The sequence below is a fragment of the Amborella trichopoda genome, chromosome 3 (genome assembly GCF_054954075.1).
Source record: "Amborella trichopoda isolate Santa Cruz 75 chromosome 3, AtrichopodaSantaCruz75HAP2 v2.0, whole genome shotgun sequence".
Classification (NCBI taxonomy): domain Eukaryota; kingdom Viridiplantae; phylum Streptophyta; class Magnoliopsida; order Amborellales; family Amborellaceae; genus Amborella; species Amborella trichopoda.
This window is the reverse complement of record NC_142338.1, coordinates 56,361,441-56,505,225: the sequence shown is the minus strand read 5'-3', so window position 1 is coordinate 56,505,225 and position 143,785 is coordinate 56,361,441. Positions and strand designations below refer to the sequence as shown.

General features: G+C 35.5%; 9 protein-coding genes, 1 long non-coding RNA gene and 1 pseudogene across 37 annotated transcripts; 7 read left to right on the top strand and 4 right to left on the bottom strand.

Annotated features, from left to right (window-relative positions):
* The first annotated feature begins 3,881 nt into the window (after window positions 1-3,881).
* On the top strand, window positions 3,882-7,856 carry IAA16 (indoleacetic acid-induced protein 16). Of its 2 annotated transcripts, none has more exons than XR_016051861.1 (5): window positions 3,882-4,230; window positions 5,404-5,636; window positions 6,096-6,255; window positions 6,992-7,053; window positions 7,507-7,856. XR_016051861.1 is itself a non-coding variant. In XM_006838804.4 (5 exons), exons 1-5 carry the CDS (start codon window positions 3,980-3,982, stop codon window positions 7,542-7,544), a joined length of 717 nt encoding a protein of 238 aa, XP_006838867.1. In that variant the 5' UTR covers window positions 3,882-3,979; the 3' UTR covers window positions 7,545-7,856. The 2 variants fall into 2 exon arrangements, 1 of the variants encoding a protein (XP_006838867.1); XM_006838804.4 differs by having other exon boundaries at window positions 6,096-6,228.
* Window positions 7,857-20,401: 12,545 nt separating this feature from the next.
* Window positions 20,402-24,201, top strand: PR4 (pathogenesis-related 4). The gene is made up of 2 exons (XM_006838803.4): window positions 20,402-20,834; window positions 23,857-24,201. The coding sequence occupies exons 1-2, from the start codon at window positions 20,574-20,576 to the stop codon at window positions 24,025-24,027; spliced, it is 432 nt and encodes a 143-aa protein (XP_006838866.1). The 5' UTR covers window positions 20,402-20,573; the 3' UTR covers window positions 24,028-24,201.
* Window positions 24,202-33,753: 9,552 nt separating this feature from the next.
* LOC18429516 (P-loop containing nucleoside triphosphate hydrolases superfamily protein) lies at window positions 33,754-41,204 on the bottom strand. Of its 6 annotated transcripts, none has more exons than XM_011623302.3 (13): window positions 41,145-41,204; window positions 40,918-40,979; window positions 39,639-39,775; window positions 39,515-39,558; window positions 38,841-38,918; window positions 37,810-38,002; window positions 37,567-37,597; window positions 37,424-37,482; window positions 37,194-37,267; window positions 35,124-35,210; window positions 34,339-34,400; window positions 34,193-34,224; window positions 33,754-34,102 (listed from the first exon to the last, which is right to left on the bottom strand). In XM_011623302.3, exons 1-13 carry the CDS (start codon window positions 41,177-41,179, stop codon window positions 34,010-34,012), a joined length of 987 nt encoding a protein of 328 aa, XP_011621604.1. In that variant the 5' UTR covers window positions 41,180-41,204; the 3' UTR covers window positions 33,754-34,009. The 6 variants fall into 6 exon arrangements, with proteins under 6 accessions (XP_011621604.1, XP_006838865.2, XP_088717708.1 ...); XM_006838802.4 differs by having other exon boundaries at window positions 34,193-34,221; XM_088861582.1 differs by lacking the exon at window positions 34,193-34,224.
* Window positions 41,205-72,219: 31,015 nt separating this feature from the next.
* FBL17 (RNI-like superfamily protein) lies at window positions 72,220-82,783 on the top strand. Of its 10 annotated transcripts, none has more exons than XM_006838801.3 (11): window positions 72,220-73,271; window positions 75,361-75,462; window positions 77,674-77,818; window positions 77,927-78,111; window positions 78,761-78,865; window positions 79,063-79,160; window positions 79,661-79,881; window positions 80,834-80,900; window positions 81,616-81,701; window positions 82,107-82,205; window positions 82,317-82,783. In XM_006838801.3, exons 1-11 carry the CDS (start codon window positions 72,694-72,696, stop codon window positions 82,377-82,379), a joined length of 1,749 nt encoding a protein of 582 aa, XP_006838864.1. In that variant the 5' UTR covers window positions 72,220-72,693; the 3' UTR covers window positions 82,380-82,783. The 10 variants fall into 10 exon arrangements, 8 of the variants coding, with proteins under 8 accessions (XP_006838864.1, XP_020520213.1, XP_088717696.1 ...); XM_020664554.2 differs by having other exon boundaries at window positions 72,222-73,271; window positions 82,314-82,783; XM_088861570.1 differs by lacking the exon at window positions 72,220-73,271 and adding an exon at window positions 73,944-74,259.
* A 1,778-nt stretch (window positions 82,784-84,561) lies between these two features.
* LOC18429514 (RNA polymerase Rpb7 N-terminal domain-containing protein) lies at window positions 84,562-90,240 on the top strand. Of its 9 annotated transcripts, none has more exons than XM_011623301.3 (8): window positions 84,562-84,684; window positions 84,784-84,879; window positions 87,179-87,266; window positions 88,870-88,933; window positions 89,070-89,136; window positions 89,288-89,377; window positions 89,485-89,562; window positions 89,934-90,240. In XM_011623301.3, the coding sequence occupies exons 1-7, from the start codon at window positions 84,574-84,576 to the stop codon at window positions 89,533-89,535; spliced, it is 567 nt and encodes a 188-aa protein (XP_011621603.1). In that variant the 5' UTR covers window positions 84,562-84,573; the 3' UTR covers window positions 89,536-89,562; window positions 89,934-90,240. The 9 variants fall into 9 exon arrangements, with proteins under 9 accessions (XP_011621603.1, XP_020519957.1, XP_088717700.1 ...); XM_020664298.2 differs by having other exon boundaries at window positions 89,474-89,562; XM_088861574.1 differs by having other exon boundaries at window positions 89,061-89,136.
* A 2,401-nt stretch (window positions 90,241-92,641) lies between these two features.
* On the top strand, window positions 92,642-95,669 carry LOC148782988 (uncharacterized). The gene is made up of 3 exons (XR_016051860.1): window positions 92,642-92,878; window positions 95,103-95,505; window positions 95,592-95,669. It is a non-coding gene; the product is annotated as an uncharacterized LOC148782988 (long non-coding RNA).
* LOC148782989 (U6 spliceosomal RNA) lies at window positions 94,606-94,724 on the top strand (annotated as a pseudogene).
* A 1,053-nt stretch (window positions 95,670-96,722) lies between the features above and the next one.
* GR (glutathione reductase) lies at window positions 96,723-111,747 on the top strand. 4 transcript variants are annotated; one of them, XR_016051857.1, is made up of 11 exons: window positions 96,723-97,228; window positions 102,716-102,941; window positions 103,221-103,499; window positions 103,578-103,765; window positions 103,870-103,923; window positions 104,028-104,176; window positions 104,839-104,902; window positions 105,047-105,217; window positions 105,559-105,699; window positions 111,001-111,064; window positions 111,408-111,747. XR_016051857.1 is itself a non-coding variant. In XM_011623300.3 (11 exons), the coding sequence occupies exons 2-10, from the start codon at window positions 102,846-102,848 to the stop codon at window positions 111,040-111,042; spliced, it is 1,173 nt and encodes a 390-aa protein (XP_011621602.2). In that variant the 5' UTR covers window positions 97,061-97,228; window positions 102,716-102,845; the 3' UTR covers window positions 111,043-111,064; window positions 111,408-111,747. The 4 variants fall into 4 exon arrangements, 1 of the variants encoding a protein (XP_011621602.2); XR_016051858.1 differs by having other exon boundaries at window positions 102,716-102,970; window positions 103,589-103,765; XR_016051859.1 differs by having other exon boundaries at window positions 102,716-102,970.
* Window positions 111,748-111,957: 210 nt separating this feature from the next.
* On the bottom strand, window positions 111,958-121,350 carry LOC18429512 (Sec23/Sec24 protein transport family protein). The gene is made up of 2 exons (XM_006838798.4): window positions 120,346-121,350; window positions 111,958-113,925 (listed from the first exon to the last, which is right to left on the bottom strand). Exons 1-2 carry the CDS (start codon window positions 121,006-121,008, stop codon window positions 112,270-112,272), a joined length of 2,319 nt encoding a protein of 772 aa, XP_006838861.2. The 5' UTR covers window positions 121,009-121,350; the 3' UTR covers window positions 111,958-112,269.
* A 6,235-nt stretch (window positions 121,351-127,585) lies between these two features.
* On the bottom strand, window positions 127,586-128,931 carry PSBW (photosystem II reaction center W). Its single transcript, XM_006838797.4, has 2 exons — window positions 128,765-128,931; window positions 127,586-128,006 (listed from the first exon to the last, which is right to left on the bottom strand). Exons 1-2 carry the CDS (start codon window positions 128,859-128,861, stop codon window positions 127,717-127,719), a joined length of 387 nt encoding a protein of 128 aa, XP_006838860.2. The 5' UTR covers window positions 128,862-128,931; the 3' UTR covers window positions 127,586-127,716.
* A 1,532-nt stretch (window positions 128,932-130,463) lies between these two features.
* Window positions 130,464-142,072, bottom strand: GAUT6 (galacturonosyltransferase 6). Of its 2 annotated transcripts, none has more exons than XR_016051853.1 (9): window positions 141,529-142,063; window positions 141,240-141,295; window positions 141,007-141,048; window positions 140,776-140,863; window positions 140,477-140,553; window positions 135,030-135,256; window positions 132,489-134,238; window positions 131,627-132,163; window positions 130,464-130,902 (listed from the first exon to the last, which is right to left on the bottom strand). XR_016051853.1 is itself a non-coding variant. In XM_011623429.3 (9 exons), the coding sequence occupies exons 1-9, from the start codon at window positions 141,683-141,685 to the stop codon at window positions 130,627-130,629; spliced, it is 1,818 nt and encodes a 605-aa protein (XP_011621731.3). In that variant the 5' UTR covers window positions 141,686-142,072; the 3' UTR covers window positions 130,464-130,626. The 2 variants fall into 2 exon arrangements, 1 of the variants encoding a protein (XP_011621731.3); XM_011623429.3 differs by having other exon boundaries at window positions 133,881-134,238; window positions 141,529-142,072.
* Window positions 142,073-143,785: the final 1,713 nt, after the last annotated feature.

The following is a 143,785-nucleotide window of genomic DNA, read 5'->3' as shown; positions in this document are numbered from 1 at the left end:
ATTAACTATTTATAGGATTAAAAATCTTTTTTTTAAAATGTTCATGCATCTCGAGATCAAGATGATCGATTTGAAGGTTTTCGATTACTAATTGCTTGTTTAAGTGTACTTTATCCGTACGGTATAAGGTTGAAACCTTATATGAATTTTTTTTTTCTTTTAAAAAGGGAGATGGTTGCCATTTTAGAGAGTGAAAAAAACTAGAGAGATGAATGGCAGTTTGTTGAGAGAGAGAAAGGTCGCTTTCTTACGCAAGAGCAGGAGGGACATTGGAGGGGAGTGGGAGTTTGAAGGGATGAGTAGTGCTTTGATTTTTACTCCCTTTGGGTAAGATTTGCATGATAATGTCGATGTCCATATCTACATGGATGACGTTTTTTGATGTGAGATGTGCAGCTTTCAGAGACACACGTGTGCTGCCTCTATTCCTAAGGATGGGTAGGCCTCTCACGCCCACACGAATGAGTTTTGTAGAGAGAGAAAGAGAGACCCCACCCCCTTTGTTTGGAGTAGAAGGGGTGTACTGTACTTCTTTTGTTTTCTCTCACATCCTTTACGGAATTATAATACCACTCGTGCTCCTTGTCTCCCATCCCATGCCTCATGTTTACACATTATGTGTGCTCATGCATTATGAATGGCATGGATGAGGCATCACCCATCATTCATGCAGGGGAAACATGGAGAAAGGACGCAGGAAGATAGTTACGTATCTTCTTGTAACGAGTGGTTTATATTTTGCACCTAGAGAGAATTTTTGTTATATATATATATATGGGTTTTTTTTTTTCAAAGTAAATTCCCAAGTAAACACTAGTTGAGGATGAAAATATGAGAAAAGTTAAAGGAAAATATTTATATGAGGTTACAACTTTACATTGTTGAGATAAAGAGCCCCTTAAAAATCCTTAGATTAAAGAAAAAGAAAATAACACTGTAAAGATTGAAAATTGTTATAACATTTCGTTTTGAAAATTTTTTACTTATATGTGGAATTGTTGTCGGAAAATTAGTGGGTGAAATAGGTGCAGAAGATGGAAAATTAGTGGGTGAAATAGGGGCAGAAAATTAGAAGCTCAAACTCATAGTGTTTTCGGGCATGTAGGAGAGCTATTTTAAGAAAATATTTATCCACCCGAGCTTGAAACTCACACACTAGACATCAGAGTCTTGATAGTTTAGAGAGAGAAAGAAATAACATTGAATAGAAAGAAATATGTTATCCCACAAGTTTTGCTCTCTGAAATTACAAAGAAAGAGAGAAAGAGACAAAATCAAGTAGAAAGTGAGAGGTTATCCCACTGGTTTTGCTCTTTAGGATTATAGATAATGGTGTTTTGAAAGAGATGCAAAATGGCTGGAAAACTCTATCTCGTCTGGGAAAAAATAACCCAGCTTATAGAGATCACATGCATTTATTGTAGTAGTAGTTACATGTATATCAACAGCTATAAGTTACATGTAGTCCATTAACTTACTTGATGGTTGATGTTACAGTCTCATTTTGCCTCTATTTCATCAAGTGCAAAGTACGCGTGTGTCGAGCACATGAACTCTCTCACCTTTGTACCAAGAATATAATATATTGAAATACGTGCTCTTAATAACAACTAAATAAACTATCTATTCTTCAATGTGAGACTCAAACTCACGGCTTTCTCTCTGTCAAAAACAATTTAAAAAAGAACCACAAAACCATATTGTTGTTTTGAAATATGCACAAATATTTTTCAAACAAAAAATACTAACAACTGAAAGTTTGATCTTCTTGTTTTGAGAAAGAAATGCATTTAGGAAAGGGGCTGGGTTACGGTGGTAGCACCCCCAATACCTAGCTACCACGATGTGGTTTGAATTTTGTTGACATCACTTACTAACACCTTCAAAAAAGCTCTAATTTATATGAAAAAAAGGATAGCAGCCTGCCTTCCCAAAAAAAAAAACAAAAAACAAACTGAACGAATCAAATGAAATCAACTTTAGTGCATACAAATCCCCTTCCAAGGCATGTTGTACTTTTGTTAACAAACTACCTAACTATGTGATTGAGTTTTGAGGGTGTTGTGGGTAAAGTAAACAATGAAATTGGACTTCGATTGCTTAGGATCCTTTCTGGTCTTTGGTCCACTGCTGGAACAGAATGAGTGAGGTCAAGGCTTCAATTTCCAAGTTGCTGCTTCACAGAACCTTCTTAGAGAGAAAAAGTGAGATGATTAGCAATGCTTGGTTTATAATATGGACCTTTTAAAACAATTCCTCGATATATTATTCTCCAGATACAGAGAAGTTTGCAGTTATGCACATTCAATAGAATAGTTGTTTAGAGAGAGGAGAGAGAGATTTTGAGATGATTAGGTTTGATACAATTATAAAATGGGCCCAGCAACCAATTCCTAATTTTCTAGAGAGAGAGAGAATGATTATTGTTAGCCTTTTGGGTAGGTGTTTTGCCAGTTTTTTAAAGTACACCGCACAATAAACCTTCTAACCCAAATGTTAAACTCGAGCTTAACCTTGAGGATGAATCGGGCCATTTCGGACCTATCCGTACGAAAATTCCCTTATTTTTTTAACCCACTGTTTTTCTCTCTCTCTCTCTCTACAGAGAGAAACCAATCTCTCTTTCTCTCTCTTATTGTGAGAAATTGAATTGAACATTCTCGCCACCAGTTGCAAATCAACTGTCTAGCGTTCAGCCAACATTAAGAATATGTGGAGACCAAAACCCTAAAATTCTAATTGGACGTGTCACCGGGGGTTAACCTATTTAACCCGGGTTAGTGGGGGTGTTAGTTAGTTAGGGTTTAGAGACAGGTGTCGCTTTTGTAGGATACAAAAAAAAAGCGGGGTTTTGACGGGTTTGGGGTGTCAATAATTTGACGGGTAAGGAAGGAGCGGCGCACATGGGGTAGAGAGAGAATGGTGGAGTTTTTAGAGAGAGAGAGAAAGGGCGAGGGACATGGGAGAGACAGGGGCACATGGGAGCGGACCCGCCGCTAATGAATCTTGGCACATGGACTTCCCCCGGGTTGACTTAACCCGCGTAGGGATCCACTCTCTCTCTCTCTCTAAACCTAAAATACATGCACAATCCTCCCTTTCTCTCTCTTCAACACGCGATTACTTGTTAACAGAGCCCCTTTTTCTCTGTATCATACAATGCACACTGCTCATAAAGTAACTCCTCAACATGCCTCTTTCTCTCTCTACAATCGCTTTTAAATAACTTCACTCCCCATAAAATTTTACCTAAACAAGTACGATTGAGTTTTCTCTCTCTAAAAATAGATGAAAAAACCACTCTCTTGCTCCGACTGAGTTTTCTCTCTCTAAAAATAGATGAAAAAACTACTCCCTTGCTCCGACACAAGCTACATTATCATTTCTCTCTCTCTCTCTACCTCGCCATGAACCTCATTACATAAACAGCCACACAAACACCATATATTTAAGTGACCAAAATTTTAGATATCGAATCTTAGAGAGAGAGAGAGAGAAAGAGAGTTCATTGTACACAGACAGATGATAAAAATCTGGAGCAAATAAAGAGAGATCTCAAAAATCAATGCTAGCTAGCTACAGTTCATTGTACACGGCCATCAGAAATCTCTGATCGCTAATGCCCCTTTTGGTTGTGCGTGAAAATATACTTCAAATCACACTCTCTCTCTCTAGCTAAAAACCACATTCTCTCTCTCTCTCTCTCTACATAATCATTCGCTCCCTTACATCCACCTCCATTCGCCACGTGTCCCCTCCTGGTGACCCCCCTGAACTATACAAATACTCCCCCTCTAAACTCCCCCACAATTCCTTCTCTTCACCACCTTTCCCAACTCTAAATAATCACCACCCGAAACCAAAACCCATTAAACTAATCCCAAATCATAGAAGAAATACAACGAAGAAGAAGAAAGAAGCAGAAGAAGAGGAAGAAAAAAGGAGAAGAAGCTCTCTTTGTTTGTTTTGCAGAGATTTAATGGCGACTGATCTGAGTCTTAACTTTGAGGCGACGGAACTCCGTTTGGGGCCGCCGGGAAATGGAGATTCCGCCGGTAAGGGTATCGGGAAGCGGGGGTTTTCAGAGACGGTGGATTTGAAGCTCAACTTGATGGAGCCGGCACCGCTGGATGTCCCCGCCAGTACCGTCAAGGATACGGGCGTGGATCTGACGGAGAAGCTACGTGGTAGTAACGCCGTTGCGGATCCGGCCAAGCCTCCGGCGCATAAGTAAGTGAATTGACCAACCTGCTCCTTCGTATCTTTGAAATGATGAAAATGCAACTTTGTTTTATGAGGAATAATTACAGTTTTGCAACTATTTGTTCTGATGACTTTAATTTTCTTTCTAGTCATAACATTTTTCCATAATATGATAAGTTTAATTTCCTTTCTAGTTATAACATTTTTCCATCATATTGATGAGTTTGATTTTCCTTCTCGTGATAACATTTTCCCATCATGCTAGAGCCTTTTTTTTCAAACTATAAAATTGTTCATTATGCTGGTGCATAATTTTCTTTTAATTAGGACTTTTTATTATTCTTATTTAGTTTTGTTTGAATTTTTAAGCATGGTTTTCTTTAGAGAAAAAAATTTCTCCATCACCTATCATTGGTGTAATTTTTGGTTGCATGATGTCCATTTTTAATTCTAAATGATCAAGACGGAATTTTATGTTTTAAGGCTTAATTAGTTTATTGGCAGGGTAGTTATATTTCATAATTTCTACATACCCATAAAAGAAAGATAATTTCTCTCCCCTTGTTAGTTTTTTAAATTAAAATTAAGGTGCAGCATAAACATGGTTCGAGTTATAAGGGATTGGGAGCATTAGCGCATGTCATTTGCGTCGTGGGTTTAGTAGACATACAATTATTACTTAACCAAGGGCATAGCGTTTTTTATTGTTGAAAACTAAGGACTAATTATTGAGTCCTATAAATTTTCAAAAGATCGGAAGTTTCATGCCATTTACACATAGATAAAGGTATTTAAAGCATTAATTTTGTTAATCGAATTTCTGGATATTAGAGGGTTCTAGGCTCAATTTAAAAGGACTCGGGTGTGACTCTCTAAGGTCCCCAAGCCCGATTCAGGCAACTCAGCCAAGTCAGTTAGAGTCATGGCTGCGTCCTAAAAACAATAAGATCCTGGGAGGGCAAGACCCGGCCGATTCCCATGATTTTGCGTACAAACTCAGCGGTATGCTGCATCAAAGTTGAACTTGTCAAGTTTTCAGACACCGAATAAACCACTATGATACCTTTGACAATAATGATATCTAAAATTCTCATGAAATAAATCATCATCATCATCAAAACTTTTTTTCAACTAATTGGGGTCTCGCCTGTTTGGTAGAACAAATGACTAATGTTATTTTTCCTTTGGTGCTCAATGTAGGGCACAAGTTGTAGGGTGGCCACCAGTTAGGTCATTTAGGAGAAACATGTTGGCTACTCAATCCTCAAAAGGAAACAACCGAAGTGAAGAGGGGGAGAAGAATGCAGGGGCCACATATGTGAAGGTTAGCATGGATGGTGCCCCTTATCTGAGGAAGGTGGACCTAAACATGTACAAGAGTTACCAAGACCTCTCAAACTCTCTAGAGAAAATGTTCAGCTGCTTCACCATGGGTAAACTAAGCAAGATGCATTTTCTTTTGTCTTATTAATTTTCAGTTTTATTTTAAAAAATAAATAAAGGCAAATGATTGAAAATGAGTTTATAAATAAAAGACTAATATCTCCACATGGGGCTTAGCCTCTAGGCTTGATGTGTGTGTGAGAGAGATATGAAACCTCCATGAATCTTCCCTCACCCCATTTAATATTTTTATAATCAGCAAAAAGTTAATCTCCCTCATCATGCCCATATTATTAATAGAAGAAAATGGGCCCCTTTTTTATCATTTTCAAAACAATCCATTTATTTTTCATTTCTTGAAAACCTTGGGGGTTGGTGGCTTATTGATTTTATTTTAACTGTATAAATAAAAGAAGATGGTTTCCTAGTTCTTATTTAATGTTTGCTAGCTTTTTATTTTCCTTTAAGAAAAAGCTTTTTTATCAATTTTCCTCACTTTTTCTTTTCAGGTCAATGTGGGTCTCAAGGAATTAACTTCTTGAATGAGAGCAAGCTCATGGACCTCCTCAATGGCTCAGAGTACGTGCCCACATATGAAGATAGGGATGGGGACTGGATGCTCGTTGGAGACGTCCCATGGGAGTAAGCCCTAATACCCTTTTACTAAGGGTAAAATAGTAATTTTTCCCATGTCAATTTTTCAATTTAAATTAGTTTGGGATATGGGAAATCTCTCTCCAGGGATGATTTGCATTGAATAAGCTGCTTTCACATGTTTGTTTCATGCGAAAATGGTGCGATAGAGCAGAAATTTTCATCTATGATCTCTTGGGGAAAAAAAAGAAAGTATTATATTTTGCAAGGTTTTAAGGCAATTTCTCGAAAATCTCTCTTTTAGAGTGATATTTCAAACAAACAAAATAATCTGTTGTGGAAAGTGTCTAACAATGGGAAATATGAAACAAAAAAGCTTCAAAATAGTGGTGGAGCTAGATGCTCTAACAATTATCACGATAATGGAAGGGATCAATAACATAAGAAATCCTAAATGCTCTAACAATTGTCACGATGGTGGCAGAAATATTACAGCTTGCTACTATAATTATCGACAGATTCCTATCATAGAACTACCCAAACTCTCCTCTAAAACTTTTTCTTCTTTCCAAAATGCCATAAAGGGACAATTTAGATATTCAGTCAACCAGGTTGGGGCGTTATAGTCATCTGCATGTGAGAGATAAGCATGGCCTCACCGTTTGTTTAACTCTATCTAATGGGTCTGATGGTGCCACGTGTCATGTAGGAAGATGAAAATAGTCGAGAGATTTATACTCTTTTAACATATTTTATTCTTGTTTTAGAAATTTGATTACACGTTATTAAATTTACTTATTTTTGCATGCAGGATGTTCGTTGATTCATGCAGGCGTTTACGTATAATGAAAGGGTCCGAGGCCATTGGACTTGGTTGGTTTCTCCGTCCATTTATTTCTTTTTTATATTATTTTAATATATTCCATTATTTATTTTGGGGGATAGTTAAAGCCCAAAGGTTTCGGTTTAAGCGGCAGGATTTCTGATGAAGGCACGAAATTTCGGCTTTTTATTGCTTTAAGGAAAAGTGAATGCATATTATTCGCCATGAAAAATGCCGAAATTTTGCAACCCGCTCCAAATTTTCAGCCAAAATAATGGATTGTGTCGGCCTTTATCAGACACATTTTATCCTTCAAATTTATGGGGTAGCCAAATTTTGGCTAATATTGATGCATCTTCCAGAATTTCCTGAACAAATTATCTTTTATCTCTTCTTAATTAATTTCTACACATTCATTTTAATATTATAATTCATGTACATAACTTTTTAATATTAAAATATGTTTTAAATAAGTATTTGATTTGATTTTTTTAATTTTTCAGCTCCAAGGGCGGTGGAGAAATGCAAGAACAGAAGCTAAAGTAAGGGAGAGGGCAAGGCAACCAGCTCTATCTATAAAAGAAGAGAGAGAAAGAAGAAATCAATGGTGGAGATGTGTGTGTATCATGGTGTGTTTGTTGTTATGTTAAATTAAAGATGTTGGGTTATTTGTTATGGACACTAAACAATAACATTTGGGATATTAAGACTCCTTACAGTTGTTTCTTAAGAGTAGTAGTTCTGTCTCTCTTCATCCACTTCCATGTAAGGAAAATGAAAAACTTATGTGGTTCTGTATTGTTCTATGTTATGTGTTGATTGGGTTAATAAATCGTCGATGCGGTGTGTTTTCTCTTCGGTTTTTCCTCTTTCATTATCTAGAGTGTCTATTTTTAGGATTTTAATATGTTTACAGATCTACTTGATTTGAACCGTATTTAGTGTTTAAAATTACTGAATTAGATATGATAATTATCAGGCCATCTCAAGAATTTTTAAACCAAAATTATGCCTTATGAAAACATTTGGAGGTGTACCTTATTTTCATTATTTAAAGTTTATACAAATCACACCCTTTTTAGAAATGATCCAAAAAAGAAAAAAAAATGTAAAAATAAGTATTCATGGCCAAAACACTTTTTCGTCTTTACCAAAATGATGGAAAACATAAAAAAAACATATTACAAATAATTTTTTCTGAATTTTTTTAAAGATTTTTTTTAAGATCCTGAACTTGACCACCAAAATCGGGCTTAATGGGACTTGCCCAGGCCGATATGCCTGTTTTTCCAAACATTGCGTGGCACCATTTAGAGGGAATTTCTTTGTCCCATTCTTGACATATTTTGGTTTCTTCAACATAAATATAGCAAGAATACAACATAAAAAAACAATAATTCAATAATAAAAGGACTAAAATACCACACAAGATTCAGGGGTATATTTTATTTTTTTAGACCCATGTGATTATGAGAAGTATGTATGTTCCAAATTTGAACTTAATCCAATACAATATAAAAATATGAACATGAAATACCTATATATCCTAAAATAATGGGACCTAAGCGTAAAATATGAAATATCTCTAAAAATAAAATGACATTTTTTGGATCTTTTCTAGTATTTTTCTTGTTTTATGATTGGATAAGTTGGCTCGGTTTTAGGCCAACCATGTTCTTTTCACATAGTTGATAATTGCCTTTTCACATGTTCTTTTCACATGTTCTTTTCACATAGTTGATAATTCTAGGAATGCTACATCAAAGGCCCGATTCCTACCGAGGGTGGGGGCCCTCTCCGCACTATTCACCCAAAAAAAAAAAAAAGATAATAAGCTCCAAATTCATCAAAATAATTGGTTAGAAACTTTCAAAGGTAGATTAGTGTCACACTGTCACTACATGACTCGTTGGATTTGCTTGACTTGTTTGACTACTTTAAGACCTCTCAATATGAAAACAATTTTTTTGTCACAACTATTTCACTATTTCCCTTTACTTAAAATGAAGGAATCCTCCATATCTTTGACCTCTGATTAAAGGCCTTTGGTCTACATAGCTAAGGCCAAATTTCCTTTAATATTCAATCAAAAGATAGACAACAAAGCATACTTTACTTTAAATAGGCAAACCATATGATATGATCTTCCACCGACCATTAAAGAGAGAGAGAGAGCTAAAAATATCAGAAAGCCAGCTTTCCACTATGCTCCATGAGATATGATGATCCTTTACAATCTCACATTGATTTCCATGGTTGTGATCCAATGAAGGTGTGAAGAAAAATAAAGCTGAATTTGCTTTAAACAGGCAGCCAAGCCATGAGATAGTGAGCAAAGCCAAACTTTCTTTATAGGAGCAGCCATGAGAGATGGGTTTCCATGTCACCAATACGATAGAGTAATAAAGCCAAATTTGCATTCAACGGACAGCCATATAGTAATTGATTTTCCACGATCTTCCATGGATTTCCCTTCCTAATGCATGAAAGTCATAGAATCTTAGTGTAGGCCCAAATTTGTCATAAAAATGGTCAAAAATTTCCACCTATGCAGGCTTTGCCAATTAGTGACAAATAGAACTGCTTCAAACCAATCTAAATATAGAGATAAATTTATGGAATAATGAATCTAAAAACCAAGGAAAGCCAATAAAGTAAAAAGAAAGATAAGAATTTAATATTAGGAAGCATAGAACGTTGTTCGCTGATCATTAAATTGATGTCACATCGAAATTCTCTCGAATGCATTCATTTTAAATTCTATCCGTTCCAGTCTTACCACTCATCCATCTCAACTACACTCATTCTATAGATATGTTGGTTCTTGACCGTCCAACGTTCCACTCTAGAAAGCAAAGCTTGTCTCACAGTTATCGTATAAAACTTCCCCTCCCGCTTCATTGCTATATGTCGATTACATAAAACTCCATTTTCGCTATTATATATCAACCCAAAATAAGGTTGAATACTATGAGTTGGTTAATATTTTGTATCATTTTACTAGGGTCTTGAAATTTTAAGTTTTTATCTTTTTTTCATCTTGCCATAATTCAAAAGTTAAACTTTCAAATAATCTAAAACAAAAAACCCTAAGCGTTAAGACAGAAAGTCCAACTTTCTAACTACCTAAAACACACAAAAGATTGCTTATAGATGGTCTAGATATCCAACTCTTAAAACTATCCAAACGCATTAGGCCTTTGGGCGGTCCAAAAATCGAAATTTGAAAAGCGGGTCAAATGGAATATAAAACTTAAAAATGAGAACCTTAGAACCACCTAAAATATGGACAATACCGAATCTCATTTTGTGTCCATAAATTTGCCTGTCTCTTTTTAATTTATTTGAGGACAGGCTCTGTGAGGGGCTTTATTGCATTTTGCGAAAAGATTTCTTATTTTTGCGGGAGTATACCATCTGTGATACCTCGAACCGGACAACCAACCTGAAAGAAAAAGAAAATTTAACTCTTCCTTTTTATTTGCCTAAAAAAATACCCAAAATTGAACCATCCAAACCAACCTGAAAGAAAAAGAAAATTTAACTCTTCCTTTTTATTTGCCTAAAAAAATACCCAAAATTGAACCATCCAATTTTTGGAGGGAATGATTTAAATGTTCAAAAACTCAAAATCCTTTTTTTTTTTTTTTTCCGAAAATAATCATATAATTATACTCGCTCTTGTAATGTAGGCATTGCATACGGAACTCAATTGTTTTCGTATATTCCATGCAACTAGAAAATCCACTAAGTTGTGAATAAGCATGTAAATGATTTTGTGTGGGCAATAGAGAAATTTCTTGAAGAATTTGGGAAGCCGTCCTATGTTTATGTGTCAGCTGAAGCCCCTGTTCACATGTGACCTCCATCAAAAATTCACTTTTTAAGTATGGGATTTGGATCCGAAGGTTAACAATTCAATAATCTCGGCAACCACGATCATGACTATGAAAAAAAGAAATTAAAATTTGCGCTATAAAAATAGTTTAATTAGAAATTTATTTTCACCCCATTCATTTTAATTCTGTGCAGATCATCCAAACTGTACTTTCTTGAAGCTATTAATGCATAAAACAGGAGTGCGTTTTTAAGATGTGTTTCATATCCTAAATTCATAAAAAATCAGGGTGGACGCGAGCACTCACAATCAAATTAATTTCCGATGTTTTAACTTTGGGATATCACAATGCAATCGTTTTCTCTCCCCAAATATCGTTGCTCTAGAAGGCCTAGGTTGTGAATATGCGTAGGATCGAATTTAATTTGTGTAAGCAATGGAGAAGATTTTTGAGACAGTCTTATCCTGGTAAAATTGGGAACTAACTAATGTGTTATTTTGAATTTTAGATTGTAGCAATTTTTTCCTTTTTGGCCAAAATAGCCTTCCAGGTGGCAATGGACCTGGACCGGACCTAGGATCTAACAAGTAAACCAGGCCTGGACGACCCAGATCCAGAAACTGGACTGGTGCGTCAACTCCAAGTCCAAATCTTGGACCCAAACACTATCGGGTCCAAATCCTGGTTCAGGCCCCACATTATACTTTCAGGTCCTAATTTATGAAATATATTTAAAGATATAGATATTTTGATTTTTGAGTGGGTATGGGTTTGGTCCCACATTATATTTTTAGGTCCGGGTCTGGGTCCAGTGACTTTGGGTTTAGTCCTGTCCAAGTCCCATAATATTTTTTTGGATTTAATCTGACGACCCCTAAATAGCTTCTCTCTAGAAGGTTTCCAAGATTTATCTTTTCTCTTTTTACGCTTTCACGTTTGAGAGATTTTCACGACTTTGAAAGGTCGCGCACACTTATCTTAGCAGACATGTTGAAACGAACATAACCGGCCCACTTACTACCCTAAAACTATGGACTAAATAATAGGACTTAGGTGGCGTTATACAGCCTTTGAAACTCAAGATACGCATGGCATAAAAGGAAAGGAAAGGAAAAAGTTGAAGAATTGAAGACTTCACACAAGAAAAAAAGAGCTGGGTGTTAGAAAATTAATTTAAAAGGAAAAGATGAGTTTTTAGGGAGAAAAAGGAAGGAGATAAACTAAAAGCATGACTCTTGTGAAGGATTGTGTGTAGCCGCCTGTTGTCTATAAAGTTCAAGCTTTAATTTGGTTGGTTGGCTTTGCAAGATAAAGTTCTAACAGTTGAGAACCACATTAAGAGAGGTAAGTTTTTTCTTCTAATATTTGTTTCATGTGTAAGAGAGATGAAGAATACATGTCTCGCTTACTTTTGCATTACCCCTTTGTTACTGAAATTTGGAATTGGATTTTGAAACTGTTAGGCATTTTGGTGATGTCACCAAATAATGTTATGGACAATTTAACTCGGAAAATTCTCGGAAGGCTGGTTTCATGGGAGATTTGGAAAGAGCAAAATAGGACTTTTGAGGGAAAATCTTTGCCTTTGGAGAGGGTCTTGAGTATTATTCAAAGCACTGTTTGGTGCCGGTTGTCATTACTTGAGGAACCTTGGGGTCTTTCGGCGATCAATATGTTATTGAATTTATCAAACCTATTGAATTTGGGGATTGTTAGATGCTGATGGAAAGGTAGGTAGGTACCTCCCATTGTAGGTTGTTACAAACTTAATTTTGATGGGAGTTCCTTTGTAACCCAAGCATAACTAGAATTTGGAGTAGTGAGAGATTGGAATACCAATGTCCTTTTATATTATGTTGGACCGTGTAGAAATACTACAGCCAATCGTGCAGAATTAGTCTATCTTTTATAGGGTTTGAAATTTTTTAAAGAAAAATTGGTCGAGCATTTAATTATGGTCGAAGGAGGCTGTTTGAATGTTATCAGATAGTGTAATAAGGAGCAAAGAGTACCTTGGCACTTGAGGTCTTTTTTGTTGCAGATTCTAAATATTGCAAATTCTCTGAGGATTTCTTTTCGTCATATTTACAGATCCAATGAGCTTGTGACAAATTGGCTAACATGGGTGCTTATTTATTTGTGATGGCTATTTTTGAGGATATAAACTCTTTGTTATAATATTCTTTTAGTTTTAATTAAAGTTTGAATATTGTCAAAAAAAAAAACAATTGTATGTGTTGTGGTGAGGAGTGGTGAGTGAGCAAATTTAAAATTTTCAATGGTATACTATATGTAGCACACAAACATTACGCTCCATGCAGTCTCAACCATCCATTGTCAATGAAGATGGTAAAGATGGAACCTCCCCCACTTAAGTAAATCCCAAAAGATATTCTACTTCTTTAGGAATGTTCACTTACTCCCTAGGGTAAAACTCCACTTAGAAATAATTTTAGGACTCAAAATTTTGGGGATGTAACTTCTTCAACCTATATAATTAATCTCAAAAAAAAGAGAGTTATTGATGGTGTCTTTATCCACTTGAAAAAATGATATATCTGGATTGAATAGTGATCATCTAATTTTTAGATGATGATATCTAAGCGTTAGAAAACTCAAATTTCAAATCCTCTTTTTGAAAATAATCATCTAGTAATTTTTAAATGATTCTCAAAATTTCAGATTGAAAAAAACCTCCCAAGTAGGTCTTTGAACCAAGGGAGTAGAAGTAAATTATGCTTCGGAAGAAGCATAGCATATGCGCTCTAAGTAATAAGAATGGACGAACAATTTATCATCTCGTTCTTCTGTCATTAAAGATTTGACAAAGTGGCCGATTAAGGATCCACTTTTTAAAATTTCGTTAAATGATTTTTATCAAATTACAATTGACCAAATTGCAATTTGGTGAATTAGTATTTGATGTCTTTGTATTTGATTATACTTTTCAAGTTCAATTTCTATTGCTGAATTACCTAAAAAAAAAAAAAAAAAGCAATTTCCTATTGTGCAGTACGATGATAGTGGTGGTGGCAGTCGCAATAGGCATTGCTGATGAGGGAATGTGGAGAAAGAGAGAGTAGCATCAATGAAAAAACCACTGAAAATGAAACTTAATTGCCATTTCAAAATCAAACAGGCCCATATGGTCATCAGCCAAATCACAAATGTAGTTTGGTCCTAATTATAAGTTAACCTAAATTTGGTAGGAGTTTCACTGGGCCTTAAATCCTTTGTATTTATGTGGAATTTCACTATTATTATATTTTGCTAAAAAATTATATTCTTGCGGGTGAAAAAACAACATCAAATTAACTTTAGGACCCCAAATTTTGGGAATGTAGCCACCTCAATCTAGCAAGCAACCTTAAAGAAATAAAAAAAAAAAGAAACATTGTGTATTAAACATGTGTCTGAAAAAAAATCTTAAATGTGAGTAGAGACTATTTTTTCAAAAACATGCATCTGGTAATTCTAAAGTGAATTCCAATTTTTTGGTCTTATAACTGAAGGGAAGTGTACAAAGTGCTCAAGCAGAAAATGGGGATTTTCGCTCTATTACTTTTTCGTAAGTTCATAGGAATTTGGTATTTAGACTTATATATGAATACATTTTATATGGATTGATTGTACGCATAATAGTCCTAGCAATGGGTCAGGTCTACAAAACTGGGGCTTGGGCCACGAGATGTGGACCGAGGATTATGCCGGGCCGGGCTTCGGCCAAAGGCCACTACAGGGGTCCCGGCCCAGACTGGCCCTTTCTCATTTCTTTGTTCTTTTTTATTGGATTGTATTAATCTGAGAAGGGCTTCTTGAGCCTGGTCCAGGTCAGTTAGAGCTTGTAGAGTCAAAGCTGGCCTGGCCCATTGCCAGGCCTAATTTATATATCCATAAAGACAAGAGCGTGCTCTCAGCTGCTAACACTTGCAATTGGAGCCTCTTGTACTGTCAAACCCCATATGCTCTTTCTCTAGCTGGTTATGTGTACATGCATTTATGTTAGGTTGTGGTTTGTTTAATGTTGCGACTTTAAACCATTAAGTTAAAGTGCACCTTCAAAATTTATTATTAGATATAATTTTGATCTCGAAATTTTTTAGGATTGTGCGAGAATCTATTTTTATCTCTAACTATAAAATTTTAAAACTCAATAATGGTTCAATCAAGTAGATCTATAAATAGATGAAAATCTTGAAAATAGACGGTCCAAATAATGTGTTGCAAGATATACTATTTTTGTGACTTGAAATCTCTTCTTTTTTTTTTTTTATATCTATATATCTCCACATCAAGACATTCAATTAGATGTTTTTCTAACATCAAAACAAGCTTTTTAGACGGATTTTAGAGGTATATTAACCTTATATAATGTTTTTCCTTTATGTTATTAACCTTTGTTCTAAACTTTCTTTTTTTTTTTTTTGAATAATTCAACAGTAGGTCGCACTTAGGAAGTACAAAAATAGAAGTTCTTTGACCTAGCCCGGAACCCATAAATTTCAGTAAAAATATAGAAACTATCTCCCATCTAAAAGCATTATGAGTTCTCTGAGCTTAGTCCCACACGGCCAAACACATGTATAAGACTCGCCAATAAAAATAAAAAAGGAAAAAGTAAACAATAAAAGAATAAGAGTCAGGCTCAACTGAACATTTGAAAAAGGGTGCGGTTCTTATAAGGCTGAGGCCCTAAACAATCAAAGCAAGGCGTATCTTCAAATAGTATCCATGATATTATTTCATTGGTGAAAATATTTTTGACAGCATGAAACTTTATTTCATCTTTAATCATAAAATTTAAAGTTTCAAAAATAGTGTAGATCGAACAAATCTATGAACACTTGAAAATCTTGAAATTGACGGTCCAAATAATGCATCATAAGATGCGCAATTTTCAATACTTAAAATCTATTTTTCCTCATGCCCATCCATCTTGAGAGGTCAAGATGACTGATTTTTAGATTTTTAGGCATCAAAACGACCTCTTCCGGTGATGTTTTGAGGTGCGCCTTGATTTGATTGTTTAGGGCCTCACCCGTTCTTTTAACAAAGCATTGAGCTTGATTAGTTCGATGTTGAAAATGCAACATTACGTTCCCAAATTCGATTTCTACCACTGAAAAATCAAAATACAATAAACAAAACATGTGCCATATTATTGCGTCCACATAATGTTGTGCGTGGTTCAAAATTTTTATGCTCTAAGGGATAAGGAAGCAATGGTCAATACTTATCCACCTGGTCTTCCAAGTCCACATAAATGGTACCACAAATCCCCCTTTTCATCACCAAATCATCCAAAGGTGCCCCTATACAATGTACATTTATTAGCTTTGGAGAGAGTATTATTTGGGAGAATTGTTTTGATCCAAGGTTTTGGATCCAGCCGATAACCACTATATAATTATTTTCAAAAAAAATTATTTTTGACTTCTTAAAACATAAACTTGAGCATTTTTATTTTCCAAAAAAAAAAAAGATTTTGAGTTCTTATGCACTTATATCTAAACCGCTCAGAACTAGATAGTCCCTATTCAATCTTAAGACATTATTTTGTGTTTGTACATACAAATTGTAATGTTACCTTTTTGTTTCTTTTCTTCTTCGTTTTTTTTTTTTGAAGGTTAATCACTAGCTTAATGAAATTTTAATAATACATGCCAAAATTTGGGTTCAAACATTGCTCCTAGACTTGGTTTTACCCTAGGGAGCATAACGATCAAATGAAAACAATGCACACAAAAGGAAGTATTCATTTCATGATTACTTTCATGAGTGCAAAAGAGATAAAATAAAAAGTTTTTAATTTAAAGAGTTTTTTTTTATACTATACTTGAATCTAATTGAGGATATTACCGTTAATAGAGGTGATTCTAGAACAAGATTCATATAGCCGGCCATAATCAATTGAGATAAAATTTGGACGATGACGATCTAGATTTGAGTTAGGCTACCCAAAAGCCTCTCTCTAAAGTCTCCCAAATAGGTACCTACCAAAACTTCTCCCTCTCAACGAGGTCCCATTGTAGTTGAATCCTTGTGTCAATCCTTCGTTAGCTTTGGCTGCTTGATGTTGCCATAATAGACATAAGATAATCCTTCATTAACTCGAGTGGGTAAATTAATGAAAAAATAGGCAGATTCAGCTACTCACTTTCTAAATAATCCACCAATTTTGTGTGGTCTTTTTTCCTCAGGAAATAAATGGATAAGACTGTGGACTATCCGACCAAACACATTGTTGGGTGGGTGGACAATTGAAAATTTGGTGGGTGCGGTTTGTATAGAGCCGAGGCTCTAAACAATCAAAATAAAGCTCTCCTTCAAATAGTGTCAATAGATATGATTTCTTTTTATGAGCTTTAAAATATATTTTCATCTTTAATTATAAAATTTGAGTAGATCTATGAAAATCTTGAAAATTGACTGTCCAAAAATACATTACAAGATGCAATACTTGAAATCTATTTTTTTCTCATGTCTATGCATCTTGATGTCGAGATAGTCAATTTAAAGATATTGGAGCATCAAAACAACTTCTTCTAGTGAAATTTTTTAAATGCGCTCTGATTTGAATGTTTAGAGCATCGACTCTATATAAACTCTTTTCCAAATTCAATAGGCCATGTCTACAAAACTGAGCACAAACCAAGAGGCCAAGCCCATTTTGTGTTGGGTAAAGCACGAGAAGCATTCTAGTATTTCAAGAGTTGCGATGCCCTTTATCTAACTACGAGACCTGGAATTGTTGTTTTGGTGTGGGGAAAGTATCGAATTGATTATTTGGGATTTAGAAAAAATAAAATAGTGTATGTATTATTGGGTATTTATAGATTTGCTCGGTATATACTAGTTTTTAAGCTTACAATTTTATAATCTAATTTTTCAAGCATTTGTAGGCGTTTTCAACATTGGAATTAAGTTTTTAAACTTATCACAGTTTCAACAATGAAATTGCATCGTGCAGTGGGGTTTTCAGCTGCCGCTTCACCTTTTATCAGGCCTAACGCCATCTGTGCCCTTTTAATAGATGGATCCGGTTTCTATGCAGCCAAGCCCGCATACATAGAAATTCGGGTCTATTAATAAATCTATTTTTGATATGGATTTTTTTATTTAATTTGTAAAGATACGTAGTCTTTAATATGGATATCATGAATATGAAAAATAAATCAATTTTAAAAACTAAAAATAATAATTTTAGTAAAAAAACATTTGCACCCGTTAGTTTCCATTGTTTTTAGATGGAACACCTACTTGCATCCATATTTAAGACGGATGCTTTACATTTTCTGGACCGCATATGTAGAAACGTGGTCCAACCCACATAAAACAATTTTCTGCAGTAGGTTCCAACCAAACAATTTAGGGCTGGAAATGGGCCGCGTGACTTGGCTTTATAAAAATAGGGCTTATGCCACAAACTGTGATCCAAAGGCTAGATAGGGCTAGTGCCCACCCAAGACGGCCCAGTCGAGTTTTTTTTTATTTTTTATTTATTATTATTTTTTATTTGTTTATATTATTTTTGCCTTATTTATTTTTGGCCTTGACAGCCCTAACAGGGCGAGGGACCCGTTGGCATGACGTTACTGAAAATGACGTTATCGTAAAACAGAAATTCAACCATGAGGATGGAAAATTTGCAAATTCCATCTAATTATTGACGCACCATTGCTACCATAACTTTTGCAATACGGAAAGTTTTGCAATAGACTCATCAGGATCGTCACCCAATAACCATTGCTACCATAACTTTTGCAATAGACTCATCAGGATCGTAGTACAATTGGATAGGTAGGGGTCGCAGTGGCTCAGACCCGACGTGGAGGGTACGACAGATCTGGGCCCAAGTGTGGTTTCTAAAAGTGGACTCCGCGGGTTGGGTTTGGGTCCAAATCTTGGATCCAAATACTATTCGGATCCGGATTCAATTACGTCCGAATCCTGTAATATTTTTTGGGTCTCAATATATTAAATATATTTAAATATAGTTAAATACATAGATATTTTAATTTTAGTTATGGTTTGTCTAAGTCCGAGGCTCTAAGCAATCAAAGTAAAGCGTACTTTTAAATAGTATCAAACAATGGGGTTTCAATACTAGAAATCTTTGTGATAGTCTTAAAAAATATTTTCATCTCTACTTATAAATTTTAAAGCTTCAAAAATAATGTAGATCGAGCAGATCTATAAAAACTGAGAAATCTTGAAAATTGACGGTCCAAAAATACATTACAAGATGCACTATTTCTAAAACTTGAAATCCATTTTTTTCTCATGTTCGTGCATCTTGAGGTCATGATGATCAGAGAATATTTGGGCATCAAAACAACCTCTCCTAGCGAAATTTTTGAGGTGTACTCCCTAATTTGATCGTTTAGAGCCTCGCAATTGTATAAATTTTTTCCTTTAATTTTTAGGCGGTGCGACCCTATGGATATGAAAACCATTGCGACCGTAATTTATGATGGGAAAGGTTTCTATATTTTCCCTACAGTATGGAAGATCTATGCTTCTCCTACCATCTAGTCATCTAATTTTGATCAAGAGAGTCACTCACCGTTTGATCTTAGATCCAACGTCTCAAAGTATTTTAGTTTTAGTTTTTTTATACAGATTGTATGAATATGAAATTTGGTACGTGTCATCTTCTCATTTCGGCGCGCCTATAAAAAATATTAAAAATATATTTTTGATAAAATATAATTATCAAAATACCCTTTGAAACTTTTAGAGGTATTTTGGTAATTTTATTTTATTAGAAATATCTTTTTTGTATTTTTCTCTGTTGCGAGTTTAATAGAGGATTGGAGTTGTCAAAATAGTTTATAGAAAAAAAATAAAAATTAAAATAGTATAGAGACGTGACATTATGATTGGGACAATCTTAGCCCTCCATTTGATAAGAGCAAACATATAAGTTTTATGATGCAGTGGAAGCCTATAAAGCTTGCCCATTTATGATAAGGAAAAAGTTTATATAAGGTTGCAGCTTTAAAATGTATGAATTACAGATGCACTTCAAAAATCTATCGAAAAAAATTGTTTTAATGTTGAAAAACCTTGTAATCGATCATCTCGACAATAAGATGTATGAATATGAAAAAAGAAAACAATTTTGAGTCAGAGAAATAGTTCATTTTGCAGTACATTATCTAGACCGTCCATTTTCAAGATTTTCATATGTTTATAGATCTACTTGATTTTGATTATTTTTGAAGTTTAAAATTTTTTAGTTACATATAAAAATAGATTTTAGGATAATTCTAGGAATGTTTTACCCCAAAATTACACGTTACGATAAAATTTGAAAGTGCGCCTTAATTGAATCGTTTAAGGTTGCAACCTTATAGAAACTACACCCTTATGATAAACACCGCAAGTCACGCGACATCGAGATGAAAGCATGGAACCAGGTACAAGATGGGGGGCATTTTAGGAATTCAAGAGAGATATTTTCACGATATTTCAAAGTCAAGCTTGACTTGGACTTTTACAGTTAGCCGCCTCTGCATCTCTTCTATAAATACCTCACCACAATATCCATTTTCCGACCAAGCCATCTGTTTTCTGGCCATCCTATAACCCATTTTCCGGCATTTCACAATTTCCCGGCCACCATCGACCACTTCGAGGCCTCGCCTCCCTACATACATTTTCTTATCACCAAACAAAGGATTATTTACCTGAGAATCAATAGTTTTCCGGCGAATTGGCGCCTGAAGATGAAGCGTTTCTTAGCGTGCATTGGGCTGGTTATTCTATGTGTGGCAATAAGTGGGAGTGCCCAAAGTGCTACTAATGTACGCGCAACTTATCACGTGTATAATCCTGAACAGAATGGATGGGATTTGACACGTGTGAGTGCTTACTGCGCCACTTGGGATGCCGGGAAATCTCTGGCATGGCGGAGTAAGTACAGGTGGACTGCATTTTGCGGCCCTGTCGGACCACGCGGCCAGGCATCTTGTGGGAGGTGCTTGACGGTAAGTTTGATCTTCATGCCCACTTTTTATTTACAATTTCCACTTTTCTGACCCCTTCTCAATCTCTATAATTTAACGAGTTAAGTTGGGGTGGTACCACCCCAATGTCAATCCTATTGGCATCACTTCTTTTTTTTTTTTCATTTTTTTTTTTTTTTTTTTTTTTTTTTTTAAAAAAAAAGCTAACTCCCCTGATCTATGCGAACCTCGTTACAGGTGGATCCAATCCAGTTATTGAAATACCGCATGTTATATATATATATATATATATATATATATATATATATATATATATATATATATATATATATATATATATATATATATATATATATATATATTTATATTTGGATCTAAGTGGGCCCATATCCGGATCTCATTTTGGATCTGAGCGGGTCCAGATCCAGATCTCATGTATACTTGCCCAAGCCCTGTGATTAAATGTAGAAAATTACATAATAAAATTATTTATTTATGGTGCAAGGAGATCTCAATTTTTTTTACCCTAAAATGTGATGAGTAATTTGTTCTACAAGAGAAGTAATATATCGGGACCTGAAAAATATTCCCAAACCCAGATCTGACCCGATCCAAATAGTATTTAGGTCCAAGACATGGATTCAAATCCGGACCCGACCCACCAAGTTCAACTTTTAAACCCATACTTCGACCCGGATCGGGTCTACCCCTCTGGTCCGGGTCTCCACCTCAGGTCCAGGTTCATTGCCGGACTTGAGAGTTGGCATCACAACTAACCCTTACTTAAGGAGTCTCTAAACTATAAATTTTACCTAACTAAAAATTCGCCCTAAACTTTCAAAACAACCAAATTGCCCCTTAAAAGGTCTTTGATCCACATAAGCAACAATGACTTGTTAAATCCAAATTACCTTAAGGGCCCGTTTGGAATTAAATCCAAATTACCTTAAGGGCATGTTTGGATACAAGAAAATTATGAATCTTAGATATTTGAAAGAATTTTCAATATCAAAGATTTTTGTCATAGATTTATCAAATCTCTTGTTTGGATAAACTATACAAAATTCATGGATTCCTTGCAATCACTTCCATGTCCATTGTTTTGTAACAAAACTTGATATAATTTCTCTTTCTAAAATTTTTATATACTCTCTCTCATACTCAAAATTTGGGATAGTGTATCTATAAAAAATTTGAGATAGTTTGTCTCTCTAAAATTTTGAAATAGTTTCTCTTTTTAAAATTTGATATAGTGTCTCTCTAAAATTTGATATACTTTCTCTCTCTAAAGTTTAAAATTTTAGATATTTTCTCTCTCTAAAACTTAAATTTTGAGATAGTTTCTCTTTAAAAAATTTGAAATAATTTCTCTCTCTAAAAATTTCATGTACTTTCTCTATCTAAAATTTGATATAGTTTATCTCTCTAAAATTTTAAAAATACTTTCTCTCTCTAAAACATAAATTTTGTGATAGTTTCTCTCCAAAAATTTTAAAAATAAAAACCAAAATTTTTGAGATAGTTTTATCTCTAAAAAATTGTAAGTAGTTTCTCTCTCTAAAAATTGATATAATTTTTATTTTAAAATTTTTAATATATTTTATATTTTCTCTCTCTAAAATTCCAAATTCGATATTGTTTCTCTCTAAAACTCAAAATTTGAAATAGTTTCCCTCTCTAAAAAAATGAAATATTTCTCTCGCTAATTTTTTTTTGGCAGTTTCTCTTTCTAAAATTTATAATAATTTCTCTCTAAAAATTTAAGAATACTTTCTCGCTCTACAATTTTAATAATACTTTCTCCCTCTAAAACTTAAGATTTGATATACTTTCTCTTTTTAAAAATTAAAATATGAGATTGTTTCTCTCTCTAAAAGTTTTGAAATAGTTTCTCTCTTTAAAAATTTACATGTATTTTCTCTCTCTAAAATGTGATAGTTTATATCTAAAACTTAAATTTTGAGATAGTTTCTCTCTCTAAAAATATGATAGTTTATATCTAAAACCTAAAATTTGAGATAGTTTCTCTCTTTAAAATTTTGAAATAGTTTATCTCTCTAAAAAAAATTAGTACTTTTGCTCTCTAAAATTTTATCATACTTTCTCTCTCTAAAAGTTAAATTTTGAGATAGTTAATCTCTCTAAAAAAATTGGTATTTTTTCTCTCTAAAATTTTAACATACTTTCTCTCTCTAAAATTTTAACATACTTTCTCTATTTAAAAGTTAAAATTTGAGATAGTTTCTCTATCTAAAATTTTGAGATAGTTCATCTTGTTAAAAAAATTTGGTACTATCTCTCTCTAAAATTTTGACCTACTTTCTCTCTAAAAAATTTTAACATACTTTCTCTTTCTAAAATTTAAAAAACTTTCTCTCTCTAAAATTTTAACATACTTTCTCTCTCTAAAAGTCAAAATTTGAAATAATATCTCTTTCTAAAAATTTTGAGATAGTTTCTCTCTATAAAAAATTTAAGTACTTTCTTTCTCTAAAATTTTCATACCTACCAAATGCTTCCTATGTTTCGGGTTGAAGGAGCCAATGAGTGAAATCTATGGGCCTTGGAAATGCAAAAAACAGGTTTTGGTGTGGAAATGAAATCATGGGAAAATAGGCCTTATTTCCATGATTTTGATTTTCTTGATTTTAAGTATCCTAGTCATTAAGCAATCGAAACAGTAGATTTTGACAAAATCAAAGATATAAAGACTAAGTGCATATTTTGGCAGACCACTAAATGCGTTTAATTCTGATTTTTTAATACATTAGATCAGGAATAGTTCCACTAAATGTTTGTCTTTTTCCATTTTTGAACCCCACTTGTTTGAAAATTACTGCTAAATCTCTTTAAACCTCGGATACGCAAATGCTTGTTTTACTATTTATCATGTTTAATGCTAGGCAACAGTACACCTACTTGATCTTTATAGCAATACAAAAAAATGTACAAAGCCATAATAGCCTGAAAGGTCTAATATTGATTGCTAAGAGACTAACTTCTTTTTTCTTTTCTTTTTTTTCTGTTTTTTTTTTTGGTTCAGGTGACAAACCGAGGAACGGGTACTCAAAGAACAGTGAGGATCGTGGATCAATGCAGCAACGGTGGACTCGATTTGGAAGAAGGCGTCTTTAGGCAGCTCGACACCAATGGGAGGGGCATTGCCCAAGGCCATCTCATGGTCGACTACCAGTTTGTCAACTGTGGCGACTAAGAATTCACTACTTATAATAAAAATAAATAAATAAATAAATAAATCATGTAATTGTATCCCTTATGTTTGCTGTTTTTCTTTATGAAAAAGGAGCTAGCTAGTTATAAGAAAGAGAGGACTCTCTCTATGACCACTTCTCATTATAAACAAAGATGGACGCGGCTTCCACTAAAACACTTCTCTTGGTTATTTTGTTGCCGGTCTAGCTTATGGGCCAAAAATTATTTGGTGGAGCAAATAAAGAAAGCTCCTATGGGTCTGTTTGGATGAAACATTTAATCTTCAGTAAGATTATCTTATCCATTTCCATTAGTGAAGTGGTCTGGAAAATACTGCAAACACTCCCAAGTCCATTCAAAAGAAAGGAGAGAAAAACATTTTTTTTTCCAATTTAACCTACTCTAACCTACCCACAAATTAAACCTACTCAAACCTACCCAAGAAAAAAGCGTAGGAAAAATCAAGCGGCATAAATCCTGACCTACCAGTTAGTTAGATCAGAACAGGCCATTGGGTGGTTCCGATGACCCGGTATTTTAAAAAAAATCAAAAAAAATTTATAAAAGTTCAATAATAAAGGAGTTTATTTTTTTTATGTATTTTTAAATGTTTTTCATCATTGGCAAAGATTGGGATTTTTTTTTGTCATTAATAATTATTTTTATATTTTCGCATCTTTTTGAAAAAAATTTAAAAAAATTAAACAAAAAAACCTGGGTGCAAATAGATTCTTTAAAATCTATTTTTTTTTATTAATTTTCAACGTTTTTTTGATGTGCTTTAATTAATCATAATTTAAATATATTTTTCATATTTTATTAGATTTGTTTTGTATTTTTTTTTTTTTTAAAAACATTTTTTTGACCTCACGAGACTTGCCCAATTTAGACTAATTGAATAGGCTGGTTTACCGATTAGGCCGGTTGAACCGCTTCTGAGCCCATGTCCAGTTAATCGTTCCAATTCAATTTTTCCAACGGTTAAAACCAGCGTTTTAAAAAACGTCGAGTCAAACCGGACTCGCCCGGTTCGACTCGGAAATAGTGAAAAAGGAACCGGATCGCCCCGAAAATCGGAAATCGTCCGGTTCTAGAGAGAACCGGACGATTCTGTACAGTGAATCGCCGATTCACTGTACGGAATCGGCGAGTCCGAACAGTGAATCGGCGATTCCGTACGGAATTTTTTTTTTTTTTTTTTTTTTTTTTTTTTTTTTTGGTAATCCATGATAGATTTTTTTTGTAATCCATGATCGAATTTTTTGGTTTTTTGTAACCCATAATAGAATTTTTTGTAATCCATGATCGAAATGTTTGTTTTCTTTTCTTGTAATCCATGATCGATTTTTTTGTTTTTTTTTTTTTTTTTTGTAACCCATGATAGAATTTTTTGTAATCCATGATCGAATGTTTTGTAATATATGATCGAAATGTTTGTTTTTTTTTTGTAATCCATGATTGAAATGTTTGTTTGTTTTTTTTTAATCCATGATTGAATTTTTTGTTTTTTGCTTTTTTTGTAACCCATGATAGAGTTTTTTGTAATCCATGATTGAATTTTTTGTAATCCATGATCGAACTATTTTTTTCTTTTTTTGTAATCCACGATTGAATTTTTTGTTTTTTTTGTTTGTTTTTTTTTGTAATCCATGATCGAATTTTATGTAATCCATGATCGAATTTTATGTAATCCATGATTGAATTTTTTGAAAATTTGTGATTTTTTTTGTTTAATCCATGATCGAATTTTTTTTTGTAATCCATGATAGAATTTTTTGAAAATTTGTGATTTTTTTTTTAATCCATGATAGATTTTTTTGAAAATTTGTTTTTTTTTTTTTTTAATCCATATTATTCAAAGAGAAAACGAGAGAGATGATGATTCTGAGGCCACCCTATCCCAACCATATTATTCACATATCGAGTCCCAACAGCAACAGTGTAGGGATGAGCACGAAATACTGTAAATTAAATGCTGAATGGCGGTTCATGCAGGGAAAGAACATATCAATATTTGCATATACATTCAAAAACATGAAAATTCTTAATGGAGTACCCTCATTTTTTATTGAATTCCTAAAAACCAATATTTATAATGAATTTTAATAATTTTTTCGGATTTTTTTGAAGCTTTATTCTGACCGATTCACCCGATTCCGATCCGGATCGCCGATTCGCCGATCCGGATCGCCGATTCGCCGATCCGGATCGGTTTTTGAAAAGCCCGATCCGGGTCACCGATCCGGTTTTTAAACCATTGGTTAAAACCATTATAAATATGAATAATGTGAAAGGATTCAAGTATCCCCAATTAGATGCCCCTAAAAATAAAAACAAAAACAAATGAATATCAAAATACGACTAGGAAGTAGGAACGTACACTTAACTGGCTAGAAATGAAGTAAGTCATGAAAATAAAGCACTAAAGTTTTACAAACTACTTAGGAAACACCCAATAGGATATACGACGATCCTAGATGATTCTTATTGAGAATTTTATTGTGACAATAACATAAATTCCTTACATTAAAGTTTCTACTCATTGGATCCCTCACCTATTGGCATGAAAACTAAAGTTGGCTTATCCAAAACAGGACTCTATGTAGAGTATACAATAGAATACAACTCATGATAATGCTATTTTCACACATTGGAGCTGTACATTTATTAAATATAATTAATTTCATCATAACATCTCCACAAATTAGAGAGATAAACTACTTCAAGTTTTAAGTTTTAGAGAAAGAAAATATCTTAAACTTTTAGAGAGATAAACTACTAAATTTTTTAAAGAGAAACTTTTTTAAAAAATTTAGAGAGAAAAATTATATCATATTTTAAGTTTAAGTTAGAAAAAGTATCTTAAAAATTTATAGAGGAAAACTATATTAAATTTTAAAGAGAGAAACTATTTTAAAACTTTTAGACAAAAAAACTATCTCAAATTTGAAGTTTTAGATAGAAAAAACATCTTAAAATCTTAGAGAGAAAAACTATATCAAATTTTAAAATAGAAAAACTATCTCAAATTTCAAGTTTTACAGAGAAAAAATACCTTAAAATTTTTAAAGAAATAAACTACCTAAAAATTCTTAGAGAGAGACTATCTCAAATTCAAATTTTAGAGGGAAAAAGTATCTTAAAATTCTAGAGAGTAAAACTATATCAAATTTCAAGTTTTAGAGGGAGAAAGTATCTTAAAATTCTAAAGAGTAAAACTATATCAAAGTTCAGAGATAGAAACAACCGGAAAACTTTTTAGAGAGAAACTTGTGGAAGGATAGTATATATTGTACACCTAGTTAATATGAAAAGTATATATTATAATATGTATATTTAAGAAGGGTAGATATAATATTTTGTATTTATGGTAAGTCTAAGTATAGTATAGGAAATTGTGATTTATTATTAAATTTCTTCATCTGTATATTCATATAATTAATAGACACTGAGTCTATTCAAAAAATTTGAGACTCTTCATATGGTATCAGAGCCAAATCCATATTAGGTGTGACTATTTTTTTGTCCCTTAAACATTTTCGCTAATTTTCAAGCCGAGTTTGTTGAGCAAAAACGAACGGATCACTGTATAATGTTTGGTGTCTTGTACCCATGCACAATGGATAGCTGCTCCTCTTATTGTTACACCAAATTTGAGAGCCAAGGGATAGTTCCAAAGTGCGTTGATTCTCTACTCTGCGAATGCAATGTTCTTTGACTTTCTCTCTCATTTTTAGTGTTTTTATCTCTCTTAGTTCTATCTATTTGAAGGTTCTCTCTCTCCGGATTATGAGAGAAGCCCTCTATGTACGGCGCTCGAAATTAATGGTTTGGTGCCATTCCATTATTTCGTTCTTCCCAACGCCTCTCTTTTCTTTTATTAACTTTTCTTTGAAAAGTCTTCTTTTTATCTCTCTGTTCCATTTTGAACAGTCTGATCTTCGCCTTTGACAAACCACCTCCCAAAATTGCTTCCAAAAAAAATAAAAATATGAAGAAACCCAGATTTGAAGTCAAATAGATCATCTGAAAATCCTGATATGCAACCAACTCTCGGTCGCAAATAAAATAAATTTTAAAATTTATTGTATGATCGAGTTTGTTTGTTCTGTTTCTCAATCGTGTCTATTTCGATCTACAGAGCTATTGAATCTGTTGGCTCTTCCAAGTGCCATTCTATTTTTCTCGGTTTTTCTAAATTGTTTTTGTCTTAAGTGAAGATATGAAATTTATCTGTTCTTGAGGCTTGTTGATCCCTGCCTCTACTTTCTGTGCCTGTTGATCAAGCAACCTGAGCATGATAACCATTACTTTTATTGGTCACACAACCACTGTTTTTACTGGTCTAGCTATGTATAAGAAGATCCTTTTACTGGTCATGCTATACACCTAAAGATCCAACAACTCGTTTCCGCAATTAGTATTCAAACTCCAGTTGCTCTCTTTCATAGCATCTTGAGTTTGATGGGCAATGTGAAACGAATGTAACTGGGTAATTTGGTGTATATTTAGAAATGGTAGATACAATATCTTGTATTTATGGTAAGTCTGGGTATAGTATAGGAAACTATGATTTATTTTTATATTTTTTCATCTATAATCTGTCTATGAAAAATAAATATGTATATCCATATAATTAATGGACACCGAGTCTCTTCAGAGGAATGAGACCGTTCACAAAACTATATCAAAATTTCAAGTTTTAGAGAGTGAAAGTATCTCAAAATTTTAGACACATAAAATATATCAAATTTTAGCAAGAGAAAGTACCTAAAAATTTTTTAGAGAGATAAAGTATATCAATTTTCAAGTTTTAGATAAAGAATGAATTTTAAAATTTTAGATAGAGAAACAACCTGAAACTTTTTAGAAAAATTATTTCAAAATTTCAAGTTTTAGATAGTGAAAATATCTCAAAATTTAGAAACATAAGTATATCAAATTTTAGAAAGAGAAACTAACTAAAAAAAATTTAGAAAGTAGAAATATATCGATTTTCAAGCTTTAGATTGAGAAAGAATCTTAAAATTTTAGAGAAAGAAACTACCTAAACAAAATAGAAAGATAAACTATCTCAAAATTTAAGTTTTGAAGAGAGAGTATCTTAAATAAAAAACTTGAAGATTACCCAAATTACCCTTCTTTGTGATTAGAACTGATAACAAGCAAGGGCATTTCACTAGAGAGAAACCATCTCAAAAATTTTGAGAGACAAACTATATCAAAATTTAGAGTGAGAAACAACTTGAAATTTTTTAGACAGATAAAGTATCTCAAAAATTTTAGTATATCAAATTTCAAGTTTAAGAGAGAGAAAGTATATTAAAATTTTAAAGAGAAACTATATCAAAATTTAGAAAGAGAAAGAAATTTGGGATTGTTTACAAAGAGACCATTTATTTTTTTTACAAGGAGCTCACAACTATTCTTACTCATTAGATGTCAAATTTGATGGTTTTGGGAGAGTCACAATGTTTGAGAATTTTGTTTTGGAATTTTTCTTCTATTCAATGGCACTCTTACAACCGCCCATTTTGAAATTTAAGGAACAAAAGCGGCTACGACTTCTTTGTACAAATGATAAATGATCTTTTTGTAGACAAACTTTTAAAATTTTAGAGAGTAAAACTATATCAAATTTTAAAGAGATAAATTACCTAAAAAAATTAGAGAGAAAAACTATCTCAAGATTAAGGTTTAGAGATGGAAAGTATCTTAAAATTTTATTGAGAAAAATTGTAGAGAGAGAAACCACTTGAAAAAATTTTAGATACAAAAACTATAAAAACAAAAATTTGAGAGAGAAGTTGTCAACTATTTTAAATTTTAAATTTTAAATTTTAAAACATAAATTATCTCACAAAATTTAGACAGAGAAACTATATCAAATTTTAATTTTTCGATAGAAAAACTATCTCAAAATTTCAAATTTGATGTGTTTTCTCTCAGTGTGCATATTACCCATTGTGTTTGCCAAACATGAGAAAAAGTATGCTTAAGTAATATTTTCCTATAAATTCTCCGCATATGCAAATACTTTTCGTGTACATATTTTCCTGATAAACAGTCACGCATACTAAATGACCCCTAATAGCAAACCGGGTAATACAAAAAGATGATCCAAATATGAGATTTCCATAACCTTTGTACTATTCAAAGCCATCCAAATAAACCACGTTTGAGTAACCAAGTTTTAACATAGCCACACAATAAGGTTTTGATTCAAAACCTGGGATTGGCAACACAAGGAGCCAAATGTGCCCTAAAAGTTTATATTCTCACGGGTGAAAAATAATCTTAAATTACTTTTAGGACCCAAAATTTCGGGGATGTAGGGACCTTAATCAAGCAATCAACCTTAGAAAAACCAAAAAGAAAAAGAAGAAGAAAACATTATGTGTATTAAACATGTGCTTGGAAAAAAAATTCTAAAATTTAGTAGAGGCTATTTTTTCAAAAGAAAAGTATACAATAAGGTCATTTATCTTTTGTACAAGGCGATCACAATTAATCTTGACAATTAAATGTGAAATTAGGTATATGCATTTATTTCATTGACCAAGTTTAAACTTCAAAAGATATTTTTTAAAACTTTGTGATACATCCAAACTATCAGATTTCACATTGGATGGTTTTAAGTAATTGTAACCTCCTTATATGCAACCCCTTTTTCAAAAGATCATAAATTGAATTCCAAAATGTAGGGTCAAGAAAATACTCCTCAATAGGTCCTGTACCCGAAGGGGAGTAAAGTATAAGAGTGCTCAAGCAGAAACACACAATTTTCATTCTATTACCTTTTCATAAATTCATAGGAATTCGGAACTGAGTTTTATTATAATTGTATTTTATATGGATTATACGTATATTAGTCCTAACAATGGGCCTGGCCCAATTGTCCCAACAGTAAAAAAAACTATGGCCAGACCGGGCCATGGCCACAACAGGGTCGGCTCCGTTCAGCCCAGCCCAACCTAGCCCTTTCTCATATCTGCATTTTTTTTTTATTGGATTGTATTTAGCCTAGGCCAGGGCCTCTTCGGACTGATCCAAGTCAGCTAAAGCTTAGGCGGGCCCTATAGGGACTAGGGCTGAGCTAGGGTCAATCCCTAGCTTTTCTCAATATCTATATATTTGAGATGATTAATTAGATGTTTTTCCAACATCAAAACAATCTTCTTTGAAGGATTTTAAAAGTGCACCTTAATCCTACATTCTAAGATGTCAACCTTATGTAAACTTTTTTTTTTTTTTTTTATTTGTCTTTGTTTTAGATTTTTAGATTTTTTTTTTTTTTTGAGTAATTCAACAGTAGGAATCGCACTTAGGAAATAGAAAAATATAAGTTCTTTAATCTAGCCCTGAAACCATAAATTTCAATAAAAATCTAAAAGCTATCTCCCATCTTAAACCATTATGAGTTCTCTGAGCTTAGTCCCACACTGCCAAACACATGCCTATGACTCACCAAAAGACAAAAAAGAGACCAAAAAAATAGATTTCAAGCCACCCTTTATTTTTATTAACGAAAAAATAAAAGAACAAGTATTGGGCTCAACTGAACAATTAAAAAAAAAAAAGTTCATATAAGTGTGAGGCTCTAAACAATCAAATTAGGGCGCACCTCAAAAATCTCACTAGAAGAGGTTGTTTTGATGCTCAAATATCCTCAAATTGATCATCTTGACCTCATGATGCATGGACATGAGAAAAAAATGGATTTCAAGTTTTCGAAATAGCGTATCTTATAATGCATTTTAGGACAGTTAATTTCAATATTTTTAAGATTTTCATATATTTGCTCAATCTACACTGTTTTTGAAGCTTTAAATTTTATAATTAATAATGAAAACATATTTTAAGACTATCACAAAGATTTTTAATATTGAAACATATTTCTCGACATGCGCTTTACTCAGCTCTACACAAACAAACTGCACCTTTTAAAAAACTATGAAGTTTTTATAAAGCCTAGGCTTTATGTCCGGAAAGCACTTCAACCAGAGAGTTCTAATATTTATTGCTGAGAGACTTACTTCTTTCTTCTGTTTTTTTTGTTTAGGTGACAAATCGAGCAACGGGTGCTGAAAGAACAGTGAGGATCGTGGATCAATGCAGCAACGGTGGACTCGATTTGGAAGAAGGCGTCTTTAGGCAGCTCGACACCAATGGGAGGGACATTGCCCAAGGCAAGGACATCTCAAGGTCAACTACCAGTTCGTCAACTGTGGCGACTAAGAATATGACTACTTACAACAAAAAAAAAAAAAAAAATCATGTAATTGTGTTCCTTATGCTTCCTTTTTCTTTCTGATAAAGGAGCTGAGGAAACATGAAAGGGGGTCACTCTCTATGGACACCTTACATTATAAACAGAGATGGAGTTGGTCTTTTTAGTTTATGGGCGAAAATTTATGTGTTGTCGCAAACAAAGAAAGCTCGTATGGGTCTGTTTGGATGAAACAATATATGACTTAGGAGACAGCTAAATCCTAGACAAACTTATCTATGACCCTTTAGGGAGCTTTACATAGAGAGAGCAATTAAGGGTTTTCTGGTGCTTTAAATTCCTGTATAAGCCTTGATTTTAGGTTTCAGTTTCTCTCTCTCTCTACTTGCTTCCAAGGGCTAATATCTCTTTGCTAGCCAAGATCTTTGCCATGTGTTCAGCAATACATTCAGGTGTACAGTATGACCTTTGATCAGTGCATGTTTTCACCACTGTTTTAAAGCTTTTGGCTTCAGTTTCTCTCCCAACCTGACACTCTAAATAACATCTATGAATGCATGACTGTCATGTATCCATTGTTCATTAGCCAATATATTTTCACTCTGGTCATCCAATGCTTCTATACGGTTTTTCAAAATCATGATTCTCAATCCGAATCACCGATTTGAATAGTAATTACTCGCAGTTAAACTGCTATTCGGGATAGCATGGTTCCTGGCTTGATACCTTTTTAAAACTTTTTCTTTATCTTTTTCTTTCTTTTAGAGTTTACAAGGCATAAAAAAAAAAATTAATTTTTATTTTATTTTATCTATTTTTAACGTTTTTCTAGATCATTCTTACGGACCTATCCATACCAATCCCAATTGCTAATCCAACGATCTGACACGGATCTGTAGGGTAAACGACCCACCCTACCCATCTAGATTTTAAAACACTGCTATTATATGTATCCCATTTGAAGCCAAGTTGTTGTTCTTGCACGTATTTTCTTTTGGGCCGTGATTAATTAAGACCGGTGACTTTTCACCACTGTTAACCAAGTAATTCTTGTACATTGGAACTTCTTAAACCAAATTTCTTCAAATTCGTTCCCACTCGAAACTTAATCCAAGCTCAATCTTTTCAAGGGCAAATCAGCATGGTTCCAATGGTTTCCAAAAACTTTTCTCAAGCAACTCGGAGAAGTCTACCCAGTGATTCCTTGAGTTTTATTACATCTTAGGGTGAATTTCATTACAACCCAATGGTATCTTCGATTCTCCAAGAGCGGCCATCAGAAAGAACAACATCATCTCACATCTCAAGATCCAATCTTTGATGTGAAGGAGAAAGTTCAATATTTGGTGAAAATCAAATTTTCCTTCTTTGAAACTGTATTATACTTTAAACATTGGTTATACATTTTAACCTCATTGCATTTTAAACCCGATTATGCAATTTTGACTTTAGCAGAAGACATATATCTTCACCCAATTTTGACCTCAACGTAAGAGCTTAAGCATAAAAGAGAAATTCATTAAAACATTCTAGGATCCAATGCCAATAAATTCCAGAGTCAATCATGCATGAACATATATACATAATGCCAAAAAAATTGAAAAAAAAAAAAAAAAAACACTTATTTCTAGCAGTGACTGATTTATTAATTTGTCACTGCTTTTGAATGTTTACAATGTAACAATCGTAAACTTATGAATCAACGACAAAAATAGCTAATTTTCACTTGCATCTTTTTTCAAGCAAATATAAATTAGTTATCTAACTCCACAGAGCGAATTATAATGTCTGCATATGTTTTTGTCTTTGCGATAAGCTCCGCATTCGGCCTGTCATTGTACTCAACCTGGTTTTGTCACAAAAAGAGAGAAATTAAAAATAATATTTAGAGAAATATTACGAAAGGAATCCTAAATTGCAGATAAATGAAGCATACCCGCCATTTAGCAACATCTGGTGCTTTTCCTGCTAGAATGGTACCAGGCAAGTGTTAAAAAGTGCATCAAAAAAGATAATGAAAGTAACTATGGAAACAAGAGTTCATGCCTTATATTAGCATAAAATTCTTGTAGAAATACACACCCTTTAATATATGTCTTTTCAGAACTCGCCGCATAGCAACATCGATATCCACATCAACAAACCTTCAACAATAGTAACTATATATCAATGAAAATGACCCAATACGATATCATGATGATGATGATGATGATGATGATGATGAGAGCTTTTCAAGAGAAAAACGATGATTGTTTTCAAAATTCAAACATTTGGAAACCGATGTCACCATACCCGACATGATTGCAAGAAAGAATGTCAAACGGACAACTAATGATATTTCCAGAGGGCATTAGAGAGCCAATGCTGTTGATATTGCCACTCTGCAAGAACCACGATTTAAAAAGGAAAAAATAAAGTGTATTTTGCAATATGAGCATTTGAAACACCTGTTTCATCAAATCCATTTAGGAAGTTCTCAAATAAGGGTATTTTAAATGGGTCCAATTTAAGCATAGCCACAGCAACATCGAATCACTGTGGTGCAGCCCATCATCTCACCGAATCACAAAAAGAATATGGGATGTAAAATACCAGTATTTCTGAATCACAAAAAGAATTTAGGATTTAAAATACCAGTATTTCACTGCTTGTTGAAAGGTACCCGTGAAATAGGAGTATTTCATATACCCGGTATAAAAGATGCTTTTTCTTACAAAAACAAATGATTGTGAAATAGGGACAATAAGACATTGCTCCTCTGCCACCCTCTGCCCCAGCCATATGACATGATATAGATGGGTTCAAAATGTCAGAAAAATATATCTAAGAGAAAATGTAAAACAGAGTTCAGGGGACTGAAATATTACCATTTTTCATCAAATAAAGAAGAGATCTCTTTCCATACCCCATCTTGTAAGAACAAGTAATTTCCTTCCACTATTACTATTTTGTGCCTGCCACAATCGAGAAAGACAGAGTATGTGTAAACTTGAGTATTTTTACACTCTTGAATGGATCCTCAATTCATCTTAAACTAAACAATATTCACCAAAGCATGCTGCTTGGAGTTATCCTTTAATAAGATCACTCAAATGGAAAACACTGTCAGGTAGTTTGTGGACATTTAAGTATGCAGCTTAAATGCAATGTCAGGTATCCAAGACACATATCAGCCTTTTTTGGGTCTAAAATCACGAAGCTACTGCAGATTGAATATGCTTCAACAAAGGGATTATTCATGTATACAGTTATAATAATCTCCTTTAACATAATTGAAACACTTAAAACATTTACCCACACAGTTACTACTTCCATAACTAGCAGGCAAAAATGGCACATTGTTCTGAAGAAAAGAAGACGAGGAGAAGATCCAGGTTATCTGACAAATACATTGTAGGGAATTTTTTAGAGCTTTATGCATTAATCTCCTGCTGAATATGATTTATAAACCCTTGTAGGGATATTAGAACACTCAGGAACACACCACACATGGTATTCTGGTTTGCAAAAGGACTAGTTTGTCCCCATCCTTCAACTAAACTCCCATCTATATTAGGTTAAAAATACTTGGGCCTTCCTGAGCTCAAGTGCAGGTTCAGCTATTTTTATGGTGCCGTACCAGCACATTTTTTTTTTTTTGGGGGAAGTCCATTGATAGGATCTTAATTTGGAATGTAATGCTGCAACAGTCATCACTTTAACCAAGACGGACCCAAGCCTGAATCCTACATGATTCCAAACATCAAAGACATGAAAATCATAAAGGCTTGTGGGGGCTCAAGGGCCCAGAGCTGGGTCCCACATGCTAAGAGATCTGGACTGATTTCTTCGGTCCGAGCCCTAGCAGACTAATATAGAGGACTGAGCCCCATCCTAATCAGCCTGGGTCCAGGCTGCTCAACCGATCCACCCTTATATGTTGACCATGGGTTTTAACATATTTTGATACTTCTCACTCAAGATCATACATGCGGTCATAACAGCAAAGTGAATAACCCACACTATAATTTTCATATGAAGCTGTATCCCTGAAAATTATGCTTTCCTCGAAGGCAGTAGCACATTCAAAGGCTAGTTGCATTGGCACATAAATATTTTATGACATAAATATGGTTTATTCAATTTCATAATCCAGCATAATTCCCATGAAAACAAAAGTAGGGGTCGTGCAGCTTCATTCCTCACAATCCCAGTATCAATATTACCAAGAAAATCACATCACTTGACCACATAGTCATTGAAGAAGCAAAGCTCACCCTAGGAAAAAGGATTCCCTAATCATGTACCGCCATGCCCTTCCGCAACATAAAAAGGATCCAAATAAATCCAGCACTTACTAAAGTTGACTCTTATTCATAAAATGATGACTTAAACCCCTGGTGTATGGTGTGGAGTACATGATGGTTAGTATTCCCATCGAGGAGAAAGTACAAGCAACGACCTAAACAATTATATAGATATCCTTGATACATATGTATACAAGAAATCCGCTTGAAGCTGAACCACCAACTGATATGAAAAAATGCGTAACAATTCGCTCTCATATTATAATGCATATCGATTATGATAAGATGATTGTGGCAGATACCAATTTGCCTGTCAATTACCTGACCAAACAACTACAATTCCCTTTTTTGGAGATCACCATATTGTACAAAACATGCTTTCCTTACGTTGGATGAAGACTACATGAGATTCTAAATATATAATACCAGGAGCTTGTTCTGCCCCAGTCACATAACTATCCTAGTTTTCAGGAACAGACATCCAAGTTAGCAGGAAAAATAAAAATCTATAAATGCATTTATTTTTTGGATGAGTAGGCCATAAATGCATTACACCAAGCAAAAATAAGAATGGTCTAAATCAGAAAATAAAAGAAGAAACTATACTGTTCGTATGCATAGAGCAAGCCCATGAAGATACTAGTAACTTACATAGGAGACACAAAAACAGCATCTTCTATAGGATCTCCAACGCCATGTTCAAATGAAGGCACATAAACTGATCCCTGCACGAATTAAGTACCTCTAAGAAAACAGTACAGAAAAAGAGCAGAACTTCCTACTAAGCTACTTTGGAAAAGATATAAACCAAAACTTGTGACAATGTTAATTATCAGATTTTTTATTCAAAAGATAGTAAAGAAAACCACAGCAAAACGCACCTCTCTTCTTAAAGTATTCAGGCATTTTAGAAGTCGAGATGGATTAAATGTCCATGGAGCTGAGGGGAAACAAGGGCAAGATCAATATTGTTCTGCCAATTCGAGAATCATGAGAAAATATGACCTAGTATAAAACCACTAACCTCCTCTTCTTGCATGTGCTTCCATTGGATCCTGGGGTCATAGGAAAGCAATGATCATTCCGATTATAAGACAGCAATGAAGCAATGATAATTAGAAGTATCTCAATGAAAAACTATGATCCTATTTAAAATCTTCAGAAGCATTCAAATGCATGAAGTCTAAAAAGTATGACTTGAATTCTTAGGCACACCATGGATGAACAACAAAAGTTCAGAATACTCAAAAAGGAACAAAAGGCCAACCTCCATTGCATCAAGCTGGGAACGATAAAGGTGAAACCCATCCATGGGAACAACTATGGCCACATCAGTAGGTTCAACCAGTAAATCCATCCTAGGCGCTTTTTGGAGCCAAAGCTTATTTAGACGGTCAACAACTTCGGATGCTATTGTGGACTTCCCTGAACCAGGAGAACCAGCTACACCTACAATGTACCTGTCAAATATGTGGTTTTCAATCTTTAGATATGGGAAATGAGAAGAGCTCTTAAATATGTGGTAAAAGAGGAAGAAAGTACCACACTAATGATTTGGTTGGGGAGGAAAAAGGAATGAGAACAAGCATGTACTAAAATTTCACAAAATGAACAAAATATGATGGTCTTAAAATGCAGAGATATTTATTCCTGCATGGATTTTCCCTTCCCCTTTCCCCTTTCCCCTTTCCCCTTCTCCCTCTCTACCTTCCCATTGTTATTCTCTACCCTCCTGCTTCCTTTTCTCCTAATATAATTAATACGTGTCCTACATTGTTTCTCTCATCTAATTGTCATTCTTGTTTTCCCTTTCCTTTTCCAAACCAACAGATGGTAATAGATGACATCCATGACATAGATATTATTTCAAAGAGTGTTAGCTCAATTCATAAACTAGCATGGAAATCACTGCTATACTCATTTATCGAGTACTCATGAAATAGTGCAATCTTAGTTATTGCAATATAGTAGGCAGAAAACCATAGTGATGAAGTCAACTCCATCCCTCTGAATCTGTAACTTATTTGTCAGATATTGGTGAACATACACCTCTAGGGAGGCCCCCCCGTATATGCAGAACAGAAACACAGTTTTTTGTTCGTAATGTCTTACAGTGTGAAAAAATAAATCACTCTTGGGATTAGGGAATGGGCTTGATTGGTTACAATGCCGACGATTGCAACACTACATCCCATGTTCGAATCCAACTGCTGATTCCCCCAAAAATAATAATAACAACAATAGTAATATAATAAATAAATAACTTATTATAAATCATTGAATAGATTGGAAACTTACTTTGAACAAGGATTACTTAAGGTTGCTGCAGAAGGAAGCAGTCGCTCAGCCAGTGCAGCATAAATTTCATCCATTGACCTTCAAAGGATACAGAAGCAATAAGGTATTAGTGCACAACCAAGAGCAAAATGGATGAGGAGCACTCTATGTTGTAAAAGAATTTTCAATGCAAGTTTCAATAGTAAAGAACACCACGCAAATGTAAGTACTTTTCTCATCATAAAGGAGGATGAATCCCTTAAGAGCAACAAACCTTGAGAACCCAAACCATGAGAATAAATTTTTGAGAAGGGGCACCATGAAGACAGTAATATGCAATCTACTAGCCAAAACTTTCATCGCTTATAAAATAAAGTCAACAAAACCAAATCAATCCCATCAAGGTTGGGAACTTCCTTAACATAAGAAAAATAACAAAAATAGAAAAAAGGTACAATTGCCCAACAGCTGCCAAAGAGTGACTTTAGCACACAATATAACTCTAGAAACAGAACCATGTTTTCTTAGCCTGTTTTCCAATTATTCATGTCTGCTCCTGCATATTAAATAAGAACACCGCAACGCAACAACCTTATATGACCCAATTCCAGAGTCAAGCGAAGCAAGATTCCCATTAAAGCGCAATTCTGCTTAAAAGCAAACATTCCTTGAAAATATTAAAACATGTTGCATACCTTGCCTCGAGCAGAGTCATTTCCTGAGTACGACTTGAGAAAACCTATGGCAAAAATTGAGTTATCAATTCAGAGTTACTGCAAAAATAACCCCTGACAACAGTGTAGAGAAAGGGACAATCACCTTGAATGGATCCCTCTTGCGATCTAAATAACCATTTTGGCCCCTCATTAGCGGAGTTTCTTTGACATGTAGAGAAAAAGGAGGTGAAGCTCTCGGCCATTGGGCACGAGTGCTCTTCACGTACGACAAGTTTCCCGCTGAAAGAGAACAATCAGATACAAACTAAGCATTAGAAAATTTGTGTATCCAATAAAAAGAAGATACGTATAAAGTAAGAAACAACAAATACAAACCCTTATAAACCAGAGTATATGTATTAACCAATTTGGGCTTATACATTAGTAAATAAAGTAAAAATAAGATCAATTGAAATGTAACCAAGTTAAAATTAACAACTATCAAGAATAAAAAACTTTCTCACAGCCTTCTAAATCAATTATTGAGTGAAAGCACGAAGTCCCACTCCAATCTAATAGTGAAGTGTCTTTCAAACAAAACATAGCCTACTGCTTCAAGATCAATCTCTTTTTATTTTATTTTTTTTGATCTCTTTTTATTTACTATAATAAACATCAAATAGATACAAGTTAACCCAACTCAACCCCTCGTTAAGTTGGGCCTAGTGAGATACTTGGTTTTGGGAGAGCATGCTGCGCACATCCCCTGTATGGTGCACAATACACATCCACGGCATCCATTCTCAAGAGTGATGAATAAAATGAACCACAGTTCCAAGAACGGGCATTCAACTCCGAAACCATGGTCCATTTCCACAGTCCGTCTTGAAAACAAAGGGTGGGTGTCCCACTGGTGTGTTGTACACCATACACAGCATATATGTTATACTCCCTCTTTGTTATTGAATTGAGATCCATGTCCATGGAGGACTCAATTCAAGTCCAAGACCACAAATCCCAACTTCATATGGAGTCAGATCACTCCGATTGCCTTTTTGCCTGCTTAATTCGAATCCCTTTTTATCTTCTTATTTTTTATGTATTTTTTTCTCATTTTTTTCCTTCCTTTCTTTCTGTGAAAATTTACATCTCCTGTTTTTTTTCCTGGTTTCCAAATGACTAATTCTTGTCTTTCCATTTCTATAAGATGACCCATCTTCTGAGTAAATAATCAAATTTATAATAATTCGCTTTTAGATACATATAATTGCTACTTGAAATTACAAAATAACCTAAGCCAAAAACAAAAAATATAAACAAGAAATCGGAAAGTCTGAGTTGTCCAAAAACATTAATAAAACGAATAAGCTCAATGATCGACCCCTGATAAATAATTCATAAATTAAATTACATGAAAAAGAATATGGAAAAATTTTACATACTTGATGAAGATAAATCGAAGCAGGGAGACTCCTCTTGGAATCGATTGCATGCAATAGGCCATCTGAGAAGAAAGAAATCAAGCTTTAAATCACTCGTAAAAATAACCCATGTATGAAAAAATGGAATTAATTGGACAAATATTACAAATACATAACATAAACACAGATAAACAAAAAATAAATAAATAAATAAATAAATAAATAAGAAAAATGGTGATTGATATTACCTTGTTGCAGAGCGAGAGACAAGTGCAACTTCCATTTTCGAATTACTCGAGGCGTAACGCTTGGAGCACTCAGCAGCACGGCTATATAATAGGGCAATGAGTACTAATTTGCCCATGAGTATTGATTCAATGCCGTTTCTACCCTTATAGTTTTGAAGTAGATAAGGTCAAACAAATCTCCATTAAAGTAGGTATGAATATGACAGTTTGGTTACTTTATTTGAATATTAGAAAACTGAAACTGATATGGTAAACTTTTATATTTCCTTTTACTTACCCTTTTTGTGCGTCCAGCGTGCTCCCGTATGAGCATATGTACAACAACTCCCTTCCGCAAAAGAGTAAAATTGAAGCACTTCTTCTTTTTTTTATCTTGAATTTTGGGATCCATTTAAATATCACCATTTTTAATAAAAAAAATTGGATTTTAAGTTGTTGAACTTTTAGATCTTCCCCACTTCAAATTGGATTGTTCTTGTTCAATCTTGAGATGTTAATTTTCTTGATGCACATAAATAATTAGGCTTGTTTTTTTTTTTTTGAAAAATTTATCAAAATGCATATAAAATATGAATTATTTAATGTTATACCCATTTGCAACTATTCCAAGTCAAGATCATGTGTTTTTTATAGTTGATTTGAAACTAAACAAAATCCATGGATAAGTCTAAAATAGTTCATCTTTCATGAGTAATTTGATCAATTCCTTGTTTTTTTAAGTTAGGTTATTGGGTTCTAAATATTATATCCCCGCAATTTGAAGTCCAAAAAAACCTATGAGGAAGAGTTTAACTCAAGGGAGCAAATGAACAGTCTGCTCCCGCAAGAGCAGAAAATCCTTTCATTACTCTATTTTTGGGGCCGAATACTTATATCCCTTTATTATTTGTGTAATAAGTTATAATAAGGGCTAAATATTGCCAGCCCTAAAATCTAAACTCAGACAATTAGGATGCGGTCATAAATTTGCAAGAAGATTTTTCATACTCATCAACAAGATGCATTACCATCCAATTTCACATCCAATGAACTCTTAACTGATTGTAAGTTTCTCTTACCATATAGTTCTCTTGTGCACTTATCATTTTTTATGTTATTTACCTGGATTATTCAAGAGTCAACTTTGACCTCATTTTTTACTTACCTCATTTTTTACTTACCTCATTTTTTACTTACCTCATTTTTTGGATATTCATTGCATAAATAAAAGTGAAAGTAGAGACTAGGTTTATAACAACATAAAAAAAAACTCTTAAAAGTTCAAAAAAAAAAAAAAAACCACACTTAAAAACTGTATTAAAAGAAAATTGGAGCTCGTACACAAGGCACCTTTTTGAAACTTTTTAATAAAATAATATTATTTGCGCGCACGAGTTGCCCACCATGGGTTGGTGACCCCCAACGAAAGAGTCAAAGCTTAGGTAAGGCTGAGTTGTCGATGATAAGTACAAAAGGCTGAGTTGTCTATGATAAGTACAAAATAAATAGGGACAAAATTTATACGAGGTTGCACCTTTAAAATACAAGATTAAAGAAGCACCCCAAAAATTCATCATAAAAAAGTTGATTAGGTATTGGAAGACCTTCTAATTAACCATCTCGGAATTGAGATGTATGAATATGAAAAAAAAAAGAAAAAAAAAATTAAACCCGTAAAATAGTGTATTTTATAATATATTATATAGACCATCTATTTTCAAGATTTTTATTTATTTATAGATCTACTTGATTTGAATTATTTTTAAAGTTTAAAATTTTATAATTAAAGATAAAAATAAATTCTCAAAACATTTTAATAAATTTTTATATCAAAATTATATTTATGATAAAATTTAGAGATAGCGCCTTAATTGGATTGTTTAAAATTGCAAGCTTATGCAAACCACACCCAATAAATATATTTAATCAAAACGGATGTGATACTGCTTGCACGCAACATGTCGGCAAATTGAATGCAAATTGCAAAACTAAGTGTCTTCAAATCAATTTTTTTAAAAAAAAATGGAGTGGTCGGTTGAACCGTTGAGGTCTCTTTCGGAAAAGAACACCTTACTTTCGGTGAAATTGATGTTATAATAAAAAAAATTGGGTAGTTTAGGTTGGATTGACTGGTAGATAAAAAAAATAAATTGGGAAGTCTACTTGGAGCTGTACTCCCACAGGTGGACTGTGTACACATCTTCCCTCGGGGAAAAACCATATACCATATGCTTATGAGTATTTTCTATGAGTGCCCGGGCTGAGTCCATCGGAGTCTAGGACCATAGAGGCCTGATACTCTTGGGCTCGGCGCCCTGGCCTAGTGTTAAATCCAGTAGGTCGGGCCTTATAGGAATTAAATTGTTTTTTAATGAAAACTAAAAAATTAAAACAAAACAAGCTTGGTTGGGCCGGACCGGGACACTGGACTAGGCAACTAGACCTAGCCCACGTCAGTGGCCTAGGCTCAAGCTATTTAGGGCCACAATGATTGAATCGGCCAGTTTTCCCTGCCCGCTGTTGCCCTTAATTGTCTCAGTCATCCACCTTATTATAAGTAATTTCAAGAAGAAAAAATTTTGAGTTTCTAAGTACTTATATACGACAGCCAAGGCCATCTACATTCAACCTCGATACATTTTTTTTTTATTGGATAAATATAAACCTAGATCGGTCGGGTGACCCATTCACCCCATAAATCCACATCTCAGGCTCGAACGGATCAAATTGGTGATCCATAAAATATTAAAAATAAATAAATTAAATTAAAATATGCATTTATATAGTAGGAATACAGTGGATTTGAGAAAACAATCGATAAGCTAAAAGAAAAAATAATAAATATATATAGGATATAGGATGCAATTTCTACAAGTCCTGATCATTATGAAAACAAAGTAAAGCCTCGTCTCAAACCTTCATCCATAAAGCATTTCAAGCGTATGAAACATTCATGATGGCTCTAATCAATTTCTAACACCGAATATGAGAGTTGAAGCTAAAACAAAGGGTATAGATCTTACAAATCTTCGAATACTTATTTTTAGAGTGAAATTGATGGTCTAGATCATATGTTATATAACAAATACTATTTTTAGGACATGAAATCCTAAGTTATTTTTCACAACCATAATGGTCAAGGCCAAGATGATGGATTAAAAAATGCCACAATTACAATATTCGGTTATTTTTGAGGTGCAGCTTTATTTATTTTGATAGGGTTGCACCCCTATCAAATCATTTTCTATCCTGGAACCACGAATCTTGATCAGGAATCACCGGGCTTAAACCATTGATATATAGTTTGTTTTGAATAGAATTAGTTTTGTCACCAAGTTGATGAGGTTACAAATCCCAAAATTTGATGTCGTAAAGATTGGGTATTACGCAAGGCACTAAATGCACAATATGCTACCATGGGTGCATAAAATCTTTTGGCATATTTTACCATCTAAGGCTATCTTGCTTGTTGGTAAATCAAACAAAGCTACTCACCACCTTACAAGTCTACATCCCCAAAAGAAATGTACATGTTTTCAAAAACGACACACTGCTTGTCACTGGAGCTCTGAATATCATGTACAAGCACCAAAATTCAAACAACAATAATAATAATAATAGCTCTGAAAATCATGTACATGCCTTAGTTATAAAAAATTGTAATTTAAACATTGAAAAACCTGACATTGATCATCTCGGATTGAACATTATGGTTGTAAAAAAAAAAAAAGGTTTCAAACTCTAAAAATATTGTATATTATAGCAAATTATCTAGACCGTCTAATTAGAGCCATCAATAAGTGTTCATAAACTTTGCAAGATCAATATAGTTATTTAGTTTTAAATTTTATTCAATGTTGGAAATTGATTTTAGAACCATCATGAAGATTTATGTTGTCAATAATGCTTTCTAGACGAGGATTTGAGGTGAGGTTTTATTCTATTTTTATTACGCCTAAGCCTTATAGAATCTTCATCCATAATAATAATAGTAAAATATTAATAAATAGTGGTAGTAGTAATAATAATAAAGAAAAGAGAAATGATCATATAAGACTCTCCTCCATTTATGTGTGTAATACATCAAATGATCATCATTAAATTTGACACGGATATATTAAAAAAATCAAGTCCTACACCTATATAATAAGTTTTATAGAGATATGTGCCAACTTTAATGGTGATCCTTTGAGGCATTACACATTTGAATTGAAAAGAGTCTTATAGTATTATTACTCTAAAGAAAATTGAATATGATTTGATTCGCCTGCTTTGAAATGAAAGGAAGATTCCTTCTCGAACAAATCCGAAATAAAAAAATCAATGAGAGGATGTAATGTCTACGTGGATTTGAAAAATCATGCATAACACGTGGGATTCATCGACCCCCATTTGTGGCCGCATTTTAATTGTTTGAGAAATTTAAAAGCGAAACCTTGTGCTCGAAACTGGTCCAAGGACTATGAACACTATTCCGGTATTTTAAGCAAGCTTTTTCAACCAGAATATTTCAATGATCGATTTTTTCATTAAATGGTATCCTGGATATGCAAAGCCCGGTTTTGCATGTAACATGATCCAAACTGCCTATAAACATATCCGAATTCTAGTTCTGCCACTTGAAACGACCCAAATTATAAAAAGTAAAACGGTTTATCCAGCGGGAGCATGTTGTTTATTTAATCCCTCGGGCAAAAGAGTTACTTCGGAGGATTTTTCTAATTTGAAATTTTAGGATCTACTTAAGAATCATCGAAATGAATTTTGAGTTTTTCGACACTTAGATCACGCCTTACAGAGATTGGACTCGCCCAATTAAATTTTGGATGATACTTTTTCAAGTGCATAGAGTGTGAAATTGGACATTTTTATTTTTTTTGAGGTCGGTCCCAAAGTGGGGGATTTAGGTTTGAAGAAGATTGGTATCAAATCCACCCAGTTCTTATTTCTAAATCATTGATTGCAACCAGTCTTTCAAATAGGAATCTATCATTCGGTATTGCTCTTGAGGTTAGACATCAAAGTGATACCAAATGATTTCCACGGCAACCTCTAAATCCATCAAAATTCAAATACATCAACCAAAATATATGAGCATCTTGTCCATTTGCTCCCTCGAGTGAATCTCAAGCTAGGGATATTTTTAGGACGCCAATTTAGGGGATGTAATCTCTTAGCGTGGAGATCATCATCGAAAAAGAATTTTTTTTCCAAATAGCATGCTCTATATGCTAGAAAAAAACAACACCCCCATATTGAACAAACAATAACACTAAAAAGCATCTCATGTCTCAAAAGAAAAAAAAAAAAAAACACTCTAAAAAGCATCTTATCGCATAATTTCCTCACTGCTCCGTTAACACGTTGTCATTGCTTCTTCTTTTTTTTTTGTTGATATATTAACGGTGGGAATAGATCTTTTTTTTTTTTTTTTAATTGGTTGATATATTAATGGTGGGAATAGAGCATGGGACCTTATGTTGAGGCATCAATCCTCTCCTGACTAACGTATAGTCATATCGACATTGAACGTATAGTCATATCGACATTGACATGCAGTCGTATTGACATTAACATGGCATTTGACTCCAAATTACTTGCAATACACATCTCTCCCATCCCCATCTTCATCTTCATCCTCATCTTCTATGCCAGGTCCTACAACAAATTCTCTATATTGGGTCATAAATTTTTTATTTTTTAAAAAAATTGTTAACAAGGGGCATAAATTTTCTTTGACAGACCAATAAAAATCTTAAAAACTAATCAATATTGGTACTTTTTTTTTTTTCAAGCGCCTACATAGTGCAATTGAAAAAAGCTGGCTTTTAGTTTAGTGGCTAGGCTGAAGAGATTATACCCCGAAAATTTAAGGTCTTCGAAAGAGTCTCACTATAATGAGTAAATTGACAATATGATCCCATGTCCCCTGTATTTCTTACAAAAACATTTAAAGCAAGGATTTGGTTCAACCATAAAATAATTATGATATAACCTTTTAAAATCAAACATTTTGCTCGAGAATCTAGTCCAAGCACAATGAACCCTATTCACTTGTTTTAAGCAATGCTTTTTTAACCAGGATACTTCAATGATTTGAGTTTTTCACTGACTGGTATCCTGGATATGCAAAGCTTGGTTTTGCATTTACCATGATCCAAACGGCCCATAAACATATCCGACTTCTAGCTCTGCCACTAAAACAGGTTCAGACTTTAAAAGAACCAGTTTATTTTTTGAGTGGGTATGGCATGCTCCTGCGGGAGCATATTCTATATCAACTCCCTCAGGCTGAAGAGCTACTTGAGAAGATTTTTCTAATTTGAGAACTTGGGATCCGCCTAATAATCACTAAATGATTATTTCAACAAAAAATAACTTTTGGTTCTTCAACACTTAGAACATGCCCTCCAAAGTTTGGACGGCCCCTGTTCAACTTGGGGTTGATATTTTCTTCTAGCACATAGTGTGATATATGAATTTTCCTTTTTTTGGAGGTTAATACCTAGGTCTAAAAAGTTACATCCCTAAATTGTGGGGGTCTAAAGAATACTCCTAGCTTAGGCTTTGCCCAAGGGAGCAAATGGACAATATGATCATGTAGTAGCAGCATATGTTTTAGCTTATATAGAGATACATACGGGTTCCAACCCCTATTTTATTGGAAAAGTATGGCATAAGGGATTCACAAACACTCTTGTTGGTTAATTTTGAAATCAGATGGTTGTAAGTGTGTTATTGATTAAACTCGAAGTTCAAAAAAAACTTTTCAAACTTTATGACATACCTCAAGCTATCCAATTTGACCTTTAATGATTAGGAGTAATAATGACCTCTTTGTAATAAAGATAAATAATTTCATAGTATGCAATATTTATCTTACTACAAGAATTAGTGTAGTCGGAACAATTTTGAAAGCCGTGGCTGGAGTCTAAACATCACTATAATTCATGCTCCAACCATTATTTAGAAAGGGAAAATAATCATGAGGATCGCCTTAAAGTCCAACTCCACAACGTGGTCATTTGAGGGCATGTTCCTCCAATAATCCAATTTGAATTTGAACAATCACTAATTGGAATTAGAATAGCCCAAGTCGGTTCAAGATTAGGAGGCAGGGGATTTTGATTTTAGGAATGTTGGTATACCTCCAATTTTCTTGTTATGCGTATGCCGCAAAGCCGGCAAACGCGGATTGGAATCGGTGATCTAACACCGATTTGGATCCTAATTCTTATTTCTAGATAATTGGTTTCTTATTTCTAAATCATTGATTGCAAGTTCAATTACACGAGCCAAATGATATGCTGCTCCTGGTGGAGCATAATGTCCATTTGCTCCATCGAGTAGATCTTAAGCTATTGTTTTTGGGTAAGTCGGTGGGGGAGAAGGCCCCCTACCCATTTTTCATTAACAAGTAAGAAATATAAAATTTACAGCGCATTACCATGAAACCCTAGAACAAGGCACCTGTGCTAAATCATGAAAGCAATGCAAATAAAATCAGGCGGATGAGAGCACCAATCACTAGCTCCTTGATAAGATGTAACCCTCTTTGCAAGAATATTAGCCACCATATTGAACTATAAATGCTTTTAGGACCCCTATGGACAACCTTATATTCTTCATAACTTATTGCTTTGTATTTAAAAAATAGAGTTTCACTTAGCTATTGCATTAGCTGAACAAGCAAATTCGAAGGGGATCCAGATACAAATTGTGGGATGTTTGAATGGAAATAAATTGCCCATTTAGAATGGATCAGAGAGGGTAGGTTTTCCCTGCATTGCATTCGAGCTAAAATTGATTATTGTTAGATCAGAGAGGGTAAGGGGTGTCCCTGCATTGCATTCGAGCTAAAATTGATTATTGTTTCTATACGGGTCAAACCCTCTATGGGGTTTTAGGGATATTTGTAATTGAATAATAAAAAGTCCTTTCTATTTTCGTGGATTGTTTCACTTTTTTGCCTTCATGTAGTTTTTTTTGCGATTTGAAAATAATAATCAAATTGTACTTAGTTGGATTCGAGAAACTCAGAAAAATTTCCTCCAAAATATCAATTTTACAATGTGTCCATGATACATAGGTTTCAGGGGGTAAATTTACGTAGTCTAGGTCTAAGGCAGAGACATGGTACAGGCGATCTTGACAAGCAATAACACTAAAAGGCATCTTATCACATAATTTCCTTACGGCACATTAAAAGGTTTTTTTTTTTTTGACAAATTGACGTTGGGAATGGAGAGTGGGACCTTATATTGAGTGATCATCCCCCTCCCCTCAATCCCATTCCCTCAATGCTAAGTCATATCGACATTGACACGGCATTCGATTCCAAATTACCTGCAAATCTCATCTTCAAAGAGATCACGTAAGTAGGACCTATCAAGATCATAATCTTCCATGCCTGGTATTTGCTATCAATATTATAAAAATGAGTCACTTGTGATGGGGGATTAGACATAAGATTAAAGGGTGCGGTTTGTATAGAGCCGAGGCTCTACACACCCAAAGTAAAGCCCACCTTTAAATAGCGTCGAGAAATGTGGTTTTAATATTGGGAATCTTTGTGATAGCCTTAAAATATACTTTCATCTTTAATTATAAATTTTAAAACTTAAAAAATAGTGTAGATTGAGCATATTTATGAAAACTTGAAAAATCTTTAAAATTGACGGTCAAAACATGCTTTACAAAATGCACTATTTTCAAAACTTGAAATCCATTTTTTCTCATGTCTATACATCTTGGGGTCGAGATGATCAATTTGAAGATATTTAGGCATCAAAACAACCTCTTCTAGTGAAATTTTTTAAGTATGCTCTACTCTATATAAATTTTTTCCAAGATTAAATAAAAAAAAAAAATTATATAAGGTTAACACCTTAAAGTATAGAATTAAGGTTAACACCTTAAAAGTTTAGAATTAAGGTGCACCTTTAAAATCTTTTGAAAAGGTGATGTTGGAAAAATATAAAATTGATTATCTCGACATCAAAATGTATAGATGTGAGGAAAAAAAGTACAACCTGCAACACATTATCTAAAACATTCATTTTCAAGATTTTCATATATTTCTAGATCTCCTTGATTTGAACCATTTTAAAATTTTAAATTTTATAATTATAGGTAAAAATAGATTATCACACTATACCAAGAATTTTCGATATCAAAATTGCATCTCATAACAAAGCTTGCAAGTGCACCTTAATTTAATTGTTAAAGTTACCACCACATGCAAACCACTCCCTTCAATAAATCTTTTCATGAGTACTATTACAATGTGTAAAATGTGGAAAGTGTTATAATATCTCCCTACCCAATTGTTTGACTAACTGTTGGGTTGCTAATGTAAAGGAATGCGGTCATTATGGCAATATGATGCACATTGGATGAGAGAGAGAGAGAGCCATGGCAATGCACTTAAGTTTATTTTTCTTAAAAAAATAAAGTAAATGGAATTTAAGTTTAATTTTATTAAAAAAATAAAGTAAATGGAATTTAAATGATGCTTGAAGGGTGCACAAGTAGCCTTCTAATGTCTGGGATTTAATCCAAGGTTCAAGAGGTACAAGTTGATTTTGGTTTATTTATTATTATTACTACTACTGCTATAAATACTAATTCTCTTTGTCTAGGCATAAATTTTCTTTGACATGGCATACCCAATAAAAATATCAAAAAAGCTAATTAAAATTTGATCAACGTGCCGGCGACTGTTACAAAGGTATTCTCACCAATATTTAGAGAATATATAATTTTTAACATGGAGATCATGAATATGAAAAAAAAAAAAAACATTTGAATTGTTAGTTACACTTGTTTTTAGATGGACCACCTATTTGCGTCCATCTTTAAGATGAATGCTTTATCCCTTGCATATTGTGGAAATGCGGCCCAGCCCGCATGAAACAATTTTCTTTTTACAAAAAAGAGAAACAAACAACCAGAATAAATAATGATCTTTTGTTTTGTGGCACCTTTCATTGTACAACAAGATCTTTGGGCAAATTTGTCGTTAGGATACAATGAAACATGAAGTCATGAACTTTTACATGTCCTGTATACAAGAAGAGTGGAAAACTAGGAAGCACCCTTAACCCCCCCTAGAAAGAAAACCAGGAAACACAACATAAATATATAGAAATTTAGATCGTGGAAAATGAAAAATCGAGAGAGCGAGATGAAATGTCCATATGAGGATTTTAGATCATCAATTATTACAGTAGTGGTTTGTTGTTCTGATATGGAATGTGACTTGTATAAATATGTGTTCTTTGTGACTTGTAGAATAAACATCTAGGACACGGTCCGGATCCACCCAGATTCAGATTTAAATCCAAAAAGCATACATTAGATCTAAATTTGGATATGATTGGATCTAGAATATTCGGATATGGATCTAGATACAAAATTATATATAGGATTAGAATCCTGATTAGTTCCAATTTTGTACATTATAAAGTTAAAATATTATTATAACATATATATATATATATATATATATATATATATATATATATAAGATTAGCCCACTAGCTCATGTGAACATATGAGCCCAACGGCCCTTAAAATTTATTTTTGTCAATTTATTTTTTACAATTTATTTTTTTATATTTTTATTAGATTCTCATATTTTTGAATAATATATGCCTAAAATTTCAAATTATTTGAATTCATAAAAAATTAAAATTAAAATACGAAATAAGGTCGTGACCTTCAGATCACCCCAGATTCAATCTGAGCCGTTGGGCTCATATGAACACATATGTTCATATGAGTTAGTGGACTAATCTTGGAATTTTCCCATATATATATATATATATATATATATATATATATATATATATATATATATATATATATATATATATTATAAGTAAAAGTTACTCTGAAAATTGAGAACATACGTTTATGGGGTTGAGAATTTGCTCGGTCCGGATCCTATCTGGATCTGGGTATGGATATGAAATTCATAGCTCTGGTTCTAGTTGGATCCGATCTGGATCTGACCTGATTTTTTAAATAATATATTATCATAGAAAAAAGTTTATATAAGGTCGCAACCTTAAAATGTAGAATTACATATGCACCTCAAAAATCCATTAGAAAGGTTGTTTAAACATTGAGAAACCCTCTAATTAATCATCTCGAAATCGAGATGTACGAATATGAAAAATAAATAAAAATTAAGTATTAGAAATAGTGCATCTTGCAACACATTATCTAGACCGTCCATTTTTAAGATTTTCATAGGTCTGTAGATCTACTTGATTTTAACCAATTTCAGTGTTAAAAGTTTTATAATTAGATATGAAAATAGATTTTCAAATAATTATAATAATTTTTAACCGCAAAATTATATGTTATGATAAAATTTGGAGGTGTGCCTTAATTGGATTGTTTAAGGTTGCAACCTTATGGAAACCACACCCTATTATTATATATATTCATATATGTTATAGTTTATGTTAGATGATTTGGATCCGTAGAAAATAAAATAAAATTCACGTACTATCAGACATTCATGATCATCAGATCGGTCCATATTCAATCTTATATTCCTATGAGCTAGTGGGCTAATCCCATCTTTTTCATATATATATATATATATATATATATATATATATATATATAAGAGATAAATTCTCTAGCATATTACCAATGGATCGGTTTAATCTCAAAATATCCATCAAAAGTGAAGTGATCGTGATTTGGAATAGTTGGATTTGTGTAAAACGTTAAGTAGTGCATCTCTTATTAGTATTTTAATAAATTTCCTCAAAAAAAAATTGAGTTACCAAAAGGTCACTAAGAATTAAAAAACTCAAAGACACTGCTCAAGACAAAAGACACTTCACGACTTTTGTTTCGGCAAAAATCACCACAAGATCTGAAACGCACGAAAACAATTTCGATCCCTTTCTTCGGAATTAAAAAAAAAAAAAAACTATTCGGTCTAATTTTTTTTTGTAGTCCAAGGCAAGTTTTATATGCTTCCCCTACGGCATAAAACTTATATACTTCCCTTTATCCAACCCTCAATTCTGAATGGAGAGCTAAGATTGCGCCAATCACAATGTCACTTCTCTACATTATTTTATTTTTATTTTTATTTTATAAACTATTTTTGACACTAAATTTTGTACGTCCAATCCTCTACTAAACTCGCACTAGCGAAAAATATAAAAACAATATTTTCAATAAAAAAAAATGACCAAAATACCCCTAAAAAATTAATGGGGTATTTTGGTCATCATATTTTTTCGAAAAATAATTTTTAATAATTTTTATAAGTGTTTGTAAAAAAAAAAAACTAAAAATAAAATACTTTAAGATGTTAGATCTAAGATCAAACGGTGAGCGGCTCTCTTGATCAAAATTGGACGGGTGGATGAGAAGCATAGATCTTCTATGGTATGGGGGAAGTATAGAAAACTTTCCCTATGGTCTAAGCCTTGCTATCCATCAACTTGAGTACGGCCGATGACACTTTAGTTTTCTTGCCCTTTCCTGGGTAGAAACAAGGCATTGTTGTAACTTTAATCTTGGTTTTTAGACTCTATGTTTTCATTCTTTCTGCTAATTGTACAATTGTTTTGCTCAAGCTACAACAGTAGTTTGGTACGCTTCCGCGGATGAGATGTTTTCAGTGAAATTGGTATTTGATTTTTTGTTTTGAGATATGTATAGAGAACGCATCCACATGAATGTGAGGATGTAGGAACTAATAACAGTTGACATTTGCATGGCTGCATCTCAAGTTCAATTCCTTCTGATGAACTGTTCTGCAGAAAAAGGAAAAAATGTTGAGGTGTGGAACCCTCCTACTCATAAATTTTATTGGTTTACTTGGTTTTTTGGCCTTGAAAAGGGAAATGGAGAAAGAGCTAGTACCAGGGGTAAAATTATATGGAGTACTAGCCCTTTCTCGGGTCCTAGTCGTTTTTGCTCAAGTAAGGAAACTGAAGCAACGGTGTGTGTTTCTGCGAGGGGTTAGACTACCTTAAAACCACACAAGAATCATGGTGGATAGGGGTGGTAATGGATGGGGTGGTCCACCAGGCCTGGGAAGGGTCGGGCCATGACATGTTTGGCCTTGCCCTTATTTCTTTATCTCTTTTTTTCTGGTTTTTTTTTAATTTTACCTGGTCCGGTCCATTTCCCGGCCTTTGGTGGAAGGGAAGTCGCTAAATACTATTTTGGGTAGGGAGATTTGTGGAGTGGATCGGCAATTGTAGTAAGTTTTTCTGATGAAATCAATGATCGATTGAGCGTGAAGGATGTTTTATTTCAACACATGCTCGTAGAAGAGGCAAATGCATTGGCCAAAGGAGTAGCCAGCCCACTTGCAGTGTTCTGCAAAAAATAAATGATCAAATAGCATAAAGCAAAATTATAATTAGTGTTTAGAAAATCGGCCCTGTGGGTTACCGACGATGAGTTTGGTCCTCTAGCATGCGCTTCTTTTTTTATAAGCAAAAAATTAGATGTTGATGGAAAATCAAATTATTTTTCCAATGCATAGATAAGTGAGCAAAATAAATAAAAATAAACACACATATTGATTAAAAAGATGAATTACTATTCTAGATTGAACACAGCATCTTCCATACAGAAATCTCTAAATAAAATGTGGCTGAAAACATTGAAATTTAGTAGAACTGAGCTTGTATGACAAAAAAACAAAAATTAGGACATATATCTTCAGAGTTTTAGTTTGATATAAAAAAGTATTGTGTAGGTCTATTAGAGGGCTTTAAAGAAATATCTAAATAAAATGTGGCTGAAAACTTTGAAATTGAGTAGATCTGAGCTTGGATGACCAAAAAATATACATATTTGAGGCTAAATCTCTTCAGAGTTTTAGTTTGATATAAAAATGTATTATGTAGGTCTATCAGAGGGCTTTAAAGCAAACAAGTTGAAATAAATTTCAAATAATTACTCTGAGAATCGAGAGAAAATTAGGCTTAAAAAAAGGTGAGATTTTAATAAAATATCTTGTCCAATGCAAGTCCAATAAAATATTTTTGCCCCCAAAGAGGACTAAAAGATGTCGACTTGCGTTACAAGTGATTCGAAGAGGTGGTGGTGGATGAGAACTTACTCAATCCTAGTATTTTTTGCTATGAAAAATACTAAGCGTTGTCTCAAAACAATATAACTTTAGAAATATAATATTTTTGGAAAATGTGTTGTCCTATTCGTAAATATTGAAGTTGTATAGTTATTATCCAACGGAATAATAAAGAAATAAAACTCATGATTAAATATAGGAACAGATGTGAGCCCCAGGTGAATTGCTTACAATTAAAGTTTAAGTCCTTCATCCAACAAGTACATGAACAGTGGTGGGGCTTCCTGTTCTTCTGCATTTCATGTGATTTAAGAACTACGGATCTACAAGTCCTTTTTTCTACCCAGTAAAAGAGCAGATTCCTTGAGGGTGAACAATAACTTTTTATCCTTATTATATTTTATAATGCATGAGAATAACAAATTAAAAGTAGGATGAAGTTTTTATTAGGCCTAGGTTTCATGAAAACAAAATAAAGTCTAGCCTTAAATCCTCGTCTCCAAAGCACTTTCGGAAATATAAATCTCTCAGAGGTTCTAATTCAATTTCCAATACCGATAACAAAATTTGAAACTCAAAAAATCGTACAGATCTAGAGGATCTATGAACACTTATTTTTAGGGAAAAATGGATGATCTAAATACTTTATTACAATATATACTCTATTTAAAGCTTTGAAATCCTAATTTTCTCACAACCACAATGTTCAAACCAAGATGATCGATGTAAGGTTTTCCAATACTTGTGTGAGAACATATATGTACCCCTACCATTTTTTTCAACTCGGTCTGTGTATAAATTGCCATCAAATGGTTCCTATTTGAAAATTGAAAACTTCACATCAAGTGCTAACTTTATACTATAGAAGTAAGGCACTACTTAAAATTTCACTTAGAGAGAGTGTTTCAATGTTGAGAAACTCTCCAAGGATCCAACCTAATTTCAAGATGTATACATATGAAAAAAATAAATCAATAAAGACTTCAAGTTCCAAAATGGTATATGTTGTAATTTTATATGGATCATCCATTTTCAAGATTTTCAAATATTTGTAGATTTTTGGAACCTGCACCACTTTTAGAGCTTTAAATCCCATTATTACATATAAAAATAGATTTTCATACCATTATAGAGATTTTTGGTATATGAGTTCAATCTTTCAAAGAGCGTTAGATATGCATTTTAGTTGATTGATACTATAAAACCATTTACCTTGTATACAAGAATGTTGCAATCATTAGTCGAATTATGCAAGAAATTAGGTGAAGGCATACTAAAAATTTATTGTTTTTAGTAGAATCTGTGTGATTTCAAATCTAATGCCTTAAAGTGATTGTGATCTTTTCCTGCCAAATGTAAATATATTATTATATATATTTCTCACAACTTTTTTTAAACCCTCTTTGCATATTAAGAAGAATAATGGTGGAACAGCTAAATGGACTAGCCATACACCTTTAAGGCAAATTAAGAGGTTTCGAAAATTTAATTGTGTGTATTGTTAGGGTTGGTAACAGGCAAAAATACCACCAAATAGATATCCTGCCATTAGTAGGATTAAGATTGAGCAAAGAAAATAGAAGTCCAATTCAATTATGACTTTCGGTTATATTTATTAGGTTTTGAGATATATGTTGTATGTGACTTTTATGGGATTCTTATCTAATATGGAATTTATATGTTGTATGTGACCTTTATGGGATTCTTATCTAATATGGAATTTATAACCTTGTATATAAGGAATGAGAGGAATGAATGCGTGTGACCTCTTTGAAGTCACCATGTAGGAGACGTGAGTGGTTTCTTCTAAAGAGAGAGAGAGAGACAATGACCTCCTGCACAGAGTCAATGCTTTCACATAGAATAAATTGAACTTGTTGGAGAGAGAAATACAGTCATAGTGCATCATGCAAAGCAAGAGGCTGGTTTATTGTATAGAAACGGCTTCATAGAGATTTTGGGTGGTATCACCTTTTATGTCTTAGTTTCTCTCAAGGTGACAAGGTTGTCTTATTGTCCACGTTTGGGATAAAAACAAGAGGTCGGCGGTTGATGCCTATTGAGAAAGCTGGTCTAAAAGATTGAACAACTTAATATTGTTGAGAATTAGAAAGGTAACAATGTCAAAAAATATATGATGCAATTCTTATCAGTACAGTGGATTTCAGTTTCTCATGTCTGTGGATATAGTTCTATAAATTTGTATATCTTTGTGGTGCTTATTTTGTACTTTATTCCTCATATCCTCATATTATGGTGTGTACTCTCCCCTCTTTTCTTTTTAACTGACCAAGTTGAAGATCTCGTTGGGATCCAATATTTAGTCCTTAAGGTTCAACGTATATTCGTTTTACGAACCATGGTATTAAAATTCCAATGAATTTAGTGATCAAGACAAACCAAGCGACTTTTGGTCAACCATCGCTCTCTTGAATTCCAAGGCCATCTACTTTCTAGAAAAAGATTCCAATTTGTAGTTTTATAAATTAATTATTGTAAAAATTTCAACCTATGTTTCAAGAGATAAGATTAACCATAATGTATTTACAATAAATAAATAAATAATATTAAAATTTTATATTATTCTGAATATGGGTCTACTCACTCACATCCTGTATTTTGTATAAATTACGTTACTTTGAAATCATGGTTGGAGAAGTAGTTTATGAGTAGGGGGACGTAATTCTACATTTGCATCCCCCGCTCCCCCGAGGCATAAACCATCTATCTTTGATCGATGCAAGTAAGGGTCCCTCCAAAAAAAAAAGTAAAATCAATGGCTAAAATATTTCCTTTTAAAAAATATCATATTTAATTTTTAACCTTTTTTTTTATATATATACATTAACAATCTCCACATTAGGGATTGCATATACCTTACAAATTAGGATCAAAATTTATTTAAAAAATGAATTATTAAGGGGCTCTCATGTTTACATATGAGTCAGGGGAATCATAGAAACTGTGTCCACCATAGATTGCAGTTTAAAATTACTTTTACATTTAACAACTACTTTTTTATATAAGTAATGATCCTATAGGACCCTCTCCCACTCATGTGTGTAGGACCCCAAATGATCACCATTATAGTTGGTGTGGGTCTCTAGAAAGATTATCACATAGATGTGGGACTTGACTTTTCTATAGATCCATGCCAAATTTAATGGTGATCTTTTGGAGTTCTACACACATGGGTGGGGGAGGGTCCTATAGGATAATTTCTCTTTTTATATCAGATAAAGTTTTCTATATGCCACTAGGCATAGGAAAGTCATGTACGCCACTCTCTCCCAGCTTTCTAATCTGAATGGATAGATGGAATTAGTGTTCAACTAATCGTGCAAGTCCACTCGGACTCACCCATGCAACTCGGGCCCGTTAGGTCATCTCTGAGTTGGGAATCCACCTCAGGGATCTTAAAAAAGAAAAGAAAAAAAACATATATATATATATATATATATATATATATATATATATATATATATATATATATATATATGTGTGTGTGTGTGTGTGTGTGTGTGTAACATGTTTTCTTTATGTGTTCTATTGTTTTGACAGAGATTATAAAGTATTTTGGTCATAAATACTTATTTTTACATTATTTCATCCATATTGGATTATTTTGAAAATACCACAGCACAAGTTGATTTTTCAAATTCCATTTTTTTACGACTTTTTAACCTCATGTAGATGTGTTTTGTTTAATTTTATTTTAAACATATATTTTCTTTTTTTGAATTTTTAATTTTTTTAAACACATTTTTGCCCAGTTGGTACCTGCCCGACTGGGGTCAATTGCTTGGACCCAGCCCATGGCTGGTTTCTACAGCCGGTTCATGTAATCGAACACTGGCTAGGATACATTCAAATACAATGTCACAAGTGAGCCTCTGACTGTTTGATCTAGAACTATTGTCTTATAGTATTTTTAAATTTATTCTACAAATAATGCAAATATAAATTTTTAGTGTTGCTATCATCTCAATGGGGCGCATCTGAAGAAAATTTAAATAATATTTTATAAAATTAGAATGACCATAATAACCTTAAAACTTTTAAGGGTATTATGGTTATTTATTTTTCCAGGAATACTTGTTTTATATTTTCATAGGTGTAACCTTGTGAGAGGATGGGAGGCCCCAATTTTGGTGTCAATATGATTGTAGAAATAAAATTAAAAAATAGAATAGTATTCAGGTATGATATTATGATTAGGGCAATGTTAGTTGTGCATTCAAATTGGACAACTAGGAGAGAAGTGACATGTATCCTTGTACCTAGGCTTATAAAAAGCTTTCTCTTCATAGTATTTTGGAAAATTATTGTAACGATATGAAGAATGGCATGAAAATTTCATGTGAAATATCGTGAAACTTATGCTTTTTTATTACACTAGAGATCATTTGCACCGTGATTTAAACTTGAATTTTGTCCAAATACAAGTCAAGTCCAGTTAACACTAATAATTTAGCTATTCAATAGTTATCTTGAGCAGTACTAAGGATTGTGTTAGAAGAATGGACTCCAAATCCAATATTTGGTCTTCCATATTTAATACATTCACATGTGAATCAAGAGAAGGGGCCTTTATTTTAATGGTGCAGTTGGCATACGGATACATCCGTAGCTGTAGAGGTAAGGTGCACCTTCAAATTTTACCATGGTATATACTTTTGATGTAAAATATTCTTAGGATTGTTTCAAAATCTATTTTTATATCTAATTATAAAATTTTAAATTTTAAAAATGGTTAAAATCAAGTAGATCTATAAACATATGAAAATCTTGAAAATGGACGGTGATAATATGTTGTAAAATGCACTATTTAAAAGACTTAAAATCTTTTTATTTTTCATGATATACATCTCGATGTCGAGATGATCAATCAAAGGGTTTTTCAACATTCAAACTACCTTTTTCGACTGATTTTTGAGGTGTATCTGTAGTTCTACATTATAAGGTTGCATCCTTATAAAAACTTTTTCCTTATTTTTATTTATGTATCCTCCTAAGAGGCTTTGAATTGAGGATGTAAGTTGTAAAGTCTACATCTTAACCAATCAAGCCAATAATCATAACCAATCAAGCCAATAATCTTAAGAGTTGGAATCAAAGCTACATTCATAATGCATTTAAAAGTGATTATAGCAATGTTTTATATAGTCTTATGAAGGTTTTAAAACTACGCAATTTCCAATCTGGATCGCCTGTCGAAATGGTAATAGGTTGGGACCAAACTGATTTTGGGTTTGTACGGGTCCCAGCTTGGCTCCACCCTAAAACCCCCTTGTATGATTTTTTATTTTTCTTTTTATTAAGTTTATATATTGATTTTTTAGGTCCCATTTAAATGCAAACCCAATAAACTTCAAATTTTAAAATTAATTGCAACATTTTTATGTCAAAAGTAAATGATCTCATCGTATATAATCTCCAAAAAAAAATAGGGGGTACCTCACAAAACTCATGCCCTTTAATTGGAAACGTAGCATCCAAGTTTTTGTTGATCAAGCCTCTTTCCCTACATCCCCTCACCTCTCTCTCTATGAAGTACATATGTATTGCTCCCGTGGGAGTATATTGTACGCTTCCAACATGTCATTCTAGGAATATTGGTCTGCTATTATGCTTTATAAAAAGGTACTCTCAATTACGTTATAAATCTTTATATTTTTTATCACTACTTTCAACTATGTACTTAGAAAAATTAAATGCATACACTATAAATAGCATGCATAAGAAAAAATATATTTTTTCTAAAATTTAAAATAACCACAATACCCATGAAAAATGATGGAGATAATCTAGTCATTTTAAATATTTGAAAATATATTTTTTATATATTTTTACATTACTTGTGATGTTATCAAGTATATCCCTTCGAAACTTTAGCTTAAACCAATTTGTAATAAAATAAATAAATAGATTAAATCAAATATTATAATAGGTAAGAAGTTCACCCTTATCACAATTACAACCTATTGGTAGTTTCATGCTACCAATACATATATAAGAGGAAGCAGCCCCCATAGCGTCGCGTCGCCAGCCACCTCCACCACCAGGCCTTAGCCTCTCCAACCACCACCGTTGCGAAACTCGCCTCCCCAGCCTTCACCTCGAGACGCCTCACTTCCGCCTAGCCGCACCTTTTTTCGGCTTTTCGCACAGAGCTCTCTCTCTATGCACCTCGCCACCACCAGCTTAGCGCCACCACCACCAGCCGGCCACCACCGACAACCACCTTTTAGCTACCTGCATCAACCTATAGCCAGCCATTTGGAGCGGCCACCAGCCTGCTATCTTGCTTTCTTTAGCATCTAGGCAGCCACTAGAAGTCGCCTCCAGCCATCTGTTCCCAACACCTGCTACTTAGTAACCACCTTACCCTAGATCTAGCTTTTGGTGGACTTTCAGCCACTACCAAGCCACATCCAACAACCACCATGCTACTTCTTAATTCAAGTAAGCCATATCCTAACACCTTCAACCAGATCCAGCATCCTGCGAGCTGGTCCAGCCTCCTGTAGCCTGATCGAGAGTCTTCCAAGCCGGTTTCCCTGTATGCAGCCAGTGTCTCTCCTCTGGTTTCCTCCTTCTCCTTTTCTCTCTCTACATTGATTCTCTCTAGGAATTTCTAGGTTTGTTCCGCCATCCCTAACTCTTCTGCTTTTTCTTATATTTATCCTTTTCTCTCTTTTTTTTTGTTCCCTGTATTAGCATTTCCTTTTGTTTTTGTTGAGAGTTAGGTTGTAGTTTTGGAGGATCCCTCCCTCTCCTCCTCATTTTGTTTGTCTTTTCGATCCACCCTTTTCTTTGCCATTCCTTCCCACCTTTGCCTCGTTCGTCGATGATCTCTTCTTCACTGTCAACCTTATTGTCTTTTACTTTTCTCTCTTCTCCCCATAGTGGGTGGATCTCCCCTCGGAATCTTGCCGTTGGGCCTGTTGCCTTAAGGTTTTCTTAGGCTTCTTCTGTATTGGCGGCGTGAGTTAAATATTTCAAAATAACACAACACAATAATAAAATAAAACTCAACCATTTATTTAACCTAATATTATGCTTGAGAATATTAAAATAAAAGAGGATAAAGTAAATATTTTAAAATAAAATAGCATAACAATAAAATAAAACTCAACCACTTTATGTTATTTATTCATCCTAATTTTATGCTTGAAAATATTGAACAAGAAAAAAAAAAGATGCCGAAGATTACTTCAATGGGGCTTATTATGGCTTACATTCAATGGGGCTTATTATGACTTCAATGACCCCACACCAAGTCACTACATCCAATGACTTAGGGCCAAACTAATTAACCACCTTTAAATCTCTACAAAACCCTAACCACATCCAATGACTAAGTAACCACCCTTAAATCTCTACAAAACCCCTGACCACATCCAATGATTAGGTAACCACCCTTAAATATCTACAAAACCCTAACCCAAAAATTAGATTATGCATGGCCAAACTAGGTAACCATCATTAAATCTCTACAAAACCCTAACCTAAAAATTAACTAAAGCTTTGTTTGGATACCTGGAAATATATTGTCTATGAAACACATTACTGACGTAACATAATATATTACCTACAAATAGATAGTCACTGTTTGGGTAGTATTTAGATGCAAATTGAGAAATACATTTATAGTGTTTGGCTATCTCTCAAATAAATATGAGAAATGCATTACCAACCAAATATGAAAAATATGGTTATGTTTGGCTAACATTATTAGACTTTGCTTTTAACATGATAAGTCATTGGAATAATATGATTAGAATAACATGATTTCATTGTGATAAGCCCTATTTTTATTTATTTTTTATAGAAGTCTTTCAAATGTCTCTCTATGTATAATTTCAAATAAGCAATAAATTTATGACACCAAAATAAAAATATTTATGGTATAAATTAAAAAATGGGAAAAAGTTTGATTAGTAAACTAGAAGGTTTGGTAATTGCAATATAAAATTTTGAAGAAGACTAAAGATGTATCTCATTTATTAATCTCTTATGAGGATTATGTTGTGTGAATTTTTTTATTATGCTTGTGTTGTGTACGTTCTCATCTATTATCAATTATTATTTTTATTATTTTTATATTTATATGAGCTGATAGGCTACAACCCAAATTGGGGATAAAGGGTTATAGAAATTATTTGATTACGAATGTCCCTCATCAGTTTTACACTTATTCAAATCAATTTAGATTTCCCTTACTTTCATTTACTTATTATTAAAAAAATTGTTATTATATGAGAGTAAGATGAGGGCTGCAATCCAAATTGGAGGGATATAAAATTTTTTATGTTTTTATATGAGAGTTAGATGAGGGTTACAATCTGAATTAAGAATAGAGGAATGTAGAAATTTTTTTATTTTGATTGCAGTAAAAAATTGCTCCTTAATAAGTTCGTATACCGATTCAAATCAATTTAGATTACTCTTTTCATATCCCTAATTTCACTGTCTACTTACCTTAATAATTATACATATACAACATAGGCTTAAGGAAATATTTTTTTTTACTCACCTTAATAATTATATAATACAACATAGACTAGGAAAATATTTTTTTTAAACAGGATAGGGCAGAAAAACTCACATAAAAGATTTCCAGAGATTACCTGTAAAACACGTAATAGATTTTTTACCCCTATTACCCCTAGCCGAGCGTAATGGATTTAGTGATTTTTTGAGAAATCTCGGTTAATCTCCCGTAATCTCTTTCCATTTCTTTCTATTTCCTTAGTGTTCCTTAGTATATTTAAGTCAATAGAGAAATCTATTACCCCTCACCTGCGTATCGTTATTTTTTTGGAAATATCTGCTAATCGATAAATCGATTACCTCTATAATGGATTTCGTGATTTTTTGGAAAATCTCGGCTAATCTCATGTAATCTATTTCCATTTCCTTAATATTCGTTAGTATCTTTAGGTCACCGTGCGTAATGAATTTGGTGATTTTGAGAAATCTTAGCTAATGTCACGTAATCTCTTTTCATTTCTTTTTATTTCTTTAGTATTCCTTAGTATTTTTAGGTCAAGAAATAGAGTAGTAGACTTAGAGTCTATTTCCTTAGTATCTTTAGGTCAAGAGAGAGAGTAGTAGACCTAGGGGGTATGCCCCCTATGGAACTTTTAGAGAGATAAAGTTAGAGAGATAAAATTTGAGAGAAGAGAAAGGAGCATGGCCTTTAAAGAGGAGAGAGAGAGAGTTTATGGGAGAAAGAGAGGTGTGTGGATATGGGGAAAAACACCCCTATTTATAGTGAAATTGAAATCTAGGGTTTTTTTAAGGTTTTATATAGTTTGTCTTTTTCTTGAGATTGAATATGGACCGTTGATCAAGGTGACTTATGGGATGAGAGATCTGAGACATCCATTTCATAAATAGGTTATCAACATTATGGAAGGTGCAAGAACCATTATCCCCTTTTCCTTAAACCATTTTCCTATCAATATATTTAAATAAAATAATTTCATAAAATTACATGATACATCTCACATATTCCATAAGGGTATGTCAAATATTATCAAGTTAATACATACTACCATATTTAAACAATATAACGTCAATGTTTACTATATACTCAAATTGATCATATCCCTTAAAGATTTGACCACGTGCTACAAATCAAAGTTACCAAAACTTAAATGACTTGAACACATAGCAATCAAGAAAGAATCCAAAGTGGTGGGGCATGCCACCCCTATGTGGCACATGTGGGCCCCCCACCCACATGCCATATGGTGGACCCATGTGCAGTATGGACCCCCATAGAATTTTAGAAATATTTTTTAAAATTAAATAAAATAATTTAATATATATTTGATTTTTTATAACTTTGTAAAATCAATAACTGTATTTTTATAAGTCCAAAAGTCATAAATAAAATATTGATAGATTCATAAAAATTCAAATAATAAAACTAAATCATTTCAATAATAAAATGGACACAATTAAATTAATATGATAGGAAAATGATCCATATGATTTTAGGAATTCAATCTGTAATTATGGGATACTCCACCTTCAACTGCGGACTACAGACCACACTTGCTTTATCGAACCGACTCAGTGTTTCCCGTGACTCACAGTCCAAGCACGGGCTCATTAGCGGGTCACCAAAATCTGCCTAATGAGCCAAGGGATCACAATCCCAGTCTGTGGATTACAGGTATTCCCTTAGAGATGAGTCAATGTCACTATGACCTTATGCGACCACAGCTTTATGATGCATAGGGATATCTCTCGCACATACATACGCTTCACTCAAAAGGTGGATAACTGGCTTTTTCGAACGATCTATCGATATGCATGTCGTGTGATGAAACATGGATGGGGTTTTGGCCCCCGTCTCTGTAGGCCTACCATTACACACAAGCGTCACACAGTCTCTCGGTTCACTCATCCAGGCATAAGCTCCGACCTCATCAAGGGCTAACCCAAAACCCTTCTCTGTTTATTCTTTATGCCCAAGTACCTCGGGTTTTCCAATCGACTGGCCTAGATCATCAAGCACAGTGCGATATCAGCAAATATCATTTGCTTAGTATGATCCTCGAGGGACCACACTCCCACTGAGTTTATGTTCCACTATAATCAATTGTTTTCATTACATACTCATAAGGCATTTAAAGGCCGCATAAACCCAACACTAAGTTAACCCCAAAATTAGGGAATAACATACTAATGGCCCGAATGTGCGGTATTGTGGTTTTCTGTTGGTACTCTTGTGAGCCTATATTATCTATCAATTATGTCTCTCTTGGCTTCCTTCCTTTTTCCCTCTTTCCCTATTATGTCCTAAACTTATCTTTTGCCCTATTTTCGATCGCCTATTACAAGTTGCTGCCATCCTTCTCATCGCCGCCATTGTTCGGTGTTGTTTCAAAGGAGCTTGTGCACCACCCCAACTCCGCCCCTAGAATCTATCTATAGATGGGATGTGTGTGTTTGTGATTGGTTTTTGATGGGTATGGGGTAATTGGGGTTTGTGATGGTTGCCTTTGACTGCTTAGAGTGGTGAGTTGGAACTTAAAATGCTTGTGTTGGTGAGCCATTGAGGTTTGGGTTTTGTAGTATTCACAATTGAGTAAGTTCATCTCGAGAAATAGGGAGTTTTCCTTTATTTCTTCCTCTGATTTGCTTGTGCAATTTTGTACTCATGCTCCTTTATCTAATGAAACTTACTATCGCACTTTATCAAAAGGAATACATGCTCCTTTATCTAATGAAACTTACTATCGCACTTTATCAAAAGAAATACATACATAATTTCTTGATTCACATAAATTAATGGGAAGCAATATTTCCTTCCCACTATAAACTTCATTAAGCATAAATACAGTTTGATCTCTAAACTCCAACAAAGAAAGTTCCACTCTCTCTCTCTCTCTTCCCTCAAACTTCAACCAGGAAAGTACCGAGCTCTCTCTCTCCCCTCACTCTTTTATAATTTTTATTTCTACATAATACATGAGTTTTTTTTTTTGGGTACATATTACATGAGTTACATAATGTAATTTTCTTTTTAATGTGATTGTGTCCGAAGTCTATGCGATAAAATCTTAATGCTAATTCAACAAAGAGAAGGTGAGATTGGCATTTTCAAACAGCTAATAAAATGTAAATTAAATATGAATGAAAATAAATATGGCACTTCTAAAAACATAAACTAAATATGACACTTCTAGATAGATAAATTACATACATCACCTACATATAGATAAAACAATAATAAAATGCAAATGTAAAATAAATAAGTAATTTAATGAAAATGGACAATTAATAAATGAACAGGCAAAACCCCTTATCTTTACAAGTACAAGTGATATTCCAGACTATAAAAGTACAAAAAATAAATAAAATGAGTTGGAGAGATCTATTTTATTGAAATGAGTTTTTTTTTAAAAAAAACTTTATTTTGGCTACAAAATGGATGCAGTGATCAACAAACACGCATTTATGAAACAAACTCTCAATATTTATGTATGTTTAATAAAATAATAAAAAATCCATAACGCAATACTATTTTTTTGGGGGAAGCTAAAAAAATAGATTTTAAATAAATTTTAGAGATTATTTGTTTTTTTGTTTTAGGCCGAATCCGATCGATCCACTGATTCAAATAGTCGATTTGCCAATCGAGATTGCTTTTCCGAGCCACATAAACGAGTTTTCAAACATTTGTAATAACCGATGTCAGTTTTCTTTTTTTAAGTGAATATATCATAAAAAATATAAAATGAGACCATTTACCTTTAATACAAGGTTGTCACAATTAATCTTGACTATTGGATGTGAAATTTGGTGGATGCATTTATTCCATTGACCAAGCTCAAACTTCAAAATAATTTTTTTTTAACTTTGTGACACACCAATCTATCAAATTTCACATTAGATGGTTATAAGTAATTGTGATCACCTTGTATTAAAAGGTAAATGGTCTCATTGTATACAATGTTATTATTTAAACTTCCACTCGTCATATTTCTTTTATTCTTGATGATTTAATTTTGTATATCGCTTTCAAAAAACAAAAAAATTTGCCCCAATCTTGAACTTCCTCATGAGTGTTAGGGTTGTCAATGGGCCAAGCATTAGCATAAAATAAAAGAATAAAAACAAAACGGTCGGGCTGACCTTGGTTCAAGCCGCCCCCAACCCTACCCTTGCTTTGTGATGGCCTGGCCCTCAGGCCACATAATGTGTACCCAAGCCAGAGTTTTTTAGACCGGGGTGGGGCGGGTCACCTAGCCCATTGCTTCCCTTAGTGAGATTATTTTGGAAAAAATAAAAAATCTAAATAAATATATGATCCTACTTTTAAATTCAATTTTTTTACATAAGGTTGGTGTTGGGTCTATGTGGCATTTAAAGGCCTTATGAATGCTTGTAAAATGAAATTATATAGTGGAACATGAACTCAGTGGGAGTGTGATCCCTCGTGGACTATACTAAGCAAACGATGATTTGCTGATACCGATCTCTGCTTAACGATCTAGACCAGTCAGTTGGAAAAAACCCATGTGACCTGGGAATGAAGAATAAACCGGTTAGGGTTTATGGGTTAGCTCTTGATAAGGTCGGAGAACATGCTTGAATGAGTGAGCCGAGGGACTGTGTGACCTTTGTGTGTGATGGTGGCCTACAGAGACAGGGGCAAACCCTCATCCATGTACCATCACACGGCATGCATATCGATAAATCTTTCGGAAAAACTAGAAATCTACCTTTTAGGGTGAAGTAATACATGTGCGAGAGATACCCCTATGCGCCATTGAGCTGTGGTTGCATAAGGTATTGGTGACATTGACTTGTCTTTAAGAGAGGACCTAAAATCCACAAACTGGGATTGCGATCCCTTAACTCATCGGTCCGACTTTTGTGACCCGCTAATGAGTCCCGGATAGGACTGCGGGTCATGGGAAACACTGGGTCGGTCTGATAAAGCAAGTGTGGTCTGTAGTCCACAGTTGAAAGTTGAGTGCCCTATGATTGTTGATTCCTAAACTATATGGATCATTTTCCCATCAAAATAATTTAATTGTATTTGTTTTATGATGAAAATTATTTTGAGATTATTATTTGAATTTTTATGAACCCCTGGATATTTTATTTATAATTTTTAGATTTATAAAATTAAATATATTGATTTTATAATTGTTTAAATATTCAAATAATATTCTAAACTCATTTTATTAATTTTAAATATATAAAAATATCATGGGGGCTAGGCCCGCCATAATTTTAAAAGGTGGGGCCAATGAGTGCCTCCCTTGGGTGGCACTCCCCATCCTTATTCTCTTTTTTTTTTTTTTTTGTGATATGGCATATGGCCATATGGTTGGAAGATATTGACTAAATATTGACTTGATATATCTTTAAATGATTTTATGGAAAGATTGAGTAGATTTGTGTTATTTTATGGTATGCACAATATTTTTATTATATTTAGTTTATTTAATTTCTATTGATGAAAAAATGGCCCGTCTATGAAATGGATGGCTTAGATCTCTCACCCCATAAATCATCATTGATCGACAATCTATGTTCAATCTCACGATAAGAAGTAAGTCAAATAAAATTCTAAGAAACCCTAATTGTATTCAAAGCCTATAAAAAGGGATTGTCTCTACCAAAAAATCTTTACATGTTATCTTTTTATTTCTCTCTCTTAATAAAGTTTATCTCTTTCATGTTTGATTTCTCTCTCCCACATTCTGAAATAATCTAAGGGTTTAGGTTATGGAATTATTCTATCTTCTATCTCTCAAATATGGATTTATGGTTAAGGGTTTTAGGATTTAGCAAAAAGATAATCCATCTCTTTCAAACTAGGTTGCTAAGATAGTTCAATTAGGGTTTGAGTTTGTGATCAAATGGGTTTATGTTCCATTTGTGTGGCTTGGCCGAAACTTGTTTTTTCCGATTCGAGATTGAAGCTAGACCGTTGATCCCGCGCAATCGGATGGCGTTGACTTGGTGTGGGGTGTAATAAGCCGGGTTGAGGTAATCCCCGACACTCTTCCTTTGTTTATTACAATCTTATCATTTATTCTCAAGCATAGTGCATAATTGCTTCAATGGCATCAAGTTGTTAACATTTTGGTTTTATTGTTATGTTGATTTTATTTTGAAATTTATCTTATTATAACAGAGACCATACTGATCTTTTGCCAAAAGAAACGGGTGAAGAAAAAAAAAAAAATGTATTCTCCGGTAAAAGATCACATAGGCCTTTTTTTTCAATTGGAACATTCTTTTGTAGAAAAAAAGGCATACCCAGAAAACCATAAATAAATATTGTTTTGATATGAAACACCCTCTAATCAATCATCTCAACCTTGAAATGTACGAACGTAGAAAAAAAAAAGAAATATTTTAAAGTAACTCACGGTACATCTTATTATACATTACCTAGACCATTGAATTTGAATTTTTTTTAAGTATTTATAGATATGTGTGTTCCATACCATTTTTTAGTTTTAAATTTATTAAATAGATGTGAAGCAATTTTTCAAGTCATCATTGAAAATTTCGGCACCAAAATTCCATTTTATGGAGTGATGCGCCTTATGTTTTATTTTTGGGCAAGTCCATGGGGAGAGGGCCCCTACCCTTGGTAGGAATTGAGCCAAGGATACAACGTTACAAACTATCAACCGTTAATCAATTAATCCCGGACTCTTTTTTCTGGCTGCGGCTTATTTGGATTGTTTAAAGTTGACATCTCTTACAAACTACACCTATTTTTAAATGGAAAAGTTTATATAGGGCCGAGGTTCTAAACAATCAAATTCGAGCCTAATTCAAAACTTTCACTAAAAGAGGTTGTTTTGATGCCCAAATATCCTCAAATTGATCATCTCGACATCAAGATGCATGGACATGAGAAAAAAATGGATTATAAGATCTGGAAATAATGTATTTTGTAACGCATTTTTTGAACTGCAATTTTAATTTCATAGATCTCTTGATCTACAGTATTTTTCAAGCTTTAAACTTTATAAATAAATATGAAAATATATTTTAAGGCTATCAAAAAGATTTTAAGTATTGAAACCACATTCATCGATATTATTTGAAGGTAGGGTCTAATTGGATTGTTTAGAGCCTAGGCTCTATACAAACCGTACCTATTTTTAAAATGGTGCAGTTTGTATAGAGCTTAGGATGTGAACAATCAAATTAGAGCCTACCTTCAAATAGTGACTATAAATACGGTTTCAATATTGGAAATCTTTGTGAAAGCCTTAAAATATATTTTTATATTTATTTATAAAGTTTAAATTTTTAATAATAGTGTAGATCGACAGATCTATGAAAACTTAAAAATCTTGTAAATCGACAGTAAAAAAATATGTTACAAAATACACCATTTCCAATACTTGAAATCCATTTTTTTTCTCATGTCCATGGTCCTTGATGTCACGATGATCAATTTGAAGATATTTGGGCATCAAAACAACCACTTCTAGTGAAATTTTCGAGGTACGCTCAAATTTAATTATTTAGAGCCTCGGCTCTATATAAACTTTTCCCTTTTTAAAATGGTATTGTATACTACAAGGCTATTTATCTTTTTAAAATTAAGTAGCTTAGGGTAGGTCATGAAGTTAAAAAAAAATTGTTTTGAACTTTTTAAATTTAGCCAACAAAACAGTCAGAACTACCCGATTCAAAATCTAAATGACAAGAATAATTGGGCTAAAAATGAATGGCCTCTTGTATATTCTTCCTTTTATTTAAGTACCACAATTTCTAAGAGATATAATCCAATTTCCCTAAAAACAAAAGGGAAAAATTTATATAAAGATGCTACATTATAATGTAGAACTACAAATGCCTCTCAAAAATCTATTGGAAAATGTAGTTTTAATGTTGAAAAACGCTTTGATTGATTATCTTGACATCGAGATATATGATTATAAAAAATAAAAAGATTTTAAATCTAAAAAAAAGTGTATTTTACAACATATTACTTATATCGTCCATTTTCATGTGTTTATAGATCTAGTTGATTTTAACTATTTTTGAAATTAAAAGTTTTATAATTAGATATAAAAATAGATTTTGAGATAAAAATAATACCAAATTAAACAGTGATTATTTGAAGTCCTATATATAAATGGATGTGGGAAGGTTTCATAAGATCATTACTTTTGAGATAATCCTAAGAACATTTTATACCAAAATTATACAGCACGATAAAATTTGAAGGTGCACCTTATCTCTACACCCTACGGTGTGCATACTGCACCCAAAACAAAAAGCATGCCCTCCCAAGAATCAAAAGGTATTGCGGTAAAATCTCTTCAAATTGGGACAAACGAGTAAAACAAAGAATCAAGAGGCATTTGAGTCATTTCGAAGCCCTTCCTTTACAACAAAAAGTACCATTAGGGCCAAGCCACTGATGATATTTATGAAAAATGTTAGGGGTATTTTAGTCATTTATTTATTTATTTTAAGTAGAAAGGCGCCAAATGTGAAATTCCGCGCGCTCTACACCCCGCCTATATTTGACCCCTCCTCCTCCTCCTCACGCTCCTCCCTCTCTCTCTTCTCCTTCCCGCTCACTTTCTCTCTCTACCTCTGCATTCCCTTTCCTATCCTATCTCTGCATTCTCCTTTCCTCATTTTTGTACTTCTCTCTCTCTCTAGACTTGAAACCTAGACCTGCGGTAACAGTCTCTTTCCCTCTCCGATCACTCTCTCTCTCTACTGTCCGCTCCTTCTCTCTCTACTGTCCGCTCCTTCTCTCTCTACTGTCCGCTCCTTCACTTCATCTCTCTCTCGTCCAGGTTCAGAGGCTTCCCCATTCTCTCTCCCCTCTCTATAATATCCTCTCACTTTCTCTTTCTAAAACCAGACGCTCACCTATAGCCATCCTCTCTCTCTCTGTCATCTCCCGATCGCTCTACTTCCACGCTCTAAGAGAGACCCATTTCCTCTCTTTCTCTGTAAACCATGCAACACCCTCAACCCCACCCTGCCATCCCCTCCCCTGCGGCCACCACCGCTGCTGCCACCATAAAACAAGGTAAAAAGAGAGGAAACTACAACTGTGGTCGATGTGGGCAACCCAAACGCGGCCACAATTGCTCCTCACCCTTCCCCCCTCCTCCTCCACCTCCCCTTCCTTCTCTCTCCAAGGACACCATTACTCCCCCTCTCTTACTAAAACAAGAGCCCCCCTATCTCTCTAAACACCCGCCTCCGTGCCCGAAACCACAAAGGAGGAGGCGAGCCCTAGACTTCGACAGTGAAGGCCAAAGGGTAATGCCCGGTGGTGGGGACGAGAGAGAGTGTGAAGAGAGAGAAAGTGAGTTCATGGAGGTTTGTTTGGTGGAGGTCATGAGGAGACTGCCTCCAGGTGCCCTGCTGGTTGCGGCACAGGTTTGCGTCGGGTGGAGGGAGTGTGCGAAGAGGGTGTGGGCGGCGACTGAGGAGGTGAGGCTGTCCCTCGGCCACAGGCCTGGGGGCCTTCTCAGATCCGCCTTGCAGAAGTGCCCCCGTCTCCTACGCCTCTCTCTCCGCATCGTGAGGTGGTCCATTGTTTTCTCTCTCTTCCCCCCTCTCTCTCTCTGCAATTCTTCTCTGGATTTGGATATCAAGGATTGAAGTCTTCATTTTATTTCGTGTTTATCTATTGATTTGGATCTCTTCAATTTTGGGCTCTCTTTCTCTCTCTCTCTCTCTTTCTCGATTTAACAATTGTGCTCTGTCAATTAAACTGGATTCCTGTGCTCCAGTTTCACCAGTGCGTTCTTTATCTATCTTCCATTTGATTTTTTTTTTTTTTTTTTTGGGTTACTGATGATTTTCTTTCTAATTTTTCTCCATTGATTTGGATCTTACATTTTACTTTCAGGTGATATCTCTGTTGATTTTGATACATTTTTTTTTTCTTATGGTCATTTTTAGGGTTGGGGGATGGGGATATGGAAAAGGAATCCAGCTTATCGGAGATCTTTTGATGCGTTATTTTTAACATTTGTTTTTTTTGACCTTTTTCTTGTTTTATATTTGGGGGTAACGTGACTAAATCAGATTGTAGGTTTTTTTTTCATGCATTTTTGTTTATTCATTTTCTTATCTTAATTTAATAAAGTGAGGACTGAGGCGATTCAGATATCTTGGGGGGTCCTTTGATGCAAGTTAGGTTTTTTTTTAAAATATCTTGACATTTTGTCGATTTGATGTTTCACTGTATTGTAATTGGGCAAGCATGAAATAAAGGATAAATATATGAACCTTTTTCTCTCTAATTTGATCGATCTCCCTCTCTCACTCTCACTCTCACTCTCACTCACTCTCTCTCTCTCTCTCTCTAATTTGATCGATCTCCCTCTCTCTCTAAAGCAATTTGGTGTAAAGGTGCATTTTCTTCTGGTATCAGGTAAACAGGGAAGTTGCAGAGCTAAAACATGTGATTCAGGCTCTTCACTGAGTTTTGCTCTCGATTTTTCCACCCTCAAGTCTCTAATCCATAGAGAAAAGTGCAAATTTTCTTAGCAGGAGAAACGAGAGAAGGCATGCAGCTCGTGACCTTTCTTCCGTCTTTATGGCACGCTGATAACCCTGCAAAATATAAATTACACCATAATTATAAGCTTTAAAAAAGGATTGGGCAAAATGGGGTTTTGAAACTGATGCGCTCTCTCTCTCTTCCATTCGAGTTTTATTCCAAGCCCTAGGTTGAGGACTCGGGTATTATACTTTGGTTGAGCTCTGCATATACATCGTCTGCACTCTTCTGGACTAATGTGTGTGTGTGTGTGTGTGTGTGAGAGAGAGAGAGAGAGAGAGAGAGAGAGAGAGAGAGAGAGAGAGATGCCTAATTTAACTTAGAAATAACTTTATTTACAGATTTGTTAGAGAGAGAGAAGATGCCCAACTTTATCTACAGATTTGTCCTCTTGGTCTTCTTTTTCTTATTTTGTTAGGGATAATAATGATGGGCGATTATAGGATTACCCAAAAGATTGGATTTTCATGGGTAAATTGAAGATTTACCAGACGCAGGAAATTCCTACCTATTTATGCAATATCCAAATAAAACACGTAAAGATGCAAAAGGAAACGAAAAAGATGGGCGGAAAAAAAACCTTGCAGATTTTTAGTGCTTCAGAAATAAAGAAAAGTCTTGGAGGGACAAACTAACTAGTCCTTTTTCACTATAAAGGAGCTCTACTATATATGCTTCTTGAATTCAACTTTTTTGTTATTTATATTTCTAAGAAACAATTTGTATGCATTTTCTAGTGATAGTTTCTGTGTTTTGACGTCTGGTTAATTATCGAGTATGCCGGGGCTAGGCATTAAGTGTATATTACACTGAGTCTATTTGGAAGTTGTATGTTACTTTTTTTGGGTTTTTTATTAATCATGTTAGCTTTTTTTTTCATGAAATAAATTTGATTGAGAAATCAAAGAAATGAGATGAGAGGTTTCAGTGGCACTTCTGGGTCCTTGTTCTTTTTCTTTTCTTTTCTTGCTTATGCACTAATATTTCTGCATGTGACATAATTGAGAGAGAAACATGTTTAAGGCATTCTGGAAATCTTTTGGTTCTATTTTCCTTTTTCTCTTTCTATTCATGTTATTTATCTAGTTATTTTTGTGGTGCTACAGTGATATTGATGCCACTGTGTTGGCTTATGTCGCATTTGCCTGCCCCAATCTTGAATCCTTGGATATCCAGACTGATGATACTGCTGTAAATCAAATCACGGGGTAGTCCTTTTCCCTTGATGCTTTTTGATTGCTTTCTAATGGAATGATATGGTTTTATCTCAACCACTTGGTATTCTGCTTTTCTGGTCTAGCCAAGCTTAATTTTTTTGGCGGATCACCCATTGCAATTTCTGTGGATGCTCGTTTGTTTTAAAGTGTTACCATTAGTTTATCCATTTATTCTGCTCTTTCCAAGTTCTTTATTTTTATTTATTTATTTTCAATCTTTGTTAACATTGTAATTGCTCGACCCATTCAAATATGCGAGGTTGGTCTTTGCTTTGATGGTTGTTTTGTTTCTTATTTATTGGTTTTGTGCACAATATCTGATAACTAGCATGAGGATAACTAGTGAAGCGACAAATGAGTTTTCATTGACAATAGGCCTACATTAGGGTTAGCGTTGAGCTCATATTGCTTTGTGTTGGTTATAGACGAGTTTAACTAGGCATCTATATGATGAAGTACCGTGGTATATATTATTTACGTCTGACCTAGTTTTGATTGATACGACTAGAGATGACATTAACGCCAGTTAGACTTTTGGAGGGGTGGTCTAGAATCAAAAGGTTTTAAGGATAGCAGGACTAAGACATAATATATGGAAGGGAAAAGTTTATATAGAGCCAAGGCTCGAAGCAATCAAATTTGAGCCTACCTCAAAGCTTTCACTGGAAGTGGTTGTTTTGATGCCCAAATATCTTCAAGTTCATCATCTCGACATCAAGATGCATGGACATGAAAAAAAAATTGGATTTCAAGTTTTGGAAATAGTTTTGTAATGCATTTTTGGATTGTCAATTTTCAAGGTTTTCAAGTTTTCATAGATCTTTTGATCTACACTATTTTCTAAGCTTGAAACTTTATAAATAGATATGAAAATATATTTTAAGGCTGTCACAAAGATTTCCAGTATTGAAACCACATTTCTCGAAGGTAGGTTCTAATTTGATTGTTTAGAGCCTAGGCTCTATACAAATCGCACCCTATTTGGAATGCAAGTTTAGTAATAGGGATTGTATATTATAAGAGTATTTATCTTTGTTACAAGGAGATTACAATTGCTCCTAGCTATTTGATGTCAAATTGGATGGCTAGGGTATGCACAAAGTTTGGTGGTTTTTTATTTTTTTTATTTTTTATTTTATATTAACTTTGAGTCTAGTCACTGGCATATACTCACAACTACCCAATTTGAAATCTTACAAACAAGAATGATTATGATCTCCTTGTATTAAAAGTAATGATTTCTTTGTACACTTTTCTTTAGGAACAATAGAAATAGAAATGAGGAATTCGTTAAGATTGATGGCCAAGTACCTATAAAAGATTATTTTCTTTGTCTTGGGTTGATAATTTATGAGGGTAGAGAGATTGAGGAAGATATTATATAGAATTAGAGCTGGGTGGACGAAGTGGATATATGCTTTTGGATTTTATGTGATTGTTACATACTAATGAAATTGAAGGGGATGTTCTATAGGATGACTGTAAGACCACTCATTCTTTATGGGATGGAATGTTGGGTAGCTAGAAAATAACATACGTGTAGAATGAGTGTAGTTGAGATGGCTGAGTGGCAAGACAAGAAAGGATAGAATTCAGAATAAAAACATATGAGGGAACTTAGATGTGGCTCCAATAGGTGATAAGATAAGAGAAAGTAGACTTAGGTGGTCTGATCATGTCCTACATCTACTTACAACAACATTGGCTAGGAGGAGTGATTTGATTCAGGTGGGAGGCTCTAAAAGAGCAAGAGAAGGCCCAAAATGAAATAGATGGAAATAATGAGAAGAAGTAGAGTTACCTATGGTCTGATTGAGTATATGGCCCTTGATAGGGTGGAACGGCCAAACAATATTCGTGTAGCTGATCTCGAATAGTTGGGATAAAGCTCGAATAATGACAATGATGATTTATCCATGTATGTTTACTTTTTTGTTTAGATGTTACGAATTGATTTTTGTTGTTGGTAAACTTAGTTCTTCTCTTTAAATTCAATGGATGTGTTGCTTTACTTTTACCCATTTCTTCTCTTGGGCTGTTGACTGCCTCCAATTTAAAGGCTAATTTGCTTATACTAGACGTCTATGGTTTTTGTTTGCCAGTGATTATAATCGCTGCCATTAATAGTTGAAAAACTCCACTTGATTTCTCTTTTTACTGGCACTCTTAATTTATCCAATGTTCACTTTTTGATTGGTGTAGGGACGAGTTGGGTCGTTTTGTGGCAGAGAGCCGGTGCCTTACCACCCTAAAAATCGAAGGGAGCACTAACCTTGGGTTTCTCAGTCTTGCATCCTCTAGCCTAGCAACTCTCTGGCTATCAGATCTTTATTCATTATCAAAAACAGTAAATTTTCATCCATAAACTGGTTTGCGTTTTTCTGCTTGTTTTACTTCTTTTGTTTCTCTTGGCTGGATATTCTGCATTCTTCTTATCTTTTTATTCTTTCTACAGGCTTTGTGCTGCCCTAATTTGAAGGAACTCTCCCTGGATTTTGCCCGAGATGGGCAAGACAATACGGATCTGTGTAACATGATGGAGGGTATTGGAAGGAGCTGCCCAAGGTTGAGAAACATTCACATTGCTTCAGTTAGACTGTCTAATTCCTTCGTGCTTGCTCTTTCTGGTGCAAATTTGAGGTTAGTTTGTTGAGTCCAAATAATATTTTCCATTTCTTAATTCTTTCGTCGATTTTTTTCTTTGAAACATGCTTACATTCCTGCAATTTGCAATTGCCTTTGTGGTTTTGGTATTTCTTACAACTCTTGTTAAATTATGAGATGAAATTAGACATTTGTAGATATCACATGGAGATTTTGCTTTTCCTACATGTTCTTAAATGTTTCATCTGTTTTTGAAAATTGATCCTAGATTTGTGGTGTTTTCTTTTCTTGGATATAGTGTTGTTTGTGTATGTGTGCCTGCACTCTCGTGTGTGTTCCTGTGACTGGGCTTCTATCTTGAGAAGTGGGTCCCTGGAATTACATAGAATTTACCATTTTAGTTCGTGGCTCTAATTAATCTTTTGGAACTACCGTTGCAATTCAATTGTTTATTGAATGATTTCAAATTTGTATCCATTTATTCCTCTTTCAACACTGTGCTCCATGCTTGTGATTGCCTGAATCGTTGTTGGTGGTCATGTCCTATTCTTATTCTGTTGCATTCTTTAAATGATTTTGAATTTCAGTATTACATAGGCATGATCATATCTTGGATGCTTTGTTGTTTGTGATGTTCTTTCGTCTTTTTGTTTCTTTAAAATAATGGCCATCATCCTTTGAGCAGATATCTGCGCATGCTTGCCTTAGTTCTTGGTTTGGAAGTCACAGATGCATCTGTGGCTGCTATCACCTCAAGCTATTCCAGTTTGGAACTGTTAGATCTTAGTGGGTATGCTTTGAAATCTTGTAGATCTCTTGTTTCTACATCTTATTATATTTCTTTCTTGTTTTCTTCTATTGTTTCTTTCATCCCATCAAATTGATTTAGTCTTTAATGTGGATGAAAGAGGAAAGAATCCTTGGTTGCTTTTGATTTTTGACTAGGGTCTCTCTCAGAATTCTCATGGACTTAAGTTTGTTATGCAGATCAAGCATCAGCGATAGTGGCATTGGAATGATATGCAATGCTTTCCCTAGAACTCTGACCAAACTCTTGCTTGCTCTTTGTCCAAATATTACTTCAAGTAAGAATCCATGCTGATGCGCTCTCTCTTGGTTAATGCTACTACTACTATTACTACTACTATCTTGAACTCATTAAATGAGGAAACGGAATTGAAAAAACTTAATTAGCTGAATGAGCATTTTGAAAAATTAGAGCTGTAAATACCTTCTAAGTTGAAACTTATCTTATAGAAAAATAAAAGGAAAATAGAAACATGCTTTTTAGATATTGAAAGGAAAATTGAAAAGCGTTTTGAATGATGGTTCTCTATGTCATGTAAAATATATATATTCTGGATATCTTGTGATAGTTTGATTAGGTTTATGAAATAATGGTACCTGTTGTATGTGACAAAGGTGTCAAGTTGTGTATTGTTTTTGGGTTTCCTATAAAAATTTTTTGGTGAAATTTATGAAATTATGACATTTGGTGTATGATGCAAAACTACAAATGCTGTGAATTTGTGAATAATGTTTGGGATTCCAAGCTGACATTGCATATTTTTACTCTCCTTATCAGGTGGTATCCAATTTGCTTCTGCTCAGTTACCTCTTCTACAGCTTATTGACTGTGGAATGGCAGTGCGAGATCCCTATTCTGAGAACAAGTCCCAGGGTGACCGTGAAAGAGCCGACCGGCAGAAGGAACCCAACTCCAGATTGCAACCCATATGCCAGAAGCTCATAATAAAGCACATGAGGCTAAAGAAGCTTAGTCTTTGGGGCTGTTCAGGCTTAGATGTAAGCATTGGAATGAAATAAGGTGGCCTTAGCAAGGTTATATATGACTTAACAACAGTTGTACACAATTAGGATGAGATATAGTTCAGGGAAAACAAGGACAAACAAAACCATTGTTTAAATTTTGAATTGCTTTGCTTTATAGGAGTCTATCCTTGTTTTCTTTCAGTCCATTTTGTAGAAGCATTTGTTGACATAGTAAACATCAACTGACTATTTGAATTTTGCGGAAAAGCCAGATTTGTGTTTAAGAGTTTGGGAACTCTTTTCATATTCATTCACTGGGGTTCAATTCGGAAAGACGTGATCAATGTAATGCAGCAAATAGGGCAAATAATGGAGTAAGTGTAAATCAGAATGTAGATAAATCACAAAAAGAGAAAAACCAAAATTTGACAATTGAATTATATTTTAGACATTTGATTAGAAATTTAGGAAAAGAAATTAAGACTGCCTGAGCCTTGGAGATGGACATACAGGAAATGCATCGAGTTTGGGGCAAAATACTCAACACTTTGATTTAGTACATCTTATTTACGACCCCAAGGTCGTCAAATTCCTCTATGTCTGAATTCAAACTTTTAGAGCTAGATCGAAATAAGACAAATTGGAGCAAGAAAAAAAAAAAGCACTATAAAATTTGGAGTGCATCCAACTGGATAGGCTTGTAATTGATGTTAAGGTGTGTAACAATGCCAATTACAACTCACTATGGAATTCTTGTCTGAGGGGTTCGTGGCTTGCCTCAAGCCATAAACCTCAGGCTTAAGGCATAAAAGCCTAGTGAAATCACATACAAGAAATCATGTTAGGGTATTGTCAGAAAAAAATGGAAGCATTTTTTGTTTCTTTTGTCTTTGCAGGGATTGCTCTATGCTTTAATTATTATTGTTTATATTTTTATTTATCCTGATATGTTTTTGGTTTAAACAATATTATTATTTTTTTCCAGGCATTGTATTTGAACTGCCCAGAGCTAAGCGACCTTAATGTTAACTTGTGCACCAATTTGCATCCAGGTATGCATTTGTGCCTGTATTAATTTTGAAATGGGTGAGATTTGTATAAGGTGCCCACCTTATACTATATAAGTAAGGCACACCTCTAAATTTTGCCAGAAGATGTGATTCTGGTGTCGGTAACCTTGTAATGGCTTGAAAACCATGTTCAACCCTAGTCATGAAATTTACCAAAAATGCTGGAGATTGAACATATCTATAAAAACTCGAAAATATTGCAAATAGACGGTCCAGATAACTTGTTACAATATGTATTATGTTTAAAACTTAAAATTCTTTTTTTCTTTATGTCTAGATGATTGGAAGGTTTTCCAACTTAAGAACACTCTTTTCTACTGGATTTTGAGGTGCACCTTGCTTCTATATTATAAGGTTGCTACCTTATATAAATTCTTTCTCAATCTTTTGTTGTATCTTTGTATACAGATGATTGTTAGGGTAGTTTTATGCGAGTATAGAAGAGTAGTGCCATGTGCCATTCCCTGAAGTCAGTGGCCACTGTACTGTATAATGGTTTATTAATTCCGTACGAATTTTGCATGGGTTTGGTTTGAACATGTTCCTTTGTATTTATGCCGTTCATCCATGATGGGGATTTTGGGTCATTTATGTAGAATGCATATAGATATGTATCACAACCTTCTCTGCCTGCCATATTTATGAAATTGAATTACATCATAGTTGTATCAGTGACTGATAAATTTATTCTAAACAGAGAGGCTATTGCTCCAATGCCCTAGTTTGGAAAATGTACACGCTTCTGGGTGTCATGGCATGCTAATTGAAGCTGTCAAAAGCCAGGTGCAAACTTTACTTATCTGCATATAACCATGACTGTTGGCTGGTTGTGAACTCTCAGCATACTTGGGCCAATTTTTTTTTCTTGTGCTCATTAAGAAGCTTAGTACTATTCATTTATTCCTTTTGTAACTGATATTCTTCTCTAGTCGCAACTCCCGTTGCTTTGAAGGGCTGTTTACATTTACTCTTATGCTTTGGACTCTAATCTCTTGAGAAATCCTGAAAAGAGCTGAACCTCACATTTGTTGGATAATGCCTCTTATATCAAGTACATCATATATCATTTCTTTCAACTGTTTGCTCATGTATTCAATACAGGAACCAACCTTATTTCCCTTCAACCAAAACCATATTACTTTTGTCATGCTTTCTTGTCATTTATTGATGGCCTTTCTCTTTGTACAGGTTTCCAATGAGTTGGGCATTGTTGAGGATTATCTTCCAGCCAAGCGCTCAGCTGATGGATCTAAGAGGGTTCAAGTCCCTCAGTTTGGTGTCCATCAGGTTAGCCATTGGAAATTGCATATTTGTCATTGACACTAATTTATGGGATGAAGGGGCTTGGTTTTGTCGGTTAGATTGTAGATGTAACAAATTATTTGTGCACTATAGCAGCCATCTGATCATGACAAAAGGAAGGCTGTGCGGCATCCCCAATGCATGGTGCACTCAGACTGATATCTCTCTCTCTCACTTGTTGAAGAGTCAGCTATTTGCAGTTCAAGTGGTTTACTGGACAGCAAATGCATTAGTTTCGCTTTTAGCCATTGTAGCTTGGACTGTTCTCTCTCTCTGCCCCAAGTCTTGGATATTCAAGCGCCTAACTCAAACAATTCCACAAGTCAAAAGTTTCTCATTGTGCATTTTTTTTTGCACCTCATACCATCATTCTTGTTCCTTACACCCAAACTATTATGTGGAATATAAATGTACTGATGGGGAATATTGCCTGCCATTCTAGTAGTTGTCAATGTGCAGTGTCGCTTATGTTGATGTACCTAGCAAAACCACTCTAGAACCACTTTTACCAGTGGAAGGACTATTGTCCATCATCCTCAATAAAGAATTCCATTGGATTTGCAGATTTCTCTCTATCAATGCTACTGAAACATTTCATTTACTTGTCATTCTTAGTATTTGAATTGTAAAAAAATCTTAGTCGTTGAATACCTCATTTAGGGAGTTGGTCAAGACTTTTACATCAAGTATTTGATTCTAGCCAAAGTGTGTCTCGCTCTTTTGAATGCTCTAGCGTCTGTTCTCTCTCTCTCTCACGTGCGTGCACACACAACTTTTGCATACAATCATCTATTTGAGGGTGGATCAAAGACTTTTCTTTAAGATCAAACATCAAAGTGTTGAATAAACAAAGAAAAAGGCGATCGGATTTTCTTTTGTTGATTGTACCAGATTTTTAAGGATTCAAAATTACAATGTAAAAGATTATTGTTAGTAAAGATATTGCTTTGTTAAAGAGTGCCGTGGCTTAATAATGCGCCATCAATGGTACAGGGAGAGTTTTATTGCATTAGGTATTTAAACTACGGGGAAAATTGTCACAAAAAGTTCTTTCAACTTTAACGATGAGAAGAGATGGGCCTCAATTTAATGTTAATAGGAAACTAGCATAATCGTTAAATTACTATTTGAAAATATAATACTAAGGATGGAAACTCTATTTTAGGAAGAGAGTTAAAATGGTAACTACTTTTTTGAAGACACTTATTTCTTGTTGAAGTTATAAAAAAAAAACAAAAAATCGGATTGTAAAAATATATTCTTCACATTGAATTTTCACAAAAGCAGTGAATATTCAAACTTTGATTTATTAAAGAAAAAGGGGAATTTACCAAAACATATATGAGAGATGACCTATTTAATATTCTACCCGTTTGCAATTATTCCATGTCAAGGTTATATGTTTCTTGGTGGGTGTTTTGAAAGTAAATCAAGAGATGTGGGCATTGGCCGCCTTATAATATACAAATAAAGTGCATCTCAAAAATTGATCTTAAAAGCTTGTTCTAACGTCGAATAACCCTACAATAGATTTTGATATTGAGATGTATGGATAAGAAAAAAAAGATTTTTAGCTCTAAAAATAACATATCTTTAAAATATTTGGACCATCTATTTTTTAAAATTTTAAATATCTATTGATTTACTTGATTTACATTTTCTTTAGCTCTAAATTTTACAAGTTGGTTTGAAAATAGATTTTCAGGCTATAAGAAAGTTTCTAATCAAAAGTACATATTTTACTAATATTTGGTAGGGCACCTCATTTTAATGGGTGCGGTTTGGATAGAGCCTAGGCTCAAAACAATCAAAGTAAAGTGCACCTTTAAATAGTACCGAGAAATGTGGTTTCACTATTGAAAATCTTTGTGATAGCTTTAATATATATTTTTAAATCTAATTATAAAATTTAAAGCTTAAAAAATAGTGTAGATCGACCATATCTATGAAAATAAATCTAAAAATACATTACAAGATGAACTATTTTTAAAACTTAAAATTCATTTATTTTTCATGTCCGTACATGTTGAGGTGGAGATATTTGGGTAACCAAACAACCGCTTCTAATGACAATTTTTTTAGGTGCGCTCTAATTTGATTGTTTATAGCCCCTAACTTATATAAACTTTTTCTTATTTTAATGGTTTGAAATTGATCCTTGTACAAACTTGTAACCCTACTGAGTTGAGGTCGAGTCGCCATGTCATTTGAAAAAGCCCGGGCACCGCGACCCCTCACTCTCTAACAGAGTCTCTTCGTAAGAACTCTCTCTCGCTCTACGTTCTTTAGTAAACCTGCACTCTCTCTCTTCGTTAAGGAACTCTCTCTCTAGTTTTAGAGAGAGACAGGCGCAATGTTCTGTCTAAGCCTCTTGGAGCACACCTTCCGCCTGCCCGCAGAGCTCGTCGCTCTCCCTCTTCCACAATCCATTAGGGGAGAGCTCGAGAAACTCTTTCTAGACAAGGTCGCTTCTTTTCTTTCCTCGATTTTTAATGCTTTCTCCTGTTTCTTTCATTGCATTGAATTATGCACCTCAAACTGAAAAAAAAATAAAAAAATTCAGGTTATTCCCAATTTGGGTCTCTGCATCTCTGTCTATGATATAAGGTCCATTGAAGGAGGCCTCATCTGGCCTGGTGAAGGTTCTCCTACTTATAAGGTATGCTTATTCTATGTCCAACTATTATTATTATTATTATTATTATTATTATTATTATTATTGGGCATAATCGTAGAATCTCTATAGTATATTAGCTCAATGAGAGATCTCAAAGGAATCAAATTGTATAGTCTGTATGTTTCATAGATGCTTGGACGGGTTTTTCTTTCAGGGCATGTAGTTGGTGTTTCATGTGAAATTGTAGTGTGGATTTCTTTATTTAGTGTCAGTTGTTTTGGATGATCAATTTTTGTAGGGGATGATAATCTGAGTTTATGTATGGGCATACCAAATTTATGCAATTTGGAGTTGTAAGCGGTTTTCTGTCATAGAAGATGACTAATTACATGCAACTGATGTAGTAGGAGAGAGAGATCTTAAGTTTTACCGTAAAATTCGAGCGTTAACTGTATGAGAAAATACCTCATTGCTGTTTATTTAGAAGATTGGTTTGTGTGTAAGAATTCATTACATGCTTATATTGGTTTCATTAGGAAAGATGGTGCATTGGTTCTTCTAGTTTTATTGTGTCAACTTTACATGGTTGTAATCGTAACAAATGTTACATGGTTCTTATTTTCAATTGAACAACCCAACGGCATTTTGGGTTCTTTCTAAATGTTCTTAAAAACACAAGTTCACTTGTGATAATTCATCAGTTTTATTTCGGGAGAGATTCTGAATTCCTGGATTATTTGAAGTTCTATAACCCATTATATAGAGTCGGATATGCATCATACAGAATCCAGGATTTGGTTTTGAAGTCTTAAAATTTACTTTCTTGTCTAGAAAATGAGAAGCAAACACAGCAACCCTTGAATAAAGACAAATGTCAGAAATCTTATGGAGAAAAACAAGTTTCCAGAATTTCTGATTCGCCAGGTCTGGGGGAAGTTGTTAGCTGCTTCAAAAGAAAAACAAAATAGATGAAAAACAGTCTACAAAAAAATTAGACCCAGTAAAATCAGTATCCATGGAAAAGTGGAGCTTGGCAACCTGTGACTGATTGCTTCGTTACAAAATCTGGAAGAAATCCAATGCTTAGATCCATGCTGAAAGAGTCCAACTGTGACTAGTTTGGTTGTATTTTTTGAGTAGATAAGACTCATTTGGATGACCCCTTAATTCCAAGATATGATAGGCCGTAATACTGATTTCTGAGCTCAACTACAAGGAAGATCTTATGGGTATTTTAGAGGTGGGGTGTAAGAGACTCAAGGCCTTGATCAAGAGACACTTAAACATGAAGATTTTTTTTTCCAGTGCCAATTGTCTAGAGGCAGCGGCTAAAGGATGGTGTTAGGAATTCTAAAATCTTCCATTCCAGTTTCATTGCCAATGTGAGAAGATGGGAAAATGGTATTCCCTAGTATCCGGGTTGATGACATGCTTGATGAAGAGAATTTTCATTTCCTTCTCTAGAAACAGTTGATGGATTGCAATTTAACCTAATTTTGAATAGGAGGTGCAAAGGGGCTCTTAAGTCTTGGATAACCATGCACACTGGGTTTAGCTTTTTGCTTGTTTTCTTTCAGGAATGTTGGTACCGTGTTAAATGCAATTAAATGTTCACCGATGAGATTTACTTTTGTTAATAGAACCTATAGATACATTCCTAGATAAATTTTGGGCTTGTATGGATGAAATAATTTGAAAGAACACAAAGGTGCATGTCAAAAAAAAAAAAAAAAAAGGAAAAAAAGAAAAAGAAAAGGAAGCTGACCTTCGTTTAATGTATATTCTATTCCTTACATGCTGTCTACCTGTTTAATATATTGGAATGCTATAATATTTTGGAAATGCTATAATATATTAGAATTCCTTTAACCCCTCTAATACAGCATGTAAGAGAAAATGGTATGATATATTACAATTCCTTTTACCCCTCTAATACAGCATGCTTATATGTGGGAAAAAGGCAGTACTGAAGTCTAGATTGCAACTCGAAATGTTGTATTCTCTTGTTTGCCTGAAGGATATGTTCTTTTGGGAAGTTGGAACCGAAATTCATATTGCTTGCTAATTTTGGAATATGAGCATGCTTCTTTAACTTCAAAACATAAGATTTTAGGGGAATGGGGTTGAGGTCGTGGTGGTAGCACCACTTGAACCCTAGCTACCGGTCTAGGTTTCCATTCCCACTGACGCATTTGAAAACTTCTAATTATTTCTAAAAACGGGTAGGGGCCTGTATTCCCCACTGATCTACTAAAAAAAAAACATAAGATTTTAGGGTCCGATTTTTAAGTCAAGTACATATTCTTTGTTTGCTTCACTCTACTCTGGTATTCTGATGCAGGTAACATTTAGGCTTGTTATGTTCCGGCCTTTCATGGGAGAGATTCTTGTTGGAAATGTTAAACGATTAGACAAGGATGGCTTACAAGGTACACACTGTGTTCTGCTCCATACCTTTTGATATTCATGGCTTTTATGGGTTTAATGTATAGATACAGGTTACATACATTTGAACTCTTCTTCCCTATTTGGATTAGGTCGGAGTTATGAACTTTTATTTTGTTAGTTTCCATGTTTTGCCCCTCGAGCCCAATACATTGTTCGTATATCTCCTGTGTTTTAAGGCTTAAGTTTAGATAAGGCATCTCAAATCATGTATTTTTCATTTTCACTTAGTCTCTTATATTACGAATCCACATTGTGCCCCCATTATTATGATTTCTTCCAACTCCAGCTGGATTTGTTGGTTCTTAAAACAAAGAGTTGACTTACTACAAGTTCTAGAGTGGGCTATAGTTTTCTTTTGGAAAAATTTTATACAGACCCCCAATTTCTATTCCATTTTCACAATAGAGCCTACCAATTTTTTTATTTCAGGCAGCATTAAAATTTTTCCAAAAATATCATCATACTTCCTCTTCCCCCCCTCCCTACCTGCTTTTCTCACTTTTTTACCTGAAATTTGACATTTATAATGTTACTTTACCCAATAATGACTCACCCGTGGATCTTCTCTCTCCTCTCTCTCTCTCTCTACATAGGCAATGCAGGTGGTGATGGTGCCTTGCCCATGATGAGAGAGAGAGAGAAGAGAGAGGAGAGAGAGAAGATCCATGGGAGGCAAAATGGGTTAAGCAAGAGCTATGAAGAGGGAAGAGTCTCCTCTCTCTCTCTCTACATAGGCAATGCAGGTAGTGATGGTGCCTCGCCCATGATGAGAGAGAGAGAAGAGAGAGAGGAGAGAGACAGAAGATCCATGGGAGAGGCAAAATGGGTTAAGCAAGAGCTATGAAGAGGGAAGAGAAGAGAAAGTTCTTCTTTGATATAAATAAACATTGTTAATGTCAATTTTCAGGTAAAGAAGTGAGAAAAGAGGGGAGGGAGGGATGAGGGGGTATGGTGATCTTTTTAGCAAAAATTTGATGTCCCCTGAAAGGAAAAAAAATTAGGAGAGGCTATCGTGAAATTGGCATAGATTGCACTTCTTCACTGAAATGTTCCTCCAAGGTACTTTTTGGATTTTTTCTGTCCTTCTTGGTTATTCTGCCATAGACTCTTTTATTTATACTATCTCCTTCCAAGTTCCTACTTTATATATTTGTTTTCTAACTATCTCAATTGCAATTATATTTTATCAAATAATAGGGAAAGCAATTTCTATAGATTTTTCACTTTCAATTGGAATATCATTCTTTTCGTTGTGTACTTTTGTGTACTTTTTTGTTTTTCCTTATTCTAATTTTCATTTAGAAAATTATGTATTAGTAGTATCTTATATCTCTACATGAAGGTTGCTCCTCTGGCATGCTGACTCAAGAGGCACAAGGCATAACCTTTTATACCCTCTTCCTGAAATATGCTTACAATTCTTAGTTAGGCCCCTCAAGACAAGCATATGTACATAAAAATACTAACAATTTGACCCAATAGGTACAGTGATTCACACAGACACACACATGCACATATGCACTAACAAACATACACATCCATGCTAGAATGCATCCTCAATTTGATTTCTGTTTTTCTCTGCAGTGTCTTTAGGGTTCTTTGAAGATGTTCATATACCTGCAAATCTTTTTCCTCAACCATCCCGATTGTAAGAATTCTTTCTTTTGCAGATGACTTTATAAATACTATATTTTTGTTTGACTTGAACATTTCTACACTTGGTTGACGCTTTCTTTTTTTTGTGGTTTCCCACGTCATTCTCCTTCGATTTTGAGGATTTATAGTATGGAGGATGGCACTTGGGAATGGGATTGGGATGGGAATGAGCAGTACATTTATCATTTTGAGAAGGTTTGTGTGATTCACTTGAAGCTTTTACTCATTAGTATTTTTATTCAATCTAGAATTCTAGATATCAGAAAGCAAAAGGAACAATTTGACTTAATCTTGTATATGTCATCCCCAAGTGCTGATACTATGTCTGTATGATTTAAACATGAAGATCCGTTTCCGTGTGCACACTGTTGAATATCCTACCATTCCAATTGATCAAAAAGCTAATGCAAAACCATTCGCTCCTATGGAGATAATTGTAAGAACTTACTTCTTGCCCTTCATCATGTTTTGATTCATTTTGAAAAGGAAGGGAGGAAGTTTGGGTACGGTTTGTTTAAGCAAACACACTTAGTATTTGTGCAGGGCACTATCCATGATGATGGTTTGGGTCCTGTTTCATGGTGGGAAGACTGAGAGCTTTTGTCATTCTGCAAGGTTGAGGTAATTCTTGGTTGGGCCTTGAGTTCAATTTAACTGTTATACTGTTTTTATTTAATTTCTGATCCCATGTTTGCATATCTCTCTCTCTCTCTCTCTCTCTCTCTTTCCCTCTTATCTCTCTCTCTCTCTTATCTCTCTCTCTCTCTCTCTCTCTCTCTCTATATATATATATATATATATATATATCATTTGGGTGTGTGTGTGTGTAGGCTCACTGAGCATAGATTGCTACTGGATAGTTAAACTCATGTCTTTCTCTCTCTCTCACATACACACTCACACACACAAACACACATAAATGCAACTTCATGCTCAGTAGTTTTCTGTTGTCAAAGATTTAGTTCATCCTCTCTCTCTCTCTCTAAATATAGGGATGGGAACCTGAAATCTGGAGGTTCAGATCTTTAAATTATTAGATTGTGGAGCCATTGTTGCTGTTTTGCTCATTACTATGTGGCTTTCAGTGAAGGGATGCTGATTTTCAACCAGCCATATAGTTTGCCGTCCTAACCAATGTACATGCTCTTATGTTGAGATTCATTTGTTATAAATGGAAACCATGTTTTTAAGAACTGTATTCGATTCTATATCTTTAAATGCTTTCTAGTGTGTTTATTCTGTTGACACTAGTCTTTTATCTGTTAACAATTTCATGTTATCTTATTTGGCTACGGAAAAGTGAGGCTCTTTCTCTTTTTCCCTAGGTTCTTTTTAGGAAGAAATGGTCTAACCTTTGCACCTACAGTACTCTGTTTCTCTTTGATGAGGCTTTGAGTGCCTGAACTTTTGCCATTATGCCTGGGCTTTGTATTTGGTATTGGAAGCATCTATGTTACATATACTAAAGTTTTTGTGTCATTATTATGCAAAAAGGGCCATTCAACTTGTTTGATTTCCTATCTACAATGGCGCACTAAGTATGAGGTTTTTGTTACATGCTGGAGGCGTTGGTTTTGTTGGATTTAATAATTCTATCTTGAGTCCTATAAAGTTTTCTGATATATTGAATTAGGATAAATTCCTAATTTCATAGAACTCCTTTGAATTTGAATAATGTATCACCTTCTCAATTTTTTGGAGTAATTTATGAGTTAATTTTGTTATTTGAAAACGAGTATATTAATTAAAAAAAAAGGGATTTGAAAAGTAATGTACTACCTTCCTAATTTAAATTGTTAATTGCAGGTTTACTATTTGACAATAATTTATACCATTTCAATGGCCTGAAACCAAGCTATATGATGCCTTTCCTAATTTAGCAAATTTTAATTACAAACTTTCATTCTCTAAAAAACAATTTTGTGAATTAAAATATTAAATTATAATAGTTTATAATTATACTAATTTAAAATAAATTATTTTAAAATTGAATTTTTGTTTTGGTTGTCCTATTTGAAACAAAGTTTGGGTTTTTTAGTTATAAATTTGTGTTAAAAGATATTTATGATAATTTAAAAATAAAATATGTGATAAGAGATATATGACCTTCCAGAAATTTTATATTTTTAATATTGAATTTCTAATTAAGTATTTAATAAAATTGGGACATTGCAGCTAATATTGACCATGGTCTTTTTGCAAGGATACAGTAATTGAGAAATGCCCTGATCCTTCTTAGTGAAAAAATAATTTGTTATTTAGAAAATCATTCATGTTGATATACAAGAGGATCTAGGTTTGTTTTTTTGCCATGTTTTCATTACAATTTTTACTATTCAGAAATAATTTATGGTATTTTAAAACATCAGATTGTAAAAAATAATTTACAACTATAACAACTTTAAAGAATGAACCTGGAGTTTGCATTTATTTATGTTCCTATTTTTTAATATTGCAAAACGTTTGGAGCTTGCGTTGTTTTTCTTTTGTGATGCTTGATATGAATAGGTTTTCTTGCTAGTATTTTGTACAGTGAGTAACTCAAGGCTATTGTTGGATAATAGAATATTCATGATAAATAAGGCTTCTTTGTATATATGATGGTTTGGATTTTCGATTTATCTTTTTCTATATCTTTTAATAAAATAAAAAATATGTGCGGTTTTTTATTTTTATAAATGAATTTCATTATTTTGTGTCGTAACGCATGTCTGATCTCATCGATTTTTGACAGCATACTCAACGGCCCTAAGCTGTTCCTTTACACCAATTACTCACCATTGTAGAATCATCCACCATTATAACTTTGAACTTCTTCTTTTTTTTTTTTTTTCTTTTCTTTTATGACAATATGCACTTTTATTTATTTATACAAAAGAAAAAAATACAACCCTTCACAAACAATATACTCACTGTGGCTACTAAACAAGGCCAAGCTTTCTATGAATCATCCACAGCATAAAGCATATGGGCTAAGATTGCCCCAATCACAATGTCACATCCCTACAAGTTTGAGCATCCAATCCTCTATTAAACACATGCTTGTAAAAAATATTAAAATAATATTCTCAATAAAATAAAATGATCAAAATACTCTTGAAACTTTCAAGGGTTGTTTTGGTCATTATGTTTTATTAAAAATAATTGTTAATATTTTTTGTATGTGCGCCGCAATGAGAAGATGGCACCATTCAAATTTTATATTCATGAAATTTGTATAAAAAAATTAAACATAAAATACTTTGAAGCGTCGGATCTAAGATCAAATAAAAAGTGGTTTACATGATCAAAATTGGACAATTGGATGGTAGGGGAAGCATAGATCTTTTACATTATAGGGAAAGTATAGACACCTTTCCCACTAAACAAAATGTAGCCGAGAGTATAGACACCTTTCCCACTAAACAAAATGAAGCCGAGATCGAGAGAAACAATACAAAATACAATGCATGACACTTTAAAATTGAGTTCGAAAGCTTAAATGCAAAAAAAAATTAAAAAAATGAAACACTGGTCATGAGAACCTCGTGTTACTGGTGCAATAAAAATCTAATGCCCAAATGATTCTTTTACGTATGATCAAGCATCAATGAATTTGCTTCTGTCACGTATTCTGTTTTTTTTTTTTGAACGTTCTTTCACGTATTCTTTTCCTCAAATGATCCTGATAACCTCCCTTTTTAGAGTGCTGCCATTCTACCCCACAACCGTGAACTTGGGGAAACATTCTTAAAAACCTGTCCTCAAAATTTGCCGGTCCGATTCATCAGCCCGGCCGTTTTCTTTTCCTTTTAAACTTTGGCAACATAAATCGGCATCCTTTTTTTTTCTTTGAACTTTGTCACCATGCTTTGAATCAAGAAAACAATGAAGATGGATTCTTGGATTGCTCACTCCAATACACTAAAAGATCTGCATCAGGATAAAAATCATACCGGTAAAAGCCCATTCTTTTCTGTTCTTTTTATTGGAAGAAACATGAGATGTGAAAATTGGAACTGGTAATCAATTTGATTCCCATGGACATGGTCGACCATGTGAGAGATCGATTATGATAGCGAAATGGGTGACTCTATTAGAGAACTGAATTATTTTGGATTACGCGAATCGTCTAGTTCCAACCCATTTTATTTAGGGTACGGTTTCTATAAGGTCGCAACCTTAAACAATCCAATTAAGGCGCACCTTAAAATTTTATCATAACATGTAATTTTGTTGTAAAAAATTCTTAATATTATCTTGAAATCTATTTTCATACCTACTTATAAAATTTTAAATATAAAAAAAGGTTAAAATCAAGTAGATCTATAAATATATGAAAATCTTGAAAATGGACGGTCTAAATAATGTGTTATAAGATGCACTATTTTCGAGATTCAAAAACTTTTTTTTTTTTTTCATATTCATAGATCTTGATGTCGAGATGATTGATTAGAGGGCTTTTTCAATACTAAAACAACAGTTTCAATAGATTTTTGAGGTGCATCTGTGATTCTACATTTTACTGTTGTAACTTTATATAAACTTTTTCTTTTTATCTTTTGTCGTCTGTTTTTACTAAATTTAGTTTTCAAATGAATGGCTTGGTTCTTTGTTGGAACTAGGAATGAATTCGATTCCCATGGACATGCTCAATCATGTCAAAGAAGGAAAAAGTTAATATAGAGCCTAGGCTTTAAACAATCAAATTGGAGCCTACATTAAAAGGATAGGTTGTTTTGATGCTCAAATATCATCAAATTGACTATCTCAACATCAAGATGCACAAACATAAGAAAGATATGGATTTCAAGTTTAGAAAATAGTGCATCTTGTAACTCATTTTTGGACCATCGATTTTCAAGATTTTCAAGTTTTCATAGATCTACTCATCTATACCATTTTTTAAGCTTTAAATTTTATAACTAAAGATGAAAATATAATTCAATGCCATCACAAAAATTTTCAGTATTGAAACCATATTTCTCAATACTATTTGAAGGTGGGCTCTAATTTGATTGTTTAGTGCTACGGCTCTATACAAACTGCACCTGTCAGAAAATTGAGCGAGTTTATTAGAGAACTGAACTATTTTTCATCACGTGAATCATCTAGTTTCTACCTATTTTATTTTTTATTTATCTGTTTTTTCTAAATTTTATTTTTCAAAATAATGACTTGGTTCTTTGTTGGAACTGGGAATCAATTCGATTACCAGAGAATTAGGCGAGTCTATTAGAGAATTGAACCATTTGGATAGTGTGAAGCACTTAGTTCCCACTCATTTTTTTTTTTTTTTTATAGTTTGTTTTTTGGAACTGGGAATCAATTCGATTACCAGAGAATTAGGCGAGTCTATTAGAGAATTGAACTATTTGGATCGTGTGCAGCACTTAGTTCCCACTCATTTTTTTTTTTTTTTATAGTTTGTTTTTTCGAAACTTTATTTTTCAAATCAATATTATTATTATTATTATTATTTTGAGCTGAATCACACACCTGAGAATTAATCCAATTCATATCCATCAAGGCTGAATTTTTGGAAGGCCTTTCTAATCAATTTTTTTTTTTTTTGGTGTTGGTGAGTCAATGGGGTGAGGGCCCCTTCTCTTGATAGGAATTGAGCCTGGAACATAGCCTTGCAAATCGTCAAGCTCGAACCAATTAAGCCCAGGATCTTTCCCTAGTTGAATTTTTGAACCATTAAAAACACAACTTTCTCCCAAAAATAAGGAGAGAGAGAAGATTAGCATGGCCCCTGCACAAGGACGACACGCACAAATCGAAAAATGGGGCAACTTTTTTCTTCCGAAGAAAACATATAATATGATAAGAGACTGCAAAGGAACTTCTTATGGGCCGGTGAAGCAGAGAAAAAATGTGTTCATTTTATAAAATGAAAAACAATGTGTCAGACTCTGGCTAAAGTAGGTTTTGGGGTAAGGAAAATGGTGGATTTCAATATCGCATGAATGATGAAGTTAGCATGGAGGATTTTGGAAACTCCATCATCATTGTTGGCACGGTTCTTCAAACATCGATATTTTATAAATTTCTCTACATGGGAGGTTGAAGGAAGTAGAAAATGTTTTCGTCCATGGAATGGGATTTTACTTGGGTTATTTCATTTGAAAGGCAATGTACATTGGAATATTGGTAATGATCAGATGGTGGATTTATAGGTGGAACCATGGTTAGCAGGTCAGTCACTTTCAGATTTGCATGATAATGACATTCAAGAGGATTTGGGGGCTACTGTAGGGAGGAAGGCTTCAGACTTTATCGGAGGTTCACTTCAATCTTGGGTTCTGCCACATCCCACATTTGATTTTTTGAGAAATATATGGAGGGAAGTTGAGAATTATACTCTTCCTCTACAACCCAAAAAGGATTCTCCGGTTTGGATTCACTTTGTTGATGGTCTATTTTCTATTAAAAGGGCATGGGATTTTATTAGGCATCAAGGTTCATCACAACCTATTTTTCGTGCACTTTGGTCCTCTAAATGCTACTGATAGGCGAAATGGTTCTCATGGCTGGCCTTGCATAATCGATTGCCCACCTCATTTTTATTGTAGCAGCGGGGTATGCAACTCAACTATTTCTGTCCCTTTTGTAGCAACCATGAAGACCGCCTTATTCACTTATTATGCCAATGTGCTTTTGCACAGGGTGTATGGAGATCATTTGCATGAAGATGTGGATAACGGTTTGCCCTCGGTACTTCTGTCCCTGATGTACCTAGGTGATGATTACTTTTTAGGTTTAAATTACATGGACTTTGTAATATTTGGTCTTTCATCTTTTTTTACTGCTATTTGGTTTTTATGGGAAGAGCGCAATAGAAGAGTATTTGAGTCGAGACCCACCAGGAGAGAGCTTATCGTGAAACAGATTATCTTACATGTTCAGCACTAGTAGAAGTTAAAAAGTCGTATTTCCATTTATAAAAAAAAACCATAATTGGTAATCTTCAAATAACTTGGCGTTAGCAGAGGTTAGATTATCTTATTCCGGTGGCATGATCTTTTCATGAAGCACAGAATTACAAGCTTAATATTGCAGGTGCTTCCTTTAGAAATCCAGGTTTAGCAGGTGGTGGTGGAGTCATCAGGAACATAAATGACGGTTTCATTGCTGCTTTTGCAAAACATTTCAGAATTTTTGGCACTTGAGGAAAGAATTCAATTGGTTCATAAAAAGAATAGCTTTCCAATACAGACAGAAAGTGATTCGATCTTATTTGTGAATGTCATTCAGAATCGATACAGTGCTCCATGACGGCTAAAGATGATTGCAGATAATTGTTGCACCAGGCTTTTTTCTCATCGATGATCTATTACACATGTTTTTTGAGAGTCAAACATAGTTGCTGGTGCCCTCGTTAAGAGGGCATCTACTGGCCTCGGTGCTACTGTGTAGTGCCATAGACTATCAGATTTTATTTCTTTTAGTTTATTACATGATCTGGTGTAATTGCCTTACTATAAGATTGTATGTTAATTATTTTTCTCTGCTCTTTTATTAATGAAAAACGGATTGAGGGCCTTCTCCCCCACTTATTTACTCAAAAAAAAAAAAACTATAATAGAAAAACAGATGGGGGGCCTTCTCCCGCACTTACTTACCCAAAAAAAAAAAACTATTGTGAATATAGAAATGAAGCTATTTTTAACATTCAAAAGCGAAATAATAGAGAAATGAAGCTATCAATCTATCTCCGTTGGGGAACAAGGTCATCTCCGTAATTTGGGAACGCACGCCCTTTCGCGACAACCTCTCTCGAGATTCTTTGCCGCCCCTAAGGGATTAGGGGTATTTTAGTAATTACTATATCCATTATTTTTCGCGATTCTCGTTCCACACTCCACTATCGCTGCCTCTCTCTCTGGTTAGCCATTAGAGCTCTGCGCCAAAAACCCCAAAGACCCTAGAATTCTAAGAATTAGGGCACAAAAATGGCTATTTCAATGGGGGCTGCAAAGGCCACCTTCAACCTACGGTCCAGAATTCCCATAACTTTCTCTTCTCAGACTATCTCCTCTTCTTCTTTCCATTTCCCTCTCAGAAACCCTGTTTTCCATTGCCCTAGGCCTAGGGTTTCTTACCTCGGTTACAGGCGCCTGAGAACTAGAGCTGAGGTTGATAACGGCGCTCATTTTGATTTTGATCTCTTCACCATAGGAGCAGGCAGCGGAGGAGTAAGAGCTTCACGCTTTGCAGCTGCTAATTATGGTGCATCGGTCGCTGTTTGTGAGCTTCCTTTCTCTACCATCTCTTCTGAATCCACAGGAGGGGTTGGTGGAACGTAAGTTTTATAATTCCTGCCTTTTATTTCTCTCCATCTCTCTCTATCTTCTCTCTGTTTTCTCTTTTATTTGTTTTCATTTCCATTTCTGCTCTGCATTTCTTTTATTTTTGATGGGTATTTCCATACTAACGATTATTCTTTTTGCAATATTTTAAGGGAGAAATTTTTGTAGATTTCTTCCTTTTCATCTTGTTTACGTTCAGAATGGAGAAAATGTTTTGTTTTATATTGATGTGGCAGAAATCAGATATTTTTTTGCTCAAACAAACCGAGAATTTTTAAAAAATATTGCTTCCAATTTAAGTGTTGAGAAATTTTGTGCCAACCCATTATTCATGGTAGAGAATATTAAAATATAATAATTGAATGTAGATGATTTTTGTGGTCCAGCTGTTTTCCTTTTATTATGTCAATAAAGTGGAAGATATCATCAGATGTTTAATTTATCGAGATATCACTAATCCAATGTAAAGTATGAAGATATAATCTGAAAAGGATTTTCATTATCCTCTATAGGTGGATATTTTACGCTAACGTCTTCTAGGAGCTCAACATGTCTAGTTTACCCTTACCCTTATCGTAAAACCTGTAGCCTTTTGAACCATTGGAGTATCCGATAAATTTGCTTTATCTTTGCATTGATCCCGGATCGAAACATGAGCTGTTGGTCTTCATTTTTATAAGTTGTTCAAATCAGGTCTCTTACTTGTCTTAAGGGTCTACTATGACTTTGGTTGCAACTCTGTTGAGGATATGCATAGCCGTGCTCAATGCTTGACCCAAAAAACTTTGGGTAGACTAGCATATGCAATCATGGCCCTAGTCATCTTTAGGAGGGTACTATAATATGGGCAAGCTATTTATGCTTCCCCTACAGCATAGAAGTTCTATCCTCTCCCTTATCCAACCGTCAATTCTGAATGGAGGGCTAAGATTGCCCCAATCAGAATATCATGTTTCTACACTATTTTATTTTTAGTTTTTTTTTATAAACTGTTTTGACACCAAATTTTGGATGTCCATTCTTCTATTAAACTCGCACTAGCAAAAAATATAAAAAAGATAGTTTCAATAAAATAAAATGACCAAAATACCCCTGAAATTTTCAAGGGGTATTTTGGTCACTATATTTTATCAAAAAGTTATTTTTAATATTTTTTATAGGTGCCCCCCAATGAGAAGATTGCACGTACCAAATTTCATATTCATGCAATTTGTATAAAAAAAATAAAAAGTAAAATACTTTGAGACGTCGGATCTAAGATCAATTGGTGAGTGGCTCTCTTGATCAAAATTGGACGGCTGGATGGTAAGGGGAGGATAGAACTTCTATGCTGTAGGGGAAGCATATAAACCTTTCCCCTATTATACCTCTTAGTTGCACTATTTTGTTGTAGTATATAAGGCACGATAACATGTCTTTTAATCCTATTGTCTTTACTAAAACTGTCAAAAATGCTTTTAAAGTGAATAGACTAGATCATTGTGTATATGTCTTGAAGAGTGGGAGTAAATTTACCATACTCTCCTTATATGTAGATTGATTGGAAATGACTTGGAAATGATTGATACGACTTAGGCATAGTTTTCTTTTCAATTTGATATGAAAGACGTGGGTAATACATAATATATCCTAGGATAAAGATGACTAGAGATAGAAAGTCGAAAATGAGCTGTTTGAGTTGTGAAAGATAACTTTAAGCTATTCTTGAGATTCAAAATGAAAAATTGTAAATCATTGGCCACTCTTGTTGTCAAGGGAGTAAAATTATCTAAGAAGGATAGCCCATTAAAAAGGAAAAGAAGTGCCTAATGTTCCCTATGCAAAAGATGTTTGTAGCTTGGTGTATGCTGTAAAATGTACATAGCCAGATTTGAGCTATGCTGTATACCTTATGAGTAGGTATCAAAGATTTGCCGACAAAACCCATTAGAAAGCAAATAAAAAGAATTTTAAGGTAAATTAAGGGAAGTAGGGAACTAAACATTTTAAGTTGTGTTTTCAAGCATATTACCTTGATGTTCTAGGATAATCAGATGGTAATTCTGCTAGAGATAAGGATGTAGCAAGTCCACCTCACGGCATGTTTTTGTCTTTGGAGGAGTAGTTGTAGCCTAAGAAACAAGGGTGTGTTGCTTGATACACATAGGAAGCAAAATACATTGCACGTACTTAGGTTGTCTAGGTAAAGTACTTGATTAAAGTTGCAATTAATCGGCGAGCTAATCTAAATGTTCTATGACAATCAAGCCGTAATTATATTAATACAAAGTGGGGAAAATAGCTCCAAGGGTAGGTACATAGTGGCGCAATACTCCTAAACGCAAGATATAGTTGTGACGAACGAGGTTACTATAATTGTAAGTTATTTGCCCTCATCCAATATGATTGCAGAACCATTGACAAAGGGTGTAAGTGGGGAATTATTTTCCAAAGACATTTGGTTTTTGAGAAAAGGTTAACTTTATTTTTCAAGCACATTAGCTTAATGGAACTTAAAAATGTTAAGTTAGTTGATTGTCATGAGTGGCAAAATTTGCATTTGCATGAAAATCCTAATGATGAAATTATGGACATTTGTCATGAGACGCATATCTGTGAGAGAGTGAGAAAAACATCTAGACAAGATATTGTCATTAAGGTTATGCTCAAAAGTGTGAGTAAACCTTTTTGGGCAAATTGTAATGTTCGACCCTCATGGCCAAGTGGGCGATGTTGGCACGTGTGGCAATGGGACCTCATGTTGCTACTCCTATTCTTATGGGAAGAATCCCATGAGAAATTTAAATGCTTATGAAATTAAAATCAATGTAATATCATAGATAATGATTGTTGGTTCAACGGCTCAATGGTTGGGAGGTATAAGTCTTTGTTTTGGGAGGGCGGTTTCTTTGAAACCACTGAAAATAAAAATGTTTGACTTCCATCCTTTCCATATAAAAGGGTTTTAGGGAGAAGGTTTTAACATGGTGAAATATACAAAGCTTTTTGCTAGCTTGCTTCTTTCGCTCAGAGTCTAAAGGTTCTTGGAAAATTTGGGTTTCGTCAATAACTATTCTCGTTACATCCCCTCTTGGATCTACTACTTCGATGCTCATCCTTCCCTTCGATCTTTTGCTTTCACTTGGAAAGCGGCATTGTCTCTATGAGAGAGGCAAAGTTTTTGGAAAAAGAAAATTGGAATTTAGACAAGGGAAAAAACGTGGGTTAACGAGGTGTTCAATTCCCCTAAGGCTAGTGATTGTAGAGGGGTTCAAAGTCGTAAATTTGAGAGGGGATGCTGTGAGGCCAGTGATTGCGGAAGCCCAGATCTTCCAATAACTTTGACTCTTGGAGAGAGAAACAGGCTAACAGGGAGCTCTATATTTTTCACCATGTTAAAACCTTCTCTGTAAACCCCCTCTTATATGGAAATGATGGGAGTCTAACTTTATGATTTCAAGGGGATTATGAGCAAAATGACCCTCCTAGAAAATAGGCTGACGCTCATCCTCCAAACTATATAATTATTGAACCAAAAACCATTTTAGAACATTGTTCATTAGCTATAATATTGCATTGAGAAGTAATTAGTATAATAGGACACATGTAACATTTTCTCATGGGATTCTTCTCATGAGAATAGGAGTAGCACAATGCCAATATTTTCTTAGCTTCCCTTCTCTACCATCTCTTTTGATTCCACAGGCAGTGTTGGTGTAATGGAAGTTTCACAATTGCCTCCCTTTCTTCTCTCTCTCTCTCTTTCTCTCTCTCTGTGTGTGTGGTATGGCCCTTGATAGATTAGAATGGCGGAACATGATTAGTGTAGCCGATCCCAAAATAGTTGGGATAAGGTTCGAATGGTGATGATGATAATGACTCTTTGTGTTGTCGTTTTTGTTTGTTTCATTTCCATTTTGGTTGTGTATTTCTTTTCTCATTCCATAACAAAAATTATCTTCTTGCCATACAAGAATACTGCTGGCAAGGAATTTTAGTAGGCTTCTTCCTTTTCATTTGGATTAGTCGTATGCCTTCATAAATGGATAAAATGTTTATTTTGTATTGATGTGACAGTAATTGGATATTTTTGCTCAAATCTACAGAGAATTTTCAAAAAGTATTGTGAACTTAAAAGTGCTGAAAATTTTTGTGCCAATACATGCTTCATGGTAGAGAATATATAAACTATAATAATTGAATGTAGATGATTTTTGTGTTGCAGCTATTTTCTTTTTATTGTGTCAGTAAAGTGTAAGAGTTTTGAGATATCACTATTTCATTATAAAGTACAATTATCGTCTGCGCTTCCTATATAGTTCGAATGAGCCATAAACTGCTGTAGAAGTTGTTCACTCAATTAGGTGAAAGAAGAAACAGAATGGAGATAGGCCTTGAACCTGCATCTTACTAATTTGAAAAGTTAAATATCTTTCCATTGGGAGCATACAATGGCGTTAAAAATATTCATAGGGGAATTCATCACCATTTCTTTTTGGTATTTACAATTTTGGAGATCTTTTTATTGTGTAAGCATGTTTAGTTCTCTTAATTTCCCTTATGCTTTAGCTTGCCTCTGATATAGATAGTGTCAATGTGATGCTGATAAATGTTTATAGTTCCTCATTTGTTGTGTCATTTAGCAGACTGGTCTCTCTCTCTCTCTCTCTCTCTCTCTTCTATTGCTGTGTATGTGCATGCTCATGTGTGTGTGTGAATGAATGCCTCCAATTACTTACACATGCTATACATTTCTATTTGTCACACATGCACATATATGAATAATTAATTGCAAATCCCTGCATGCTTCCCCTCCCAGAGCACCAAACATAGATTTTGGATGGGGATTGGCATTGTACTGAGAAGGTTGCTGTTAAAAGTTTCCAACTACCATTTTGTTTGGTTAATCTGTCTAAGTATCAGTTAAGTTATAAGGCAAACAACAATGCTGACACACTTATGAAATAAGGGTTGACAGGGCCTCAGTAGTCTACAATCACTTCTCTCCCTAACATATCTCAAATCCCATAGGACAGTTTTGTAGATGAAGCCCCAAAGACTATCTTGTTGCTTTTCTCCACCTATTTTCTTGAACATGTGTAAATTTTATGCAGCAATAAGACAGTTAATTTTTGAAACAAAATTTATATAGCTCTTCATAAATTGTTCCCAAATCCAACTGTTACATGGTTTCGAAGTGTTATGTTTTACAACTGGTAAGCAATTTGATTGCCTGAAATTCTACAGTCTAGAGTTCAACGCCAAATTTTCTTACAATTGATAGCACGTCCTAGAATAATTAGTTTTAACTTGGAATGTTTTTACATCTATTTATGATGGTTTCTATATTTGTAGGTGCTTCATAAGTTGTTTGTATAGCCTACACTATCATGTGGCTCATTGTATTAAGACAGTAGGTGCCTTCAGTTCTATGGGCAATGGGCATGTGACATTATTAGAGGCAAACACAATAATTGCTCTTTATTGGTTTCCTTATGCAGGTGTGTACTTCGCGGTTGTGTGCCAAAGAAGTTACTTGTTTATTCCTCCAAATATTCTCATGATTTTGAAGAGAGTCATGGGTTTGGATGGTCCTACCCTGCTGATCCAAAGCATGAGTGGAGCATCCTGATGGCCAACAAGAATGCTGAGCTTCAACGCCTTACTGGGATTTACAAAAATGTTCTGAACAATGCTGGTGTAACCCTAATTGAAGGCCGTGGAAAGGTTGGGTGCCTTCTCGCTTCTGAGATCAGGTTATAAATTTTTCTAGGGAATTATATAAAAAAGAATCTCTCTATTGGCTACTATCATGGGATTTTTATTCATTGTGTGGATTTTAATAATTCTATGTAATTCTCGCCCCATTTAAGAATTTAAGGAGTCATTTACTGCTACACTATCAATTCATTTGTACCATATTATAACTATTTGTAGCCAAAAAAGGTTATATCATCCTATTTTCATGGGTTTTTTTTTTGTGGATCTTAATGGTTCTATTTACAGATTGTAGATCCCCATACTGTTGATGTAGATGGGAAATTATACTCTGCAAGGCATATACTCATTTCTGTTGGTGGGAGGCCCTTTATTCCTGATATTCCTGGCAAGGAGTATGCAATAGACTCAGATGCTGCGCTAGATTTGCCCTCAAAACCCAATAAAATCGCTATAGTAGGGGGAGGGTACATAGCTCTGGAGTTTGCAGGCATTTTCAATGGGTTAACAAGTGAGGTCCATGTATTTATTCGTCAGAAGAAAGTTTTAAGAGGCTTTGATGAAGAGGTATAGATGTCTTTTGTTGTTATTATTATTATTATTATTTTCTACGTTTGAGTGCCACGTTGAGTGATCCACTTCTAGGTTTTTTGTAGATCAGAGACTTTGTGGCAGAACAGATTTCTCTAAGGGGAATTGAGTTCCACACTGAGGAAACCCCACAAGCCATACAAAAGTTATCAGATGGTTCACTGTCATTGAAAACCAACAAAGGAACCATGGATGGTTTTTCTCATGTCATGTTTGCCACTGGAAGAAAACCTAACACAATGGTTTGTGTTTCTTGCAATTGTCTCTGTTCTTGTGTTTTTATTGCGGTTGCAGATTTTGGGCAACTGTTCATGGCATTAGGTCTGAACTTCCCATTAATGTGCAGAATATAGGTTTGGAGACAGTTGAAGTGAAAATGGGGAGAAATGGGTCAATCGAGGTAACTCCTAGAGACTGTTGCACGTGATTTTATCCACTATAATTGAATTTTCTCAATTATCCAGTCTCAATTGTATGGGTTTGATTGCTATCAATCATTTTTAGGTTGATGAATACTCCAGAACTTCTGTTGAGTCCATTTGGGCTGTTGGTGATGTCACCGATCGACTGAACTTGACTCCAGTTGCTTTGATGGAAGGATGCGCATTTGCAAAAACTGTTTTTGGCAATGAACCTACAAAACCAGATTACAGGTATGTTTTTTGTGTGCAGTTTAATATTCAACCTATCCATTATTGTAAGTAATAGTCCAAGGCTCTTTTTCATGAGTGCATGAAACCAGTATCAGTTGTTTTGGTTCTGATTGTTATGTTGCTGTTTTTATAGTGCTGAACTAGTTTAAGCGCTGGGGTAGTTAGGGTATTCGAACATTAAATGTTTTGTGATTTTCTGCATCATCTTGTGTTTCTTTAGTTAATTGCATTCCATCAAAAGGACTCTTTATTGTTTTCGTGGTATTAGCGCTGGTGTACGCTTCATTGAAATATAGAAGTCTTTTAAGTGATATTTGAGGTTCACAGAACTATTTAGAGAACATGCTTGTGCTTCATGATGAGAAATACCTCAGTTGGAGAGGCTAGTTTTCACCGTCCAAGTAGAACACATTCTGCAAGAGCTATTGCTTCTGCCAGAGCTACTTTGGTAGAATGCCTTCTAGATGTGGGTGTCTTTCATTAGGCTCTTCTAGCATTCCCTTTTGGTCGAGCTGTCTCTTTCCAACTCTGTCTTTGAACTGTCTTGGACGACAGATGGATGAATTGATAGATCGATACATAGATAGATAAAATGGGCTTATTAATATTGTAGCTTTGTTCTTGAATTATTTAATAAACTGTGAAATTTTACCTTTAAACAGAGCAGTTCCTTCTGCCGTGTTCTCTCAACCTCCAATTGGAACAGTTGGCCTCACAGAAGAACAGGTGAAAAGAGCTATTAAACTTTTCTTGTCACCATAATATAAAAATTTATATAGTTGTCGAAGGAAAAGAAGAAATTTCTCCAACAGCTTATTGATTGCCTTTTTGTTCACATGTTACTCAAAATGCTTTCCTGTTTTTGTATAGGCAATTAAAGAGTATGGAGATGTTGATGTCTTCACCGCCAACTTCAGGCCTTTGAAGGCGACTCTCTCAGGACTCCCTGATCGGGTCTTCATGAAACTCATTGTTTGTGCCAACACGAACAAAGTCCTTGGGGTGCACATGTGTGGAGAAGACTCACCAGAGATCATGCAGGTTTAGTTCTTTAAATTTTTTATTTTGTCATGCTTTTCTCAAAACTAAAGTTACTTCTTTAAATTCTTTATCTTGTCATGCTTTTCTCCAAAATAAATTTACTTATTTAAATTCTTTATTTTGTCATGCTTTTCTCAAAAGGTTCTTCTTTAAATTCTTTATTTTGCCATGCTTTCTCAAATTTTTTTTTTTTTTATGGTTTTAACATTTTGCTTTTATTTTGTTACAATAATTTTTTTCTGATGAGAGAGAGTTATGACTCCTCTTGGACAAGTGGTCTACTGTCATGGATTCTGCAGCTTAAGTGATTGTCAAACTTATTTTACATTGAACTGATTCAGGGAATTGCAATTGCGGTGAAAGCGGGGTTAAACAAGGCAGATTTTGATGCAACAGTGGGTATTCACCCCACAGCTGCAGAAGAATTGGTTACAATGAGGACCCCTACCCGAAAGATCCGGAGAGATACAACTCCATATGAGGTATGTTTTTTTTTTTTTTTTATAGTGTTGACCATTGTAAAGAGTAAAGATGTACAAGTTGTCAAAAGAATAGGCTACCCACAACTCGGGAGCTTTATACTAAACCCACCGAGAGGCTGGTGTGGGTCAAAAAATTCTGTCCATCCAAAAAAGGGCAAAGGTAAAAGGCTAAAAACTCCAAAACCACAAACCTAAGATCTCTAAACTATTGCCGTAGCTGCTCCTTCTCTAGCGAGAGTGTATATCACGTGAATTACCTCCCGCCAGGTACGTGTCCATGAAATGGGAATATGCCTGCAAATGTCAAAAAAATCTCATCAGACACGTGAGCGGGTCTCCAGGTGGGTGTGCCTCCCCTGAGGCCCAGAGGACGACATTACTAGAGTCGCCTTTGACGACCAATTCAGTGCTCCAGTGAGGGTTGAAGTGTTTGAGGCCTTCCAATAGGGCGAGAGCTTCCGCCATAGTGGAATCAGCTCGGCCGATAGGTCTGGCGAAGGAAAAGGGGGAGAGGCCATGGTGGTTTTTGAAGATGCCCCCAGTACCGGCCGGTCTTGGGTTACCAAGTGAGCAACTGTCGAATGTAACTTTAGTTTTGCCCAATTCCGGAGGTCGCCAAAGAGGCAACTGAGGGATGGCTTTAGGCCTGAGATAGAGGAGTGATTGATGGAAGTCCAAGGCTGAGAGGTGCTTGAAGCAGCTATGGTTCGAGGCCCAAAAGATAACCATGGATTTGATGTTGTCCCTCAAGACATGGAGTGGAGAGTAACGCCCTTGAAAAATGCGGTTGTTGCGCTCGAACCAAATGGCCCATAAGATAGCCGCTATTGAGGCCTTCCATAGTAGAATGCCTGATTTGGCCATGGGAGGAACTTCGCGTATTCAAACATGTGGGGTACTGACCTAGGGGTGACCCAAGACTAGTTGAACAGTAAAAGTTAGTCCTTCCAAAGTTTGCTGGCTAAGCTGCAGTGAGTGAAGAGGCATGGATTTGTTTCCTCGTCGGCCGTGCTCATTGCACAGCAATTGGGAGTGACCAGCCTCTTCATTTTTTTTAAGAAACGTTCACTGTATTTCATTAAGACCAAAATTACAAGAGGTGTGGCGAACCCTAAGGGTCACACTATACAGGCGCAATCAGGGTCCAAACTGTGTACAAAAAAGGAAGAAAGCAACACAGAGAGGCCAAGAGAAAAAGGCTTTAGATCCCCAAGATGGGGACTGGATGCCCCCTCCTTAGCCAACATATCAGCATCTCAGTTGGCTTCTCTATACACGTGTTGCCAAGCGATGCTGAAATCTTTGGTGATATACAAAATTTATTAAAAAATGTCATCAAGACGCCATGGCCAAGCTGAACGATTGGAAGCCCAGGTGATTATATTCTTGGCATCTCCTTCCACTATCAAGTTATGACTCCGAGAGGGGTCACACTTGCGAAGGCCCTCCAAGAGGGCAAGGGCCTCTGCAAGGGTGGGTTCTGCGATACCAATAGCGCGAGATAAGGACATCAGAATACTCCCATCACTAGCACGTAGGAGCCCCCATATACCAGAGGGTCCTAGGTTGCCAAGGGAGCAACCATCCAAATCAAGCTTGAAACCTCCGCTTTCTGGTGGTCTCCATAGGAGGTCCTCGAAATATTAGAAGAGTCTTCTTTGCAATTGGTCTACCGTTAAGACCCTCTCGAGAGGGAATCCAATTATAGACCTGGATTTTGGGAGGGGTGAAGGATAGCCAAGCTTTGGCGACAAGGGAAGAGGATGAGGTGGAGGTTGGGATGGAATGGAGTTTGCGGTTAAAGGAGGAAACTGAGAGTGAACCGTCTGCACTAAGGGACGAAATTTCTTTGACCTGGCCCTGGGGAGAGATATAAACGGAGTGGAGAAGGGCTGAGGCCTGAAGGAAGGCTTCGAACTTCCGCGTCATGGAGGTGTCTTCTAAAGTTTGGATTTCCGAAGTGAGTAGTGCCTACCATTTGTAATGAATCCGCAATTGAGACATTGTTGTTCTGGCCAAGCGGAAGAGGTTGGGAAAAAGATCTCTCAGGGGAGTGTGGCCTGTCCAAAGGTCAGATCAAAAGTTAATTATGTTGCCCACCCTTGCATGGATGCAAATAGTAGCTTGAAGGAGTGTAGGCAATGCAAAAATGATCTCCAGGCACCTGAGCATGAATTGCAGGCGGTTTTGAGGGGAAACCAGGGAGGATGGTGTAGGCGATTTTTGTGGCACAATACAACTTGCCACAGATAGCTCTCCTGGGTGGCCTGATGCCACCAACATTTGCCCAATAAGGCCAAGTTGTTAAGTTCGAGGGAGCGAATACCTAGGCCGCCTTGAGATTTCGGCTTGCGAACTGTGGTCCAGGAGGTAAGGTGATGCTTCCTGGATTCACCGTCTCCAGCCCACTGAAAGTTGCGCATGAGTTGTTCCAGGCGTGAGGCATCAGCGGCAGGTATGTGGAAGAGGGACATTTGGAAAATGGGGACATTGGAAAGAGTGGCCTTTAATGAGGGTTACTCTACCTATTGGGGACAAGAATCTCCCTTTCCAGGTGGCCAACTTGTGGTCATATTTATCAATGATGTGCTCCTGTTCTCTTTGTTTAGGCTTGCCATGGCAGAGGGGAAGGCCCAGGTAGGTGGAAAGGAGGGTGTTCACTGCACAGTCCAACCCATCGCAAGGTCCTGGGTGGCCTGTGGCTCCATGCCCATGCCAATCATTTTCGATTTGGCCATGTTGACCTAAAACCCATGGCCAGTTCAAAGCACTTGAGGACAACCTACTGCTCAGAGGCCCCACAAAAGAGTAGGGTATCATTAGCGTATTGAAGGTGAGAGATGACGGGGCCTTCATTGGTGGTATTGAATCCCGCCAATAGGCTGTTCACGGCCATTGACCTGCTGAAGACTTCGGCCACGATGGCAAAAAAGAATGGGGACAGGGGATCCCCTTGTCGGAGGCCCCTAGAGGAAGGGAAGAAGCCCTTGGGGGTTCCATTGATGATTATGGCAAAGAAGGCGTTCGAGATGCAACTTCTAATTCATTTGCGTGAACGATTTCCAAAGCCCATGCGGTGCAGGGTTTTGTCCAGCACCGCAAAAACAACATGGTCGTAGGCTTTTTCCTAGTCCAATTTTATTAGGTTTCCTGGAATCGTGGATTTGATTCTTGAGTGTATACATTCGTGCGCAACGAGGGCTCCATCTAAAATTTAGTGGTCTTTCACGAAAGCCCCATGATGGGGGTATATCACCCATCCTAGCATGTCCTTGAGTCTAAGAGCCAGGGCCGTACCCAGTGTCTTGTAAGAACTGTTAATTAGACTTACAGGTCTAAAGTCCTTGAGTTCTTCAGCCCCTTCCACTCCAGGGATAAGGGCGATGACAGTGGCGTTCATACCTTTATTGATGATCCCTCACTCATGGAACTCCGCAAAGAAGGCAAGTACGTTGGGTCGGAGGGGTTCCCAGAAGTTTTTGAAGAGAGCTATGGGAAGCTGTCGGGGCCTGGGGCGCCCAGGTCAGAGACAGCTTTGAGGATCTCGTTTTTGGGGAATGAGCGCTCCAGCCATAGGGCTTGGTCTGGAAAGAGAGGTTGGCCATCTTGGGGGTAGGTTTGATAGGTGAGTTGGAGATCTACGTAAAGAAGTCAATAATGGCTTTCTCCATCTGAGGGGCTTGGTCGAGGATGACAGCCTCAACTACTAACTGGGTTATGGTGTTCTCTCTTCTACAATTGGCTTTATGGTGTTCTCTCTTCTACAATTGGCAGTTTTGTGAGAAAAGGCCGTATTGAGATCACATTTAAGCCATTTAACCCTCGAATGTTGTGCTCAATATATCTCTTGCTTTTTTAGGGTATTATGATAGTCCATCTTGAGTTGAGTCCTGAGTTTGATTTCGTTGGGATTGAGGGGGCGGGACTCTTCGTTCTAGTCCCAAAAGTTGATAGCCAGAAGGAGGGGGATTCTTTAAGGCTGTGGAAGTTCCCAGGAAGCTGCCTACTAGGAGGCCCCTAGGAAGTTGGAGTTTCATTCGGAAGCGATAGGCAGCCCACCTGTGCAGTCGATTGGAAACTGAGGACCACCATGAGGAAATCAGAGAAGGCAGGCTAGGCTCCTTGAGCCAAGCCAATTCGAAACGAAAGGGTCTAGGCCCTCCCCAAGCCAGCTGTGTGTTGAAGAAAATGGGCTTGTGGTCTGAGGCAGGTTTGGGAGGGCAAAGGAAAGGGTGCCAAGGAAGTGTCCCAATCATGGTTGCTCAGGTATCGGTCCAATTTGGAGAAGGGGGGAGAGGATGAGTGGTTGGATCAGGTTAAGACTGCTCCTAGGAGGGGAATGTCGATAAGTTCATGTCTGGAGATGAAATATGAAAAATTGAGCATGGATTAGGTGATTCTTGAGCTCGAGTTTCTTTCGAATGACCACCTTGTGACATTAAACGCCTATGCACCAATGGGAAGGGGGATAGGGGGCAACCTTGTCAAGCTCATCCTAGAGAAAACCTCTGGAAGAGTCGGAGTTGGGGTCCATAGACTGTTGTGGATTTTCACGGAAGCCTGTCGAAAATTCTAGGGAGGGTGATGGTCACAGTAAAAGAGGTAATGTGGGAGGTCACAAGGGCATGGGTCCCAAACAACCTATATGCCAATGGCACCATTGGCTTCAAGAGCCACCCATTGGCAAGGTCTTTGACCCCAGACCTGTCGGACTTGTCCAAGAGTGGGGTGGTGGGGGAGAGGAAGCAAATGTCATTAAAATATAACTTCTGTATATTTATTGGACCATTTTGAATGATGAGAATAACTTAGGTGTGCTTTTGATATCGCACCTTTTCTTTTCTTTTTTTCTTAAATTGGCTTCTCTTTAAACTGGATAGAATATTTTGTTGGGCTAATTAATAAAGGAGACAAATTTGTGCCCAGTTTTAAGTTGACCCTTGGCCAGAACCTTTATGCAGTCCCATATTGTCAACATTGTATATCTTACTACTAAATCTGAATAATGAGCATTAGCCCTTGTTTTCCTGCCATTCTTTGATCGAAGGGAGTGAGGAAGCTTAGTCTTTTTTACTCTGTTTTAGTCTCCCCTTCAAACAAAATGGTGACTAGGTTATCTTCCTTGGTGCTTCCTCTCTCTGCATCAATTTCCACTAATGCTCATCCTTATCTTGTGGCAAAATATCTGATATTTTTTGCTACTTGTCTTTCTGTTATAACTGGTTTATTTTTTGTTCTTTTTTCTATGAAATGTGACTTTAGAATACAAGATCTCTGGTCTCTTATTTTATGCTTTTGCAGGGGGAGTTGATGCAGGAGCCAAAAGCAAAAACTGCAGCTTAATGAACAAACCTTAAACCTGAAAGTGAGTTTGATGTAAATATGCACGTATATACATCTAATATGAACCCACTGTGCCCACACACATATGGGGTTACCTCGAGTGGCTTAGTGACCTATCATGAGCATGCTCTTTAGGATTTACCTTACACACACACACACAGGGAGGTGAACTTGGTTTAGAGAGAGAGAGATGAACTTGGTTTTTATGTGGGACAAATTTCAATCCCGCAACTTCCCTCATTCAATCCGTGTCTCACATCGCCCAGGACCAAGGGCCATGGCTAACTGCTTCCCTTGTTAAAAGAAGTTTTTGTGGCTTCTTCTGAAGCTTAGAATAATTTGTGTAATTGGTTTTGTGATTTCAGATCCAACTATGGCCATCAATGTTTCACTCCTTGTGGAAAGGCACCAAAAGGAAATTTAGCACCAAAGGTCCAAAGGATGGAAATTCACCAAGGAAGCCTTTAAATTGGTGCGGGCCTGGTATTCTGAGATGATTCCGTGGTTTTCTGATTCAAGCTGAAAGATTGTCTTATTTCTTAACAAGTATTAGACCCATGCCAAAAGTGAGAATACGAGTTCTTGTATTTTTTCTTTTTTTGGTTAAGTTAAAGCAATATTCAATTCTGTTTTGTGAGTGGGTTATCTTTGGGGAAGTAAAGATAATTACGGTCAATAATAATCATATAACAATTTTCCCAATTCCATCATGTTTTAGCTCCCATGGAAGTCATTGCAGTTATATATATATAAAAAAAAACACCGTTCCAGAATATCATATTCCCTTTCTACTTTTGTAGTTATTTTCTGGGCTTTTGAATAAATTCTTGCTAAAGTCTCTCTCTCTTTCTCTCTCTCACTTGTACACATGGGGTAAAGCAAATCACGTGAGTGATGACCATTCTAGACAATATATCCCAGACAATCAGATCCATTAAGCAAAAGATACCTAACAATAAACATATATAACTTCAAAAGAAAAATCGACAAAGCTGCTCCTAGCATATGAACAAGCCTCATCCAATTATCTCATTCGGCCTAAAAAACACGGCCATACTGAGAGCTCACAATACTTTTTGTACACAAATCTCTAGCAGCTTTGATACATATTGAGATATCACACTCGTATCATACACTCGCAATACATGATTCCACACTACTTTTTTTGGGGGGCGATGGGGAGAGAGAGAGACCCACACAAAAAGGCCCGGAACCAAAAAACCCACATCAGGACTGAACAGCCAACTCCTGTAAATGCTTCATAAAATCTTGCAAACTTGGATCATCTGTGAATATCATCTCAGTTGAGCTCGTATCAACCCATTCCGTCTTCTGAGTAATTGAGGGGTTCAGTTTTGCAAGCAAAAACCGAGCCTGGCTTCCATATTGATCACATACCACAAGCTTAGGAACCGGAATTCTCTCTGCAATCAGGGCCTCAGCATCTTGAACCGGAGCCTCCATGAGTTTCCTCAAGTTCTCATAGTTCGGGTACTCAAGATACCCAAGCTTCCTCCACTGGGCAAAGTTGGACCCAAAATGAACCACCACATGGAAAAATGAATCAAATAGTAAGATACAATCTAGTGAAATCGATTTAACGTCGAGTAAAACTGGAACTGGGGGCCCATCGAAAGAATATCTAAAAAGAGTTGGTTGGATCATAACAAGCGAGCCCACCACCCCTTCTCGGTTCAAAACCAACCGAAAGAAGGCTGTCTCATCTGGGGTATTGTTAAAAACATCTAAGAACTGAGACCTTCGCAGATAGAACATGAATTGGGGGTAGAGAGAGAAAGTTGATGAGAGACGAAATGTGGATGGGTCCTCCTTCACATAGTCCCCAAACTTTGCAGCGAAACGGATGAGGGTTTTGTCAAGCCACCGAAGCGCGTTATCGGCACATGATTGTTCAGCCTTGTGAATTGCGAGCCTAGCCATGACTGAAGCTGCAGCCTCCTGATCAAAACCTTCGGCAATCTCTTGGAACCGTGCCTTATCAACCCACCTTCTTGCACAAGTGGTTACACGAAGCCGGGTCTCTCCATTTCCATTTCGATATCTCGTTTGAAACTGAATGAGAAAAGCAGAGCCTGGTTGGGCTTTGGGCTCACCCCCCACTTCAAAAAAGAAGGCTATACATGTCTTGCTATGGATCGTGCTAAGTTTCCATGCACAAGTCCCACCTTTCCCTATCTCTTTCTCACTCACCAAGCTGTTCTTCCTTCTGAGAGAGACACAGGGCCCTAAAGCCCCACATATCTTCACCTCTTTTGTGGTTACCACATCAATTGTTGCATTGAAGTTCATGTCGTGGTGGTCTAGTTCAAAGAGCCGGTGCAAACACTTCTTAAACTGATCGGAACCAAAAGACTCAGCAAGGACCATCAGGCCTCCTGAGCTCTCAACCGATGGTTTGAGCTCAGCGGTCCCCACCTGGTCTAGAGAGCAGGCGAACACATCTAGAGAGAGAGAGGAATCTGATAGCCTTTGAGCTAAGTGGCTGTAGAAATTGCAAGCTTTCTTGTAGTGAGGGGCTCTATCAGAGAGCAGGTCTTGGTGGGTCCGGATGCTCTTTGTGAGATCAGTCTCAACAACCATGGCAGGGCCCACAGTTGTAGGACCTGAGAGGAAAGTCATGATTTGCACTCCTGTGTTTGGAAGGCAAGCTTCTAAAAGGGTAGTAGCTACAGCTATTGCAGCACCAGTGGAGCGTTGGGGTCTATGGCCAGGCATGGGAGGAACGGAAACAGAGATGCCTTCAAGGGCAGCAGTAAAATTAAACTCGCAATCTGAGATGGGGAGGAGATAGCCTTGTCGGTGAATATGTGCCTTGCCGAAGTGGCGATGATGGAGATGCGATATGCCTAGGAGCTCTTGGATCTGCAAGATGGGGGTAATGGCACTGTTTTAGAGAGAGAGAGAGAGAGAGAGAGAGAGAGAGAGAGAGAGAGAGAGAGTACAGGTCATGGAGCAAGTTAAACATGATTCAAAATATTCAAGAAGTTAGGTTTGATTGAGCCCATAGCTCCAATTGAAGGCAACTGTTGTTGCAACATTGAGCTCATGAACGTAAATTAGTCATCTATAGAACAAAAGATCGTTTATAAGTTGCATTTTCTTCATTAGGATTTCAAATTTCTCATACACATGAAACTTTTGAAAACCAATTTATCATAAACTCCCAATCTGCTAGAAATACCTCATGAAGCAGCTAAGGGAGCATTACTTTTGGAAGTAGGGACACCACAAAGTATAAAACCCTGCAAAGTCCATATATGAGGCGGATTCCTTTCGTAGCTATTTTTTTCCAATATTTCTTAATGGAGTTGCCTAAAAAGCTTAAAAGGAAAGATGCCCGTGGGATCACAAAGGAGTATGAAACAAGGAAAGGGAAACATGGATCACCAAGTGGACCGACTTGGCTCATCAAAGAATGCTAATAAAGTAATACATCAATAAAACATTGACAAGTTAACATAATATTTTTTTGAAACTGTTAACTGTTGACAAGTTAAAATAATATAAACTCAGTTAAAAATTTCAATAACAGAATAAAATAGAAAAAAGTGAAGAGTGCTAGACTTATTAGGGTTACCAGGTAAAATGCAAACCTGTTTGCTAGACTTGGAGCACCTAAATGTTTTCACAGAGGAACAGAGCTCCAGTGACATAAAAGGAAGAATGCACTCTATTCCTAGAAGAGAATTTTTTTATATATATAGAATCCAAAATCATGCAAAGCCAACTAGAATAGAAACGGAAAGGTATGCTTCTAGATATAACTCAAAACTGCTGTTGAAGGCAAATTGGACAAATAGAAGAAGAGGTCGATAGCATATTAGCATTTTTCGATATTCACTAGGTTTTCATTCAGGAATTGGGAAGTATATGGAACTTTGAAGAGTTTAAGGGAAATCAGAAAAAGAGAGACATTTAAACTCTTTGTTTATATCCTTTTCTCTAGTTCAGGAAGATTGTATATGATGTATATTACTTTTCTTTGACCGAGGGTTCATCCATCCTCTTCTATCTCTATACCCCTTCCCTCGCTCTCACTCCTCCATCACTCTAAATATTACGGGGCTTCCTCCCTGTTCTTGTACACGGACCATGTCACTGGTTCACCTACACTTTTTTGACCGAGGGTACACCTATTCTCTGTTTCTCTCTCTCCCTCCCTCCATCCCCCTTGCTCCAAAAAAAAATCTCCATATATTACCAGGCCTCACTCACTGTTTTTGTATGCAGACCATATCACTCTAAGCACACATGTGGGTTGCCTCTCACTAGATCAATACCTCATCAGGTTTTAGTAATTATTACTACATTAAGACAAGTTAAACTTCTCTCAAAAAAATATATGCTTTTTGTTAGCGCACTAACATCCAATGGCACCATAATATTCAAATAAGCAAGCTGCCTCAGCAACTTCAAGGCATCAATTCCCCTCAGAGGTATATATATGCATTGTCATCCACCAGGAACTATATACAGAGAATATGTGTGTGTACATGTGTGTGTGTATGTATGCATATACATATGCATTATTATTATATTATTTATTATGATTATCTTAAAAAGCAATAATATCTGCAAATGGGGTGTTAGATCCTAGTGACCAGCCCAAGTCCTTGTCAGACTCAGTGAGTTTCAAACCTGGTTTCAAACTGTCACACTCTACTTCAGGTTTGAAACCTACACTTACTATCAGAGAATATTGTAGAACGCCTTATACATTAATTCAATAACAAACAGAGTATTTATAAAATAATATTAGCAATAATAGCTAAAAACAATATAAATGTGATGGACATAAGGCACTTGAAACCTAGTACAGTGATCTTAAGTAAATATGATGGTAACAGCCTCCAAGATCATACTAAGGTTTCCCTTGCTGAAAACAACTTAGCCGTATGGGTTTACTTCAAATAATGTCCCATCCTTTGAGCTATGATTGAGCCAAGAAAACATAGTTTTCCAACTCCCCATGTCAATTTCTAATTACTGGCCACAGTAACATGGCTTGAATTTGGTTCTTAAGATTTTTTTTCATGCCAGTAACATGGCAGATGGAGTTCATTATTGTGAACTACTTTCTCAACCAAAAAACTGAAGATGGTTTTGGGAATCTATTTTCTCAACCAAAAAACTGAAGATGATTTTGGGGAACTACTTTCTCTAAAAAAAAAACATGATTTTAGGGTTCTCCTATGAAAAATTAGGAAGCAAAGATCCCAACAATTGCTTTATGTGTCAGATATATCATTCACATAGCACAAGTTAAATAGTAATATCATAGCACAACTAAAATACACAACAGAATTCCCAAGCATGGAGCAAAGCTCAATGCAGAATGCTAGGATTCTGCGGTTTATGATATCTTGTTAAGTGAAATGTGCTCAACTTTTGGAACCACTTATTATCTTTGTTTCGCCAGTGCCAAAGTTTCCTGTATTTATACATAAACCTATATTTACCAAACAGGTTATCAAACCACAGCCTACTCTACAAATTTATCGACAAAGATGCGAAAAAGAACCCCAGAACCAAGTATCAGGAAAAGGAAATAACTCTAGTAGTAGAAAAAACACTCAAACCCAACAACTGCAATCACTAACAACTCCTCGGTTAAAATATACTCCTCACTTGCGCCTAAACAGACCATGGCATAGCTCCTAAGCCCTCAGTCAAACATCTTACCCATTTTGAAGCAAACTGTCAAATTTCATAACTTTTGCACAAATATTTTGTTGTCAAAATCAATAAAAGTAAAATTTCATTCTGTTGTCAAGCTCACTACCTTCCTCCGTTGCAAACTTTTCTACATATTTATAGCCTTAAGTTCTTTTACCTTCTTTCATGACTCGCCTTCGTTTCCAATGCTCAATCCCTCAACAATACAACCCAATTGCAAAAACGTATTATGTTTATTTGCCACCAAAGTTGAAGTGAAGCTGTGTAGTGCCTCTTGAGCTCACCATGTCGAGCCCGCGTGCCAAATTACGGATGTGCACAACAGAACCCAGATACCGGACAAATACAACAAAATCCGTGTGTGTGTATGTGTGAAGATAGCAAGCAAATAAATAAATAAACAATGACATCAAGATTTACCTTTTCAGGCTACACGTCCCCGGGAAAAAAAGGTCAGATCTACTATTGAAAATAATAGTTACAAAATCCTTCAAGAAGCAAACTTTCTTTGACTCTTGGACTTTTTTTTCAGTCTCTTCTCCTTCTTCTTCTCTCTGATAGAAGGATCACTTTCTCTTAAAATTTATTGCATCTAAGAGGCTTCACTATCTTCTTCTTCTCGCTATGGGAAGGCTCACTTTTCTCTCTCTATTGTGACAATGAGAGGTACACACCCCAAGAAGAGCCACACACACAAAGAAGATGAACTTTTATCATCAAGAAACACTAAACCCTCACGTGAGCCTTTTTTTATGTGATTTTGATTTGTTCTTTTTTTCTCTCTCTGAGAGATAAAAAATAATCTTTGACCACCTTTTTTTTCATCTCATCTCATCTCATACGTGGGACCCATATGAGGATTTCTTTCCCTATTGGGAAATCCCAACCTCGTAACATGAGGTTTGTCTTTTTTAACTACTTCCAATGACATGTCATGCAAGTCATTGGGTTATTCTATAATACCTCATTCTTTTGGGGACTTGACATGGAGTCCCTCTCGTATGCAATATTGATGCACCCGTCACTACATTTTCCAACCACGCCAACATCTGCGGTCACTGCAGTGGTTTGCCTGCCATTATCCCTGGCATTGTCCTCAGTTTGCACTTTCTTAAGCTTCTGACATTCTTTCTTAGTGTGTCCATTCTTGCCACAATAATATGTGACCCTCTTTCTCGACTTTGATCTAACTTTATCCTTAGATTGGCTAGATCGATTTTAGTGCCTATTTTTTAACCATCTTCAATTTGTGACAAGAGCTTGTGAGTTCAATGAGTCGAAGGATCTTCGTCTCATCTCCTCATTCAGCAAGCTACTAGTAATTTAATGCATGGTCACTATCCCATAAGTTGCTAAGTTACAAACTACCAAGGTCTCCCAACTATGCAGTAGTGAATTGAGTAAAAACAGAGCTTGTAGCTCATCTTCAAGGAACTACTTCATCGTTGCGAGTTGGTTAACAATGCTTTGCACCTCGTTTAAGTGCTCTATAATGGGTCCCATGTCCCTGAACTTCATGTTTACCAATTTTCATATAAAAAACGCCTTACTTTTTGCGGTCTTTCTCTTGTACAAGTCATGTAGCTTATCCTATAATAAATTGGCAAATGTCTCTGTTGACACAAGGTGGAACACATTTTCATCCAACCATTGTCGGATAATTATGAGAGCCTTTCGGTCTAGTCACTTTCACTCATCATCAGTCATACTTTCAGGCTTGTATTCCACCCCTTCAATGGGTGTATACAAGTCCCTACAAGTATAGAATACCTTCCATCTTCGATTTCCAAATGATCCAGTTATTTCCTTTGAGCGATATCATCCTATTCCCAATATTAGAGTTCATCTGTAATCCACGCATACAGTCGCCACACCCTTTTCCTCCCTTTCTTCTTTTCACTGGTGGTTAGGGGGGCTCACTGTCAATTAAAGTCCTTCCGATGGTTAAAGTGCCTCGGACGGTTAAAGTTCCTCAAGGTGTCCCATCCCATGTGGAAAAGACCCCATGGTCAATACTCTAAAAGAATGGGGTGTTATAGAATAACTCAATAATTTGCATGATAAGTGATTGAAAGTGGTTAGAAAAAGATAAACATCACGTAAGGAGATTGAAAGTTTTTCAAAAGAGAAACCAATCTTCAAATGGGCCCTACATATGAGATGAGATGAAAAAAAAGAGAGGGAAAGAGAGAACAGTCAAAATCACATAAAAAGGCTCACATGAGGGTCTAGGGTTTCTTGATGATAAAAAGTTCCTCTTCTTTATGATGTGTCTCTTCTTGTGATGTTTGCTTTTCCATGTCACAGTAGAGAGAAAAGTGAGCCTTCTCATAAAGAGAATAAGAAGAGAGAGTGAAGTCTTTTAGATGCAGTAAATCCTAAAAGAAAGTGATCCTTCTATTAGAGAGAAAAAGCGAGAGAAAATCTCTAAAAGAAGTCAGAGAGCCCAAGAAAACTTGTTTCTTGAATGATTTTGTAACTATTATTTTTAATAATTGATCTGATTTCTTTCTCCTGTGGGCGTAACCTGAAAAGGTGAACCACATAAATATTAGTGTCAGTGTTGAAGTATTTATCTATTTGCTTGCTATCTTCACTCGTACACTCGCACGAATTTTGGTGTATTTGTCCCATATCTAGGTTTCAACAAATCGTATCAAAGCCAAGTTTTTCCTTTAATTCTCCACTAAACCTTCTAGGTTGGATGGATTCTTTTAGGATCCTTCTTACATGCAAGATTCATTTTTAAACCGCCAAAAGGGAACATTTTGGGACACACCATCAATTAAAAGAGATCATCGATGAGCGACCATCGTGTAAAGTCTTAACTGATGAGACGTCAGTTAACACCTTGACCAACAATGAGCCACTTTAACCGCCAGTGAACCTTAACTGACGATGACAGCTTGACCGCCAATGGAACTTTTAACCGTGGGGCACCTAATCGACGAAGTCGACTGGGTGAGCTCAACAATGCCCCGACTCCCAAGTTTTCCGACCATCTATTACTCACAAAACAAATAATACACCCTAGTTTTCCAATTTATGTGAAAGACGATTGCAGAGCAAACCTGACACAACAAAGAAGGGAAGCATGATTCAAGACCAAGAACATACAAATACAAAATGACTTCGATGGTAACACAAGCACTAACTAATATTTAAGGCCAGAAAAATCCTACAATCAGATCTAGGATTCCCAACAAATTAACACACAGTTATAGATACAAAAGTTCAGCAAAGAATGCTCATAGTTGTTGCAGTGCAGTTGCCCAAAATGATATAAAAAAACAGAAATAAGAACTCCATCTACAATTCTAAACACCAAAGACATCACACCCCAATAAGGGTTTGTCCCAAATATCTCCTATTTCAAGAGCAAAGCTTCTGATAATCTAGAGACAGGTAAGCTACAAAAAATAAGAAGAATAACCTCCATTCTATAAGTCAACCAAGTGCCATAACTGACTAATATTTACAACTCGATGATCTTAAATGAGGGAAAAAGAGTGCCATAACACTTTCCTATCCGGAATGCATCCACACACACATACACCCCACACACACACACACACAGTAACCACGAATTGGGAAACGTCTACTTACTTTCTGTGGAGAAACATCCCTGTCGCCACGAAGCACCACAGCTCTCAAACACGCTCCATACCCCAAATCGTGAACAAAAACCATCGACCCAAAAGTGATCAAACCCACCATAGCATTCTCAGGCAATCGTGTCAATAACCTCAAAATCTCCTTCTTCAAAACCCCAAATTCCTCTTCTTCCATGCAAGTATCCACAACAAACACAAACCCAGGTCCCCCAAATCTCACACTTGAATCGGAGCCCAAACCCAAAGAAGAGGACGAGGAAGAAGCAGAAATCGAAGAAGAGGAAGAAGTTGGTTGTGTAGGTTTTCCTGAACTGAGAACATATTCAACTGTGCTATAAGTGGGGAAAAGCTCAGCTGGTAAATTTGTCTCTGAGATACCAACATAAGAACTGGGAAATGGGTTCCTAGAGAAACAGAAGGGGCAATACCAGACTCTGGTTTGGTACTCAACCCGAGCATAAGGGTTGAGTATAGCTCTGCATTGTTTACACGCAAGAGGGTGATAAGGGAGAAGTGGGGTGTCCTGTAATTGCATCAATGGCGTGCACATGATGCTCAAAGGGATCACAAGCGAAGAAGCTTCAGATGGGGTTGTTGGCCAAGTGTTCCATGACCACCTAAGACCTTCGATGGCCTCAAGCTCGATGAAATCCATTAATGGTGGCTGGTTTTCTGCAGGACCTGGTTAGATAATGATAGAGAGAGGGAGAGAAGGAAACAGCAGAGTACCCATTAAAAATTGGGTACTAAAAAGTGAGGAAACTTCAGTTTTGGGAGAAGAGAGGATACTCCAGATGGACTTTTGTGAGTCGAGATTGGGATCTTGAAAGGGAAAGAGAAGTAGTTTGGCGATGGAGTTTAAAGCTTTTGGCGACGATGACTTTCCTGTTCATGTTTCGTTCCCCTCTTCTCTCTATCTCAAACTGCAGGTGAACGCGTTTTCGCCATGGAGATTCGACCTTTGGAGGGTTCTGGGCTCTCTCTCTCCACTTTGAATGGCTCAGAGCCACTCTCTTTCTCTCTCTTGTGTCGAGTCGTCAAGTATTAATAATGCCTAAAACACCCCCGGTTTCTTCGAAGTACCTCTATTTTTAAACGTTTAAAAAATTTAGAGGGAATTTCTCTCGTTTATTGAGAAGGTCGTATTAATGACTTCAAAATCTTTTTGTCCGAACCCCAACATTAATCCCATTTTGTGAGAGCTACCCATTTCCCTCAGTTTTTTTTTGCCGAAAATACCCTCGCTGGTACTTGATGTTTTGTGTCAAAAGAAGACCTCAGCATGAAATTCATAAATATTTAGATTATTTTTTGTTTTGAGAAAGATACGTTAATTATCCCAACAAATTAGGAAATTGTCTCAAAAAGATTATTTATCCTTTTTTATATAGAGATCAACATTATTCTTGTTTTTTAAATTTCAAAATAAGCACCGATAATACTGCTATTAAACATAAAGTTCCAAAAAAAACCATTATGGGATTTTATGACTCGCCCCAACACTTTGGATTTGACATTTAATGGGTGGGAACGATAACGATTTTTTGAAAATGGCCTGCACCATTGGTGGTAGTATTGTCGAGCCTTATAAAGAGATCTTTGACCCACTAACATACCACTTTTTAAAGAATGGGGTTGAGGTCGTGGTAGTAGTACCATTTGAGCCTAAGCAACTGATCTAGGTTTCCATTCCCACTGATACATTTGAAAACTGCTAATTATTTTAAAAAACGAAGGTTTCCATTCCTACTAATGCATTCGAAAACTGTTAATTATTACTAAAAACATGTAGGAGCTTGTATTCCCCATTGATCTACTAAAAAAAACAGATAGTGACGTTTATGTACAAAAGATAAATAGTATCTATGTAAACAGTCTCAAAAAATAAGTATTCTCTCTTATGCCACAATGCATCCCCTATGGACGTTATTCCAAGGAAAAACATAAAACGAGCCGACTGGATTATGCTACACAACATGGGCAACTCAGGAGAACATGAGGTTACTCTTTTTGGGTTGGGTTTTGACAACGAACTACGACTCTTAATGGCTCAGATTTAGGTCTACTTGGCCCAAGCCCAGCCTTGAACTATGGAAGTTAGTCCTGGGTCCAAAAATTAAGTTTAATTTTTGGGCCCTACCAAGGGCTTGAATTCATGAACCATAATCAAGTTGGGCCAAGCTTTATACGAGGGAAATTTTTCACAAAGTATATAAAAAAGTCAGGCCGAGCCTAACCCAAAAAATACTTCATGCCTACAAAGCCCTACAACAAAATTGGGCCCAATTCAACGGCCCATGGGCCAGCCTAGGCCTATTAACACCGCTACAACAAACATATAAAAAACTCATATTGTCGTACACTAAAATGAAAAAATTGGACCACCTCATCATCATTAGAGGTTTTTTCCAACTATTTAGAGTCGACTGCATCCCCACAACAATAGCAAATGAACCACAAGGGACCCAAAATTGGCCCACCTCATATTCGTAAATGTGGGTCATCCAAGTAGGCCAATTTGGATCACATGGTATGCGTAATTTACTCTTGATATTGTTTTAGAGAAAGTAAACAATAAGATTCTTCAATATTTTGCTATTGGTATTAGGATGCAATCATCTTGAGCCATCGAATGTAAAATTAGACATGGGTGCATCATTCATCATATCGAAGTTCAAGAAAATTTATCTTGAACTTTGTCACATATCCTTAGCTACTAATATATGTGATGGTTAAGGGTGATTGTGATAAAAAACCTCATAGTATAAAATTTTTAAAAAGCTAAAAATTCTTATAGTTTTTTTCTTTTTTTTAAAAAAAAAAAAGGAGAAAAATTGATCAAAATGCACCTAAAAGGTTATTTATTTAACATTTTACTCCTTTTAAGTTTCAACTATTCCAACTCATGATCATATGTATATTGATAAAAACAATTAAATGAATAAAAATAAAATAAAAAGTTAAATAGTTCATCTTTTAACTCGGTCGAGTTTGCAGAGGGACTCAACCTTAAACGATCCAAGTAAGATGCAGCTTCAAACCTTGGGGAAGGAGGTAATTTTAGTGTCAAAAAATTCAACAATAACCTAAAAACCTTTTTGAAATCTAATTATAAAATTAAAAATTAAAAAAAGAAAAAGTTTATATATAGATGAGGCTCTAAACAATCAAATTAGAGCTCACCTCAAAAATTTAACTAGAAGATGTTGTTTTGATGCCCAAACATCATCAAAATTGTCATCTCGACATCAAGATGTATGGACAAGAGAAAAAAAATAGATTTCAAGTTTTGGAAATAGTGCATCTTGTAATGCATGTTTAGACCGTCAATTTTCAAGATTTTAAAGTTCTCATATATCTGCTCTATTTATACTATTTTTTAAGCTTTAAATTTTATAATTAAAGATATAAATATATTTTAAGACTATCACAAAGATTTTCAGTATTGAAACCATATTTCTTGACACTATTTGAAGGTGTGCTTTACTTTAGTTGCTTAGAGCCTCGGCACTATACAAACCGCACTTTTAAAAAAATGATGTAGGTCAAGTAATTTTACAAACATTTGAATATGAACGGTCTAGATAATGTGTTACAATATGTACTATTTTTAAAATTTAAAATTATTCTTTATTTTGAATGTCCTAGCATCTCAAGGACGAGCTGATCAAGTGTATAGTTCTTTAGCATCAAAATAACTTTTTTTAATGGATTTGAATTTTTGAGGCATACCTCGCTTCTATAATATAAGGTTGACACCGTAAACTTTGTCCTTTAAGCATTTATTGATAAATTTCTCAAAGAACAAGGCATACTCATTTAAGAAAGAGAGAGAGGGGGGTTAGTTGTACAAATTAACCTATATTATTAGTTGGAAAGGAGAACAACTGTGTTTCAGATCATTAATGTGTTTCATGCCTGTTAAACTAATATATTAGTACTTGAAAATATTTGTTGTTTGACCATTTAGAATCAGGATTATGAGATTACTACATTGAAAGTGTTGCAAAAGGGAGGGTAGCACATGCGGTCATGCACTATGGAGGCCATTTGGAAGGCAGGGAAAAGCACATCACTCAATCTTAGCACTAACCTTCCATGTTACCATTTCAATACCTAGATTTACATAATATTGCAACATGATAAAATTTAGGGTACGTTTTGTACGCGTGAAAATGCTTAGCCAAAAAGCTCGTACCGGTGAAAATACTTACATGAAAAAATATATTCATATAATTAGGTATACGAGTTTTTTCATATTAACTGATTTTTGTAAGGCTTCGGTCTGAACCACGTAAATGTTTTATACCCTCTTCATTCTATGCTCCCACAAATTCTAACATGGTCTCTCCATTCTATGCTCCTACAAATTCTAACATGGTATCAGAGCGAAGAAGAAAGTTTTGATTTACGGCTCAGATTGCTTGTTTTGTGAAGGTCAGTAATCAAATCAATTTATTTTCATCTACGATTGGAGCAATCATCGATCTCTCAAATTTTCATTGCAATCATCAATCTCACTCATCGATTGAAACCCTATTGTTGTTTGTTGCCTTAAAAATGGTTGCAAAAACTTGGTTACCCTCTTTCTCTAGCAATTTTTTTGGTGGTATGTGCTTTTAGGGGAACATTAGCGAGTCTTTGTAGGTTCAATTCCAACAAGTCGTTCACCCTTACATACCCACCACTCCGCATATTCAATTCAACTAAGAAACCATATGGCGTACACTCCTTGTTAGTAGTCGATCAAGAGCATCGATCTTATCCATTTACAGAAGCATCGATCTTATCCATTTGGTGGTATGTGGAGAGGGGGACGCCATTAATATCGAAGCTTTGAAGCAGGCCAGAACCCCCTTTTTTTTAACGAAAGCAGAGGCCCTTCACTATTGCTTGAGGGCAAAGGTTTTTTTGGCGATAGCTGCCCGTCCCCTGATACGGCTGCCCATTGCTCGAGGAAGCGCCTGCCCATCTGTTCTAGTATTTGTCCGGACTGAAACGCCTACCCGTCGGCTCTTTTACTCTTCTTTTGGGGTACTTTGGACTTCAGATTGTTAAGGTGTAGATTTTTTTTCTGAAGAAATTTTTCTTCTTCACGAGGAAATATTGGGTTTCCATATATAAATAGAAAAAAAAAAATTGAAGAAGTAGAGAAGGAAAAAAAAAAAATGGGTGGTATTTTTTTAAGATGTGGGCTTTTGTATAGAAGCTCAATTTCATTAGCATTTTTTTTATATGATTGTACTCACAAGGGAAAAACAAAAAACCAATATAATGAAGATGTAGCCGGTTAAGGTTTTGGATACGTGGATGTAAGGCTTCGGCCTGAACCACATAACTGTTATGTCCTCTCTCAATTCTATCCTCCCACAAATTCTAATATAGTCTCTCCATTCTATGCTCCCACAAATTCTGACATCGTCTCTCCATTCTATGCTCCCACAAATTCTAATATGGTCTCTCCATTCTATGCTCCCACAAATTCTAACATGGTCTCTCCATTCTATGTTCCCACAAATTCTAACAATTTTTAATTGGTTAGAAAAAATATGTTGGGACTAATTAGTGTAAAAAACTCCTATATGTAATCACATGATGATGAAGTCTTTTCTGGACAGAAATATTTTCACGCGTATTAAATATGCCCTTAAATTAAAATTAAGTTTCTTCCATTGAATCGAAAACTCCTAGAAGATACCACAATGCCTATTATTAAATGACTCCCAATTTTTTATTAGGAAGACAAGTATGAAACCGACAACACGGTAACGTGCCTTTTCTCTTTATCCCACCGTATTACAACCACCATAGTACGTGATTTTTTGAGTTCAAAGTTCAACAGTTTATTCAAATTTCAGGGATCCAACCGGGACTAGTATGATGCATATTGAAAGTCAAAAACCAAACATTTAATGCTATAGGGGTGGCAATGGGTCGGGTCTGGCTGGACTCGGCCCAAACTTGAAGTCACCGGACCCAAACTTGGATTAAAAAATATAATGTGGGACCTAACCCAAATCCAACTGAACCCAATTGAACCCGACATAAAAATCACAACAGCTATATAAGCTAAAAAATATAACTTGGGACCAAACCCGATTGGACCTGATCGAACTCAGACCGAACCCAAATAGTGTTCGGGTTCAAAATTTGGACCCGGATGCAGATTAGGTCTACCTGTTGGATCCCAGGTTGGGTCCGAGTCCATTGCCATCCCTACAATTGCAAATGTCTTTATATTTTGATGGCAAAAAGTTTTTGTTTACCGTTATAAAAAAAAAAAAAAATGTCTTTGTTTACCCTATTGTGACCATATATATATATATGTCATGAGTGTGGACATTACAATTACAATGCTTTCTTTGAGAGATTGAAACAAGATATAAGATGGCCAAAAGAACACCGGAGCAAATATTGAGAGAGAGACACTGAACCCCCCCCCCCCCCCCCCCCCCCCCCCCCCCTTTGTTCAGGGTTGCTTTAAACTTATTTTGATGGAAGCTCATTTAATAATCTTAGTGAGGTAGGTATTGAGGGGTTGTTAGACATTGGAACGGTAATATCATGTTTTTCTTTGCTGGCTTCATTGGAATTACAATCGATTTTCGCTGAATTTTCTGCTCTTCTTCAACGTTTGAAGATCTTTATTGGAAGAAATTTGGGGACTTTCTGCGATGTGGAAGGAGACTCGTTTGAATATTATTGGATGATGTAAGAAGGAAAATAAAGTCCTTTGGCAGCTGAAATCTGAGATTGTCATTGACAATCTCAGTCATCTAATTCTTTGGCAACGAGGGGAGACTTATTTACCCTCGTTGTTGGTACCTCTAATTTTGCTGATGGAAAATTGTTTCATGCGGCCTAGACCACATGACTACACATGCGGTTCAAAGAGAGATGGATGCAAGTAGGTGTTCGATTTGTTTTTTTATTAGAATTATTATTTCTAGTTTTTAAAATTTATTAAATTTTTTATATTCATGATTTCCATGTTAGAGATTACGTGTCCTTAAAACTTAAGTAAAAAAATCTTCTCAAAAATAGATTTATTAATAAGCACACATTTCTACATATGTGAGCTTGACCACATAAAAACCGGGTCCTTTTCTAATTGTAATATTCTTTTATCAATAAATATTTTAACATTAGTTAAAGAGAACAAAAAAAATTTGAGAGAGAGGTCATCTCCCCTTGGTAGCATTGAGAGAGAGAGAGAGAGAGAGAGAGAAATATCACTGAAATTCCTTAAGACATCTAATAACAAATCAAAGAGTCTAGATACATGCACAATTTCTCAAACTGGGGGGAGAACTCAACACCACACACAAAGAACTATTTCTTTTACAGCAACAATAATTGTGATCTAGAGAGAGAGACCAGACTCCTCATCCTCTTCAAGGGTGGAGGTGTAAATAAAGTAGAGAGCCCAAATAAGCCCAAAAACACCAAAAAGGATCCATGCAAGAAGGTTGTTGCTTATACCTAGGCTAAGACCAGTCCCTTCAGTGCTTAACCTCTCATCAACTAGAGCAAGAGCTGGGCTCGAAATTGTAGCCACTGAAGCAACCAAGGCCGCACCCACACATGGGTTGGTGCTAGGCTTTGCCTCTAGGGAGCACCTCACTCCTCCCTTCTTTGCTAGTGTTGGCAATCCTGGATCATCAAAATAAACAAAAAAAAAGATGTACAGTCATTCATTGTTGCGAGGACCGGACGGGCGACTGAATCGGTAAGGAGTCCAGGCCACTTAAAACCAGTCCATCTATTTGTCGAATTAGTTGGATTGGATTTTTATATAAATAAATAATAATAATTTAAAAAAATTCTATAAATTTTTTTACCCAACTTTATTTATTTAGTTGATCGAATGTTTGAACCAATCAGTACCGTCTGGTCCATTGGTTTTTACCATACTTCCAACTAAACCTAATTTTTGTTGTGGATTAGACCAGCTAAGGCAAATCTTGATAACCATAAACTCTGAATTATTTGTTTTCCTAAATAATTGGCCTTTTCCTATCTGACTTTTTATTACAGTTTGCTTTTAAATGAGATTAAAACAAAAATTGTCTAAAAATAGATATTTTTCTTGAAAAATGTAAGAAATTTAACATAAGATTTGAACTACTATTTTGGCAAATTTTTTAGTGGCTACCCTTGCACAAATATGCGCACCTACCATACCTTTCGCTGAACAGAAAAGAGTGATGCAAAGAGTGGAAAGTAAATTATCAGAATTATAGCAAGATCAAGGTGTAAAGACCCAAGAATAAAATCAAGAGAGGGAGTTATTGTTGCAGAAAATAAGGAAAGTAGGGCAAGAGAGAGATGAGAAACTGTGTAAAAGCTACAATTAATTGGTTCACTTAGAATTAAGAAACAGTGTAAAAAGCTATAATTAATTGGTTTACCTAGAATTATTGGCGATTGCTTAGTAGCGGAGACCCTAGAAATGAGGCTTGCACGGGCAAGGGTTGAGGTCCCTGTGGTTGCAGTGATGGAAGCCATGGCGCTTCAGCAAGAGAGAGAGGAAATTTTAGTTTTGAGTGTTAGTGTTTTATGAATAATGAAAGAAGGGCAGACACCTTATTATTTTTGTAGGAAAAATGGAAAGTTTAACCCTCGAATTCCAAGACCATACACCAATATTTGAGTGGATAGGCCCTCATATCCTCATCCCACTTTTGCCCAACCAAACGACACCACGTGTGCATATCATCACCTCTCCTCAAATCCACCCCTACTCTTGAAAAATCCTAAAAAATATGTAAAATATATTTAAAGTAAAACTAAACAAAACACATCCAAATAAATATAAAAAGCAGTAAAAATATTAGATTTTAAAAAATCAATTTGTACTCAAAAGTATTTTAAAAAATCAATTTGTACTCAATAGATAAAATAATTCCCCATCTCTATGTGCCTAAAAAAAGGACATCCCAAGATTGGAACCATTCAAAATTAAAAAGGAATGATGTACATGTTGAAGAACTCAAAATCCAATTTTTTCCTCTAAAACTAATCATCTAGTTAGAATTAGATGGATCACCAAAATTCAAAAAAATAAAAATAAAATAAAAATCTCCCAAGTGTCATGCTCGAGTGAGTTAATCTATAATATGCTCCCAAGGGACCATAGTATATGTGCTCTTAATTTATTTTTATTTTGGACAAGAGTACTTGACCTTTATTGAAAGAGGGAAAAAACGTAGTACATTGATTAAAATACGTGCCCTTGAGCTTTTGTGATGCACCATGGTAGGTGACGGTACATGGCCACAATACCGTGTGAAGATGCATCTCAGCCGTCCATCGATCATCACAAAGGCTAAATCAAAGTTGACATAAACAATCCTACAGCTGAACTACCAAAAAAACATTAAAAAACCCTGGTTTCAGCTAACAGAAGTTGCTTGTGTTGCTTGTTATTTCATAGAACAAAAATTGTTTTTTAGGTACTTAACCAATATGCCCCAAAACTCTTGGGTGACGGAAACTTGGAAAGTCAAGCCCCTAAACCACCTAAGATCGTTATATACCACCACGTTCCTCGGCGGTTCTCACTCTATTCAGGTAGCTCTTTCCATAGGTAGGCCTTTCCACTGGTAGCCTTTTCCTATGATCGACATCCTCAACGGCTCTCACTCTATAATGGCTCTCACTCTATACCAGCAGGAAGCCCTTTCTTAAAATATGAACAGGTTGCTCTCATACCATATGTTAGGTACCTAACCAATACGCCCCCAAAACCCTTTAAGTGATGAAAACGAAGAAAGTTAGAACTCTTAAACCACCTAGGATCGCTACAGTTGCTCGCGATTATAACACAGACAAACTACCCAAGCCAAAAAAAGATGTCTTCCTATTAAAAAGTTCTACACCGAAAGCATGAGCTCTCATATCCGAACTCTCTCTCTCTTTTCAAAAGCTCTCGTATCCAAACTCTCTGTTCAAAAGCTCTCGTATCCAAATTCTCTCTCATAAGCTATCATATCCAAATTCTATCACTCCCTCTCATAAGCTCTCATATCCAAATTCTCTCTCTCTCTCTCTCTCATGTGTGAAAAATAACATGACAGGCAAAAAAAAAAAAAAAGACAATGATAACACTAGTGCATAATTCCATTTATTGAAAAAAATTAAGTCATTTTCAGGTGAATTGTGGGCCCAAAAGAATTACAAGGATCAAAAGCTTGAAAAAATTATAAATGTCATAACCCTGCACAAAAGGAAATAAAACCCCAAAAGAAAGAGAGGGGGGGGCGTGAAACATTTATGGATGGATGTTGCATTGTTGCAAGTAGGGCTGTTCATACGGAACAAACTTCGTCCAGTAGCCCCTATACTTTGCCATGGCGATCTCGAGCCACGGTTTCATGTTACCATCATAATGTAAGACTGCTGCTTTTTCAATATCTCTCCGACTTACTAAAGGGTCATAGCCAAGTCCATGTACCATCAATCCACCATTTAGCCTCACTGTTGCCCCATGAAAGGTTGCTAACCCAACTGGTAGGCTACCGAGTTTCCACAGCTGCCTTCCCTTACCCTGAAAAAAAAAAAAAGTATATGGCAATTTAGTTTTTTTCATCCTTGTGGAACTTAAGCTGGAATACTCAAAATTCTGTCGAGATCTCTTATTTAAATAAACATAAAGAATGATCCACATTGTCATGATTAATAATGTCCTAAGGTTCACCACCATCCAATCAATGTGTTGGATGATGAAGAACAGTGGGCAGTGTAATTGAAGTCAACTACTCGTGACATCTTTGGTGGGGCACTCCTTCCATCACTGTCCAACTTACAGATAGAAAGGAGATTAACCTTCTACATGCTGTCATCATGCTTGCAGCTATCATGACCATATGCATCATATTATACTTCATTTGATAAAAAATAAAAAAAATAAAACAGAAAAACACTCATATTTGGAAAGGAAAATAATCCATACTGTGTAGAAAGTATGGAATGGGGAACTCAGACCAATATCTACCGTCTATGTTGTTCAAAGGACAGTGAGAGATGAATTGTTACCTACTTCCATAGCCATCATATTTTATAGGGGAAATAGACAATTGATTTTGGGTACAAGTGCATGAATAACTTTCACAGAGAGTATGTGCCTGTCCCCTCGAAAAATGAATATATGGTGTCTAAGGGTGTGGCTGCATGGACATCTGACTGATAGAGGGAGAAAGCAAGAGAGAGAGGGAGAGAGAGAGAGTTTGACGGCCTTCACAAACTCAGCTTCTAGAGAGTAGCATGCTTACCATTTCCAACCATTCATGATAGACGTTTGTCAGCTTACGTTGTCGCCATTCTCTCAGATCAAACATATTCACCCCAAACCCCCATGCACAAGCCTTAGCATCAAGTCTACTCACCACAACTGGGTCTGAGAAGTTCAAGAATGCATCAAGAGTGTGCTCGAGTCCACCACGACTGCACTCATGCACCGCTCCATTAACCATCCCTTTCATATCCATGGACCATAGCAAACTCAGGTCCCTCTGAACCACCACATCATGGTCAAGATGAACCACCTTGTCAAGAGCAGGAAAGATTTCGGGGATATAGAACCGAGCATGGTTCAGTGGGTTTATGTACTTGGGATTTCGAAACTTGGGAGTCAGTGAATCACTTGGCTGATTAGAAGGAAAACCACGACTAGGGTCAAGCCAAGTGAGCTCATCCATGTTCAGGACCTCAAGAGCGGCCTGGCCGGGTGGATTTGATCGAAACCAAGTGGTTATGGCTGGGTAATTCAGCATGTCAGTGACCACATGAATGACGAGCTTTTCTGGTGCCTGCAATATCCACAACAAAGAAATCAGCTGCCCGTCCCAACTTTGTAGATGGAGGTACTAAGGATAAATTTCTCAAAATTTAATGACTATTGATAAAAAGATTTTGTTTTCTGATGCATACTCGATACAATAACTTCTTGGTTGACAAAAATTATATGCTGCATCATCGTTATCAAAAAAGGACAAGAACCTTATGCTAAGCTCTGAATGAGAATTCATTAGTAGTGCACGAAATTCGAATAAGGCTAAGTTTCAGATTTGAAATTCAAGACAAGGAAAAAGTATTAGGCCATTTTCAGTAAAAGGGGGCACATGAGGACCAGACCCTTCAATTTTTGTAAGATTCTGGATCAAATAGGACCAGTTTTACGACAATTTGGCCTGAGTCCATCTTGACTTATGGGCAAATCTCAGTTGATATAAATCTATCCTTTAACCTGCACAGGGACACTCAAACAACAGCACTTTGCACACATGCTAAATGCACAACTAATAAGAAAAGAACCATCATCAGAAAGAAACATGAGGAAAATCTGTGCTTCAGCCTTAAGGTTCCTTACTGAAAATTAGGGTATTTTGGTCATTCCAGAAAAAATATAGGGCATCTAACAGTTCATAAAAATTCAAGTGAATTTGCATTATTTATAAGGAATTTGAATACATTAAGGAAAATTTTGGTGTAGCACTAATTAGCGATAAGATGAGACAGAGTAGACTTAGGTGGGCTGACCGTGTGTGGCGTAGACCCAGTACAACACCTGTTAGGAGGTGCAAGTTAGTTCAAGAGGTAGGCTCAAAAAGGGTAAGGGGTAGGCCTAGTAGAATATACTTGGAAATAGTAAGAAAATATATAGGGACTTATAGCCTCACTGAGGGTATGACCCTTAATAGAGCAGAATGACGGACCAAGATTCGAGTAGCCGGCCTCAATTAGTTAGAAGCTTTGATGATGATGATAAGGAGATAGAGCATTCAAATCATCTGAAAAACAGCAACACTCCATATCAAGGAAATAGGAGGCATTTAGATTGTTAATGCTTTGAATAGAAAATCAAAGATGCCGCAATAACCACAACAAAATCATAACATAGTGTAATATGTGCACGTGCGCATGCACACGCACACGCACACACACACGCACACACACACACACATGTGCGAGCATGTGCACACATACACACACAGAGGCCTCAAACTGATCTCGTAAAAGTGGGATGACACAGTGTGTGCACATACATACACACACATGCCTTTAACTGAACTCCTAAAAGTGGGGTGTGTCATATCAACATCAAAACCTTCAGCTCCTTGGCTACTTAGCAAAGTAGCACCCATCACTCAATTACCTTCAGATACAGAATGGCCAAAAAATGGTTGTTACATTCCAATACAGAAACACACTCTGGGTGACCCCTTAAAAGTGTGGCATCCAGGAAAAACTACATAAACTATTATTTACTAACTTATATGATATCAGGGTGGATAGAGTCACAAATCTAAAAGTAGGAAAGGAAATGATTTTTTATAAAAACTTGGTCCTTTTATTAAAATAAAATTTCTTCAGAAGTTCGAGAATTCATATCTCTTACACCCTACTAGTAAAATGCCATGTTACGTATAAAACAATATAACATTTCATAAAAATGATGCACCATGCACAGTATACCAAAAATTAAGTGTCATCAATTTGCAACTAACAAAAGCATATTTAGCTCACCAAAGAAGAGGAGACAGTGGAGTTGACAACCACTGAACACGCAAGGACATTGTCTGAGAAGATGACATAATGGTAAAGGTCCGGCCTCTTCAATTTTGATGTATCAGTGATTCCCCGCTTATCAGATTGAAGCTCAAAAAAGTCAGTAGTGAGACGCATAGTAAGGCAATGGAGGCCCTTAGGAAAGGTAGTGGCAGCTAGCTGAGAGAGATGCTCCGCTTGCTTCTTGTGGGCGGCCACCTGCTCCTCTGCATTATGTGTCATTGCTCGAAGCTTCGTTGCCATGGCTCCGCAGTCGTTGTAAACTCGACCAGCTTTAGTTAAGACAGCCTCCATTGATCTCATCCTCTGTGAAGCACTGTAATGGTTCTAATTTGTAATCAGGGGAGGCAAGTGGTTCTATTCCTTTGGGAAAGTATGCCATACTTCAATGGACTGTCATTATGGTATATGGTACTCCAAGGGCACATCCACCATCTGTTCCTCATGATGGATGCTTGAAGTATGGCCCACAGGACAATCGCACAGCACGGTTGATCCCAACCATTTGTCAGTGGGAACAGAAGGTTGATGTAGCTTCGATTAGGATACAACATAATCCACTGGAGTATGGTCTACTTATCCTTGTATCTCCCTAGTAACTTCAAATCTAGATTACCCTTTGCTACTTATTTCATAAAGGGTGCAGTTTGTATAGAACCTAGGCTCTAAACAATCAAATTAGAGCCTACCTGCAAATAGTGTCGAGAAATGTGGTTTTAATACTAGAAATCTTTGTGATAGCCTTAAAATATATTTTCATCTTTATTTATAAAGTTTAAAGCTTCAAAAATAGTATAGATTGACAGATCTATGAAAACTTGAAAATTTTGAAAATTGATGGTCCAAAAATACGTTACAAAATACCCTATTTCCAAAACTTGAAATCCATTTTTCTCATGTCCATACATCTTGATGTCGAGATGATCAATTTGAGGATATTTGGGCATCGAAACAACCTCTTTTAGTGAAATTTTTGAGGTAGGCTCCAATTTGATGGTTTAGAGTCTCGGCTGTATATAAACTTTTCCCTTCATAAATGGGTCTCCTACTTCTCAATAAAGAATGAATGTTTCAAGAGTTTCATATCTGTATTTTTGCTATTTCTACCTTCTGTGAAGATCTGAATCTTTGATGGCATCGCCCAAAGAACGTTCAGACTCTCGGATCCGCAATCTCAGCTCTTTTGCTAGGTGGGAGTTACTTCGAGGGGCGGCAAAATTCAAGTATGCCTTGGCCCTGATAACCTGGTCTCTCATCTGAAGCACCTTCTCCTCAGTTGGTTTATGGGTTCGAGACCTTACGCTCTTCTCACCCAACTGATGTTTTGATTGCACCTGATTCAAAGACAAAAAGAAGTTCAACAAAGAGAGATACAGAGCCTTAAGCGCAGACAAGCATAATGAGAAGCAAATCAGGAAGGTAAAAAAGTCTGGGTTCATGATTGGCGAAGTATTCCAGGATATTATAGTTTTTTTTTTTTTTTTTTGGGGGTAATTCAGTGGGGAAGACAGGCGCCTGACTGTTTTTTTCAATAGATTAGGGAGTTACATTTTGAAGGTGTTAATTGGGGGTGTCAGAGGTAGGAATGGATACCACGATGTGGTAACTGGGTGTGGGGATGCTACCACCACGACCCCAGCCCCTTTTCTATAGTATACTGTCCTTTTGGTCAAGTATACGATACATTCCACGTATGAATTAGAACATAAATATCCACTACAAACAATGGCAACTAGGCTGCATGAAATATGCAGACAACAAAATAGCACCAATGGCAGCTAAATGAGGCACAACATTACAGAGACATCGTCCAAGATGAACATAAAGGAAACATGAAAAATGCACAAAAAGGCAACTGCTTTCTCCTTCTACTGATTACTCGCAATGTACAAAATGGGTAGTTTTCCTAAAACTTTAACCTTTTTGGAAATCAAACCTCATGCGAGAATATGGCCCAATAACTCACAATGCCCCAGAAACTCGCAGAAGTAAGATTCATTCCAAGGTCCTAATAGCAAGGCTCTGGGAGAATAAACTCTCTCAGACAATCGATCGATATTAGTATCCCCATACAATCCTTTGAGTGTACATTAGTTAATTGGTAAGTTGATCCTGAAGAAGAACTGTGACCTCAATAGATCTGAAGCTTGACCTCCATAGAAGTTGGTGTCTTGCCAAAGGAAGCCCCAACAAAATGATGTTATGATCATATTTAGCAATTGTGCCTATGACAATAATGCGGTGAGGAAGGCATTGGTGGCAGCCACCCTTTTGGCGCTGTGGATCGAGTGTAATGATAGGATTTTCTGGGTTGAATGGTCTTCGCCGGCTGAACTATTTCCAAGATCAAATCCTTGGTAATTTTTTGGGCTACCAACCACAAGCGCTTCAAAGGCCCATCCCATGCCGCATTTTACCAAGACTGGGAAGCTATTCTCTTCTCAAGACAAATCTGTGACCCACACACCAGACCCAAGACAAATCAAGTTCAACTTTAATGGTTGTTCCCTGGGCAACCCCTGTCCTTCAGGGATTGGGGGTCTCTTTGGGGACCACAGTGGCTTCACTCTCGCTTTCCTTCTCCAAAAATATCAGCCACACAGACTCCACGACAGCAGAAGCATGTTAGCTCAACTAGAGGGCATCAAATTGTTCGACCCACAGTGGAGGTCCTCATTAGTCATCGAGGGAGACTCTAAGGACGTCATAAGTTGGGCCTCCGGCTCTACCCCCAACTCATGGTCTCTTGCTTACATTTTTTATGCACTTGCACACATCTGCAGGGATATGGACATCTTATGGGGGCATACTTGGCGGGAATCAAACCAGGAAGCCGACACCCTTGCTAAGGAAGCCACCACACCGCTACAGCACAAACCCAAATCCCCTCTTTTTGATGGACCATGACTTGGGGGGTCTTTTGTACCTACTTGGTTTCCACTCCCTGACCTAGTTTTTGTACAGGGTCGGCGTGCCCCTTTGGTGGGTCACATATTTTTTTGTATACTGAGCTCCCAACCTGTGGGAAGCCTATTTGATCTCTTGTATCTCTTTCTTGAGTTTCTTCCTCTTTAATAGAAATAGCAAAGTTAACATCTTCAAAGAAAATAATGCAGTGAGGAAAGGAATTAGGACTACCTCATTCTTATCCCAAAGAAATGTAGTCAAAGAATTGGGTCAAGAAAATGCATTTTCAAAAAATAGATGAGGGGAAAAATGCAGATTAAGTTGGCTCCAACATATAAAAACGGCACAACAAAATCCGGCTTATTACATATAGAGGGATTGTTCTTATATTTCTGCAATTAAGAAGGGGAGAAAGAGGCTGGGATGGTCGTGGACAAGATTTGAACCCAGGAAGAAAAAAACACAGGTTGGGCGTCAATCCCTTGCTCCGGTAGGTGGTTTTGTGAAAATAGGGGATAGGGAAGTGGAGATGGTCTCACTAACCAAAATAGGCTCCTGGTTGGTATAGCCTACTACAAAATCTTAATAGCCTTTTCCTGAACCTCATGCTTTGGATCCCGCTACCACAACCACCATAGACAGGTAGTGAGAGACATGCGAACCCACAGATGCATGGAAATAGCCTAGCATTGTATTCAATAGTCATATTCTTTTGGTAAGAATAGAAAAAATAGACCAAGGATATAAATTGAAAAAGCTGCAAAATCAGTACCTCGCATCTAGATGGAAACTATAATCTCACAAGAAATAAACCACACGACCAGAAACTATCAAACCCAAGAATCAGCATTAATAAAATCGTCCCTTATTTTAAAAAGAAAATCTACTCAGCAATCAGCAAATTAGAAAATAAAATAAAAAATCCGCCCTTTTATTTGGAACCTGATATTCAATTCATCTAATGGTCCATATATTCTTTATCTTGTTTGGAGTAAGTTTATTTTATTTCTCATAAATGCCCCTTTTTATAGAACCCTTATTGTTTCATTATCCTACTCTGGATTAGGTTTATTTCCAATAGAAATCCTTTATATAGAAACATAGATTTTATTCCAGTAAAACCATAATCTTCATTTTTTGTCGAGTAAGTTTCAACTCTGTAAACATGTAAAATGAACCCTATTTCTCCTAATTTAAATCTACTTATCCATAAATCCAAAACCCATAAAAGAAATGAAATAGAATAAACACCATTCTTTTCAAAAGATATTTTAAAAAAAATTGGGTTTTTGCCATTCAATTCAAAATCAAACCTTTTTTCCCAATCTTTTGAAAGTAGCTTAGTGTTTTTTGTTTTTTTGTTTTTTTTTAATACCATTTTCCAATAAGACTCCACCATTTTGAACAAATATGAATTTATCAAACATATTGCTACTATGGTTATAATTGTTGCCATCGAAGTTCAGATGTTGTACTTCAAAAACTCAGGATAATTTTTGAAAAACATGGACTATCTTTGTGCAGTTTCTGGGGTGCATCACTGAATTTATGTGTCCAGTTAAAAACTATGGGATAACTCCAATGCCTAATCTGATCCACCCCAGAGATCTTATGACTTGGCTGACTCTCACATGATTTTATATTTATTTTAAGTTAAAAAAAGAAAACAGCTGAGTCTGCCAAAGGTGAGTCAACGAGGCTAGGGACCAAACTGAGTCCAAGCTTCTTTTAACTTTGTGGCAAGGAATACGAAAAGTACCAGTTTTTTTAGCCAAACAACTTCTAAAAATCAAGCAACAATGAGAGTTGATAGAAATATAGGCCAAAGGTATGTTGAAATAGGATCAAGCCACATGCTCATTATTTCAACACCATTTATATGGGAGACATAACCAAGCATCTAGAAAGCAAAGAACAAACTAGAGCATGAAGCCTTTCACTTGTATGCACCGTCGAGCTGTTTTCCTCCCTAACCTCTACAGAAAACTGCAAATCACACACTTGATCTTATGCAACATAAACGTCAGGCTCATTCATGCCCTAGTTACACCCAACACCTCTGGAGACAAAGCTAAGGGCTACTACTAAACCTCTCTACTGACTGACACTGAGGCAGATAAACCAATATAGAAGTAACATCAATTCCACAGCATGTTACCCAATCACCAATGTCTGGCACTCAACCCACCACTCTGTTGCACAGTCTCATGACCAACACATACTCTATGACCCCAAATCTAAATGAGTATTTTCCGCCCTAAGGTGAAAACCCCACAGGTGACAACCCTCAATTACAGTGAAAGTGAAGTTGAACTTTGTCCTTCCATTTTGTTAAAAAAAAAATCCCCTTCCATATCTAAAAAGAAACCATGTAAAGAAGCAGATTCTAGTTTTCTATTTGTTTCTGAAAACTATAAAAGGTTAAGTTCAAGAGTTCACATCCACACCATAACCAATGTTCAATGTGAGTAGCAACCACTGATCTTGGTGATAAAATCTCATTACAGTTGAGAGACTACAGAAATTTGGTGTAAATGGTTCATTAATAGTTCAAAAGGAACTCATGGAGTTTTTTGCCCTTTTTGACACGCATCACAACCCATGGACGAATTGTGACTGCTTGATAATGGCAGGAGTGGAAGAGTTAGATGCAGCATGGCCTCATAAAGCCCATTGTAGCTACCCGTGAAGTCACAATCATTGTCAAATAAGTTGACAAACTTGGTTCTCTCTTTGTTTAAAGAGATTGTATAGAAGATGTGCCCATTTCTGGCAAAAAAAAAAAAGTATGACTTATTGCAAGAAAGTTTCATTGTATGACTTGGCAGAACATGAGGAATAATGACTGAGCCTCAACCTAATTAGATCTTGTGGTGCCCAAAAGACATAGAAGCATCTGACCACCTCCCATCAAAAACTTTAAATGTTATCAGATCACTCTGCTTACCCCGAAGACTTCAAACTCTAAACTGAAGCAAACAGGGCAAGAAACTCTTCAACAACCACTAATGTGAAGCATTTAATCACAGAAATGATTTTAAACAAAATTGTTACCACCTGCCAGCACCAGCTTTACATTTACAAGTAGGATTCTGACAAGTGATACAGAATAAGGATGCATGCCCACCATATGCCATTACGCACTTCACTAACAAACATAAAATTTCATTAAAATTTAACAAAAGACAAGAAACGTCAAGCAGTAATATCCTCATAAGATAAATTCTTGCAAACACTACATACATGATAAATTCTTGCAAACACTACATACATGCACTGTTACTGTAGTTTAAATGGTGGATAAGTACATCATGATAATTAATTCTTGGTTATTAACGGTTAGAAAATAATAATTTCATGTAAAGGACAAGTCAAGCAAAATCATAAATGACGCAGCAAAGTACAAGCAGTATCTCTAAAGTACCACAGCGTCCCTATCAATGGCAACTTATTTTCGATAGCTTATCTTATGAAGCCATCTCTAATAGAATACAACTATATCATCCAAAATTCTCCTGTACATGTTGCTATCCACTGGGCATGTTCTCTATCTCTAAAATTCAGAATCTCCAATTGAAAGAGCTTTGTAAAAGAGAGTGAACAAAAAAGGGCATGGTCGTGCGCAAAGCATACTAGAGAAAATTTACCTCCTGAAGAGGAATGAGTTGCTCAAGTCTGCTCTGATGTTTTCCGTGATTTCCATGGGACCTGGCATTTTTGGAACCTAAGAAATAGGCCATTATAGACACACCACTGAATCCCAAAACAAGAAAGGGAGAGAGAGAAGAAAAATAGCCAATAAAATATTTATTTGAAGACTGAATTCCTTAACCTAATTCCATGGAGCTCTTCATTTCAACCATCGATATTTGAGGATCCATTCAAGGCTTACACACCAATGTAAAATTAAAATTGTGAAGATAAACTAATACTGAAAGAAACTAACCAGTAGAACCGATAACCCTAGCTGGGGGCTTGTCTTCTCCATCTCTAAACACAAATCGTCTTGGTTCTTTCACATTCTCTCCAGTTTCCTACAACAAATTAATAAAGGCCGTTTCCAATCCTACAAGAATTATAACTCCACAAAATGCAAAAAAATGGGGAAAATAAACAAAAGAGAATAGAGGGGAGAGAAACTTAAAAATCAAAGAAAAACAGGGGGAGAAAAAAACACCTGCTGGATAGCATTGAGTTTACCAGAATCGCTGCCACGTTTCTGCACCGAAAATTGAAAAACACAATTTATCAAATAAAAAAGAGTGATGGAAATTGCATAAAACCAAGGGAAAAAAATAACAGTGGCAAAAAGAATTGCACAAAACCCATTGCAAATAATAACAGTTGAAACATGAAAGTAGAAAAATGGACATTTGCAGAAAATCCAGAAAAACCATAACCCAAGTTTACCAGAGGATGATCAAGACTCACGACGCTGGATATGTCATCGAGAAATTCTTTGTGCTCTGCAGTAGATTCATCAAATGTCAGAGATAAGATCCACAAAACAAAACTGTGGGAGACATTTAAACTCCACAAAATAAATAACGATAGAGAGACAAAATAACCCTAAAATTGTAAGACACAGAAGCCCCACAATATATTGATAAATTACAGGAAATATAAATCCCACAGTAGGAAAATTTAAGAGAGAGAGAGAGAGAGTAAGAGTAAGAGAAACCATGAAATTGGTGATTACCTGAAGATGAGGTGAAGTATGTGAGCTTATCTGATAGGAAGAGGATTGGGGCAAAAACAGAGGTGAAGAGAAAGGAGATGAGGAGAAGTCTCTGCCATTTCCAAGGCTGGTTCAGTTTGAAAACGCTATTTTGCTGGGCCTTGGAGAGAGTAGGCATCTCTGGATCAGGGCTCCGAGAGTGAGGCCATTACTGGAAATTTTGGTGGGGTTCTCTTGTACTTTTAGAGAGGGAAAGATAAAAGAGTGGGCATCATTTGATGAGAGAGATAATGACTGCTACATAAGATTGCGTGCGGGAAACCTCGGATGTTCTTTTCTCCCTGGAATGAACAAAAGACATTAAAATGTGGGGACCAAATGCGGGGAAACGCGACAATAATAAGGGAAATATGATAATTATCTCTGTTCCCTCTCTCTCTCTAAAACCCTCTCTCTCCTCTCTCTTTCTCTTTCTCTCTCTAGAAGTAAAATTCATTCTTCCCTCTCTCTCTCTCTCAATAACACCCCCACCAGTCCACTCTGTCTAGGGGCGACGACCGTGCCCTGTAATTAATGGTAGTTTCATTGCTTCCTCGAATGTTTTTTTTTACGGTAGAAAATCAGAATAAAAAAATGTAAAATGTAGAACGAAGCTATTAATCTTTAGTACAAGATGGTCAGAATTAATATTTCATTCACCAAACTTTAACTAAATTTTTTTGAAGTACGATACATTTGAACCATCAAAATTCAGATCAGATGGTTGTAAGCAATTATGTAGAATCCCTAAAAAAATCAAATCACATATTTTACATGCTAAAAAAAATAATGTCCCAAAAAGGAATAAGGAACTTCAAATTTTTGAAGGGCAAAATCTAGGTGATGAAAAAAATCAAAATCTACTATTTTTGTTCAAAAATAAGGGTGTGGTTTGTATAGAACTGAGGCTCTAACAAATCAAAATAAAGCGCACATTCAAATAGTTTCGAAAAAAATTACAATACTGAAATTCTTTGTGATAGCTTTCAAAAAAAATTCATCTTTAATTATAAAATCTAAAGCTTCAAAAATAGTATAGATCGAGCTGATTCATGAAAACTTGGAAACCTTGAAAATGGACGGTAACAAAATGTGTTATAAGATGCACTATTTTCAAAACTTTAAATCCATTTTTTTTCTCATGTCCATGCATCTTGATGTCAAGATGATCAATTTGAAAATATTTAGACATAAAAACAACCTCTTCCAGATAAATTTTTGGGGTGGGCTCTAATTTGATTATTTAGAGCCTTGGCTCTATATAAACTTTTTCCCAAAAATAATGATCTAGCTCTCTTAGTTGGATCCTAAAAGCTCAATAATAAAAAAATTTAAAAAAAAATCTCAAAATACTTATTTTCATTGTCATTATTATTATAGTCTTATTTCCATTATTTGGGGTTGACTATATGAATCAAGTACTCCTATTCTTCTCTATCAAAGGTCATAGGTGAGAAAGACCAAACGTCATTATATCTTTCTTACTACTTCTATCAATATCCTTTCTGCCTTTCTTTTTGCCTTTTTAGAGCTTTCCACTCAAACCAAATCATACTTCATAATCGATGTTTTAGTAGGTTAGATGTTCAAGATTCATAATAAAATGTTATAAAATTTTACATTCGCTTTCTATCTAACACAATCTACATCCTTTACCCAGGGTTCAGGACACGTTAAGGGAAAATTTAAATTCCTCACCCTAAACCAAAATAAAAGTTAAATATATATTTTATCATAAGGAATTAATATACAATATGCTCCCCTGGGAGCATAATTGCATTAAAAATCATAAAACAGCCTACTTGAACACTGTCACGCGACTTGCTTTTTAAGTTCCCGACCATGTAAAGTGCAAAACATGAACTCCAACTTAAATCTTTTACAATAAAGTAGAAGGGAGGCAATTCAACCTTGATGTTCTTTCACGTGGAAAGTGCTCTAAATCTCTCTCTCTCTCTCTCTCTCTCTCTCTCTCTCTCTAAGGCAAATCCTTCCTTTTCGCTCACATCACATGAGAAGATAGTGAGAGCAATGCTGGCTATCTACCTCGAGGGTATCAAAGTCAGTAAGGCACCCACATATTTTCCACATAGAAAAAGCCAAGTCTAAAAGTAAATGATATTTTATACTCCCACTCTCTCTCGAAGCGCCATGCCTAAAGTTGTTAATGATTTTACCTACCTCTCTCTCTCTCTCTCTCTCTTAAAATACGTATATTTAAATGTATTCTATAATAAGA

Coding starts and splice junctions, on each gene's coding strand:
- FBL17 (XM_020664554.2), top strand. CDS start 72,694: ATGCAACACCCTCAACCCCACCCTGCCATCCCCTCCCCTGCGGCCACC. Junction 75,463..77,673: donor GCTGTAAATCAAATCACGGG/GTAGTCCTTTTC, acceptor TGATTGGTGTAG/GGACGAGTTGGGTCGTTTTG. Junction 81,702..82,106: donor TTGAAGCTGTCAAAAGCCAG/GTGCAAACTTTA, acceptor CTCTTTGTACAG/GTTTCCAATGAGTTGGGCAT.
- GR (XM_011623300.3), top strand. CDS start 102,846: ATGGCCAACAAGAATGCTGAGCTTCAACGCCTTACTGGGATTTACAAA. Junction 102,942..103,220: donor TAATTGAAGGCCGTGGAAAG/GTTGGGTGCCTT, acceptor TTCTATTTACAG/ATTGTAGATCCCCATACTGT. Junction 105,218..105,558: donor ACTCACCAGAGATCATGCAG/GTTTAGTTCTTT, acceptor GAACTGATTCAG/GGAATTGCAATTGCGGTGAA.
- LOC18429512 (XM_006838798.4), bottom strand. CDS start 121,008: ATGGATTTCATCGAGCTTGAGGCCATCGAAGGTCTTAGGTGGTCATGG. Junction 113,926..120,345: donor GGGATGTTTCTCCACAGAAA/GTAAGTAGACGT, acceptor CCCATCTTGCAG/ATCCAAGAGCTCCTAGGCAT.
- LOC18429516 (XM_011623302.3), bottom strand. CDS start 41,179: ATGGAAGTTGCACTTGTCTCTCGCTCTGCAACAAG. Junction 39,559..39,638: donor GCAAGAGGGATCCATTCAAG/GTGATTGTCCCT, acceptor TTTTTGCCATAG/GTTTTCTCAAGTCGTACTCA. Junction 37,598..37,809: donor CCCAGCTTGATGCAATGGAG/GTTGGCCTTTTG, acceptor CTATGACCCCAG/GATCCAATGGAAGCACATGC.
- PSBW (XM_006838797.4), bottom strand. CDS start 128,861: ATGGCTTCCATCACTGCAACCACAGGGACCTCAACCCTTGCCCGTGCA. Junction 128,007..128,764: donor GCAATCGCCAATAATTCTAG/GTAAACCAATTA, acceptor TTGATGATCCAG/GATTGCCAACACTAGCAAAG.
- PR4 (XM_006838803.4), top strand. CDS start 20,574: ATGAAGCGTTTCTTAGCGTGCATTGGGCTGGTTATTCTATGTGTGGCA. Junction 20,835..23,856: donor CTTGTGGGAGGTGCTTGACG/GTAAGTTTGATC, acceptor TTTTTGGTTCAG/GTGACAAACCGAGGAACGGG.
- GAUT6 (XM_011623429.3), bottom strand. CDS start 141,685: ATGCCTACTCTCTCCAAGGCCCAGCAAAATAGCGTTTTCAAACTGAAC. Junction 135,257..140,476: donor AACTCATTCCTCTTCAGGAG/GTAAATTTTCTC, acceptor TCTTTGAATCAG/GTGCAATCAAAACATCAGTT. Junction 134,239..135,029: donor GATTCAGATCTTCACAGAAG/GTAGAAATAGCA, acceptor GAACCATTACAG/TGCTTCACAGAGGATGAGAT.
- IAA16 (XM_006838804.4), top strand. CDS start 3,980: ATGGCGACTGATCTGAGTCTTAACTTTGAGGCGACGGAACTCCGTTTG. Junction 5,637..6,095: donor GTTCAGCTGCTTCACCATGG/GTAAACTAAGCA, acceptor TTTTCTTTTCAG/GTCAATGTGGGTCTCAAGGA. Junction 6,229..6,991: donor GTTGGAGACGTCCCATGGGA/GTAAGCCCTAAT, acceptor TTTTGCATGCAG/GATGTTCGTTGATTCATGCA.
- LOC18429514 (XM_088861573.1), top strand. CDS start 84,574: ATGTTCTGTCTAAGCCTCTTGGAGCACACCTTCCGCCTGCCCGCAGAG. Junction 84,880..87,178: donor AAGGTTCTCCTACTTATAAG/GTATGCTTATTC, acceptor ATTCTGATGCAG/GTAACATTTAGGCTTGTTAT. Junction 89,563..89,933: donor TGTCATTCTGCAAGGTTGAG/GTAATTCTTGGT, acceptor CTCTAAATATAG/GGATGGGAACCTGAAATCTG.